The sequence below is a fragment of the Toxotes jaculatrix genome, chromosome 1, assembly GCF_017976425.1.
Source record: "Toxotes jaculatrix isolate fToxJac2 chromosome 1, fToxJac2.pri, whole genome shotgun sequence".
In the NCBI taxonomy this organism is placed as follows: domain Eukaryota; kingdom Metazoa; phylum Chordata; class Actinopteri; family Toxotidae; genus Toxotes; species Toxotes jaculatrix.
The window spans coordinates 4962946-5107124 of NC_054394.1; the positions used below are offsets into that span (position 1 = coordinate 4962946).

Below are 144179 nucleotides of genomic sequence, written 5' to 3' on the forward strand. Positions count from 1 at the left end.
CTGGGTTGAAGTAGGCGCAGTGAGTTTGTTTTTTCTTGGCGTCGGCACATAGGGAGGCCTCCCGGCAGGGGAATCTTTCCCACCCCTGTAAAGCGCTACGTACGGTCAATCGCGGACAAGATTCACTGCAGTATCAAGCGACGTGGGGTTATTTGGGTCAGGTTTAAGTGTAGGTGGGTTCATCCTTTTTTGCGTGGTGGACAGGGTAAGGGAAGAAAGCCTGGCAGAGAGACGACTCAGATAGCTCAGATGACTGTAAAAATGCACCCAGTTTGGGTATATTTGCTTCATTTTCCATCTGGTGGTGATGATGAGCGCAGTGACCACTGTGAAAACCTAATAGATGTGTCAAGTTTACCAGGTTGAACAATAATAATTAATTTGCTCCTACTGAGCTATGTGCCATTGACATACTTGAAATGAAACATTGTCATGGGCTGAATTGAAGAGAAGGTCTTAAGGAAACAGGCTTTGTCTTGAAGTAGAACTGCTAATCTCTATAAACAATGTGAACAGAGTGACAGCCATCTCAGAAGGCAAACCTGAAAAGATGTTTACAGATGGTAAAGAAACCTTTCACTATGTTTTAAAAAACCACGTCAAAGACACTAGAGGGGAAGACACAGTTAAGGCCTCGTTCCAGTGTTTGAAGGAACAGAGTGAGGAAGACATGTTGACGTTTGGACAGACCATAAATTCTGCTTAAATGATTGTGTAGCTGCTGTAGTTCGATTATGTGTGAACTGAGGCCTTACTCTGTGGCTGAACCTCCAGTGATGGTGTTACTCTCTTCATCCATGCTGTTTACTTTTGCATTGTGTGTTGCACACGTTTCTCCCAAATTGTCAGTTCTCTGTCTTTTAGCAGAGAACTAAAATACATAGTTCTGTTTTCATAGTTATCCTTTTTCTTAAATTTTTTTGTTATTGTGAATTTAACTTTGTCACTTGGATGAAGAAAACCTTTTACTCTGTAGTGCTTGATCATTTGTTTTGTCTTTTTTTTTTATTTCTTACTTTCCTTTTGGACTTTTCTGTCTCTGACCCCAAGACATGGAGCTGTCAACTTGTTGATATTAGTCTGCAAAAGGTTTTAAGTGCAGTAGAAGATAATAGCGTCTTCTCAGACTGTCTCCATGCACGTCAGGACATTGGACTTGCTAATTACTGCTGAGCCTCTGTGGAAGGGTTTGCAAAGATCACAAGACCACGGCAGAACGTGCTGAGGAGGAGTTCCACAGGCAATATAGAACTGGAATGTGATGAAGTTTTGAGTTAATGGACTGATGGATAGATGAGTTCAGAGACTCCCAGCAGACTTTCCACCCTGCAGGAATGGATGCACTGGACTGTTCCACCACAGTCTGTGAAACCAGCAGACACCAGAGTCAGAGGAAGTGAGAGAGCGTCAACCAAAGGTGAGATCTGAGGTCATGTTAAAGGTTTGGTTTAGTCTGTTTACTTTTTACTTATTGTTAATATTGTTTTTTTTCTGTTTTAGTCATATGTTCAACCTTAAGGGGGGCTGGAAGGGGAATGTTGTGGCCTGATCTGATCCACCAAGCCCTGGACACCGCCTAGATCTGTGGACCTCATCTCTAACGGACTGTTGTGGACCTCATCTCTAAAGGACTGTTGCAGCCCTCATCGCGCAAGTCTGCAAGCTGCTCTTCAAACTACAGGACACGAGCAGGACGTGAATCTGCTGCATCTAGGAGGTGGATGGACTGATTTTCTGCATAATGAAGCTCAAGTGCTGATTGAAGTTTTACAAACTCTTCATTTCATTTCAACCTTTATTTATCCCCTGGAGGGAAATTCTGTAGTTACAATCAAACTCCCAATGGAAAATTAAGAAAATGCAACTCTTCTGCATAGTATGCAGAAGAGTTGACAGACCGAAGTAAGATAAAAAAAACAACAACTTTTTTTTGATAAATTTAAATTATAAATAATAAATAGAATAAAAAAAACTACAATACCCACCCCTTAGAATATACATACACCTCAATATCAGAAAAAAAATAAACACATTTTCATATTTATATGTATATCATAGGTCTACTAATTTATAGCAGTGATTACTGTTGAGGTAAAAAGGTAGAGTGTGAGCAAGGAGACTGAAGAGTGGTTTAAATGGAATTATTGATAGACTATTGCTGTTCTGAGCTGATGAATTGGTTGTAAATGTATTTCTGATTTTGGCTTTCTCAAGCAGTTATTCAGCCCATGGATGATGTTTTATCACTGCATTTAAACTCTGTATTGGCATCTGAGATACATTTGTGATCACATTTTTTGATATTGACTAAAATCATTGTTAGGTCAGTAAGTTGCTAAGTTTTCCATCAGTAAATGGTGGAGGTACATGGGCAGGTCTGATGTAGATCGATTGGGGATCCTCCAAAGTAAGAGTTGTTTTTTTTAATAGTATTCAGCCTGTGTCCTGTGTATAGTTGCAGTACTGTCCATCATCACCAGCCAAATTTTAATCTAAGCTTTATTGAACAGGGAGGGTGAGTTTGACTTTGAAGTCAAACACTGGCTCGTCTTGCTCTGCCAAGTTTCATTCCAAGGGGAGACTGGAGTAGGAAATTTCTGGGTTGAAGTAGGTGCAGTAAGGAAAAGTTTTGCGATTATTACTTGTTTTTTTTTTTTGTTTTTTTTTTTGGCGTCGGCACATAGGGAGGCCTCCCGGCAGGGGAATCGTTCCCACCCTTGTAAAGCGCTACGTACGGTCAATTGCGGACAAGATTCACTGCAGTATCAAGCGACGTGGGGTTATTTGGGTCAGGTTTAAGTGTTAAGGGTTCGTACCTTTTTTTGTTATTGCATGGTGGACAGGGTAAGTGAAGGAAGCCTGGCAGAGAGATGACTCAGATAGCTCAGACCACTGTAAAGATGCACCCAGTCTGGGTATATTTGCTTCATTTTCCATCTCATGGTGATGATGAGTGCAGTGACCACTGTGAAAACCCAATAGATGTGTCAAGTTTACCAGGTTGAACAATAATGACTAATTTGCTCCTACTGGGCTATGTGCTATTGACATACTTGAAATAATACATTGTCATGGGCTGAATTGAAGAGAAGGTCTTAAGGAAACAGGCTTTGTCTTGAAGTAGAACTGCTAATCTCTATAAACAATGTGAACAGAGTGACAACCATGTCAGAAGGCAAACCTGAAAAGATGTTTACAGATGGTAGAGAAACCTTTCACTATGTTTTAAAAACCATGTCAAAGACACTAGAGGGGAAGACACAGTTAAGGCCTCACTCCAGTGTTTGAAGGAACAGAATGAGGAAGACATGTTGAAGTTTGGACAGACCATAAATTCTGCTTAAACTATTGTGTAGCTGCTGTAGTTCCATTATGAGTGAACTGAGGCCTTATTCTGTGGCTGAACTTCCAGTGATGGTGTTACTCTCTTTATCCATGTCATTTACTTTTTCATTGTGTGTTGCACACATTGCTCCCTTGTTGTCAGCTGATGCTGTCAGTTTTCTGTCCTTTAGCACATTTTTTAATATACTTATCATGTTATTTATTTTAGTTTAACTTTATATATTTATGTGAATTTTTTTTTTTTTTTTTTACACTTTACATTTGGACTTTTCTGTCTCTGAGCCCAAGACATGGAGCTGTCAACCTTTTGATATGATTCGTCTGTAAAAGGTATAAAGTGCAGTAGGAGACAATAGTGTCTTCTCACAGTTCCACAGGCAATACACAACTGGAATGTGATGAAGTTTTTACTTAATGGACTGATGATGAGTTCGGAGACTCCCAGCAGACTTTCCACCCTGCAGGGATGGATGCACTGGACTGTTCCACAACAGTCTGTGAAAGCAGCAGACACCAGAGTCAGGGGAAATTAGTCAGAGGAAGTGAGAGAGCGTCATCCAAAGGTGAGATCTGAGGTCATGTTGAAGGTTTACTCTAGTCCAGGAGTGGGCAAACTTTTTGGCTCAGGGGCCACATTGACTTTTAAAATTTGACAGACGGGCTGGGCCAGCACCAGATGCATTCATATCAAACTTAAACACAGAAGAGGCATTACAGTGTTAATGCTTACATTCACTTTTAGTGGGAACAGTGTTGTTGATCACCCTTTTTTGCCAGTGCATCAAAGTCTGGTGTTAGTTTTGTTGTGGCAATTCTCAGAACAGATCTGAGGTGTTCATCACTCAACTGGGATCTGTGGGGTGCTTTGTTAGTGTTCATCACACTAAAAGTCTGTTCACACATACGTAGAGCCAAACAACACCAGCATCCTCCGTGCCATCTTCTGGATGTTTGGAAATTTGGCTGCGCTTAATGAAGCATAAAACTCATCCAGTTTAAGAAAGCTGAACTTCTCCTTTAAGACGGTGTCACACTGATCAATCAGTTCCAACTGCAACTCCTGTGGCGCCGTTTCAGGGTCTTGTGTGAAGGGACATGATACCAGCTGAAGTGACTTGTCAATTTTTCCAAAATCGGAGAACCGACGGCAGAATTATCCATGCAGGTCGTCCAGTGATTTCCCGTATTTTTTCACACGTCGAGGGGCCTCTTTCAGCTGAGCCAGTGTGGGGAAATGAGCAAATGACTTGTTTGACATTTGCGTTGAGAATAGGGCTAGCTTGGTTTTGAAGGCTCTGACGTTTGTGTACATTTCATGCACAAACTGGTCTTTCCCTTGTAGCTTCACGTTCAGCTCGTTCATGTGTGTCAGTATGTCCACAGCAAAAGCTAAATCACAAAGCCAATCGGTGTCACTCAGCTCAGGAAAATCCTCAGCTTTCTCAAGTAGCTCCAAAAATGAGGTAATCTCCTCTTTGAGCTCCCACACTCGTTGACAAACTTTCCCCAAACTTAACCAGCGGACATTGGAGTGGTAAAGCAAGTCCTGGTGATCAGCGTCAGTTTCTTCAAGAAACTTAATAAACTGACGATGTTGAAGACCCCTCGCTCGAATAAAGTTAACGAGTTTCACAACTGGCTTCACTACGTGGTCAAGCTGCAATACGGATTTACACAGTGCTTCCTGGTGAATTATGCAGTGTAAGAAAATTACCTCTTGCTCGGGGTTGTCCTCTTTCACTCGCTCCTGCATTCTTTTGAGCAACCCGACGTTTTTTCCTGTCAGATTTGGCGATCCATCTGTGGTAATGTTGGCGAGCGTACTCTAAGGTAGCTTGTGCCTCTTGATGACCCCCGACACGCTGTTATACAAGTCCTCTCCCCACGTTTTCCCCTTTAGGGATTCCATGGCCAAAAACTCCTCCGTTATCTCAAAATTGTCATTAATCCCTCTGATGAAAATTAAAAGCTGAGCGGTGTCTTTTATGTCATTACTTTCGTCCAGTGCCAAGGAATATAATGTAAATGACTCCGCTTTTTTGTTTAGCTTGCTAGCTAAGTCTTCATCAATTAGCTCAACACGGCGAGTCACTGTCCTGCGTGATAAGCTAATTTTTTCAAATTTGTTCTTGCTCTCAGGACACAAGATGCCTGCTGTTTCTACCATACACTCTTTGAGAAACTCCCCTTCGGAAAAAGGCTTGCTAGTCTTTGCTAATTTGAATGTCAGCAAATAACTTGCCTTCGTGCTTGATTCTTGGATGGCAGTTTGTCGGATAAAAGTGTTTTGCTGAGCCTGCAAACTAGCTGCCAACCTCTGAGCGTTAGCCGTCCGTCCTTGCGTCGACTGGTTGTTAGCATAATTAGCATGCTTGGTGGAAAAGTGACGGCTGATGTTGTACTCCTTTAAAACTGCAACCGTGTCTTGGCAAATAAGACATACCGCCTTTGACCGGACTTCGGTGAAAAAGTATTTAGTTGTCCATTCCTTTTTAAACACTCGACACTCACTGTCGACTTTTCTTTTCTTTGGCCCACTCATTGTTGCAGATCGCTTCACAGCAGTAGGAGAGAAATAGAGAGTAGCCCGGGCTCCGCAAAATCAAGTCAATGTATCTCTGCGCCTACTGTGCCATCTGGTGGAACACCAGGCATTACAGGACAAGGTCAAATGCATGCAGTCATAATTATGATTTGATTTGGGCAATTCTCTACCAATCTTCGGCGGGCCGGATTAAAAAGACCAACGGGCCGGATGTGGCCCGCGGGCTGTAGTTTGCCCACCTCTGCTCTAGTCTGTTTGCTTTTTACTTATGCACAGACTGTGACTATTTATCTCTGTTGTTGGAACAGATGTTTTACAAACTCTTCATTTCTGATGCCTCAAGAGGAGACAGTCTCAGGTGAAACAGCTGAATCTGTGATTTTGGCTTTCTCAAGCAGTTATTCAGCCCATGGATGATGTTTTATCAATGTATTTAAAATCTGTATTTGCATCTGTGATACATTTGTGATCACATTTTTTGATATTGAGTAAAATAATTGTTAGGTCAGTAAGTTGCTAAGTTTTCCATCATTAAATGGTGGAGGTACACGTTCAGGTCTGATGTAGGTGTTATTGTGCTCTCTCTTGATTGTTAGCTGATGCTCTGTGTCATTTCCAGTCTCTGGTCAGTCTGTGTTGAACTGCGATAATTATGTTCTTGACTATAACTGAATGTGATGTAATTAGAGACCCAAAGTAATTTGTTCATATTTTTTTAGTTTTATTTAATTGACACACACTACTATTGGCATTCTTTCACCCTTTATCCTCCCTAACTCCTCTCAAGATCTCCTACTCATTTTTATCCATCTTTTGCTTCTGCTTTACAGTAATAGTACAGACTGCATCACTCTCGCGGCTTCCCACAGGGGAATTGTCTAGTTATAATTATTGTTGTTGTTATTCCATATATATGCGCTCTTTCCCTTTAATTTAAAAGTAGGCTCCCAGTGTGCTCCACAAAAGTCTGCTTGGTTAGACATCATTATCTATGTTGGCAGCTGGTCTCTGAAATCATAGTGCTCTATTTAAGAGCTTTATCTCCTCTGTGGGCTGGACTTCCTTTAAGGCAGCCTATTAAGACTGAATATGACGAAAAATGTAAAAATCTTTTCTGTCAAATCTATTTCAAATTTCCGTTTATTCTGACTTCATTCAAAGACATAATAATTATTGGATCTCATAAATAGTAATTTGCATGAAAAATTACTTTAGAATTTCAATTGTTCGGCAACAGTTTAATTGAATATGATTAAATATGTTAAAAAAAAAAAAAAACCCACAAAACAAGAACAACAAAACGACAAATAAATTGAGGAACGGAAATACTCGGAAGTTATTCAGGGACACACTTTATCAATCTACTGTATTTGTAAACATTTCCAACCAGTCGGACTGCGCCGTGTTGTGACGTTTATGGTAACCGGAAATAAAAGAGGAGTGAGCGCTTTCGCGATTTCCATCTGTCTATCTGCGAGACAACCCAGACAGAGGAACAACATGGATCCAAACACAACGATTTTGCGAGTCAAGCGAAAAAGGGGGACCGACCCCGCAGATGCTTTGCTGTTGGCGTGCAAACGTATCCGGCCGGAAACGAACCAGAGCTCAGGCGAAACGGTACCTGAGCCCAATGAAGCCGAGGTGGAAAACTCTGTGTTCAAACTCGTGGCGACCGTAGCGACACAGGTGAGAGGCCCTCTGGAGCACGCAGCGGTGTTGGCTTATCAAGCTCTGCTGGCTAACGTCAACGCTGCTGCTTGTGGGAAGATTAGACATAGCTTAGCTTTAGGTTAATAAGCCTTAGCGTGTCGGTATAAACGTACTGTTTTATTAAAATCCACAGGCTCGTAGCAAACTCAATTTGACAAAGTACAGTGATGGTTATCGTTGGAAAACAACGCGCCCGCTATGCTAGTTGTTGTTAGCATAGCATCCAGGCTAGTCAATGCTGTTAGCCAACATTAGCTATATATTAGCTCCAAGGCGTATTAGCCTGTGCTATCGTTAGCTCATTTTGTTGATGTTGAACGTAGTTGTGACAGGTTTTTAGGCCTCGAAAATAATCTGACTTCATCCGGAATCCATTTCGGACTCCATCCGTGGTGCCTCAAAACTTGCATTATATTACTACAAATTACATTATTAAATCCAGTGCCAAACATTTGGAACATTTAGGTGACATCCATCCCGCTAGCTAATTAGCTTAGGTGAGCATGTTCTGGCACATACTTTAATTAAAAAGGTCTCGATCTTTGTTGGTTTAATGTTATTACAAACGACGTTGTGCCTTTATGCATGTAGTAATAAGTTAATCTGTTCATTGTGTGGCTGTTCACTGTGGCATTTTTAGAAACCAAGTATTTTCAGTGATGCAGCGAAAAGAGGGTTTGGAAACAAAGTACGGTAGTGAGATGTTTTGAAGGACTCCCTCGGCGCATACTTGATTTTCTTCCAACTTCTAGGTGTCGGGAATTACAGTTAAATGCCTTCTCGTTTTCACGTGACAGCTCTATAGATTCTCATTGTCATCTCATCCCCAGGATGCTCCCGTTCAGACGCAGGTCCGGCAGGCTTTGGCTCGGCCTCGCATGGCCCACGCACTGCGCCCCTCTGCTGCCAGCTCTCAACGGATAATTGGGGACCTACGGAGCACAAAGTGGAGCACCCGGAGGGAGGAACGCTACAGGATACTTTCCAGCCACCGTACAGGGCTGTCAGATCCAGCTGAGCAGCAAACCCCCCAAATAGATGCTGCTGAGAACGTAGGGGAAAGTGGGAAAGAGCAGGACAAATCCTGGGGCCTTGGTGAAATCCAGGTGGTTGATCTGATACATGAAGATGTGGAGGAGCAGGACAAATTGTCTGGCAAGGTGAGTTGAGTGTTATTGTTGCTGACTAGAGATGGGTGTTATTTGGGTTTTGTTGGAGTATGGTATCAGTTACTCACTCAGGGATTATTTATGAAAATACAGCATTTTTTTTTTTCCAAAAACCATATTAACGTTTAATGAGTAAGAAGGAGGAGCCCAAAGCAGAGGTCCTGGTATCCAACTGCTTAAAATGCACACTATATAATGTAATGTCATTGGTTTGATTTTGGAGAACCTTGGTTGCATGTGATAATCCCTCTCCTCTCTTTCCCTTCATTTTCTGGTTCAGCTTTCAGTTGTTTAATTAAATACAGATGTTTAAAAGAACATTTAATATAATAGAAACTACATACATTAAGTTGTGGCTGAACTGATGCTGCGTTGCTTTCCACATACACCCAGTGTGTAGCAGACCAGGGCCTGTGACAGAGAGAATTTAACAGTCTAAAGTGCTGTTATACAAGTTAACACCTGCTGAGCAAGTTGAACATAAATTTGTAGAAATGTGATTACTACGTAGTTAATGTCCACCGCCAGCTGCTGGTCCTCAAAAAGTATAATAAGGAACAGATATCAGAGTATTGTGTTGGTACTTATATCTAACCATGGGACATAGTCCTGCACAGTCACAGTATCTTTGGCCTCAGAACTGTTTACCAACAGTCCTACCAGGGAAGTGGATGGGCTGTACTGATCACATCACAGATGTAAATGTCATATGAGACATTAAGACATTAGTCAACATTTCTATTATGGATGGCCTCAATAATGATTTAATTTATTCTCTCTCTCTGTTTTTCTAAAGACGTTAACAGACCCAGAAGTGATCCTGTGTAACAACACAAAGATGCTGCGGGAGTCTCTGAGCATATCTGGAGAGAGACTGGGGGAAGAGCACCGGGAGCAGGATTATGACTACGTCTATGATCTTTACTACCAGGAAACGGTCACACCAGGCTGGATCCAGGACATCCTGTCTGTCAGGGCCTACCCCGATGAGGGAGAACTGGTGTGTGTGGATGGATGGACAGACAGATGAATGAGTGCTGAAATCTGAGTGAGTGAATGAAGACATGGGTGAAATAGAGCATAGACATGGGGGAAAAGGAAAGGGATCTGAGTTCACAACCGCTGTGTGCTAACTGCTTGTGAAATTTGTATTGAGATTAATCAGCGGGGGTCAGCTGACATGCAGCCGGACCTGACTTTATTACAGGCTTACCTGCCTACCTCCTGTCTGGCTTCTCTTTGGATTATTGACTTGAAGCAGTGGCCCTGAATCTAACCAATCACTGCCACATAAACGTGTTCCTCCATATGTTGCTGTTCTCACGTGATAGGTGAGGCCTCTATATGGAACAATAAGATTAATGATAGTAACAGGGTACATTTTTATTATATGTACCTCAGCACTGAAAACTGGGGGTTACATTTCTTGTAGTCTTATTATCTCAGCCAGAGAACTTGACAAAACAGTTTATCTTGCATAATCTAAAATTCTTGGCTGGTGACAAAGAAATTTAGACCATGGAATCAAATAATTGTCCGAGTGTTAATTCAGTTTTTTTGTCTTAAATATAAAATAATACTGGCTTATTTTTTCTACCAACAGTTTCTTTCAAGTATAAAACCAATAATGAATCGATGAATCAAGGCTTTCACATAAGGGGGCTGTCATTTTATCCCAGGTGCCGGACCTTGTGGTTCATGAAGAGGAGGTGTATGAAGATGAGGATGATGAAAACGAGGAAGGCAACTGGAGGAACGACTACCCTGATGAGGAAAGTGACGAAGACGGTGACAGAGAGGAGCGCTATGGTGGTATGAAGTATCCCAGCCTCATACGCAACCTGAATTATTAAATGAAGGCACATTACTGATGTGTGCGCCTAGAGAGACAACACTGACTGTTTCTAATGATTAATTTCATACTGACTGCATTTCCAAATGCTAGTCAGTTAACCAAGTCCTCCCCGTCATCCGTTGGCTGATTTCGGCAACATGTCTCATGCAGGTTACTGGGAGGAGGAGCACTCATACAGCCGGAGGAGCTGGGAGCGCTACCGGACGGAAGTGCTGCACGAGCTGGGCTGCCGTGATGAGGAGGATGAGGATGAGGATGGAGACAAATACAGTTCCGATTGATCCACCCCTTAACCCACGCTTGTGCCCTTTCCACGGATGACACCATACTCCATAGACCTCTGTGTAGGTGAGAGTGGAGGAGAACACCTGCTAGAACGGCACATAACATGGATACACACCTGAAAAATGTTTAAGAAATACCATCTTAAAGTGTGGCAATTTCTGTGTAGCACTCATCAGATTTTAGTTTAAAGTTCCTAATTTTAAGTGAAACTGACCAACAAACACCCTGTTACATTAACACCGTTATGAAAGGTTCAATTCCATGTGCCAAAGTATTACAGTGTCACTGAGCCACACAGCTTATAGACAGCTAAAATGCAAATTGCTGACATACCGTATCAGTAGACACCTTTTGTTTTAGAGTGAGAGCATCTTTCTCTTTACTACACAGATCTTTAAGGGGTAGGTGTTATTACAGGAAGGATCCAGTGTCTTTTTTTTTTTTTTTTTTTTTTAAATTGTGGTGGAGTGAATTTGTGTGTGGGTGTTGTTCACAGTGGATGCGTGTTTGAAATATTGCACATTAGTGTGATATGCCTCGTATGCTTTGTGCTGTTAACAGTTCTGTTAGTGAGACGTCTTGGGCCGTGTGTGGTTGCAATTTAGGGTGTTTGCATTTTGTGCATGGTAGTGCGTGTATGTTTGTATGTATAATTGTGTGTGTTTAGATTTTTGCATAATGTGAAAGCGTGGTGCATCACTTTTGTTGTGGGTTTGCGAGTTTGGTTCAGAAATTCCCCCCTTGAAGTTCAGATTGTTTCTCTTGGATGCTTGTTGAGTTAAAACTTTTGTAAATATGTAGATGTGTATAAAAAGAAAGCTTTCAAAATAAACATAAAACATGTCAGTGTCAATTTTTGACATGATAAACACGCAACAAACACACAAACTGGTTTGTGTTAAAAATGTATTTATTGACCATATAATTAGAAAAATCAACTCAAAAGATCACTTTGGAGATTAAACATATAATCTTGTGATTCAAGATCCAAAGACAGTCTGCAGCCCAGTGATCCACACCTGAAGAGGTCTACGTGTTTCATTAAAGATAAATGTTTTCTCATAAGTGGAGAAACGAAAGGTGAAAGAAATGGGAAACTCAGTCTCAGCATTATTGCCAGGGTTGATGATCTGAGGAGCTGGTTTGCTCAGGTACTTTCCTTAGGCAATGCAGTGTTATTTTTATGAGGTAGGCCCGTGACAGCAGATGTAAGAGGTGAATGTAGAAAATAATTCCCACAGGTCTGAAGTGATGCTTAAAGCACGGTTTGTATTTTATTCCTTAGGCTTAGGAACAAAATGCTGCCAAACGTGCAGCACGGACAGGAAGGGTTGAAATCCAGACGTTTGATTGTCTCTCATTTCATGCTGTGTGCTTCAATAATTATTTGAGACATAACAGTTGTGGTTATATTACTGTTTCACTTCCCTTTGCATTCAACAGCTTCCTAAAAAAAAAAAAAAAAAAAGACATGGGACATTGTAGATAAGCATGCACCTTGTGGACATATGGAAGTTGTGTGTACGCCTCATGTATGCAGGTCAGACCATTGGAAAGCATGATCTCATTAATGGCACTCGATTGAAACTTTGAGGCGCCATTTAAGATGAAATGTAGATACTGAGATGCAGTATGTTTGAAGCACTGTTTACATGAGAACATTTAGAACAGAGGATGTGTTAATGTTACACAACAGGACTTAAAGATGAATAACAATATTACTACAATGGATAACTGTGTTGATGTCTTGAATACAGCAGATTGGACACTAAAGTATTAGAGTACATGGATTTGGAGCTAAACAGGAAATACAAAGAACAGGAAGTCTCCAGCTTCCTACAATGCAGACAGAGTGGATTTTGCAGACACTGAACCCACCTCAGCCAAAACACTTTAAACATTCACAAAGGTCATTAAATACGCAAAACGCACAAAAGCCCAGCGTTCTAGTTCTGCATGTGGTGACATGAGTTAAAATGCACAGAACAAACACAAAACCTACCAGACAATGGCACCAAAATGACATAAAGGCAAAGACATTAAAGAGTCAACATCTTCACATAGCAGCAGACAATAAATATTTTCTTCTCTGGTGAGATTAAGCTCACTCACACATACTGCTCATAAGGTCTTTCGGTTACAGTAAATAAAAAGTAATATACTTGCATCATTATCAGGTTTCTGTGGTCGTGTACACAGCACCTGTAAAATCTCACAGGGACATACTATTAAAAGGCATTTATATAGTTACCTGTAAACTAACAAGGCCAAATATTTTAATTGAATAGTGTGATGAAGAAATGAAACTGTAATAATGGGACAATATCCACAATATGCATTATAACAGTACTGTCTCTACTTAGGTTTGAAATACTTGAATGTCCTTAAATTCCAGGATAAAACTGCAAGGGACCTTGTGCATCTGTGGCAGCATTTTCAGTGTTGTAAACAAGTGAGTGAAGTCTGAGAGCTTCACAGTGGTGTACAGTACAAAATCCCTTTTTCACAGCTGAATCCCTTGTCTGGTCCTCTGGTGGCTGTCGGCTCTGAGGCTGCATAGACTGCTGGGTAAACTGTTCTGGATGCTATTCACTTTTGTCCATCTCCGTCAGCACGCAGTAGCAGGTGTACTGGGTGAAGTACGTCAGAGAGCCTGCAGTAAGAGACAACAACATATTAGGCGAGTACACATTGTTGTGAGAGGGTAAGGAACGATAATGAAAAGTGTAGCTGTCCCCCTCGGGCGCTGGGTGTGACGAAAACTCACACAACAGTTTGGTGATGACAGGTGGCCGTTTGGACTCTGGTAAATAGACACCCAGGAAGTAGACAGGAACGCCTGACAGGGCAATGGCAATGCCAATCAGAGAGTTGACTGTGTCGCTGTAGAGAGGCACTGCCACCAGGAAAACAGCACACAGGCAGAACACCACCGGGTACAATAAGGTCAGCTGCAGAGAGAGAAAAATCAAGGAGAGAGTGAGCTAGAAACACAACATAAAACTCTGTATTGTTATAAGTAATTCCAAAATCTTTTTCTTTAATGTGAAGTGAGTTAAACTGGTCTCACCTTGAGAGGTCTGTGTCTGTAAGGCTCCTTCCAGCGGAGGTAGATCTGGCCGGCAATGGACAACCCCATGAAGAACCAGTAGCTAAAGCTGTAGTAGTTAATGAGTTGGAAGACGTCCTTCACTGTCAGGTAGATCAGTGACATGACACACTGGACAGTGGACAGAGGGGGGGTCAAGTTTAGAATAGAATTAACAAAAGTAATAATAGTAGCAGTACTCCCTCCAATATCTACATGTATCTGATCCATATTCATACATTGAAGATGAGAGCAGGGATCGGAGTGAATCTCTGTATGTGGATCATGGACAGAGCATCTGGAAGGTGACCCTCACGGGAACCCACAAAGAACAACCTGGACACAATACACATCAATTAAGACAGACAATGCACCAGGTAAAAGTACTAGTCTGTGATACTGCTCATATAAAATGAAACACAAACATCAAACCATGGTAAATATTTACAAGTAAATATGTAATGATCAAAAAATAACTACAACAGATTTTTTTTGCGTTGCTTCTAATATTGTATAATATATACTGTGTGTGTTTTCTACCTAGATGCGGCGATAATGGAGGCATTGAGGCCTCCATAGCAGGACAGAGCCACAGCAATGGGGATGGTCCAGCTCATCACACCGAGAGTATGATCTGCAAATGTCTGAAGCCAACACATAAACTGGTTTAGCTGCAGTTTCATCTTGCACACACACACACATACGTCTTGTTCTCCATCTCACTAGCTTCTCGTGTCTTCTTGTTTACTCACCACTGCCACTGCATCGCTGGCCAGTATGGCACTAACGTCCAGAACAGCATAGTAGGCCACGTTGGTCAAGATGTAGATGACGGTGACAATGGGCATAGAGATGGCGATGGCCAAGGGCAGGTTTCTGGAACAACAGGACACTGATTAATTTTAAAGATTAATTTTAAAAAGTTTTCTGACTTGCCAAAGGAAAAAAGAGAAGGAAAAATTTACCTTTCAGGGTTTTTGATCTCCTCAGTAACAAAGTTGAGGGTGTCCCAGCCGGAGTAAGAGAAGAGGGCAGAGTAAAGTGCCAGTGCAATGTCACCAGGATCTGTAGACGATCCCTGAAAGGATGATTCAAAGTTGGTTGTGTAACCTAAGACACAGACGCAACAGTTAAAGGACCAGTCAGTGAAATGTTTCAGCATCCATGTAAAAATGATCATAAAACTATTTATCAGATTTCAAACTCTATATAAAACCATTCTGGCATGTATTGTTTCGTCTGGTTTTCAGCTCACCAAGTGTCCACCTGTGACTCTTAGGACTGAATACAGTTCACGTCAGTATATATTTCACTAAAGACTGCTAGTGTCACTCCTTTATGGTTTGAATCGTACTAGAGAGGCTACACTTAGAGGTCGCAATTTAAAAAATTCCTTAAGCCATAATATACACCACAAAGTTGTTGTGCAGGTGTGTGAGACTGCTGATTGTAGTGCTTACAGGACCCTGCACTAGCCAAACAGTAACGTCACAGAGGAGCAGTGTGTAGAGGTGAGCACTGTAGTGACACCACTCACCCTGGCACAGCTTGGCGATGCCAGTAGCGATGATGACGATGAGGGCTGCCACCTTTGCGTAGGTGAAAATGTCCTGCACCCGGGTGCCCCACTTTACGTAGGCAGCGTTGATGAACGTCAGCAAGCCTAGGGAGAGAGGAAGGTTTCACAGACGTTCTCAGTACTGAGTCGACTCCTATAGGAACAGGCAGGCAGAAGTGGATCACATGTACTTACATATACATGCTGCCGCGATGAGCCTCGCTGCCGCATATGGTGGTTCACATGTTGGGAAGAGCGGCTGCACCAGGTAGTTTGCGAAAGTAATGGCTATGACGGCCTGGCTGGTGGGCTCAATAATCAGCAAAGATGTCCACAGACGAATAAATGCAATGAAGCCTCCAAATGACTCCAGGATGTATGCATAAGATGCCCCTGATTTGGTGATGGTGGTGCCCAGCTCAGCGTAGCAGAGGGCCCCAAACACAGAGAACAGGCCCCCAATGACCCAGATGACGAGTGACAGCCCGTAAGAAGCGCTGTAGATTAGCACACCCTTGGGGGAGACGAAGATGCCAGAGCCGATCATGTTTCCTACGATCAGGCTGACTCCGTTGAGCAGCGAGATCTCCTTCTTAAGCTGTATGCTCTCTTTGGGTGGCTCCGAAAGATGGGAAGAGTAGCTAGCACTGCCGTTCATCTTCTTGGATTCTTCCTGGTCAGCCATGGTGCCGTCGTCTCAGGGCTGGACCAGCTATGGACGCTGTAGGCCCTTGTCCCCTATCTGGCAACCTGTCAAACACATTCAGATGTACTGAGTCATTGTTGCTGAAGTAAAGAGGTGACAAAACTAGTAAACCACCCCAAACTGTAATGACACCTTCCAACAGGTTAGTTGCATTTTATGCAGGTTAGCTGCATTTTATGCAACTAACCAGCTGCTTTTTTGTGACATTATTCCACTGTCAGTTTGTGCACACTTGCAGACACACAAAAAAAGGATGTTGTCTGACAAGCTGCAGCATTATATAACATAACTACATCCTTATTTGTCATAAACTAAAAATCCACTTCCTTCCTGATTTCGGCCACAGCTAAACCAAAGCCACCGACCACATCCCTCTTCCCCGGCCCCTCTGAGCCACTGTGGAGTGTTCATTTGAAAAAAAGGCCCCATGTCTTGCAGAGTGGCACGCACAGTACGTTAAAAAGACAAGAGCAAAACGTAATAATAATAATAATAATGATACATCAAATTTGTATCGCGCTTTTACGGACACCCAAAGACACTTAACAGCGGAAACAACAATGATAATAACAATAATAATGATAACAGTAACACAACAACAATATCTATAATAACAATATACAGCAGCAGCAGCGAAGGCTCGGTCCCCCAGGGTTCTGGTGATGGGGGCCAGGATGTTGGAGTCCGTGATGAGGAGGAATTTGTATTGGATGCGGTATTGGACAGGGAGCCAGTCCAGCTGTATGAGGCCAGGGGTGATGTGGTCTTTGGAGTGACTGTGGGTGAGTAGCCAGGCAGCTGAGTTCTGTATGTATTGTAGTTTATGGAGGTCGATAGAGGGAAGTCTGTGGAGGATGCTGTTGCAGGAGTGGAGAGAGCAGCGGGAGGTTGGAGATGGGTCTGAAATTGTCCAGGTTGTCAGGGTTCAGGCCAGGTTTTTTTACCATCTCATGTTTGCTCTTATAACTTAAGATATATAGTGAAACTGGTCTGAATGTGGCATCATTTCAGAGAACGATGTGAACTATGAGTGGGCAGGTTTTGGAAAGAAGAAGTGGCTAATAGATAAGGGAACAGCAGGTCCGAACAACAGGGGCGGTGCGGCATGTAACGTAGGTGTGGAATGTCTAATTTATAAGACAATACCATAATGATAAACCAGACCGAAGGGTCAGTCAGCACGGAGAGCTGGTGCTCGTGTGCCACGTCTGTGTGCGTGTGAGGTGCATGCTTCAGTTCAAACATCAGGCATCTGCTCTTCACGCACAAACTCACCACCACACCACCTGTTTATCTGACGACAGCAAACTAACTTAAAACGCATTACTTTAAAAACAGAAAGAAGTGCCTTCCTGAAGCCTGAGTCAAACCACAAGAGTTTCATACAACCCAGGTGCCAAAAGTGTTTGGTGGTGTGAGTCTTCGTATTTGAACTTGTGCATGTCAACCTGTGAAATGAGTCAAACTTCGTGCATCTTGGGTAACAATTCTGAGGAGACAACAAGAGCATGATGAACAATAAACCCTGTAAGACGTCTAGTGCTGGAACACAAAGTAGGGCATCTGTGAAGGCCTATGATTGTGATGTCCTGGATTTGAATTTGGTCCGGACCTTTGGCACACGTCACCCCCTCCCTCTGTCTGACGTTGTTCTAAAACAGACTTAAAGAGGCCAACATGACTAAGAGACAAAAGGGAAGCTGAGTGTAATGCAGAGTAAATCATTTTCTGATTCTGAGAAAAGCTCAACATGGCGGAGCAGACTGATGTTGACTGTTACATGGCCACTCACAGACAGAGAGAGAGGTACAAAGTCCTCTGCCAGAATCAGCTGTATCATATATTGTCAGCTGCTGTGCAATTTGGCTTATCTCAAATTACTTATCTCACATTTAGAGATTAATTGATGAGTTGATTAATCGATGGACAGAAAGTTAGTCAACAGCTATTTCATCAGGCCAAAACCCCAAACATTCTGTGACTCCAGCTTCTCAAATACAAAGATTTTGCTGCTTTTCTTTGTTTTCTGATCATTGTAAACTGAATATCTTTGGGTGTTGGGCTGTTAGTCAGACAAAGCCACTGGATTTATTTTTTTTCACCCACAGTCTTCACACGGTTTATAGACCAAACAGTTAATTGATTCATGGAGAAAATAATCAGCAGATTAATCAATAATGAAAAATTATTTTCAGTCGTAGTCCTTATGCTGATCATTTTGTAGCTTCAGTATTGTCAGCTAGTGTGTGTGTGTGTGTGTGTGTGAGAGTGCATACTGTACAGTATGTATGTTAGAAACAAGATCATTATCATGTGTGGCTGCCAGCCATTTCAACTCGACTCCCGGTGTAGGAGGAGCTACAGCCAGGTAAACATGACAGAGAGCTGCTGAGAAACTTCAAGCTTCTTCACTTTTTCCAATCTGTGGCTCAGACACAGGCACTGTGTTGTTACATCTGTTACCAAAGCTTATTTCTTACCTATCAAACACAAAATATCACCTCTAAATATTCCAACTGTCAGTGAGGCATGTTTTTTTTTTAAAGCTGGATAAATTGCATCTGAGATACTCTGCAGGCAAGTTTACATTTCAAGACTAATCTTGAAATAAATAAGTGTGTCAACTTCAACAACACAACCAAACCAGTTACAGCAGCACACTGCTGTAATCAGGAGGTGAGCAACAATCAGGTCCAACCTGTATTATATGTGAAGTAAGCAACTGCAAATAGGGTGAAAACAGCCAAAACAAATTAGGCATGTGCCCCCCACCATACTGAGTTATCTCTGTTACCATAGCTCTGATGACCAAAGCCATTTTGGATTAGCTTCCTCTTTTAAGGCTAGAGAAGCATGGATCTGTCTGTCTACTGATGTAATATATCCATGGAGACCCATATCTGCCAAACAATAACAATAACAATAGTAATAATAATAATAATAATAATAATAATAATAATAATAATAAACATGACCCTTTTTTGTAAGAACAAACACAAAAAAAGGAAAGAAAAACATCTTTGCGTTATAATGAATGTCCGACCGGCGTTTTCTGCATAAAATAACCAGTCAATTGACACTAAATTACTACAAATTACTTCGGTGTGTGACTTTCACAATAAAACCCCAATTATTTTTCTTAGTTCTCTCAGTCTTTTACTGAAAGTCAGGTGAAGTTTATTTGTATAACCCAAAACCACGTATGGGTTTTACAGGCTACGCGGCAAATGGAGATGAAACGGGGGCAATTCAAAGGCAGAGCCCCGTTTCACGGATGAAATAACCAGGGATAACAAATCCACATTTGTTATCCCATTTGTTATCTATCATGGATATCAATAATGACAATAATTGCCCTGTTTTTTTCTGCAAAAATGTAAAAAATGTTTGAACATTATTATCTAGCACAGCTTTCTCTGTTTGATCAGGACAGGTTCGCTCACTCTTTGTTTTGATCGGAGGAACATCAGGGCTTTGAATCCCTCCCAAACAAACCCCCCAAAAATGTCTATGATCACTTCGTCTCAATAAAATGACACAGCCGCTGTCACAAAGTCACAGTCAAGTCATACATTGCTAATTCTGGCTCTCATTTCCCAACGTCGGCTTTCGTCTTTCTGCGGTTTGCTTGTCGCTTGTGGAAACAGACGGGACTTCCCTTTTGTCCCGCTGCATCTAAAACTCAGGGTGTCATCTGTCCATCGAAGACGGAGACGATGCCCCGTTTTAAAGGAAAACCATTCCCCCTCAGCCTAACAGTCTCTGGGCATTTTCCAGTTCTTACCAGGGCCGGTTCGCTTCCTTCCTGCCGGGCGGTGTTGACAGCCAGCCAACACGGGGTGCGCTAACAAATGCATCAGCACCCGTAAACAACTGGCTGCTGCTGCAGCTGCTGCTCAGGAGAAGTCATGTGACCACAGCATGGTGCAGACGTGTGTCAGCATTATTTTCCCTACACTGGAGAGCCGTTTGGGTGGTCACTGAATTTTATTATTATTAATTTATTATCTGAGAAATATTATTTGTGTTTGTGTAATAGATTATTAACACGTGTTTCATATGGACCAGTAAATTGTAAAGACAAATTGGCACAAGAATCTTGAAATATTTCGGGATGGTAAATAAAGATGAAACAGGGTGAACCTGCTGAAACTCAAATGATTGATGATTATTTTATTATATATTGTGCCTGGTGGCTGATTTCCCTCATCCCTGTCTCTCTAACATTTCAACTTAAACACTCCCATGAGACATTGCCATTAAACCTGGCTCCTGCTGGTGTGTGAAGAACAGACGAGTAATTAGAGCAGTCCTGCTAGGAGCATGGGGCAGAGAGGACAGTATGTGCCATTGTTATGTCAGTTAAACTGATTTACGTGCACACACAGAAGTAGACACACAGCACAGTGCTGGCATGGCTTCATGAAGTACAGGCCCCATTCATTGTCATAGGTTTCAATGCGTAACAGGTAGCAAATACAAAAAACACCAAAGTACCATGTAATGCTTTCTGTGAATATACAATAACTTTGCTGGTAATGTTGGTGGGATTTCCCTTATGCTAAACAGTACACCTCTGGTTGTGGTCTGAGGCCATCTTTATCTCACTATGACATGGCACGTCTGCACTGGGTGGCACTATAGATAAAGTAGGAGAGTAAAAATAGGCCATTTTTTTCCCCAAGGATCGTTAAGCCAACTACTTCCAAGACGGCACTGTCTATTATGATCATGGGAGGAAAAGCTGTAGGCACAGGTTGCAGAGACACTGAGAATTTCAACGGCAAACAAGCAGCATGTTTGTGAGGAGAAAAACAAATCTAAGGCCTCGAGGGAGGAAACACACAGGAACAGATAAGAAGGAGGGATGACAGAGCAGGAAAACAGCAGCAAGCCTTGAATGTGCTTTCTGTGCACTGCTGCACACATGTAGACATACACACAGCCATAGCTCTTTGTTTTTTATTAAAACTCCAAATACATCCATAAAAACTCAAATATACACAATGACCCAAGTAACATAAAATTACACTTTAGAAAATAAAACAGTGCAAAAATCACATCTAAAAACTCCACTGTGGGCTCTCCTGGAGATGAAAGAAATGTCATATTGACTAAAATTATATAGGCAGGTATTTTACATTTCTACTTTAAAATGAAAAAAAAAAAAACACATTGTACCAGCCAATTATACACCCAACATGATTAACAACATTTAAACCAAAGTTTTAATGTGGTGGCTGAATGGTGTAGCTTGAACTAAGACTGAATTTAAATGTATTTGGTCCATTTTGAAGATGAAGACCTGATAATCATCATAGTTAAAGTAAATTTTAATTGAAGGTAAAAAAAATACAGTACCGAGAAACTATGGAGCCATTCTGATGTCTTCCATCATAAAACATTATTTTATTTATACTGTAAATGAAATATCTAAAAATATCTTCTCTTATGCATATTGGAACAATACAAAAGTCAAAACAAAAGAAATCACTGAGGTTCTATAAGTACATCTTAAAGACAGAAAGTGCTACTGTAAAAGACTTAGCCATAAAATAAAAGCATACTCTACAAAATTTAAAATAAAAAGCTTATCTAAGGTTCAAAGGAGAGCTTCAATAATTATATATAGTTTTTCTTAATAGAAATAATAATGCAAATCACAGTAATATGGACAGCACAGTAATATGGAATCATTCAACTTCCCCAAGTTTCCCTATCTGGAAATGAAGCTTAACTTTAAATTTGTTCCCTTCTATAACTAGAGCCAGTCTAGGTTTTAGTCTACAGATACAGGCTCCAGGCCTGTATCATCAGTTCCTGAGTAATTTTATCAGTTCCTCTCCACTGCCCCAGAGAAGAAGAACCAAGAAATCAAGTAATTTTTTTTAACCTGTTTTGACTGACGTGTGGATGGGGTTAAAATTCTTCCAGCTGTTCTAATTATATTTAACTAATCTCCATCCATTTGTTTTATAACTGTGAGAGCTCATATGTAGCTAAAATTACAGCTTCAGTATGCAACTTTTTTTCCCCCAGTATTTTTAATTGAAATATGCTTCCAAGCTTAATGTGGAGGTGCTGTCACAGCTTTCTGTGACCAGATTATGGGACAGCCTGGCAGCAGTGCAGAGATATTCCCTTACAGAGTGAGACTCCCACTTAAAACCAGTCCGAGAAGCCATTATTAGCTGCTGGGAGACATTGTTGAAGGGGACTCACAGGCCAGAAAGCTCCTGCATTAGCTGAGTCTCGGGCTAGCACTGGCTTGATTTCCAGAACTTGCATACTGTAGCTTTAAATAAAAGTAATTATTTACACAATGCATCTGAACAACTCTTCACTTCATGAGATGATCATCAAACACAATTTGATCCCTCCAGAAAGGCTGATAGAGTATTTTAAGAGCATTTAACTTGATAAACTGCTGCTAATGTCTAGTGATAGAAGTGCTGACCTGACTGTCAGTGCGCTTGTGTTTACCAATTCAGCTGGTCTGTGATGTTTAATACCAAAGGATACCAGAAGAATGATGTGTGCTGAGTTTTTTTCACAGCTTGCTGGGGTCACTTTGAAATTCACTCTTCAGTTACGTTTAATGCACCAGTTTCCAAGCGGTTACTGACAGAATTTCAACTAAAGAAAGAGTGAATCTACAATGTCTCAGGCTGTAGTAAAGAGGTCGTCTGCTGCAGATTTTTCCACTTTTTATGTACCACACCCTTTTCAGTCCATTTAACTCTTCTCCTGGGCCTGTAGCATGTGTTGCCTGGTAGATCCAGTGCTGTTGCTGCCGAAAGGAGAGCCACCAGTTTGTTTCTGCATCCACTTCAGCATGTAGAACCGCAGCATTATGAGGAAGCCTGAGGAGAGAACTTACTGTTAGCATTTAGTCATTGTATGTCAGATGATGAGTTTAAATGTTTGTGTGTCATTAAATGTGCAGCAATCGAATCGAAAACAAGTGTGATGTATGTGAGAGGAAGCAGCTTTTCTTCTGATAGGCACCAGTAACACAAGGCTGTGATTAACCATGGCCATTGTCTCATTCCCACACTGATACAATGGACAGCTGGCTCCAAATACACAGTCACCAATCTCTGAGCCAACACTGGAAATACCTCTGTCCAAGGACTGACTGTATATAGTTGAACCTTCTGTGAAGGTGGTAATAATGCAGAAAGAGTTACACAAACGTGGCTTCTCATCCTTCATTACAAAAATACAAAATAGTCCACACAAGTTGACAGAAGCTGACAGCAAAGCTCTGGGTGCTCACAAAGCTGAGTGTAACAACAAAAAATAAACCCCAAATGCAAACTGGACTGACTGAGGTCTATCTGTACTGGAATAGTGTGTCATAAGCACAGACCTTGAAAAGAGTTGAGGATGCAGGAGAGGAAAAGAATGAAGTCAGAGAAGGGTCCAAAGTCCAGGAAGGTCAGACCCCAAGTTGTTCCAAAGAGGCAGCTGAGTCCCCAGATGCTGAGAAAAGCCACACGATTCTGCTTCCATGCGTCCCTGGTGCGGATCTGCCAGTAGACCAGGAGGAGCATCACGATGCCCGAGAACACCAGGATGACCAGAAACGTCATGGTGGTGAAATAGTGCCCCAGCCAGGCCTTTTCTGTGTTTTTCATCCAGCACCTGGAAACACCAAATACACTTAGAGGAGAAAAAGCGAATAATCCCAGAAAGGACAAATAAAATACCAGAATAATCTTCAAATTACTGAAGGGCTGTGTACGCTGTTCAAACACGGGGCGTGCAACTTTGTAATCTACTTGCTTTTGCTTATTTACTATCTTGGCTTTACTGCATATGCCTCACCACAGGAAGTATCTTTAGCCAAACAATCATGCTTACATCAGATAAGGGTTGGACGCATCGTCACTTGGCACGACCTCTCTCAGTCCATAAATATCACCTATTGCAGCCAGGATGATCACAGGAAGAGCAGGGAGAACTGGAAACAAATTTTGAAAGGTCATAAGGTGATTGTCACGTTCACCTTAATGTGCCATAAAGGACATTTATTACAAACGTATCATCCACACACTCACCGAAGCCGGCCAGGTTCCACACATAGGGCTTTGGTGAGGGGCTGAAAATAATGTACACCAACCAGAAGGTGTGGAAAACTTCTATGCCCATCCAAGCAAAGGAGCTGAGCAGGGTGTAGTGGAGGAGTGCCCCCACCCAGGTGCACAAATGTTCTCCTCCGACGTTGGCCAGGACCGCAGTGAAGAAGAAGAGCAGATTGAGAAGGGCGAGAGACACAGCTAAGCCCAGGTGGATGGGTTTGGACTGCTCCTTAGATCTGCCAGAGGGAGAATGCAATGGAAATGAGCTGTAACCTAACTGTTAAAAATAACCTGTATTTTTTTTGATACTTTGGACTAAATCAGCCTGTAAAAAGGAGCATTGCCTCTTCCTGCAGAGGAAGATGATGAGAGCGACACAGCTGATCACAGACACAAGGCAGCCCATAGATGTAATGGTGGTCAGAGCCAGGAGGTGGCGCACTGGTCGAGGCTCCAGTTGCTGTCATGGGACACAGAGCAGCGAGAAGAGCAACATGGTCTTCATAAACCAAAATATGAGCGTATATATTTCTATCTGTATGTATATTGTGTGTTTCTTAACAATTAATTGAAAGATGTAGTAGTGTCTATATGTGTGTAAAACGATAGATGTATCAAGATGAATAATCAGTGTTGGCTCTTGTAATATTGTTGGATAATTTCGTACTCTACATTTCTCTGCATCATATTTCTTTCTTTCTGTTTCATTGCTTTGTTTCCTGCATTGCAGAATTACTCACCACCAGCACAGAGAAGTAAGTCAGATGGTTACAGAGGCACTCTGTGTGCTCCTCTCCTATCTGTTGTGTTTCACATCCATCTGCCAACCAACTGACCTGCAATGGATCTGCACACAGACATTGCTGATTTAAACATATTTAATTATCATCTGTGGGAGCTACAGTAGAGAAACAGGGAAACACATATTAATGTTGACATAATGCTGTTTATAATGTTGGTGCTAAAGGGTTCCAACCTGTCCTTGTGTCCCATGAAACACATTTCCTCGAATACATTTTCTGAAATAAAGAGGAGAGAAGGACAAGAGCTGTAATCATACCCCCTTTAGGTGCTGCAGTTTTTTTATTCATATGACCAAAGTTACCTCTGCGTTCTTTGATTTAACAGTGACTGAAACAGCTGGCACTATACATAGTTCCAGTCATTACTTTTGTCCTGCATGTAAAAACTAGCTCTCTGCATGTCACCACATCACTGCAGGTGGTCCAAATCCCAAACGGATTCAAAAATACAGATCAGGTGTGACACTAAACTGTGAGTTCACGTGACTGCACTGCAGAGAAAATGCACATATAAGAACCATCTGTTATTGCAAAATGTGAGGTAAGAAAAGAAACCAAGTGGTTTCTGCTGTTCTCTGTATTGACGTGACAGACAGCTTGAAGCACACGTCATGGAACTGAAAAGAAGCATATTGGTTTTTTAGCAGCATCTGCAGCTAACCGACATTTCACAAGTTTTTGTGGTCAGTGACATGTACATGTACTGTCTGGGCTCTGCGACATTTAAGGAAAGAACGCTTTCAACAGTAAGTGAGAGAGACAGGGACAAACAATTATTTTCCCTTGATTAGTTAACCAAAAGCATTCCATTCATTGTGTGTAGCGTCAAATACTTGTCAAATACTAATTTTGAATTCAGAAGAAAAATATTTCACAGTAGAATTTGAAAGAATAGATTTAGGCAATACAAATTGCACACACATCATCCCGATACGGACAAACGTGCACAAACTTACAGGTATGGCATCATGGTGAAAGCCAATCTTGATCGGCTCAGACAGATCAGTGATGATCTCGTTCTCCACAGTGATTCCCACCACATCACTGAGAATCCTGTTCTTCTTCTGACCCCCCTGGAAAACGCACCCACATCGTTACCTTTCCCTCATATAATACAGCATATATAAAACATATTTACACACAGAAGGGCAAGAGTATTAGGCTTTTAGCATTACTGTGAGTAGGAACAAAGCTTTGATTCACAGTCTAAGCTTGGATCAAGAAAAATGGCGGACAGGCAGGTGTGTGAGGTCATGCTGACTTCTTTTCTCAGCCGCCGGTGTTGACTGAGAGCAAACAGAGCCTTACCTGGAACAGGGAGTTGCTTTTGAAGAATGTGCAGACTACTTTGCTTGTGTTTTTTGCAGCTTGTTCTAGAGCAGGAGGGAGATAGACAGTGGTGGTGGACTTTTCAGATACACCTTTAGTAGCCTGAAGAAAAAAAACATACAGACAATTAGAGACAGCCCACTGGGGTTTGGGTAATTTTTTTTTTCCAGGATAATCCATGAGAGTAAGTGTCTATTCCCAATTATTCAGTTAATTACAGGATGTAGGAACAATGTCATTTTCACATTTACAAATTCTGAGTTAAGTCGTTGACAGGACTTGTACCACCCTGCTACTCCCTGCTTGTGAGTGTGCATCGCAACCCCAGGTTGTGCACAGCTGTAATGAGTAGACTGCATGTAGATTGCTGGGTGCTCACAAAAATGGCCCTATTTTAAGGTAGTTTGGAGGAAAAATGTCAGCTTTCAACATCTATCCTCTCTACTTGTCAGTAAAATGCTGCTATCAAGTACTTTCATGTGGCTAAACTCTCACCTACTTTTTTTCTGAACTAAAGCACCACCACATTCAACTTGAATAGATATTCACTGGCTTGTTTGAAAACGTGCTATAAAGTAAACCCCTGATTCAAAATTGAGTAAAGTCTCAGAAGAGAAGAAGTCCACTCACTAAAGTCACTACTAAGACATAATCAGATTTATGAATCACTGCCTGTGAAATGCTTTGTGTGAGCACTGCTGTATTAGATGAATTCTTGAATATGCAGCTAAAATACGGAGACAAGACAAAACCATTGTGGTCATAATATTTCCGATGTGTGCTGTGTAGACTATGCTGTCAACAATAGAAGGAAGGGTAAGACCAGTGTTATTCTAAATTTCTCTTGTTGTCATCAAATCTCAAAGAGCAGAACCAGCCATCAACTGATCCTACTAACGACTATTGTCTGTGTATCCAAAGCCTGATCCATCTAATTCCTCGGTGCCATAAGGCTTAACTGTTGTTCAACAACTAAAGATGCCAGTGAGCCACACTGTGGCACTGAGTGGCATGATAATTCTTAATAATGAGCACAGACACTGGTTTATTTTGAACTGATCCACAATTCTGTTGTTGTAAATACTCACTAGACAGACTAACACACTGCTGGATTTGGTCTTTTCATGGAATTCATTGAGAATTTCATTTAACTTTCATCTTACATGTTTCTTTAAGTTCTAGTTCCCGTTTTAACTCTCTTTTGTGTGTTTTTCTTACAGGTGATGTGACGTTGTAGCCTCTGGAATCCTCCTTCATATCCACCTCAAACATGGGGGCGCAGGCATATTGAGCACTCCCTGTGGTGTCTTCAGACCTGGACACAGACATTAACACACACCATCAGGATAATCAGTTAAAACTGTGGGTTCAAGGGATCATTTAAAGAAAGCATCTTTGTAACTCCTTCGCTAAACATGATATAGGGTATAGCTTCCCGCCTACGGCCAAAGTTCATGTGCAAGTGAGACAAAGTCATTCAGACTAAAACGCCCTGCCATGCTACTTCAGCACGACTGTTGATAAAAAACTGAAAGGAAATTACATGATGACTTGGGTGGATCCACGGCTCGCTTGCTTACATAACTCCTCTGCAAAAAACAAACACAAAATAAGAGTAAGTACATAAAGCTGTTTTGAATTTAACAAGCTTAACTCTAAACTGTGACACTTAAACAGGTATCAGATTCTACAGTCCTTTAGTATCGTCCTTGGATTTTGAGACGTTTTATTTTAAAGGTAATTTGTTGTTGCCAGTTATATAGTAGATAACATCCATTCCTCCTTACTGCACTCGATGGACGTTCCATTGAACTTGAAGCCTGTGTGTGTTTTATGGGTGATGACATCTGTACTGATTGAGCCACCGGTGATGCCATAGAGTGCTTCGGGTTCGTTGGGGCCAAGAGACAGATCAGTACAGCAGGAGCCCTGTAGGCCGGCAGGCCAGCACAGAGTAAGGTTCTTTCCTCCAACCTGTGCAACATGAGACAAAACAAAAATCAGCAACCCTTATTAAGCTCTTCAAGAAAGAATTCAAATAAGCTACTGTAGCATACACAGTACATACTGTACACGTTTTCACTTGGTAGCATTATGAATCATACACATTTCACATACATGCGTTTTAGTATAACACATCTGTGTTTCACTTTCAGAGGTGATACTGAAGCTGCCAAGAGAAAATTAAGATGCAAATTTAAATAAATTTCAATAAAACAGAACAATGAACTTCTCCATTGCAAAAACAATCCTCCTTTTACTGATTTACCTGCAGCTTCAACTGGTCCAGCAATGGTTCCCAGTGCAGACAGAATTTACTTTGCCCCTCTGAATCAAGTCCATAGAGGCGAATCACCTCAGACCGCGCGCACTGAGCTGTGATCTGCCCTTCGATGGACAGAAAGCTCTTATTGGCTGAGACTGAGAGTCCATTACAGCCTGGGGAGAGTTTGACGTTCAGGGACAGGGAGCCCTTAACGTGGCTCCAGGTGCCACAAAATTTCAATTCCTGATCATTTTCACTTGAACCTGAAAGAAACCAAAGAGGCACACACTGACAAAAGGTGGCTTGAACTTTGCTTTTTTCCATACTGCCCAGCCCATACTGCCTTGCTTCAGGATATTGACCCTCAGACATCTCTTTGTACAAGTGAAACTGCATTGGTGGCAATTTGGATTTTCCTCATGTGTCTGTAAAATATTTCCCTCCCTTCCTTTCCTTAGTTGCCTAATGCCCATGAAGAGAAGTAAACGCAGTTTGAAGTCACTTCCCAAACATGCCAATGTACACAACAAATGCTGCCTGCTGTGTTTGTTTAAACTTTCTATCATATGTTTTTTTTTTTTTTTGAATCCTTGAATATCTCTACACATAACAAAATATACCACATATAGAGGCAGAACAGTGTATAGGAACACGGTTGTAAGAATAAACATGAGGATAAAAGAGGTATTTAAGTTAGGATAAGATGTTTCTAATTTAGTTATTTTACCTTTGGAGATGAGGATGATCAAGATGAACACAGCCTTCAGACTCTCTGTCAGTCGGGGCTCCATTGGTAAGAACTGCTACAGGTAAACACAAACAGTCAAATGCAGTTGCACAAGCGCAATAAATCTAAAATTTATTTCTGGAAATTAGAAACTCCAATACGGAAACTAGATGCTGGTTAAGTGCAGGATTAAATGAAAAAGCACAGAGTGCATTCGTGGCCAGTTTATGACTGTAAAAAGCAGATTTCAGTGAAACACAATAATAGCTCTTACATTCTGTCTATGTGTAGAAACAGATCCAATATAAAACAAAAATATCTAGAAATACCTAGAAACAGCATTAAAAAAGAAGTTGTTTTAATGATAGTATTCTAATCCAGACCCCCGCTTTGTTATCTATGCTCGCTTATCAGTGAATACAAATGAGTTCAGGCTCAAAATACACACAGGGACTTTTCTACGCTGTTATCAGTGGAAACAGTCTTCCCTTTTAACTGGCACACGCACACGTAGAAAGCAGATATTTCTTGTTCCAAAGAAAAGAGTAAAAAATGTTTTCAATTTTGGTACACAGGAGACATTAATGTCATCAGAGCAGAATAGATTTCAATCTAAGGGTCCCTGAAAAACACCAACAGCATCATACTAGACTGAGTGGGAATCGTGTTACCACACAGATGTGTCAGTAAGCCACAAATACGCACACACACATTACAGTTATTTTCAATTTCTACCGAATATGCAAACTCATTGCAGACAGTTTTCAACACACAGACTTTCAAATGTTACATGTTGCCCAAAACAGCATGCGATACAGTGTGGAAAGAGATGAAGATGCTGTTTCTCTTAGGGGAAACGAAGCAGTTGAGGTTGTCCTCAACATCACAAGACAGACAGGAACTAGTTGAACCACAGACAAAGCAAAAACGACAGCAAGAGCAAGAAAAAGAGACTCAAAGAGACAGAGAGACTGCACAGTCCAGGGGGTCAGCTGGCTATTTATAACTGTGTATGCTGAAGCACGCACCTGATACTCGAGATGGACCTAAGACTTGGACAACCACACAGCAACGCACAAACTGGTAAACACACACACCCACACAAACAAACAAACAAACAAACAGGGATGGATGCTTAAGCAATACCAAACAACAAGTTATAATTTTGCTTGAGTTTGCTTTCAGGATCTGATTAATCTTGGTTTAGAATTCATTCATTCAGGTTCAGCATTAATCTCAGCTTTGACAATAGCCTCCTGTGAAGCTGCATTAAAGAAGGACAAACTCAGCTCAGAAATACGACTGTATGTATTCTGTGGAAGGTGAGTCTTAAATGATTAATTCACAAACTTACAGATGTCTACACCACAAATATGTCTGATTTTGTTTTTTTTTAATATCAAGATACCAAACATTATTTCCTGAGAAACTGACGAAAATTTCACAATGTTAAGGAAAGTGATAAAAACATTCCCGGATCTGCCATTTTGACTGGATCCTCACCATCCTTCAACCAAGTTTGGTGCAAAGCGGTTTGGAGGCTTTTGCGTAATCGTGCTCACAAATAAACCAACAAACTAACTAACTGACAAACAAACAGGCAGTGATAATATAACGTCCCTGGTGCAGGCAATAAAAAATGCAGTCAATTTACTATAATAAATATGATATACTTTCACTTCAATTAAAGTGTGCAAAGTGAAACTGGAACCTATTTCACACACTATGACTTTGTGGTTTGAGCACTTCCCTTTTTAATAATTCTAGATTGACACTGAAGGCATGAGGAGGAATGGTGTGAAGTGTTTGTAGTGTACGATGAAAAGTCAAATTATATATGTGTTATATATGCCCACTCAGTGAAGCGCCAACTTGAGAGTGCGAGTGAGAGTTCAGTCTTGGACTTGGTGAGAGTAAAGCTGGCTCACAACCACACCCACCCACAACTGAAAGATTCTTTTTTAGGAATATGACACAAAAGTCACGTTAGAATCAATTCAATCAACTGGTCAAAGCTGATCTTTCCAAAGTCTTTTCTGCACTTAATTTAGCTTTGACTAAATTTGTGATCATTTTAAAACCTCTCCAGGCCAATGAGTTAAAAAGTAAAATGAAATTTCCCAGACTCTGTCAATCTACACTGTAGTTAAAACCACCAGTAATAAAACATTATTTTGCTACAATTTTTGTATGGGTCTCAAAATTGAATGTTGCATGATTTAAGCTATTTCAGCAGAGCAGTTTCATTTAGTTTCAAATGTCTTAATGTCTCAAATTCCAAAAAGACAAGATAACCCACTAAATTCAGCCCAAAGCAGGAGTACACTGTCGTGCTTTGGGTGTACTGGTCACACATACCTCAACAATGAGACTCTTCGCATTTGTTTTTGAGAAGACTTCCACCTTCATAGAGGGGAACAGTAAACCAGTGTCAACCCAACCCAACCCACATACAACTACCTAGTGTGAACACACAGTGGAAGGCTCAGTTCTCTAGACATGTTTGAGAGGAGGCAAAAACAGCTCCCACTGTCAACACAAGACTCTTCTGTGCGTGTGGATGAGAGCAAATGTGTGGCCTGTATGAATACTTCCCAAGACTTAACACAGACTGTGGGGCGTGTATTAGTCCATAATGCAATAAAGTGGTAGGGGACTTGATAACAGAACAGTTAGTTCCATCTATACTCTCCTGCTTGTACACAGTGTTTCAACTGGGTGAATTGGCATGACATGTAAACTAACGCTCTCTCTACCCCCACACCCTCTCTATTGTCCCTGCACAGGAATCAATTCAGCACAAGAATTTCCCCTTTTCTTTCACTTCCCAGCTCTCATGTGTATGCTTGTGAGATAGAGGCACACACACAGACTGGAATAAAAAGGTGTGTGTGTGTGTGTGTGTGTGTGTGTGTGTGTGTGTGTGTGTGTGTGTGTGTGTGAGAGGCACAGACTGGAACACTGTTCACACACTAACACTCAGCATTTCTCATTTTTCAGAACCAAGCCCACACTCATCTTGAAACTTGTTGCTCTACTGCACACGTCCCTCCTACACACATACAGAATGACATAGCCCTGATACTGTGTGTGTTTATGTGTGAATGCATGCATATCCTCAAGCAACCCATGCATGTGGAATGTGTGAACGAGATAGGCCCCGCAACCGCCCCTGCCTGTCGCTTTGTGTTTTCCAGTAAAATTTCTTGTGTCTTCCCATTTCTGCATCATATATGGGTCTGACTCACTCAGCTATATTAATCATCATTACAAGTCTTGTTCGACCCCCCACACGCTGACGTGGCAGCCAAAAATGTGTGTAGCACAGACAGTAGATAAAAGTGACAGACAGAGTGGGAAATGAATCGACCCCCCTTAGAAATGAGCCGTTTAAAGATTTATGTAGGTGCTGTGTTTTGCTCTTCACCTTTAGCCACACTGGTGGCAGTATTAGGCGGTCAGTCCAGGCTTAAATTTATTAACAGCTATGGCTGTATTGCTGGTAAATTTTGAAGGTTCATGGTCTTCAGAGGATGATGCCTAGGGACTTTGGTGATCCCCTGACTTTTCCTTCAGTGTTGCCACAAGGTTAATATTTGGGGTTTTTTTGGGGGGGAAATGTCACAAAAACTACTGGACCGACTGCCATGACATTTGGTTTCCATGGTGCCCAGATGATAAATGCTAATGACTCATTGGTCAAAATTTGTCCAGTGGTTTGTTTGGTTTATAACCTGCAAAACTATACTTTATTTTTGGTGGCAAAACACACTATCATGCTAACATGCAACAATAAAATGGTGAACATGATAGATATAATACCTGCTAAAGATCAGCATATTTGTATTGTCACTCTGAGCACGTTAGCATGCTGATATTAGCTTTTAGCTCAAAACACTGCTGTGCATAAGTACAGCTTCAGAGCAGCATGGCACATGCCCTCTAATATCATGCCACAGGGTTCAGTTGGCCAAACTGGGTTGGATTTTACTACAAACGTAACTGTCAGGTTTGACTTTGATTTGGCTTTTAAGCGGCAGCTGTACCTCAGGTCTTACTTTCAAACCCTGTGATATACAATATCAGTTTTCAGTACAATAAAGTACCTTTAAAATACAGCTTCCTGTGCTTCTAAAAAATTTTAAAACACCTGAATGTCATATTTCCCGTGACTCTCTGTCCTGAAAATATTGTCATTTCATCATCAGTTCTATCTATATGTATGTTTTATTATATGTATATTTCATTAACTTTATTTTCTGTGTCTCTGCACAGAGCTGCACATTTTAGGTACAGCTACAAAACCTGACAAGGAAAGTTCACATCATGCATCCACATTTACAGTAAGCTGAATTTGAAGTTTTAATTTTGTCCTGCAAGAATTTCAGTCTGCATTTTACTGCCCTCCTCTACGAGCAGCAGAGAGAAGGAGCAAAGAATGTGCACAGAAGAGTAATTCAGGGAACAAAAGCTGCTCTTTGTTGTCAGGCCTCAGAGCTGAAGTGACACTGAGCGTGAATAAGGGTCAAAGATCACTGGCTGGTTCGGAGGCTGTTTAAGCCAATGGTTAAAAGACATACACACACAAACAGCTCTAACTCCCACTCACCTAAAATGAAAGGCAAGAAACGGAGGCTGAAGACCACATTGAAGAACTATGTTTTCAAATTGTAGCATGAGTAAATTTAGCTTGATGATGTCCATATTTTCATTTACTGGGTTTATTTTCCAGCTCCTTTGAGTTTTCCTTCAAGAGTAAGGACAGGAACTAATTCAGTTGTTAGGTAAAGTAAAACACAACACAGCCACAATGAGGAAACTGTTCAGGAAACAGACCCTTCTCACTTATTCGTCTGAAGAAAGACACTGACCTCAATTGTCTTTCTCATTTGTCTTTTTGCAAAATGTGCTGCTCTGGGTAGACTGCACTGTGCTACAATGTTGCGCAGTGTGTACTAGCATGGCCACAGATAAGACTTTACAATACAAGTTACAATACAAGAAGCAACTGACACTCTGCTCTTTGATTTACAGCACGTCACAGAAGCATATCAGGACTTGTGTGTGAAAATGGCAGGTTACAGTCATATACTGAGCAGCTGAAAAGGAAACTTCTGAAAGTGAGACTGGTGACATCTAATTGAAAGTATTCATAATAGCTGGACTTTTTTTTTTTATCTTAGCAGACACTACAAACACTAAAATAACAACTGTGAGAGCCACATCCTTTGTGCAGAAACATTTCAAGTTGAAGTGGAAGATAGAAGTAATATGGCTGATGTGGAATGCTCCCTAGGCTATATTTCTATTAGGACCTTGCATTCTTTGTGATAGCACCATAGTGATGCAGTGTGCATGTCTGCGTGTGCGTGTCTACGGGCTCCTTTATCTGTATCTTGATGTCCTCAGTGAGGAAATTGGAGGAGCAGGTGGAAAGCTGCAGATATTTCCTTCAGGGCTATGAATAAATCAATAAAACAACACGCACACAGACATCCACAGCCACAAGCTAAAACATTATTAGGCCTGATCCCACCGCCCCACCACCCCAACCACCACCACTACCACCACTACCACCACTGTAGCCTTAAGTGTTGGTTACCAGGTTCAGTTTGGCATCAGGTGCTTTCTTTTCCTCATTATGAAAAATTAAGTCAGCATAATGGGGTTTCTGTAACAGAAGAGGATTAGGGCCACGTGTAGAAAAGAAAATTAAAACTGAGAAAAAATCAGTTTTAATTTTCTTATCTTTTCGTTTCTGTTTTTTTCTACCCTAATCATCTTCCGTACTGTAATGAGTCACACATCCAGTGCAATATTTGCATTTCAAGGGATGAAGCATACAGAAAAAAATCATTGTCATTTGCCCACTTTCAGTATCAAACATCATATGTTTCTCTGATCTGTATAGGCTGACTTACAAATGCTACCGGGGCATTGTGCATTTTAAATGTTTTTTACACCGTTTTTTTTTTTAACTGAGTGAAGTCTTTTGATTGCGCACCTATTGGCACAGTCAGGAAACCGCATACTAACGCTGTACAGAGAGCAAGGCTGAGCAATGAAAGTCCTGCCACCTGCTTTCATGCCTGCGTTTAAATATCAGTATGAACCCAAACGCTGTAACACGAACAATTGAGAGGGTAAAAAATTCATACCTGGAAAATAGTGTGTACAGTATGTAACATGTAATTTGTGTAATTTATTATTACCCCTCTATTCTTCGGTATACTGACATCAAATCTTTTTTTTTCCAAAAAGAAACAATTATTTAATCCTGATACCATAATAATAATAATAATAATAATAATAATAATAATAATAATAATAATAATATAATAATATAATAATAATAATACTTCTTCTTCTCCTTCTTCTTCTTCTTATTATTATTGTAAGTGTAAAGAGTTTCCATAGCAATATAACGTTATTAACGCTATTTTTGACTAAGGGTGTGGAAGTCACGCAGTCTTACCTTGAGTAGTTTTCCTGTCTGTAGACTTTCTGATGCTCAAGCCTGAGATGGACTTCCAAATTCAGTCAGCCACATAAAGCGACTTAGGTTAACCAGAAGGAGAAATAAACTTCACACGTGTTCGCTTGCTGTTTTTCAGGTCATTTCTGACGTCTGAAACACACTCCGGACGTCTGAGGATATTTTTTTCTATTTAAAAAAAAAAGTAAAGTCTGAAGAAAGAAAGGCGCCGGGCTGATGCGTTGATCACAGCCGCCACACAGACTCTCCGCGAGTGGTGCGACCGTCCGCGCGACAGAGGAGTGAGTCAGAGCAGAGCTGCTCAGGAAAGCTACAATGAAGGGAGAGCAACTTCCGCTCAAGACTTTCACAATACATCACTCAACTACAGTGAGAAGATTGAAATTTTATTTTGAAATTGTGAACAGTGTGTGAAGCGTTTATCATCTGGCTAAGTAGCTAAATTTTGCTTCACATCCTGTGTATTCATGAATAGGAGCTTCCAAACAATGAAATCTGTGTTTTAACGTTGCTGACTACCAACATTAAAGTAATATTAACTATAAAAATATTTCTAAAAACCATTTCAAAATAACCTTTACTTATGTCAGTTACATTGCTACACTGACTGAACAGAGCCGAGTATTTACAAAATGCAGAGACCATTCAGCTGTTCCTCAGGGATGAGATCCTCATTTCTGACATTCTGAAGACAACAGTTGGTCCCGCCCAGGGTGTGTCTTTAAATGTTTTTTTGAACATTTGCTGAAGGATTGTTAAAATTTTCATTTTATTTTTTTTTCATACAAAGATGTGCTTTAATGCAGTGTTTGTGATTTCTAGTCTTTAAGAAGATAAGATAAATATTTATTGTCATTGCACAATCATACTTTGTACAAAAGTACAACAAAATTGAGGTACTGTCCCACATCAGTGCAAAAGAAGACATACAATCACAGTGCAGAATAAAAAAAGTAAAATAGAAAAAGTAGAATAAAATAATAAAATAAAATAAAATAAAATAAATATATCCAGGATAGAAATATACAGTATGTAAAATATATACAAAGACAAAGATATTGTTTATTGCACATGACCTGCTGTCGGAAAGGTGGCTAACCAGATTAAGTGAGGCTATTTGTTAGCATTGATCAGGGCTATTGCCCTGTTGTAAAAGCTGTCCCTGAGTCTGTTATGAAGTGGTGTTTTTATCTGCAGAGGGGTGGGATGTCAGGCATGTGTGTGGAGTGGTACATTTTCAATTATTATTATTATTATTATTATTATTAATTATAACAATAATAACTATAGATAATTATAAATATAATAATAATAACATTATATAAGAATAATAATAGTAAATATAAAAGTAGCTAAGCATTGAGACAGGAAATAACCCAGTGTATGGGTAATATTAAACCCAACACCTGAGTCAAACACATCAGATGTTAATTTGCTTTATATATGCACCTAACGACTTGCTCCTTGGTTCAATTCTTTATTTAGTTCTTTATTTAACCAAACTGTGACTTCACTTCATGAAAAATGTAGTGCATGTGTTTGTTTTTTTGTTTTTTTTCTCTCTCTCTCTAGTTAAACAGGAAGCCAGTATCTGATGACTGTATCTGGATCTGGGAGCACACAGGAGGGGCTGCGTGGGTTAAATGAAAGTACAGTCAGTTGCGGCACTTTCCAAAGGCAGTCCTCATTCCAAGAAGCTGACAAACCTCTGCATTACATAATTTATTCATTTAACGTTACTGTTACTGACCAATGACTCCTCATCATGCTAGGCCTTTCTATTACATCTTACAAAACCCATATCATTTATTGGATGAATATTATTCATTGTGGTCAGGTGTGTTAGGTGTTCAGGCCTTGGATTAAGTTACACTTCAAGTCAGGAAATTGCATAAGTTCTCAAATAAGTTCTCCTTAAGTGCCTGGACACTTTGGGAGCCTTGTCAACTCTGGCCCTATCTCTGGGTCTATCCACAGAGGAACATGTTATCTTGGTTATCTCAAAAGGACTTAACAGTGACCCAGTGCATGATGTATTTTGTTTTCATTTTAATCTTTCTGTGACATTGATATTAGCAATCTAGAGAGTGTTAGGACTGTACTACTTCAGTGCCACAGGCAGCTGGTACGCATAAAGGTTTCAGCTGTTACCACAGAAAGCAGTTTCACTGTAAGAAAAAGGACGGATCGTGTCGAAAAACCATTGTCTGGGAGACATAAAGCCCTTAGGTGAAGTTTGAGATCCATAACAGGGTTTGTAATTAGGCATCTGTAAAGCTGAGCATAAATGATACAAGATTAGAATCAAGCCTCTAACATCACTCTAACAACTAAAATGCTTCTAACACCTGGCACACCATTTCCTGTAACTATCGACTGAGAGATTATGAGTTCAGCTTTTACAAAGATCAACTCTACAGCTTTTGTATGTATGTACGTTGGTTCATGTGCAAAAGCTTACTGTCCACTGCATTGTGTTTGTATTTTATCCAAATAAGTATCCTTCTTTTAGTTTTGCTCAGTAAATATAGTTTGAATAATCTGTACAGACATTTGTATTCTACTGTACACAAAAAATATCCTGCAGCTGCAGGTGATAAAGTTAATGTTTAAACCACAGCATTATCTGGCAGCTCTCCTCTGTTCAACTTTCTGCACGAGTGGTTGAATGTGTGTGTGTGTATGCGCGTGCGTATATGCGTTTATGTTTGTGTGCATGTCTGGGGCAAGATTTGACAGTTGGACTGCGTGGGTTTGAGTAATAAAGATCCCAGTGTGTTGACAGGTGTGCTTTGGATCCACCCCCCCCCCCCCACCCCCCCCCCCAGTTCACACAATGAATACGGGCACAGACAAAAGTGACAGTAAATTTGTGACCCAAAATATCTGCTGTGAAGGTGAGGAGGGACAGAGACAGTGAGAGCAGAGAAAAACGGAGTTGATGAAAAGGTGAGGCGGAATCGAGAGAACGAAAAAACACATGAAAAGCAGCAGCAAGAGTCAGAGTGGGAGTCAGCAGACAAGCTCAAGCCTACACAAGTTACTTATCTATCATCAATCTTCATGTATATAACCACAGCAGACTGTGTTGGTGTCTGGGTCCTTCCTCAATAGGTAAACTGTTGGACTTGGTGCCAACAAGGCAAAGTGCAGTAGAGCAGAAAATGTATGTGCGTGCTTGCCAGCAGCGAACAGTGTCTGCATACTTGTGTGCTGGCCCCTGAGTGTGTAACGCTATCTCCTGTCAAAGGCTCCAAATATGGTCAAAAGAATCTGTGACAGTTTGAACTTGAAGAAAATTATTTTCTGGTCTATCATGTGACATAGTGGTCAAAATGCACGAATGTCAGCCTGACAGGAAATAAAACTCAGCACTTGTGATTCAGTTACTTAATAACATCCTGTTATTATGGTTTCCCACTAGTTACCTCTAAAGGATAATATCCAAAAGCAAATGCTCTTCAATCCCTCAAGCCCACATGTGTTGTTCAGGACAAATAGTAACTGTGTATATAAGGTGCACAGTGAGGGAAAACACACCTCAGGATAAGACACTACTCAATACCCAAGGTATTAACAATAAACACACTGTATTCTGAAAAAAGTGTTGGCATTATTGCACTTACAAGGGCTTACAATGAAAAACCACAATGCATTTCACAAAATGCAACACCTTGATGTCAACTCCTACCCCATTTCTGTATCTGAACTTTGGCTTTAACCCTAACTGTCACCTTAACCTAATGTAATGTTCTTAAATTCTCAAGCCCAATCTCAAAATCCTTCAAACATCAGTCTTACTGAGGACGTACTCAAACACATACCATACTGCATGCCTGTGAGAATGGAGCCCCTTTCTCATTAAATTCAGCAACAATGGTCTCAGAGCCTTTTGAGTCTCAGGACTACATCCACTACGGTTTCAGTGACTTTACAGGACTGTCATGAACACAAAAGGCCAACATTCCCCATGAAAAAGCAGTTTTACAGGGGTTTAGATCAGCTCTACACTTTTAGTCCTTTCAATTCATGCATCTGGTTCCAGAGGTATGCGTGTGAGCACTGGCTTCATCGTAGGTAGGAAGTCTCAAAGTCTCTCACATCTGAAACCACAGAGGACCTATTTCATGCTTACTGGCTTAAAACTAAATGTGACACCAGTAGGTTTGGTGCTCCTAATCATCTATACAAATAATATAATATAATATAATAAGCAACTAATTGTGAAATTTAACTACAAATACTTGATGTTGAACTTTAAATACAGGTAAATGTGAATTTTTGTTCTTTGAATTCTCCTCAGTGAAATTTCTAGTACTTTCAAGTTGTTTCAAAAACCTTGACTATTGACTGTTACATGACCACTTGTTAGTGAAAGAGGTCACTAGTTGAGAATAATCACAGGTAAGTATCATCAGACTCTGCAGTTACCCTCGACTTTATGGAGCTTTGTAATGTCAGTAACTGTTTTGGTTCACTCTCACTGTTCTAATGGAGCAGCTGCAGCTGACTGTACGCTACCCACTCAGCACCACAAGGCTAAGTCAGCTACACTGGAGCACCTACAGAGCCAGACGTATCACTCAGGATCTGGTTTCTTAAAAGGAACTAGTAAAATTCACACAAAAAAAAATTCAAAACAAGTTGATATGCAGTCAGCCTTGAATGAAATCAGTCACGTCAGTCACATGATCCAAGAACAAGAAGTAGAGATGAGTAACAGGAAATCCTCAACACTTGGATTTTCGGTTTGAGTTTTTGAACTCGGAAAAAAAAAAAAAAGTTTTTGAAATGACAAAACTTGAAATCAACTTGTGTAACAAGGTAATTCAAATTAAATGTTTTCAGAGTAAAATATGTCACTGTTAGACATTTAAATGTCATCACTATATATTCAGTAGAGGTTAAATTGTACAAGCAGGCATTCAGAAGCTTATAAAATTCAAATTACCATGCCCCTCCTTGGTATCTGTAGGTATAATGTTTCCAGTGTCTTTTCTTCGCCTTGTGGCTTCTGACATCTCTTATTACACTGTGTTCTGTATTTACGCTCCAGTATTCAACCTGCTGTGGAGAAAGATGCCAAAATTCCTCTCTACACAGTTTTCGGAGCTACTGGTAACAAAGGATTTTAAATGAGTGGCAGGTAGTCTGAGCAAACATGCAGCTCCTTTTCAGCCCCTTCAAAGTCTCCCTTGTTCACGCTTCTCACACCCTCTCGTCCCTATATTTTCCCTTTGCTTAACTTCCCTGTGTGTAGGCAGCCTACAGACAGCAGGCAGGGTATGCTGTAAGATAAAATGCTCAAATTTAGAAAAACAAAAACGCTGATTGGGTGGTTAATTGGGTGGAGGATTTGTCCTAACAGCATAATTACATACTTCATATGAAACACAGGATCTGTGATGTGTTTCATTGTTTGAGACAGTCTTTCAACATGACTATCTCTCATCTCTCTAAATACTGCCTCTTTGTCTGGAATAGAGACAAGGAAATCTGCAGGCTATGCGGGTTAGACACACACACACACACACACACGCACACCCACACACACACAGACACACACTGAAGCACACACACAAAGGCCTGCCTTTATGCATTATTAAAAGATTGTTAAACCAACATCACACACAAGCAATAAACCACACACATGGGTCCTCATCTGCAGGGCTTTGTCACCATGGTGACAACTGTGTGTCCAGCCAGAGACCAGCTGGTGGACCCTGGCTGTGATGTCATGATGGGAGTGACGTGTGTGTGTGTGTGTGTGTGTGTGTGTGTGTGTGTGTGTGTGTGTGTGTGTGTGTGTGTGTGTGTGTGTGTGTGTGTGTGTGTGTGTGTGTGTGAAAAAGAGAGACAAAACAAAGAGAGAACGCACTGTGCAGCACTGAGAATTAGTCTGTGCCTTAAGCTGACTGTTGTTCACATTATGTGCGGGCGCACACACACCTGAAACCCAGGACAAAGAAAGAAAGCACACAAAGGTGTATTGATCCTTGTATTGATTGCCACTTGCAAATGACTATTTATTCTCCAATTCATTTTAGAATCCTCATTGAGGTGGGAGTAGTGTCGACGCTTCAGACAGCGTACCATCTGTTTCCACCACTCTCCTACAAAAATGTAAGGAACATGCAGAGACAAGTCTGGCTGTCTGGTTGGAACAAGCAGAGCTACGTGTCTATGTGTATTTCCCATGATTATAGACTTTCTACTACCAAAACATCCAGGGCTCCTTTCCATCATTCCTCACGTACTTACTCACTCTCTCGGATGACTTTCTTCTCGTCCACCTCTGCAATCAGCCTTCCATCCACCTCACATTCAGAGTACATTCATTCAAATTTGAGGTTGTATGGGCGTGGACTGTACCTGAAACGAAGGGGTGAACATAGTGCTACTTCTCAGTAGCAATAGCTGGAACCATGGGATACTGCAATTACACAACTGATGTCTTGGACCTCTAAAACATCAGTGTGTTCCAGAAATGAAATTCAAATGACTAAAGAGAGGCATGGATCTGAATTAGACCATTGGGCAAAGTCAGACAAGCAGGTTTCCAGTCTTTATGCTGAGTTTAGCTGACCAGCTGCTGCGGACTGTAACCTTGTATCTCAGACAGATATAACTATTCCTTTATATTAACATTACTGTACTTAAAAACAGCATCTCATGATCAAATGTGATGTAAACTACAAGGAAAATATTCAGAACTTTTGTCTGGATCGGGTACTGTATGTAAAAAGGTTCCCCTTGCCACACACACGCTTTGTTGAACTGCTCATTTATTTGTGTTATTTGTCTTATCTGGTGTTTATATACATACCATAAGCAAAATAACTACACATGTAGCAAAAAGTGCACATGAAGGATCTCTACAAATCTGTACTTATTTCTGCAATGCTAGCCTTTAAAAGGTTGTATAAATTCTATATAAATTATGAAAGAATATACTTTCAATATATACACTCAGTTTTCAGTTTATTAGGTACTAGCTAAAACTAATGCAATCGAATACAACAGTCCTAGAATAAATCCAATGCTCATGACAAGTTCAGTGTTTTGTTGAAACTTTGTTGAAGAGCTGTTTATTAAACTGTGAGATCACGTTGGAGGATGTACACTGTGGTATCTGTGGTCTGTCAAAGTGCACCTCACTTTATGTCTTTCAACATAATGCAACATTATTTTGTTCTAATTACGTAGCTGCTTGATTACACACACATACCAGCAGGCGAACACTGGCTGCCAGTTCAGTTAGCTGAACGAGCCTCTGATGAGCAGATTAAATCCACCTGAGTGCCATCTGAACACACGCTTCAGTGGAAGGGACGCAACTCAAGGAAATCTGACCTTTACTACAAAGAAGTTAAGTTGGTCAGGACCCCATTTGCTCACTGATGTCAAAATATTTGAAGCCTCAAACTCTTTGATTATTTCCATTTTCACATGAAAATATTAGAGATTTTTGATGTGGTCTCTACTGTATATGTATCCTATCACATGACATGTTTAAATACTTATTTTCTATCAGTTTCACAGCTAGTTTCCCTGGCCTTTACGCCCACCACGATGTCCAAACATGATGTATGTTGTTCATAATAACATATAAATATTTATTACAGGGTGACTGATAAAACAGAAAATATACAGTATTTCAGTTACAGTGAAAACAAAGTAAAGGAGATGTGAACAGAAATTTGTCAAAATGTGTTACAAAGTGTAAATTGATGAGCGGGTGTAATAAGCGGGGAATGCAACTTGAAGTTAAGTATAGTGTTAGAATCCTTTTTATTTACATAACTGGAACTTTACATTTGACTTTACTGTACTATAACTACACTAAGACTTTACAGCCCATCACAAAGCAGCAGTGGAAACAAAGATAATTTGATACAGATCTGTGATTTCCAACGAACCCTCTCCGTTATAAAACTCATGGTTGGAGCGCCCTCTAGCAGAGAAAAGAAGGGAAACCAAGTCGATAAAACTAATTTAGGAAGGAGCAATGAAGTAGTACTTCACTAACACGCCTGAACATAACCACCGCCTCCAGCAGAGGTGACACACTCTCTCCATAACCGGATCTATGCCTTCATTAGGAACAGGAGAATGTTTACAATGTAGTAATCACAGTAGGGTGGGGCAGAGGATGTGAGAGTTCATCCCCTTGTGCATCACTGGTCACTTTTCATCACTGTTCATCCATCCTGGGATCCAGATCACTGCCTGTACGGGAGACAGACACTCAGCAGGCGTCTAGCTGTCATCAGCCTGAAGCATCTTCTCGATCTCTTGATCCCACTGGTCGTCTTTATTGTCTGACTCAGTCACCACCTCGTACTCCTGAAGCTCCTGCTGCAGCTCCTTCTCCCAGTCAGCTGACTCATCTGGATGTAAAGAAAAAGAATTAATAAGATATAAGATTTTGGAAGAATGGTGTCTTCCAACATCCAAACTGGCTGAATAAGTTCAGTAAGCAATAAGTTCAGCTGTGTGATGTGAGCTGAAGAGTCTATGGAATCTCTTGTAAAACCAACCATCAGGAGAGGGGATGCTCTCCTTTTTATCCAGCACCAGCTGCTCCATCTCTTTCCTCAGGTCCTCCTGGTTAATGGCCGTCGAGTCGAAAGCGTCGCTCACAAACTCTGACACTCCAGGACTCGTTGACATCTCCTCCTCTTCTTCTTGAGGTGGCTGGCAACGACACAAACAGGACTGAAAGAGCATTTCACTGTACGACTCTCGCTTAAAGTGTAGAATGACGTCGGAAAATACCAAGACGTGCGTAGACACCCACACAGTCTTACCTTCTGTATGTCGCTGATGGAAACTGGTGGAGTTTTTGGTCTGACATTGTCTACAAAGAAATAATACGGTGCCTTTAGTTTTACATATGCAAATCACAATGTGCTGCTATCTTAACACGTGGACCGTGGCCTTCCCCTAAAATGAACAGCCGTGTCTGTGGTTTGTACCAGAGGTTATGAGCTGTAGCAGTTTCATTAACTGCACTGACAAGCTGAATAATAATGAGGTGGACGGGTTTGAGTTAGGGAATCTCCACAGAGTTTCATGCATCTGGTTACTGAAGTACACTGTTGGAGTAACACCGATCCAAAGCAGACACTCAGGTGGGTGAAGCACATTTGACATCCTCCACCCTTGAGAGGTATACGTACAGATACACAAAACTATGCAGAAACAAATGCAGCAGTTGATGTAACAGGTGAAATGACCCTGCAGAGTGTCTCTGATGTTGTCAAAGCACAGGTGGGAGTGTGACCTGTTAAGACGACGTCCTCAGGTGAAACACCGGCCCCTCTGTCTTCGCTGTCCTGCTGCTGCTGCTGCTGGGCTGCCAGTGCTGTGAGCTGAGCCGACTGCTTGATCAGAGACACCCGGTAGAAATAATTCCTCCAGAACACCTCCTCCTTCACGCTGTCAAACCAAACACAAACACGTCACCATCCTTTCTGTGATATCATCTTAATGATGGTTTCACGGGTTAGAGCAACTGTCCTGTTGACACACTTGTAGAAACAGGCACATAATAGTGAAAAGTATACTGTGTACACACACATGCATACAGCCACACACACACACACACAATGCTGGAAGACTACTGACTGTTTGGGAACCAGGTCGAAGCGCATGCGGTTGAGGAGTTGGTCTTCCTCCAGCATCACAGCAGCCAGAGGATACATGTGCTCCATGTCGAAGTGGAACTGAACACCAGCGGGAGGGTCCCGTAAAAAGTTCCTCTTGTCCTAGAATCAGCAGCCGGAGAGCTCAGTTTCTACTAAAAGGGCTAATTATTCCAGTGATAATCAGAAGTGTGTATTAAACACAGACAGCCACAGAAATATTAGCACGTTCATATAGTTATGTCTTTGCTTACAGCTGACAGAGCAAGGATCTGTTGCTGGATCGTCTCCTCCTCGTTGTAGCCAACCCAGGGAGGCACCGCTGCTTCTAGACACAAACAACATTCCAGGATAAAGACACACACAGACACACACCTTCAGTCATGTGCTGTAAAAATTCACATTGACACAAAGTACACAAGACCATCAAACAGAGGTGGGCTTCAGAGATTTTTTTTGCAAACACACATACACACCTAGATCTGTGGTAAAAGAAGCTGCTTGGCCAACAAGTAATATGAGCTGATAATATCATGATCATCATTATTATTTTAATTTGATATCCTGCAATGGTGTGACCAACTTTTTATATACAGCAAGAACAGAGTCACTAATGATGTGCCTCACATTTTTACTTTCAGTTCTTTCTAGTTTGCTGGTTTTATCGTTTCTATTTTTCACATGTATTGACCTCCAAATGTTTTACTATTTATACGTGTTCTGTCCTGAGCTTTAGCAGTTTGTCAGTCCCCTGTAAAGCACTTTGAGTTGCACTAGCCTGTATTTAAGGTGCTACAAAGTTTGGTTGACTGATTTAAGTGTATTTAAAAAGATCATATTATGCTCGCAGGAAGTTCTTCTTCTGGCAAATGCGGCAGCAAAAAGTTTGCACTTTTGCAGACACGTTTTAGAAGGAGTATCACATTAAGTAGCTATGAAAACTATAAATCCTCATCAGTCCAATAAAGCTGTGCTGATACTCTGCATAGATCACTGTGTGTTCCTGCTGGATTTAGCTTTAACTTCTGCCTACTGTGGAAAAGTGGCATGGTTTCACTTTTCACGGTTACTTTACTGACACTTTACTTTTCCACATTTTCTCAGTGTAGTGTAGTGTTTCCTGTAATAGCTCATGACATGCAAAGTATTTAACTTGACTGGGAGGTAGTTTGTCTTGTAAAACAAGCTTCTTAAACGGAAAAAAAAATCATTTCAGAGAGATGACCCTAATTGACTGTTTATTGTAAACCAGTTTCTTTCCCTTCAGGTTTTACCAGATTTTTTTGCTTTCTTCTCTTGGACAAACTTCTCTTGCTCCTTTTGGAAGTCTCCTAGGAAAGTCTGAAAATACACAAGTGTAGCACACACACATTAACACCCAGGAGTATACTTTAAATGGAGCAAATGACTTATCATTTGGTGTAAAAGTCTAGGGGGCAACATTTCTAATGGAATACTGTCATGTTGTGTCGCGTTGTCAACATATGAACCCAGAAATGGCTTCAAAATGCTGCTGAACTTGTCAAACAAATGACAGGAGCAACATGCCTTGTCTATGATGCCATCAATCTTTCCTTCTTCCACAGTCTTCTTGATGGTCTGAGCTGTCTCTACAACTGAGTCAGAAATCTTCTTGGTGGCACTGGAGGCAAAACTGAAGATGTAATCTTCAGATGGAGGAAGAAGAAGAGGGGATAGCATGGTTAACAATCAGCATCTGTTCTTAAAAACATCGCTATATCACAAATAAATATAGCAGAAGACAGCTAAGTCACCCCTATATGCCTTCTTTACATACATTCTTGAGGAGTTAACCCAGCCAGGGGGTGATGCTGAATAAGGAAACCAAATTCTGGAGGTTAAATAAAACCACTTCACAAAAAAAAGAGCCAGGATAAATATAGGGAAAATAGCTCTCTCTCACCTCCCAGTCCTTTGCTGTGCTCCAGGTTTTCCAGGTTCGCCTCTGGTTCTCCATCCTGGTCAGCTGGCTGCTGTTTGTTTACCTCGTTCTGTGCTTCCACCACCTTTTCTTCCTGTTGCACGCTTAGGTTTTCTTTGTCATCTGAGGTCTTCGTGTACGTCGGGTTCTCCAAACCCAACCACGTCCCTAAACCTTTGAACATGTTGGTCGAAATAAAAAGAAACAACAGCTAGCTCAAAGATAAGAAAAACAACAACCCGGACAGTGTATTCTCTTGACTTTATGCAAGCAGGAACTAAACCGTCAGGTTCTTCTTCTTCTCTGGTTGCTTTTCAAGCAAGGCTCTAGTTGAAGGTGTGTGGTACTGCCACCCAGTGGTTTAAAGCTATGTCGTAGTTTTTCAGCATTCAATTTGGTAACATTATTACAAAATCATTCATTATAACAAACCCTACACACTCTTTGAAAATAAAAAAAATGTTTAAGTTAGTATAATGTCTCAAGTTACATGTTTATACGGGACATTATAGAAAGCACTGCTGCTATATTAATAATCATTAGTATTATAATAGTTGTTATAAAGGCATCACCCCAGCTTTGACACTTGACCAGCAGGTGGCGGTAATGAGTCCAGAATTGTTGCTCTTCTTGTAACACAAGACGACGAAGAGGAAGCGTGCAGGTCTGTGGGCTGATGTGAGGCAGACTCAGGTAAATTTGCGGCTGATTACCGGCACCCATTGTGTATTTAATGTGTTTTAATCTGGGTTTAGTCTAAAGCAGAAATCACTGTAATACGTGTTACTACTCTTGAGCTTGATATGACGCGTTAGAGCAGAAATTTAATGGAAAGATTAGCCGGTGTGCTAGGCCGTTTACTCGTAAGGAGACGCGGATACACCAGACTCCTTATAAATAATCTGTTATTTAAAGCGTAGTGTAAACTGTATAGTGATTAGAAAATAACTCAAAACATGTCAGCTTTAAATGGGTTCTTGTGATACAATCGGCATATAAAGAAAAGTGGTATATTGACATAAAAGAGATGGTTGTTCAAGTTATTGGAGTCAGTCACGGTTTGTGAGATAACGCTAAACTGACCCCTACAGTCACTACCGGACTTGGCATGTGTAAAATAACTTTATTATCTAAAAATAACAGCAAGAAAACGTAACGAGTTTTTTTTTTCGGGGGTGGGGGTCTTGCTATTTTTCTTCATTTGAAACTGTTATGTGTTTTTCCAGGTGAAGAATGAAGACTCTGATGGTGTTTGATTTTGACCACACTGTGGTTGATGACAACAGTGATACCTGGGTGGTCAGGTAAATCATATATAGACTGAATCAATTAATTGATCACTTGAAAATCAATTACAAACCATAAGTAAGGTGTAGGTTTTGATGTGTCCCCAGATCAATACCACACTGACAGTATAGAACCACAGATGCCACGTGTTTTTCTGTGTTTTAATCATAAATAGCAGTCCCATTTTCTCCACACTGGATCTTTTGATGTCTGTTTTCAGGTGCCTTCCAGGTCAGACTCTTCCTGACTCTGTGAAGAAGTCCTACAGAAAAGGCCACTGGACTGAGTTCATGGGCAGAGTGATGAACTACATAGGTGACTACATGCATAGAGATACCCAAAATATTTGGACGTTCACATTTTGTTTCTTACTTTAACCTGCTCATTCCTCAGTTCTCTGACTTTCTTTTTTTAATTTTTTTTGTCCATTCAGGAGACCAGGAGGTCAGCCCCGACAGGATCCAAACTGTGATGGAGACCATACCCTTCACAGCTGGAATGACAGACTTGCTGACCTTTATATCACAGAATAAAAGCGCCATCGACTGCATAGTCATCTCTGATTCCAACTCCATGTTTATAGACTGGATCCTCCATGCTGCTGGGCTCCAGGCGGCCGTCGACCAGGTTTTCACCAACCCGGCTAAGTTCAATGAACTCGGGTACTTGGAGGTACATTGTTACCACTCTCATGAGTGCAATAGTTGCCCCATCAACCTCTGTAAGAAAAAAGTCTTGGAGCATTACCTGTCAGAGCAGTCTGATGGAGGTGTGGAGTACGAGCGGATATTTTACGTGGGAGACGGTGGGAATGATCTCTGTCCTACTTCCTGTCTGAGAGGTAATGATGTTGTGATGCCCAGGAAGGGGTACACCCTGGAGAAACTGCTGGCCAAAATGGAAGGTCAGGAAGATAACTCTTCTTTGAGAGCTAGAGTCTTTGCCTGGAGCAGCGGCGCTGACATCCTCCAGGAAGTGAAAGCAAGTATGCAGTCGTAGGCAGGGCCCATGGAGGACAATGCCTGACTGACCTCTGAGTTCTAACTGAAATATTGCATTTGTAGCAAATATTAAGTCTGCACTGTACAGTGCACTTGCTGCTGCCTGTAATTGTTAATACTTTTGTCACATTAACAAAACAGTATTTGTAATTTCAAATGTACTGTTATAGCCAAGGATTTGTCTTTTATTCAGAGGAGAACGCACAAATCTGAGCACAATTACAAATACATGTACATGTAATACATGTAAGTTGGACACTGGATCTTAATTCAGTCATTAGTATTAGTATTGTAAAAATCATAAATGTTATCCGGAGAAGCAGGACTAGCAAGCTAACTGGATCTGTTGAAGTGAAGTTCAGGGAAATCTTAGACTTTACACTTCAAGAGCAGGGTTTACAGAAAAAAAGAGCAGTAACCTGATATTTAGCAGGCTTGTTTTAGTGCATCAAAAGAAGTTTCACATTTTCTGAAAAATACTTATTTGCTATCTTGCTAAGAATTGGATGAGAAGACTGTCCCTGCTCTCATGTCTGTACACTAAATATAAAGCCACAGGCAGCAACCAGTTAGCTTGGTTTAAAATTAAAGACTGGAAACAGGAGAAAACAGCAAGCCTTGCTCTGTTCAAAGGTAAAAAGAAAAAAAAAAAATAGTATACCAGTTCTTGTACAGCTAAATGACATATATTTCCCCTTTCTCGTTTGTTGAATCCAGGCAAATGAAAAAGAAAACATCCTATGTTTCTTATTCAGCTTCACAGGTGCTGGTAGGCAGATTTTGTTTTCTTTGGACGGAGCCAGGCTTAGTGTTTCACCCTGTGTCCAGTGTTTTTGCCAAGCTGAGCTAACTCCCGCCCGACTCTGTCTCTATACTTAACACGCTGACATGAGAGTGGTATCAAGTTTTAAATTCAGCTACTGGCAAGAAAGCAAATAAGTGGGTTTCCCAAAAACTGTTCCTTTAACCTAACCAACCCTTGGTTAATTTTCAGGTTTCATCGCTCAGCTGGGGTTACCATGTTCCAACCACTGTGAAACACACCATTTTATCCACCCCTTCACTGCTTAATATGCACACGTAAGACTTTATAAATATCAGTAATCAAATCAATTACGAGCCGTGACTGATACGTTTTGTGGCCTAAGGTAGAAGGTGATGAGTTATTCAGCTCATCTTACATGGTCTGGCCTGACTTGGCCTGATTTGGCCCCTCAGACTACAACCTCTCCACCAAGATGAGGAAGGAGCTCACTGGTCGCCATTTTGACAGTGATGACGATGATGGTCCAAGACACCGTGTGTGAATGTAGGAGGGAACTATGTCAATGTGCTAGGTTTTCTAAAACGGACTCCTCCTACCTTAGACCATAAACTTATCCGTCACTCTTCATATGTGTGAAGCCTTCGCAGAACATTTTAGTTAAGTAATATGCTTTTAAAACACGATAAAACCTACAAATACACTTTATGACTATAAATATTTATTACTAGTATAGATTTATTACTAGTATAGTGTATATTCAGGTGGAACAGAGCTTTTTTTTATAGTAGACATTTTGTTGCAGTAAGGGAAGTACAGGTGCATTAGCCCACTAATTCCCGTGACAGTGAGCCAGCGTGAACAATACAAGGACCCTGAACTTTAAGCAGAGAAATTAATTCAGGCATCATTCATTTTTTTGTACCTGAGCTTGTCCTGCTGTGACACAACAAAAAGGCTTCAGTGAAAAAGGCATGTTGTAATTAAAGTCCATAAATATCATTTTAGCTCAGGGCTGTAGTCACTATTTTAATGTAACACCTCCAAATTAACTTACCTCAGATTCCTTAGAGGCTAAATAAGACTAAAGAAATTAAACAGTGTTTACACCAGTGAAACACTTTTCTAGTCTCTAGGAAATTCCAAGCTATTGTGGCACACTCTCTTACACCTCAAGCTATCTTGATGTTAACTGTGTATTTGCTGTATTGGATGGTATATGCCAGGGGTGTCCAAACTGTTCCACAAAGGGCCGGTGTGGCTGCAGGTTTTTGTTCCAACCAATGAAGAGCACACAGTGTGACCAATCAACTGTCTGAAGACTGAGATCAGTTGATTAAATGAATCAGGTCTGGTGTGCTGCTGCTTGGTTGGAACAAAAACCTGCAGCCACACAGTGGAACAGTTTGGACACCCCTGGTATATGCAGTACCTGAACTAACAGTTTAGGTTAAATGAAGTAAAACTCAATTCCAGTGATACAGTACCCCAGTGGTTTACTAAATCCAGAGCCTCTGTTGCAGATTTGTTGACACTGGCATGAGGCAACATGCTAAGAAATATATATATATTTTTTTATTCTTAATCTTGTAACTCTAAGGATGCAGTTTAAACCGTAAACCTCTTGGATCCATTTATTATTATAATTTTTTATTATGTACTCTTCACTGAATAATCACAATAAAGCAGTACACAGTAATGCAATCAAACATCAGTCTAAAAGCCAAGTATTTAGTAATAATAATAATAATAATAATAGTTATTATTATTATTATTATTATTATTATTATTATTATTTTTTTGTGTTACATTTTGGGGTCTTTTTCTTCATATATTTAAATGGAGTGGACAAAATATTAGAAACACATAAGACAGCACACAGTATACAGTTGCAAGAATACAGTTGCCAGAAAAAGCATGTGAACTCTTTGGAATTACCAGGATTTTTGCATAAATTTGTCATAAAATGTGATGTGATCTCCATCTAAGTCAAGAGTGTTGACAAATATAATGTGGTTAAAATAATAACACAAAAAATCCTGATCTTTCATGTCTTTGTTGAACACACTCATCCAACATTCAAAATGGTAGTGGAAAAAGTATGGGAACCCTTTGAATTAATAATCGGTTGGCCCCCCCTTGGCAGCAATAACCTCAACCAGGCGCTTCCTGTAGGTGTGAATGAGATCTGAACATTGCTCAGGAGGCATTTTAGCCCATTCTTCCTGGCAGAACTGCTTTAGCTCTGTTATGTTATTTGGACGTCTCATGTGTATGGCTCTCTTCAAGTCATTCCATAGCATCTCTATTGGTTGAGGTCTGGGCTCTGACTTGGCCACTCCAAAAGGTGGATTTTGTTTTTCTGAAGTCATTTTGTTGTGGACTTGCTCCGGTGTTTTGGGTCATTGTGCTGTTTCAGCTGATGTACAGACATTCTCACATTATCCTGAAGAATTATTTGATACACTTGGGAATTCATCCTCCCCTCAATTATTGCAAGCTGGCCAGGCCCTGATGCAGCAAAGCAGGCCCAAATCATGATGCTTCCTCCACCATACTTTATGGTTGGGATGATGCTTTCATGATGATATGCAGTGGTCTTTGTACACCAGATGTAGCACTGCGTGTTCTTTCCAAATAGTTCTCTTTTAGTCTCATCAGTCCACAAAACATTTTGCCAATACCGCTGTGGAGTGTTGGTGTTCTCTTTCGCAAACTTCAGGTGTGCAGCAATGTTCTTTTTAGTAAGCAGTGGCTTCCTTTGCGGTGTCCTGCCATAGACACCCTGCTTGTTCAATGTTGTGCGTATTGTAGACTCATGAACACAGATGTTAGCCAGTTCCAGTGACATCTTCAAATCTTTGGCTGTCACTCAGGGTTGTTTCTTTACCTCACTGATGAGTCTTGGTTGTCCTCTAGGGGTCATTTTGACTGGGGTCCCGCTTCTTGGTAGAGTAGCCACAGTCCCAAAGTGTCTCCATTTGTAGATCGTTTGCCTAACTGTAGACTGGTGAATTTCTAAAATCACTTTGTAACCCTTTCCAGCTTTATGTAAATCAGCAATTCTTGATCACAGATCCTCTTAAAGCTCTTTTTTGGCGAGGCATGGCTCACATAAGCATATTCTTCTTATGCAGAGCAAACTCAAAAAATTTGAGTGGTTTTTATCAGTCAAAGTAGCTCTAGTCCAAACTCATTTTCTTATCAAGACTCCAGGTATGCTGACACCTGACTACAATTAGCTTTTTTGAGGTCACTAACTCAAGGGTTCACATACTTTTTCCAATAGCACTATGAGGTTTTTATGGTTGTCCTCAATAAAGACATGAAGGATCAGGATCAATTTTTTAAATGTTATTATTTAAGGCACATTATATTTGTCAGTACTCTTGACTTAGATGAAGATCAGATCACATTTTATGACAAATTTACGCAGAAAACTATGAAATTCCAAAGTGTTCACATACTTTTTCTTGCAACTGTATATATCAGCCTTTATTAATAATGGAGAATAGGGGAGATTTAACCAGCTGAGAAAACCTGAGTTTCTTGTCAGTGTGTGCCGTACCAGATGATGTCTGCAATGGACAAAGCCGAGCTGAAAGATGAAAAGTGAGAAATATGAGAAACAACAGAATTGCTAGAGAAAAAAGTGATCGTGTATTAAGTGGAAAACAAAGAATATCACAAATGTTAGAGGAAAATGGGACAGATGAAAAATATGTTCTGGGAAGAAAAAGAGGAAGAGTGAGGTGGTAAATCAAATCAAAGGATAATCCAAAAAAAAAAAATCTATTTCTATTTTTAAAATTCTAAAGACAGAGGGATACACTCTCACAGTCCATGAACAAGATCAAGTAGTCTACAGCCATTCTTGTGGTTCTGTGGGTGCTGATGTCTGTCAGGTATACTGTTAACCATGTTTTCCATCTTATTTTACCATGTTCGCAACTTTCACCTGCTGGTGGCGCTAAAGGAAAGTTCAAGGGTATCGCTTACTGGCCACCTACTGGCTTACTGAGGAAGTTATTTATCCTTTCTGCTTAAATAAACATCCTGTGAAAATACAGAGATGTTCCTTCCCAAGACTGTCAGAAAAACAACAAACCCAAAAAAACAATAGACTGGCACAAATGGATGGGGATTTTGAAGAGGAATTTCTTCCAGCAACTCACAGAAACAGCCCTTGCCTAAGATCTAACCCAGTATTTTGGTCCAAAACTCAGCAGGCTTTGTTTACTCTCTGAATTCACTCTTCAGAGGGAAGGGGCTTTAGATGAGGCTTGTTGTATTAAGGAAGATGCTTAGTTGCATAAGTAAGGCGCAGCAGGGAGGCTGTCAATTTGGGATACGCGTCTTGGAAGTTTGGACTAGTTTTCTCAGAAAGTTTGGTCTTCAGGCCAGAAAGATGGTTCACAAACAGCTGGTGTCTGTGAATGTCATTTACGTCATCATGACCTGATGATTTGTGTGTGAAATCATCACAGTTGTTGGGGGTGTCACGTTCAGTGTTGTCCATGAATAAACCTGCTGTTTGTTTCTACAGCAAATTCATTATGTAAATGGTCAATCGCCCAGCATGCATTGCAACCACAAGCCATGTTAAGTTTTAATTAAGGAACTGGGAGCATTTTTCCACATATGTGTAAAAAGTACACACTGAGTGCAAAAAAATCTCACCCCTCTTCACACTGAACAGTGGGTGTTACAAGGCAGACAACACAGAGTATCTAACAGCGTAAGTGGACCCTGGGGTGGAATTTCCTTTTTATAGAACATTTACAGCCATTAACATTCTTTCATTACATTTTAAAGGACCAGTGTGTGGGATTTAGTGGCATCTAGAGGTGAGGCTGCAGACTGCAACTTCAACCCTCCCTTTCCAAGTCCTGCATTTAAAGTTTTACTCCAGTGAAAGTACATAAACATTAGCAACAAAATGAACTTTTTAAAAACTCAATGTGCCCTGTCTTAGTTATTATATTAGTTGATTTATTAGTGATGCCTTACTATATAAGGTGTTCTGTATATGTGCTGACATCAAAGCCTATGGACCATGTGAACTGTCCACATGGTCTAGAGGTCATTGTCCATTCACATCGATGTTTCATGCTTAAAATTTTTGATGATTTTGTTTAGGAAATTTTAACACTTGCTTATTTTACTACAGAATTAATTTTACCTCATATTTAAAAGTTCAGTAAAAAAAGGGAATATCTAAAGTCCATGTGTTAGAAAATATAACACAAAAAGCTGTTTTTTATTGAACTGTGTGGTGAGGATGTGTAGAGCATGCCTGTCTCTGATCTTATCTGTTGTTGTATTGATAATTTTCTAATGTGTTTGCCATTTGTATTACAGCAGGAGCTATTTGAGGAAAACCAGATCTAAAGGAGAAACTCGACTCCATAATTTAACACCAGGAGTGATGCATGTATGTACATTATATTACCATAATACCATATATTATGCATGAGGTGTTAAATATTTAAAGGGTAAATCCTTGATAAATCCCCATGAGCGACTTACATCCCTCTTTTCTGATACATTTCTCATTTTCCAAAATACAGCATTGCAGCACAGATGCAATGACCAAATATGTGCTCATTATAGAAGGCTAACACTGAAGAGGCAACAAAAAAAGGGGCAGAATCACAATCAGCTTCAGCCATTTCAGACATTCTACTGAATGCAACCAAGTGATGCATTTGACTTAAAGGAAGAATTCTCTCAGTTCAATCTGCCTGTTATATCCATAGAGCAGCAATCTGATTTTAGCACCCCCATTTCCAGAGAGGAGGTATTGAATGCTACCAGGACCTTTCAGGACAGAAATGCCCCAGGACCTAAAGGCTTTGGTGGTGAATTCTATAAAGAATCTTGTGAGTTATTAGAAAACCCACTACATGACATGTTTAAATGTTCATTTTTACATAATGGACTACCTTAAGGGACTGTAAGGGAAGCAAATATTTAGCTTATTCTGAGAAAAGGGAAATGTCCTGTTTGTTGTACAGACCATAGCGCTCCTTAATGTGGACTGAAAGATGCTTTATGATACAAAAGTTCAAGTCACTCGACTTGAAGACCTTTTGCCTAAAATTTTAAAAGAAGATCAAATAGGTTCAATAAAAGGGTGAAATTCCTGTAACAATATCAGGCACCTTCTCAGTGCCATCCAGGATTTCCAGCAAAGAGATGTTTAACTGCTTTCTGTAGATCCTGAGGAAACCTCTGACAGCGGAAAATGCACCTATTAATTTTATACTTTAAACAAAATTGGTCTTGGTGTCAATTTCATTAGATGGATCAAGGTCCTGTGCAACAATCCTCAGGCAGCTGTTTTGACTAATGGGCTTAGATCAGACAGTTCCTCACTATAAAGTGGAACAAGGCAAGGCTGCCCCTTGTTGTCCTTCTTGTTTGTCATTGCCATTAAACTGTTGGCAGAGGCCACAAGGGTTACGCCCTGTATGCAGGGTTTGCAACTCGATAGTGTACATCATAAGATAGGCTTAAATGCAGATGTCTATGTTTTGCCATCCATCCATCCATCTTCTATACTGCTTGATCCCTCAGGGTTGCAGGGGAGTTGGAGCCTATCCCAGCTGACTACGGGCGAGAGGCAGGGTACACCCTGGAGTGGTCGCTAGTCAATTGCAGTCTATGTTTTTCCATAGCTGTCAATACCTTTACTTGATGTAGGTGATTTATTAATACGTTTTCTGGGTACAAAGTTAATTTGACCAAGTATGAAGCCATGCCACATGGGAGCCTTATGCAATTTCCCCACTGCGGGACTAATAAAGGTGTATCTTATCTTGTCTTAAATTGATGCTTTGCCTGATGAGAGGTCTAAATGGCTGGCTCAGTTCCTTTTTATGGAATAAACGCAGACCAAAGTTTAAGATGGCTGCACTGTAGCTACCAGGTTCTGTGGGAGGTCTAGATTTGCCAAATACCATATCAGCTGTGTACTGATCTGTTTTCACCCCTGCTGTGAACTATCCTGCTTTCCTGCCTGGGTTGTCTGATGTGTGGTAACAGCGGCATTAGCAGAGCATGACTGAAAACGTATTATCTGATAGTACGCTAATGATATTTGAACGATTGATTGAGAAATATAGTATAAACAGGCAGGATGTCTTTATTTGCAGATAAGGAATAATATATTGCACAGCACAGCATAAATTGACAACCCTGGGGGCTTGTGGGCACATGGGCGAGGGAGCCATCTGTTACAATTGATGATGAGGAGTGGGAAGATACCCAGAGACATGCTAAATCAGTTTCAGTTTGCATTCGTGCCAAAGCAATACAGTGCAGGATTATACACAGAATGCACATATTCCCCCAACTGTAGACATCATTTAAACCCTGCTCTTTCCCCTGTGTGCCTCACATACAAGACAGAAATTGGTGCTCTAACTCAGATACGGGTTCAGTGAGCTGTCTGAAATCAGAAAAATATTGGGCCTCCCAAGCAGATATGTTACATCAGAAAGAGATTGTACTAAAATCTCATTTTATTTTCTCTGTTTTATTGCAGTGGATCAATGAAAAGTCCCAAGTATTAAGGGCTGGCAGAGAGCGCTGTTTAATTTAGTACCTTACATGTATGTTACATTCAAAACCAGACCAGTTCTATGAAATTAGGGAACCCGAGCTGAACTATGTAGAGCCTGTTGTTTTTGCCATTAATGCTGCAGGGATTTTCTTGAATGTTATTATTGCATATTATTACTGTAACTTCTGGTGCTTTGTGCTTTTAGTGTTTAGTCTTCTGTAGCTTTTTTTCTTTCCTGTGGATTTAATAACATCTACCTGTTGTTAAAGGTGAAAGCTCATTAATATAATCACAGAACATACATAAAAATCCAAAGCTATAATGACTATCATGACTTGCCACACACAGATTACAGCTGAGTCACCTAGAAGACCACCATTAGGAGCTGCTGGATGTCCTGAGAGGCTTCTTCTCTGACGGCCTGTTCACAGACATCACCCTGCAGTGCTCCTCTGGCCAGTTCCTGCACTGCCACAAGGTGACGCTTTGTCCACACTGCTCATACTTCTTACTTTCATACTTGTTCACGACCAATAGCCTTGTTAGGTATTCATGAGTATGTAAGAGAAAGGGAGAGGAAGGGGTCATCGTGGATGGATTATGTCAATTAAAGAAACTAGAGCGATGCCCCTCTGCCATCTGCAGGCAATCAGCCTTGACCCATCTTGTACATCTGCATCCGCCTAATCAAGGACCAGTCAAGTATGTGCCTCATCTCATGGTGTAAGTGATACACCATGATTCAGATATTGAAGGAAAACATTCTTGAATGCAGATTTGTGTGGACGGCTGTTTAAAAAGAATGTAAATGTATGAAAAAGAAACATGAAATCATGAGAAAATAATAGCACAGACAGGATTATACATGTTCATATTGTGGCTTACAGCATTGTATACACCTTGCTGGCAATTGTTATCCACTGGAGGACATGTTACAAATTTAATGGCAGTTATTAAGGTGGACAGCCTTGGTTCATGTCCCATGTTGCCCTTATTAGCAAACATCTGCTGAGTTGTACAAGCCTTTAGGAAGACGGTGAAATCCCGCTAGCTCCAGGGGCGCTGTTCTCCCTGACCTCTGACCTCCCAGTAAGAGGGGGGGGGGGGGGGGGGGCCTTCAAGTGATCAATAAATTAAAACCAAAACCAACATGGTGTATCCAGGGTCTTGTGTTCTCTGTGACTAGTCGCTACACTATTGTAAACATTTCTTCTGTATTGTCCCCAATGATGAAATTACAGGAGAGGATGTGGATGACCCAAGTACACCTTTATGGATTTCCACAGCACTGAGGGGAATAATAATAGTTCTTACAACTTGCAGTGGTTTCAAAAGCCAAAATGGGGGTGCTAAACATTTTTCATGTGGCAATATCTTAATTTGTACAAAGTGCCCACTGTTTTCCAATAGTTACTGCATATATTTGAACACATTCACACACATGCAGGCTTGTACTTCTATTTTTGTTGGAACACTTGTTGACATAATGCCTTCCCTAGCCCCTAAGCCTAATCTTAACCATTACAACTAAATGCCTAACTCCATTCTCCTCTCCTCCCCTCCCCTCCCCTCTCCTCCCCTCTCTTCCCCTCCCCTCCCCTCCCCTCTCCTCTCCTCCCCTCTCCTCTCCTCTCCTCTCCTCCCCTCCCCTCCCCTCCCCTCCCCTCCCCTCCCCTCCCCTCTCCTCCCCTCCCCTCCCCTCTCCTCTCCTCTCCTCTCCTCTCCTCTCCTCTCCTCTCCCCTGGCTGCTGGTGGTGAATGTGGAGGTCTTGTCAGCCTTGGCACTACATCTCCTCCGACTCACCATAACCCAGCTGAATGTGGAGAGCTTGCTGAAGGCTGCTGACCTGCGGCAGATGGGAGTGGTGAAGGTGGCCTGTGAAGCCTTCCTGGTGCGTCTGCTGGATGTAGACAGCTGCCCCGGTATGCTGGCATTCTCCCAGCTCCACACATGCCTTACCTTGCACAAAGCAGCCTGCGGGCTGCTACCAGGCAGGTCAGAGATCAGCTCTCTCTATTCCCCAGGCAAAAAATTTTTGCTGTGTCAAAATTTTAAGTTTTAGAACTAAGACAAAGTGAAAGCAGAACAACCTTTTTGAATTATAGATTTCGCTTTTCATGTCATACAATATTTTTTCACAGTTTTTTTTCTCTGATCTTCAAAAAAGAAAAGTTCAGTCATTCAAGGTGAGGCTCTTCAAAGAAATTTTACACATGAACAAATGAGTGCAGTCTAAAACCTTGACTCTTAATTAAATGCTTTTTCCTAGGATATAATGAATCACACTCATTTATTATAGTCGCTATGTGCATATATAGTTTTGCTGTGAGCCATGGTTACCAAAGTCATTCTATTCTCTGTAGCAGATTCCTGAGTAATTTTATTTCAGGAAGGCTGACTCTGCACAATCTGATGCAGGTTTGAGGAGCTGATCAAAGAAAAGTAATTTCTAGAGCTGGACCCTGACAGCCTGAAGACTGTCCTAGCAGAGGAAAACCAGGAAGTAGAGTCAGAGGCAGTGGTCAGGTGGCTGGATCATAACACTCACATCTGAACAAAGCATTTCTCTTCCCTGGCATTGGACATTAACCCTTTGCGATGCCTCGCTGAAAAACAAACCAAACAGCAAACAGGACAAAGTTAACAACTAGCTGGTGAATATAGTGGACCACATCAGATCTAAAAGTAGAGTGAATGTTAGACTGACATTCATCAGGTGCTCAGAAGGACTCCAGATGAATACTAATGTTCCTCCATGTCTGCCTGATCTGTAAGTACCCCACTGTTTGCTAATATGCCATGTGAACTTTATAAGGTGATTAAGTGCCAATCACTGTGTTTATGTGCAATTAACAGTTGGAACTTTGTGCAGTAAGCTGGGTTCTTAAACATCATGTAAACAACGAACCTGGTTTCTGTAATTGGGGCAGGGGATTAGGGATACCTGATTACCCAAGGTAGATTTGTCCTGGAGAAAGACTTCTCCACCATGTAAACAGGTAACTGGGTTTCTAATCGGCTTTTTACAAATACATGACAAGGGACTGCAGACAGTTAAAGTAGCAGCTGAATGAGAAGCCAAAGGAGAGATCATTACTCAAACAGTTGCATCCTTGTATTTACAGTCTGAATGAAACTATAACGCAAAGGAGGGAAGTCTAAATAAGTCTGTTTCCACTGCTGGATATTTGACTATTTGTAAAATATGGATGGAATATTTGTACTGTGATAATAGGAAGGAAGCAAAGAAGCAGCACAGCAGCATCTTCTCTCACTAATAGATTTAAAATAAGAAAGCTATGCTTCCAAAAAACAGTTGGGTGTAGGACAGAAGTCGAATTGCTGACCTGCTGTGTGTATTCGCAGATTTACAGTAACCAGGTTAATACAGTGCATGTAAACGTGTTCTCCAATTACACGTAACCTGGTTTTTCATGTGCATGTAAACTCTGTGCTTGTTGTATTTACAGCTTATTGTCCTACCTTCAGGTTAAAATAGCAATATATACTCCTTCAATACTCCATGTTCAGACTCACATTAGCCCTGTGTGAAAAAATAAACCCTGCCAAGGCCACTCTGTTCACACAGCAGAGGTGCATCAATGCAGAAGCCTCTTGGCAAAAAACAAAACAAAACAAAACAAAACAAAACAAAACATAAGCACCCAGGGTGATATGGCAAAAAAGTTTAACCTGACTCAACAATTCACCTGCAATGTGAGTGAATTTTTACCGTTTACCTGGAAGTGATAAAATAGATAAAATTGGATGAAATCATTGCCAATGTGGATGGTCACTTACAAGTAAAAGCATTCAGTACAACACATAATAGCTGTCGGATAAATGTAATGAAGCTAAAAAAAATAAAATTAAAAAAAAGGTTCACAATTCTACAGACTGAACAGAAGAGGAGGCATTTTCCAAAATGTCAAATTATTCCTACAAACTGATGTGAATCTGTGTTATGAAACCACGTCTGTGTAGAAGGTGGTAATTATGGTGGTAATTATTAAGTGAGGCTGGAGCTACAACAAGATCCAGAGTTACAAGGTGCATGTCGACAAGTATCCAGGAGTATCTAAACCACTTTCTCACATCCAGGTAGTCCTGATATCAGATCCAATAATAAAAATAAACTTCTCTGAGATAAAAAATATACTGCTTCATGAGCACTAAATCTGCCTTTGATTGTACGTGCAGAAAGACAAAATTAGCTGTTTCAAATGTAGCCTTTCTAATTCAATAAATGTATTTACATAAAAATGCTTGGATCTAAACCCAGTCATTGTCATGTCATTGCTCCCTGCAGTGTACGGGATGTGCCTGGCGTCTTTGAACAGAAGCCTGTACCTGGTAGGAGGCCAGACCACCCTCCCTGAATGCTTTGACCTGCTCACAGAGGAATGGGTCTCAGGTGCCAGCACGATGGAGAGGGGTATGGGGGGCGGGGGGCTGTGTGTGTACGTCACTGGGGGCTATGACTGCTCCAAAGGGATGTATCTGCACAGCATGGAGAAATACAATCCTCATGCAGATACATGGGAGATTGTTGGAGATCTGCCTGATGCAGTGCGCTTGCATGGCTGTATCTGTGTTTATAACTTTGTGTAGTGTGGAAAGATAGAGGTAAGCCAGAGATGTTGCATCAACTCCTCCTTGGAATTATTGTAGTGCCAGATGGGTGACCTGGTTTAACAGCTCCCAGTCTGGCATCTCTGGTTTGAGTTTTACTGTAATATACATGGTTCTCCCAGGGTCTGTCTCCTGAACTGCCTGTAGGAAAGATGGAAAAGGACTGTTTATTGCCCATGTACATTCTATTATCTCTAATATGCCTTTTTTTCTTCTTTTTTGAGAGAATCCAAATGTGAGAAAATCTTCCATCCAGCACAGCTAAAGCTCGCTAATTAACACAGGAAGTCACTGCTCCGCTAATCCGGCCATCTCCTGGCTGTGCCTTCATATTTAATGAACAGTTATGGGAATAGCATTGATCTCATCTAACTCTTGGCAAGAAAGTGAATTGCATTTCCCAAAATGTTGACTGTTCCTTTAAGTCTTGTCATAGCAGGAAATTTGCAAGTGTAAGTAATAACATTAATGAAGGCTCTGTTCCAGTAAGTGTTCCGGTGAGCCAGCATGCCCAGTACGGGAGACTGGAACTGGCTTATCTGGATGGGATATAGTTGTCACTGATGTCTTTCCTGCTACAGATTGACATGACAAAATTTCATAGAAGACATTTTGACCTATAATAACGGGAAAATAACAGGTGGAACTGTGATTAACACTAACAATTGCTCTGTTCTATTCAAGTGTCCAACATGGCAGTGTCAAAATGTCTAACCATTAAAGCGAGGTTATCTGGCTTTTGGCTGAACAGCAGCCACTTTGACCACAAATGCTAATAATATAGAATAATGGTAACAATAAAATGTAAACATTGTGACTGAGTCAGTTACACAACAATATCTATCTAAATTTTGCTAACATTAGCTAATGCTACCCACCATAGGCCTCTGGTTTTACCAGGCGAAGTAACAGTACCAGTAACACCAAAATCCCTGAGGCCACTGAATTAAGCAAGAGTACATTTTGTCAGTTTATTAATTGAACCTTTCATTTATGAGACAACATTGTGATATTTCTTCTTCAGAAGTTACAAAGTGTTGCTTTAATGGGTGAAAGACAAATAACTTGCAACTGTCAAATGAGAAGGATAAAGACTGAACTCGCAGCAGAATTAAGAAACCTAAATACTGCTGCTGATTTTTTTTTAAAGGTCAGATAAATAGGTTAACAGGTAAACCTGCAAAATCTGGCAGACTATGCTTTTTCAGTTAATAGCAAGAGACTGCATAATGTACTGTAGCTGGAACAGCACAGGTGTAATTATTACCATTAACAGTGTCTTGGCTGTATTCAAGCCACGTCAGCGAGGCAGTGTGCTCATTGGCAGTACCCTGAAACTGGTAAAGCTACTGTACATGAAAGTGGAGTGCAGCCTTATTTAATTCTAAATTATACAGCAGCAGTTTCCTGCTATAACATGTCAAAATGTCTGTGATGAAAAAGATCTACTCTGCGTTCATGTGTTCATCATCATTACTGTTTGTTTCCTTTTGTTGCCACTGTTTTGTTTTAAACATGGGTGACACAATGTAGGTAGAAATGAGCATGTTTAGTGTTGACGGATGTTTGTTCACTCCACCTCAACAAAGAAGTAAATAATAGAAGAGGCCCTGAAAGCAAAATAAAAGTTGTAGTGTTAGGAATTTTAAGAGCCCTTTTTATTTTGATTCATTCATTCATTCATGAGATGGCATGAATTCATGAATGAAGCCCTCATTTGGCTTATTTTTTTACTTCCTCTCTCAGCTCTTACCTTTTCCTTTGAGCTTCAGTCTGTTTGCTCTGTCAGCTATGTAGACAGACACACAGACAAAACTTTGAGGCTCTTGGGCTTTGCTCTGAGAGGTTTAACCCAAACATGAGGTCGTTTCTGCCTCTAGAAAAGCTCCTCCAATAAGTTCAAACTACAGCAGTCTGGTTACCTGGTATCCTTAAGCAAGTTTGCCCAATGTCTCCCAATCAATTTAGAGTTTTATCTATTCTGAAAACAAGGCTCTGTGAGTGTGTTTGGCTGTTTGAGAGTCAACAAAGTAAAAGAAAGAGACAGGTGAAGACAGACTGACAGACATAGAGAGGCAGACAGATCTCCGATCATCTGTGTCTGTGTCTATGCCTCATCCTAATGTTTGTCTCTGTACCGTCCTGCACTAATCACCACAGAGAAGTGATACCACCCAAAGGAGAGTTACACCACTTAAATACAGTACATCTGAAACCATTCATATGAACAGAGCTGCATTTTATGTGAGTTTTGGTTTCATTTTTATTACTGTATACGAGAACAACAATGCTACTGTTTTTTATTTATTTATTTTCATTATTATTTTTAGCCATGCTATTAACAGCTCTAGGGGTGGTGGTGTCAGTCTGTTGGTATAGTGATATTCTTTTGGTCCAGACTTAAATATCTCACCAGCCACTGAATAGATTTTCATACTCATTCATTGTATTTTTTTTTTTTTACAGTCACTCATAGTTCCCAAAGAATAAAGCCAAATTGTTTTGGTGATCACTGAGTTTACCTCTAGTGCCTCAAGGAGGTTGATATTTTTGATTTTTAGTGAAATATATGCTTTGACATCAATGTCTCCCTCAGTTTTTACATTTGTTGTAATTCATTGTTACATATGAAATCACCACTGTTATTGTGTAATATAATTTAGGGCTTCACTGTTTAAGTTTGTGATATTTTAAAGTGGAGAAAGAGGGTCTTTAGCAAGCAACTGAAGGGTGACACATATTAATTATACTTAATAAATAATAAATATGGCATCAGGTGCATTAAAGCAAACGTGCCTTTGCAAATTGTGTGAAACCATTTTAGGTATGCACAGAACCCAGTCTGAACTAACATGACAAATGCTTACCCTTTTCTACCAATTACTCCCAAGTCTATGCTCATTGTTCTCTTTGACAATAATGGCCCAGATCTAAATCTCCTTGACCCATTTCATTTCGAGTTCCAGTGCTGTGATCTGAGGGTCTTTATAACTGTTCTTCTTTCTTTAAAGTTTGGTGCCCTCTGCTGCACAGTCTTTATAGGTAAAAGTCAGAGTAATGAACAGAGGCTGCCAGGGGATGGCAGTGTTGCTCTATGTTGAACCTGTGAAGTGGTTTGGCATGAAACACAAAGTCTGTGTGAGTGAAGATGGTTTGTATCATGCTCCTTTGAGTTTTTCTTACATTTTAAAACCAAACTCAGAGGAGCTTTGCTCTTGACAAGCAAGGACATGAACAATCATAAAATCAATGAAAGAGCTGATGGACAAGAGAATCTTTGTGAATTACCTTTGGCTGTAGCCTGAGTTAGTGTTCATCCTTCATCAGGCGTGTGGTGGAGGGTAAAGCCCCCTCATTGAAACTGATTTCAGAATGCAGGTTTTTTTTTCTCCCCTCACCTTTTGAAGGTTGGGAAGTGTGTAGCATTCAACATGCTTCTCAAAACCTTTTGTCGAGCTGCCCTTGAGCAAGGCTCTTAACCCTGAGCTGCTGTAGTGACTACATCTGTGGGGGCTTTACAGGGGTTTTGATCATAGTGGTAACACTACCTTTACTTAGCCAGGTGCTAAGCAACCCCCCATCCTACTACAGCACACTGAAACAAGGGAGCAGTCTATGTCATGAAAGACATATGTTAAAAAGCTCATGTGACTAAGCAGCATTTCATATTTTGATGTATTACCTCTTTACTAGATATTTTTGTTGTATCTATTGATTGTTTCAATAATAGCAAGCCACTGTAGTTCAAGAAGATAAAAGGGTTGAAGGACTTGTGTATGAGCAGATGGGATCTGTGGTATTGCACTTGCAACTGGTTGTCAATAGAGGTTGATAAAGGTCAAAAATTATTTAATATAGCTAAGGGAAAAATGAGGAGGACCTCTGGAAAACTACTTCTACTACACACCCAGTATATTCCCTTCCTGTTTCCCTTTTTCATCTTTTCTTGTCACAGCTCTGCTCGAAGCCCTGATCCTTGTTGTTTTCGCCCACTTAAAGCTGATAATGAAATGTATGCACTGGGCGAAGCAGGCGATTAATCAGAGCAGATGTGTATCTAGGTGAGTGCCAGAGCGAGTCTCTGGAGCGCAGCGGCCTGACGGCTCAAACTCCACACTGGCTTTAGTAGAAAAACCGAGCCCTCGCCTCTCACCCCATGGCTGTCATTGCCAACGTATGTGCCAGCCAGCCTTATTACAATTAATTAGCCGGTGCCAAAATGTCCTCACACTTCAGAAGCGATCATGTCTCATCTCAGCCAACGAAAAGGCTGCTGGTGGGCTGTTGTCATGTTTGCTGGCCTGATAAATCTGGGATGGCAATTTACTAGCACAACATAGTGCTTCTATTCTTAAAGAAACATCACAGTCGTCTTCTTCCGATATTTGATGTAAGTTGGTACAGTTTTTCCGTGGTCCTATTACAAATTTTAGTGGCCTTTTTTTATATCTAGCATATACAGTAAATAGTAGAACTATACTTAATTTATAAGGCATATTTCAAAACTGAATTAGAAAGTGCAGAAGTACAGAAAAGTGAAACTAAGTACAGGGGATAAAATACATTAAAATACCCAAGAGAAAATAAGATATAAAAGCCAAAATAAACAAATGTAACTGATAAAACATGGTAGAGCAACAAAAAAAGCATATCACATTAATAAAGGATTTTTCCTGAAAAGACAAGTTTTTAAGTTTCTAAATATAAGTGATGTGAATATGTTACTGGTTCTGTATTGTACTCAATTGTTAGTTCATTTTGTCCTTATTATACTTAAAGCATGTCCCAGTGATATTCCTGAAGACTTTATTAGATGTTACATATAATTTACTGTATGAGTGCAGTCTTCTAAAATGTGTTTGTTTACAACAGTTCATTTTCCCGAGGGCTACACCATTAAAGCAGTTAGTCTGTTAGTGTTAGATTAAATATTCTCATAATGCTTCTTGCTTTATGCTTTAAGATTAATTGCAGCTTTGATGCTGGATGTCATTCAGCCCACTCTGCTCATCACATCCTGACCATCACACAGCTCTTGCCAAACTGGCAAGAACTGAGGCCATTGCTTGGCTGATTAGTTAAAACGTAAATGATGCTATACCAGTGTTTGGTCCATTGCGTGAGACCACACGTACATTCTTGAGGCTGAATTCTCACGCACCGGTTGCTTTGTGAGATGTCCAGTGTTCACAGATATAAGCTTGACTTGTAAGTGTTAGATTAAGAATTTCCTCCAAATCTTATTTCATAAGATTTTTTGGCTACTGTCTGGAAAGGGCAAAATTACCCATTTTAAAGTATGCACAAAGAGAGAGAGAGAGAGAGAGAGAGAGAGAGAGAGAGAGAGAGAGAGAGAGAGAGAGAGAGAGAGAGAGAGAGAGAGATTTTGCTGAAAGGTGTGTCAAACAATAGAAGATTGTAAAATGAGATTTTTTTAAGTTGGGAGCAAATTAGGTATTACAGATACCTGCAGCAGCTAATATCAGTGGTTGAGGCGTGTGTGCAAAAAAAGTACAAATGTCCTACAAAAGTGACATATTGCTATTAAAGTACAGTATCTGATATTGCACATGAAGGCTGTCCATGCTCATGAACATTTGGCAACTGTTCATGAGCTTCTCCAAATGTCTATATCAGACCATTAAAATATTGCAAGACTTTCAGTATGATGTTAAGAAAAAAATTTATAAAAATAGAGATAAGACAAAGAAATTTTGTGTTGTACAGACACAACACAAGTTATGATCTGTCCCCTTTTACTTCAAATAAATTCTTTCATGAAGCAAGTCTCAGGTGATTTTTATATGCTGTGACTGAAAGATCACAAATCATCAATGGACCACACAGTGTCATCTGTGTAACCAGAGAGAGGTGGTGTGGTAAGAGCCTGGTGGGGAGAGTAACAACTTTATCTACCCAACATTGTCATTAGTATCACACATCTTCACAACACCTGGACCATATGATCAGAGAAATGCAGAGTGTTTTTTTTTTTTCTTGTCCATCCTGACCACCATCGCTTAACTGCTCACATGTTATGTAGAAATCAGTGTGATGAACTACTCGTCAGTGTGAAAAATAATTTGTATCCACAGGATATTTGCAAATGTGTGTCAGCTGAAAATACCACTATGGTTCAGATGCAAAGCAGGTATTTGCCTGTAGTTTTGTTTAGCTAAGCAGCGATTACAGAGATAAAGCCTAGTTCTAACACATCTCCTCGTGACTGTGATCACATGGTTTTAAGTAAATTAAGGTACCAGCGTTTCCTTCATTTCCCTCTCTGCAGGCTGCCATTTACTCTCTGCTCATCTTTACCTCTGTGAACTCAGAATCCCTGTCAGTCAAAACAGCCTCATCCTCACACACATTATCACATTTGAATCTTATGGTTCACTTATTATTTGCAATGCAAAAGCCACAATGTTTGCTTAAAGGTACAGCCCAAACAAAACTACTGTCAACATCTCCACAGACTGGGTTTTGGCAACTCTGAGGCAGTGGAGACAAACTGTGAACTCAACGCTGACATATCATTAAAGTAAAATGAAGATTGTGATAGTAAACATTTGCACTTACACAGCACCTCTGTGCTGTGTAAGTTTACTATCACATGTCATGCCTTTTCTTGGACAGGGTTGAGTAATTTACACAATGTGTAACATGAGGTACACTAATAATTTTGCAATTTAGTTGCAAATGGCTAATGTATGATTAGCCATCAGATACAATCACACTTTTTAAACTGAGAAAAATAGGATATATTCTATAAATTGTGCAGCCCTATTAAGAAAGTGTGAAATCACCGTCAAGTTGGTCTTCAGACTGAAGACCAACTTGAATGACAACAGACTGATAAGATTGTCATGTTGCTTGGCATCAGAGGTTAGAGAATGAGTCAAGGAATATGATTAGGAAATGGCTCACAGAACACAAACTCGTGGAGACTCGCCTTGAAGCAGGACTAGAAATCAAGACCCTTCTGTTTTAGGCACAGCTGAGCCACACTGGGGCTGTAGGAGAGCCTTGTGTATCTGTGGGGTTGTATTTCACATCCAGGTTAGGCTTGTATCAAGGCAAAGCCAAGGAAATGTAAAAGATGAAGATAATTGAAATGAGACTGATTATCCAGCTCCTTAGGCTTGTGTGATGACCTTTGCTAAATCTGCACCATTAAAAAGCAGCTTAAACATTTGTGGCAGCAATGTGGCAAATGTCAGTGTGATGTGACATGAGTTTATGTTGTCTTCCAGCTCAGCGTTTAGGTGTGTCAGGTCACAAAATTTGCTGTTGTGGTTCACTCATGCAGTTCTGATAGTGCTTTCTTTCTTTTTTTTTTTTTTACAGCAACAGGCAACTGTATTCAGTGAAAACACTAAGAAAACCCCCTGTAAGTTGCCTGCTCTGCACCAAGTAATATACAGACACTCTCAGTGAGGGGTGAACACAGTGAAGCATTTAGCAGCTGAGAATCCAGGTATTTCCCCCAGGAGTTTGGTGGAGACCAAAAACTGAGCTCAGAGCACAGCACAGAGTGACTATCGAACTTACATTCACCAGGTGACACCAAATGAATGATTGTGTTACCAACCTTACCCTTAATCTAACCAGTAATACATGCCTACTCCTGAGCCTTGGAATCTAATGTTTATCAGAATCCTTTTTGTCCAGGCTTTGGGTGAGAAAGACACCTCTGTAACATCTCTGTAGACCTTTCCTCTGCCACCCCACAGTTACAGGCCACCATACCAACACACCTGCCTCAGGAGACACCAGGTTTCTCCAACCTTGAGTCACAAAGTTCTCTCTGACACAGAATCAGTTTGAGCAGCTTACCTGGATGACGCTGTCGTCTTCAGAAACTTATGGCAAGAGCCTCCATTCACATGGAGGATGTTTTGCAAAACATCAAACTGTCACTTCTCACCATAAACCCTGGAAAGTTCAGTCTGGGAGTTGAGAGTTGCATTTGGATCCTGGGATCCACAGGATGGGACATGGTGGGCTGGTACTGCCTTTTAAAAAATGTTTTTGGTGAAAAAAAATTCTCTGCTTGTTTGTCTCACCCCTATTAATAAAACCAAGCTGACCTGGGGTGAAAAGCAGGAGAGGACATTCATGGATCTCAGAGGCCCCCTGCAGTGACTGTGCTTCTGAGTCTCAACCTTGATCTTACCCTCTCCTTCCAAACAGATGCCCCTGGTAAAAGCAGTTTCCTTCTGCAGGGGGGACACCATCATTTTTGATTCATTATTTTGTTCTTAATTAGTGTTTTCTGATAGATTTTTTTATGCTTTTATGCATAGCTTTTATTCTGAAAACAAGTGTATAATGTTATCAGGCTGTCAATTAAAATTGACCTTCTAGGGGAATGTAGATTTGTTTGTTCTTACTCTTTGATGACTGTCAGATTTGTGTTAAAAGTTGAGGATAAATCTCTCTCACCACATATTGAGTATATTTTTGAGTGCTGAATTTTTAGTTTGTGAAACTCAGCCTAGAATAAACTGTAAAGTTTGTGAGATTAGAGGGATATAATTAGACTTGCTGTTGTATGTTGTCTTTGATTTGTCAAAAGATTTTAGAATGGACCTCGATCTGAAATAATTTCGCTTTTTCTCCCACCGTTTATCTGTCTGTCTCTGTCATGTCAGTGTTTAAATCACATATTTGATATTTTTTAATGTGAACATAAACTTCTAGATCTGTGAATGTTTCAGGGTGCAATATTTTAGTCTTCACCAGTGATCTGTATCAAATTATAAGATTGTTAGAACTGTATATTTTTATATGCTTACGCACTAGAAGCAGTTTTTGTTTAGCTTACCTAAGCTAAGTCATATGTCTATGATATGTGCATTATGTCTTCTTGATGTGAACTAATTTCAGTGTTTCTCACCCCTCTGTTAAAATGAGTGCTTAGTTTCAGAGTTAATTTTACTGCTCCCCACCCAAAAAGAAAGTAAGTTCCTTTTCACTGCTCCATTTGACCATGACCATCACAATGGGCTCACATTTACATAGCACAACACACATTTGAATACTAGGAAGACATGATTTGCCTGGTGTCCTGAGCACTGTGGAAAATGTGTTGCTATGTGATTAAGATTGTGGTTGGTAATCTGCCACATTATTATCTAACTGCATTTCTGTGTTATGAAAATGATCTGATCTTCCACAGGAGGCTGTGGAACACTGCAGGACTCTTGCCACAGACCCCAGTTCAAGTAACACCTACTTCAGCCATCTCTATAACCTTCCCTATATGCAGTATGGAGGAAGCTGCTCGATTGCCAGAGGAATGATCCTAGATGCTCAGACGGAAGCGGTGTGGATAGGTATGCGTTTCCTTGCAGGACACTGGGTGTGGGTGAATGGGGTCCCTCTGCAGGAACAACTGCCTGTCCGCCCTGCACCTGGGATGTATTGTGGGACAATGTCAAAGACAGGGGAGCTTTTGCAACTCTGTAACTGTTTGGAGAGAAGCATCTGTATTTACAGTTTTGAGAAATGTCTAGAAACTAAACAAACAGCTATAACAATGAGAATGTAAATTTGTCATAATTGAAAAAAAAATCTGCTCCAACCACAGAAATTTTTGTTTCATAATATCTGTTTTTCTGACTTCAACAAACTTTTGTTGTTGAAGGTGAGCAGGCGGTAGTGTCCTTTGAGATACATAGCTGGTTCTTTTATTTACCACATTGGCAAATTTTGGCTTCAGTCACAAATATGACCAAAGCGTGTATCATATCACTTTTAACTGAAAATAACTTTGAATATACTTTCATGGAAGATAAAAATGTTATGTAATTTGGATTACAATTTCAAGCTGCTAATAAAAACAATAAATAATGATCATGATAATAAAGCAGCTGTGCAGCCTGACACAAATGCTGGTGATAGATAATTGCAGTAGTTTATGGACGTCCATGCTCCTCCCTTCTCTTTGTTGCACCGCTATGCTCTTCCTCCTGATTAACCTTGTGATGTTTGAAGTAAATTCTGTTTTTAGCCTTTCCACAAATATCCCAGTTGATGATATTTTTATCAACAGGTGAGAAAAATGTCCAGAATATGCTTGACAAACTGTCAAACCCACTCAGCTCAACATCCACTTATCTTTTTTTCTGAGCTTTTAATTGTGTCTCTTGGTTATCATTAGCTGATGGATATTTCTCAGTTGTCATGGAGAATAAGAATTAAGATTTTTTTTTTAATCTTTTTGTCCAAGGTGAAGAATCAGCTTTAATCCTCAAATTATGTAGTTTTCATGTCCAAGTTATTGCCACACACTAACACTGGTGTTGGACTAGTTTGCAAATCTCCAGAACATTCAATAACAACATTTTAAGTCTTGTTTTCCATGATTCCTGCTAAAGGCATCTATGGTATGATTAAGTTTAGTCAACGACCCGGTTAAAGTTAATCAAAATGCAAACCTTAACTGCAGATCTGTGACAGGCGGGAAACCCTTATCTGCATTAAAGTCAGAATCACTACACACCCATCCACCATCCTGACCCCCACACTTTTCCACCATGTTACATTTAGGGAACACTGATTTCTGCATTAGCACTAAATGTAAATCGTGAGGCATAGAATCACCTTGATGGACATCAAGGATAGTGGGCTGTTTCACCAAAACATGGAGGACCCATTGTGGCTGAGTGGCAGCTAACTGATTCTTCGAGAATAATTTTGTGATATTGTCACAATTTGTCTGTAGCTCTGTGCAACAAACGAAAAGTGGCACTAATATGTTTATAATTAGCTGTTGTCAATGCACCAGCTAATGACAAGATGTAATTAGTCATTAAACATATTAATACTTTCAGTACAGTTTCATCTGCTTGTCACCACATTTCATCTCACCACCAACAAAAATCCTACAACAACTGAACAGAGGGGAGAATAGGAGTCTCCCACTCACAGATGTGTATGCCAACATTATATTTACAGTATCATAGTACAGCTCTGAATACTGAGCCAGAAGCTCAGAAATAAGTGGCGTTTCCTTGGAAAATTGGAGAGCATTCTCGTCTGAAGGCATGGCTTCGTTCATGCTCTCAGACCACAGACCACAAATGTCCCAACTAGTTATGGAAGAAATGAGTCCAGGGCTGTTGAGTCAGTTTCCCATGGACCAATGTATTATTTCTTTGATTAGCTGTGACACTGAACATGTCAGCCAGATTAAGATTGAATGCATGACAAAAACCACACATTGACAGATCTGTACCAGTAAATTAGGGACATACCTTTTATCTTGGACAGATTCAGTGTCATATTATTATTGGTAATTAGTTAATTAATTACTGAATAAATAAATTCTACCACCACTTTGGTAGAAACCAGAATATCTCAACAGCAACAGCATGGTCTACCGTAACATTTTGTGCAGACATCCATGGTCCCCAGTGGATGAAACATACTGACTTTGGTGAAACCCTGACTTTTCCTTTAGTGCCACCACAAAAGTTGACATTTGGGCTTTTAATTTAAGTATTTTGGCAGCTAATGGATGGATTGTCACGGGATCTGGCATAGATATTCATTGTCCCCAGAGGGTGAAACATACTGACTTTTGTTTTAGTGCCACCATGAGATTGACAGTTCTGTCTTTTTTAGTGAAATGTCTTGACAATCATAGGATGGATTGCCATGAAATTGTGTATGAACATCCATGCCTCATTTAGGATGAACCGTAACGACTAGAGAAGAAAATACTAATAACTAAATAAATCAGTTCTTAGTAGACATCTGTACCATCACCAATCTGAAGCAGGTAGATATGTAAAAAGAAGTCCCAGTAGTATAACCTCCCATGGCATGCAAACAATATATTAAATTTAACTGCTTACCTCTTAGTAAATGCAGTTATTTCTTCAATCACTTTACGTTTGTCTGTGTACATGAAGAAATATGTATTTCATTTGATCTGATTATTCTTAGGTAGCAAATGTTATTAGTTCTCATACTTATACATAACATTATTTGGGATTAGGGGCTCTTGTGTTATTTTTGCAAATTGTTTAAAATATTTCATTTTAAAATCTTCCCAGTGTCCCATCAGAAGTGTCCCATCATATGTAATGAGCACATTTCACATTACTTTGAATACTCTTAACTCTACACAGGTCATAGCAGCAACCTAGCATAAGTTTTGTTAGATAACTCTATCACACTTAATAGTGACATCTGGCTGTTAATGTGGGTAAATAGCTAATAAATAAATAGCTAATAAAGAGAAACTAGTTTGTGCAACCATTTAAATTCAGTTATGTGCAATCAATACTTAAATACATACTTTATATCTGGACAGAGTTTGAACTTACAAAGAGATGGTGTAACCAGAGCTTCCCAGTTTTGCTCTGATGGCAAGCTGCTGGCAAACAAATTATTCAGATGTATCTATCTCAGAGAATTGGTCACGTTGATGCTACGATTTGACAGTTGTTCTGTCCAGGCTTTGGGTGAGAAAGACACCTCTGTAACATCTCTGCAGAGCTTTCCTCTGACACCCCACAGTTACAGGCCATCATACCAACACATTTGTCTCAGGAGATGCCAGGTTTCTCCAACCTTGAGCCACAAAGTTCTCTCTGGCACAGTTTCAGCAGCTTACCTGGACAATGCTGTCATCTTCAGAAACTCATGGCAAGAGCCCCCATTCACATGGAGGATGTCTCTCAAAACATCAAGCCGTCATATCTCACCATAAACCCAGGAAAATTCTATCTGGGTGTTGTGAGAGGTTTTTTGTTTTTTTTTTGGTGAAAAAAATTCTCTGCTCCTTTGTTTCACCCCTACCACAAGCTGACCTGGGGTGAAAAGCAGGAGAGGGCATTCATGGATCTCAGAGGCCCCCTGCAGAGACTCTGTGCTTCTGAGTCTCAACCTTGATCTTACCCTCTCCATCCAAACAGATGCCCCTGGTAAAAGCAGTTTCCTTCTGCAGGGGGGACACCATCATTTTTGATTCATTATTTTGCCCTTAATTAATGCTTTTACACTTAGCCTTTATTCTGAAAACAAGTGTATAATGTTATCAGGCTGTCAATTAAAATTGACCTTCTAGGGGAATGTAGATTTGTTTGTTCTTACTCTTTGATGACTGTCAGATTTGTGTTAAAAGTTGAGGATAAATCTCTCTCACCACATACTGAGTATATTTTGATTGCTGAATTTTTAGTTTGTGAAACTCAGCCTAGAATAAACTGTAAAGTTTGTGAGGTTAGAGGGATATAATTAGACTTGCTGTTATATGTTGTCTTTGATTTGTCCAAAGATTTTAGAATGGATGTAGATCTTTCTCTCCCACTGTTTATCTGTCTACCTCTTTTCTCCTAGCATCTTTCCCAGTGGATAATGTGCATCTGTGACTGTCTGTGTTTAACTCCTTAAGAAGAAAGCAGTGAGCAAATCTTATAATGCACTGCAGGGTATTTGACTGGACACTGAAGCTGTTGCATGTTGTGCTGTCTACATGGACACAGTCACTGGGACTGAGCCTGCAGGGCTTTGAGTTATTTGAAATTTCTCTAGTTTTGCATTTACTTGTGGTTGAGTCACTTGTTGACTCTGTGCTTTGCAAATGAGCCTGTGCCGGAGGCCTGCTGCTAGTTGCTTGTGAGAATTTCTTCATTCGGGTTTAAATGGACCAGATCTGCCACTGTTCAGGACTTTGGCTTTAAACGCCTTATGCAGGTATTTAAGCAAAAATAAGTTCTTTTCACTGCTCTTCTTGACAATGTTTTGGGCATTCAACTCCAAGTGTGACTTTATTACATCTGTCTATGGATGATGAAACAACACTTTGGCTAACTCTAGTACCTTACTTTGTTAATGAGCACTGTACCTGTTAAATAAACCAATAAAAGTATATAAATGATGTCCGTCTTCACTTAGCTATAACATTAAGTTATAGCTAAGTGAGCTGCTTACATGTTAATGCATCAATAATAATAAACTCATATCATAACACAAAACAGTATGGCAGTACTTTTAGGTTTAATACTTTAAATATTGAGTTAAGTAACCCTAACCTTAAATTTAACTGAATATTTCCTTTGGTGCATGAGTCTATGTGTTGTGTGTGTTCTGATGCCATCCTACATTAATCGGTCAGTTTGATGTTGGGGCAGTTAATGGAGTGATGTTAGGTTTCAAGTGAATTTTAGGCTCCTTTCACTGGTAAACTATTGGGAGTGATTCCTTCCCTGCATTGGCCTATACTGAGTTGGCACAACCCACACGGTACTTAACCAGGGACACAGAATACAGCAGAGGTCTTGAAGCTGCAAGTCAAAGTCAAAGCCAAATAGCAAAATTTGAGTCAGCTCTAGGGAGTCATGATGATGAAGAGCGGCTCCATCAGTCTCTTCGTTGTCACTCTCAGCTTTGTTTTCAACCTCTTTTTGTTCGAAGAGCCCTTTTGCCAACAAAGAAGGTACATTTATGTGCCGCGCTACCTGACCTGGTCTGATGCACAAACCTATTGCAGAGAGCACCATGTCGACCTGGCCGCTTTTCGCAATGAAAAGGAAATAGTTGCTGGTCAGCGTTTGTGCAGTTTCAACTCTAAATGCTGGATTGGTCTCCATAGAAAAAATGATGTCTGGTATTGGTCCAATGGAGAGGCAGTCGACTTGACACAAATAATGTGGAATTATGGTGAGCCTGGCAATCCAGGAAGGGAGACTTGTGCTGCTTTGGCATCTATATATTGGTATGATTCTCCATGTGATTATTATCGTCATTTTCTGTGTTATGAAGATGATCTGATCTTAGTGAAAGAGAACAAGACATGGGAGGAAGCTGTGGAACACTGCAGGACTCTTGCCACAGACCCCAGTTCAAGTAACACCTACTTCAACCATTTTGATCTTTCCGATATGCAGTATGGAGGAGGCTGCTCGACTGCCAGAGGAATGATCCTAGATGCTCAAACGGAAGCGGTGTGGATAGGTCTACGTTTCCTTGCAGGACACTGGGTGTGGGTGAATGGGGTCCCTCTGCAGGAACAACTGCCTGTCTGCCCTGCACCTGGGATGTACTGTGGGACAATGTCAAAGACAGGGGGACTTTTGCAACCCAGTAACTGTTTGGAGAGAAGGAATTTTTTTTGCTCAGTAAGGAACTAGAGTTCTTGTAGTTCAGAGCTCGTATATGTAGATGCATGCTTTATTAGTTAATATTTTAGACAAATTATCTGTTTATGATGAGGAGTAGATCTGACATCTGTATTTACAGTTTTGAGAAATGTAACTTACAGTAGTTGTCGTTGTTATATACAAGTGACTATACTTCCAGTTGCAGAATTATGCCACTTAGGCTGTGAGTAAGTCAACCAGTTGTGTGCGGTGACTTTTACAAACAGGCAAGCAGAGTCGAAGCACCACCGACTACCAAATCAGACTTCTCCAACTTACTGCAGATCTTGTACAGAGAACCCTACACCTTGATCAACAGAAAGAAGAAGATAATTCTGTTCTGATTTTTAGTTATCATACTATGATAACTAAAAAGCAGAACAGAATTAAAAGGCTTGGGTATTATGGTTAACTGTAAATGTGTAAGTTGAATAAATGTGTCTGTGAAAGCTTTTCGTGCAAAAGGAGTTATTAAAAACTGCTCTACCATACACCCTAGCTCCTCGTTCTCACACGATGACTAAGACAGTTGGTAAGACAACTTATCCTGATACAAGATGATAAATCTCAGTGTAATATGCTCACTGACTTGCTATTGCTACCTCTTAACTCTTAGGAAGAAAAGACTATCAACGTAATTTTCTAATGTGAAAGTACAGTTTCCACATGCACCTGAGCATGTGTATAATAATGCCTGCGATATCAAATCTGATCTCAGAACAGCTGAGTCAAGTACAGCTTGACAAGCACGTGTCTGTTGCTAGCTACAGCTCGTCACCTGTCAAAGACCCCAGGGTTATCCACAATGCGCATGTGCAAACAAAAAAATGCTGCTCCCCCCTCTACTTGACAAATCCCAGCCTCTGTCAACAGGACACATGGGACACCTGTGAAAATGTCACAAATGATAGATGCAATGGCTGATAGTCCACATAGTTTCTATAGACAATAGCTTGCTGTGGCTACAGGAAGGCAGTAAAGTACAAGATGAATGCAAACACGTAATATCAGAACCTTTATGGGACAGTACGCTGTTCTGAGATGCAAGGAGAGATTTCACTTTTACGTTGTCAGTACATTTGTGTTGTTGATGTTGAGCAAGCAGTAGAGTCAAAACATGGCGAACATCACCTGCTAAACATCAGCATGTTTTTATTGCCATTGTTGTTGTGCTTAGGCGCAGCCACACAGAACTCCTAGTGTCTCCTAGACTTTTGGTTCCTGTTGTATGGAGTATTTCCAAAAACTTTAAAGATTCATGTGCTTAATACAATTATCGTTAACATGTCTTTAACAACATTCAACATGCCTTTATAACATAGCTGCAGCGGATCATGTAATAACGACTGTAAAGCTAAAAGCAGCTTAACACTTCATGTGACTGATGTTACTTTGTACTTGACCTTGAATCATTTATTTAACAGAGTCTCACCCACCTTCATTATTGCAGATAATGAGAGCAGTGTGCAAAAACACACTGCATTGACTGTTCATGTTCACAAATTACCCCCAGTGACATTCTGCTGGGGGTAATTTGTGAACAATATTTCGGAGGCAAAAAATCTGCTTTACTGAATTGTACAGGACAATGTAAGGGAGCTTTGTCTTGTGAACGAGCATGTGATGTAAGTGATGCCCTACATAACCGCACCCCTCACCTTTTCTGTCATTTTACAGGACAGGCTTACCTGGAAGGCCCTGTTCAACAGTGAATGGCACACACAATCCTATTTGAAGTCTGCTCTGTGGATTTAGCCACTTTTTAAATTCAAATCACTCACACCGCAGTGTCAGGACAAGGGGAGGGTGGGAGGGAATGGTGGACTTAATATAAAACCCAAATCCCATTAGAGATGGACCGTTGGAAAATGAGGGGTTGGCACTTTGTCGCCTTACCACACGATGTGAAGAGGGAACTCTTTGATGGGGGTCAGAGATGATGTCCCATATTGCACACTTTTTCCTTTTTTTGTTTTCACATTTCTACCCATCAAACTGGAATCGCCAGAAGTGAAATGTATCATTACAGGATCTGTGTCCACAGAGGAGCAAGGCTAGAAGGAGTAGGTGACTTATCTGCCACAGACGTAGGTCTTTGGGGTAATAAGGTATGCATGAGAAGCTGTTTCCCTCCTCTGAATGGGGTATCCATGTCGCTTGGTCCCTGTGTAGCCTGCAGACTCTCTGAAGTGGTCGACTTAGCTTGGCCTTCTTGTATAATTAGTCTCCTGAACCATGTAGGATGTGTTTCTCGATGGCTCACCTCCTCTATTTTCATTTATACCCGTTCCTCTCTCTTTCTCTTTTTTCTCTCACTGACTCTTCCTATCTCTTACTATGACCACACACACACACACACACACATACATACAGACAGACAGACACACACAGACACACACACACACACACACACAAGAAGTAGTCATTGTCAAAATCTAAACACAACCTCCTAGATGCTCATTGCTTATATTAATCCCTTTGTTGTTTTTCACCTTCATGTGATAATGAAATTGTAATGGAGTTGTAAAGTAGGAGGAACTATTTTGGGTGCCCCCTGTTCCCAGAGGTAGATTTTTTTTCCACAGATAATCTTACATAAAATTTACAGTAACAGTTGGATTACTTCTATGGCTTGGATGAGCAGGAAAGTCTCAAGGTTCAATCATCAGTCCAAATGATTAACATCTGTGTCAGATAACATCTGGTTAATATAAAAAATCTGACAAAAAGTCAAAGTTACAGGCTTGTGTACATATATGTTTTGAGGAAAAAGTGAATCATTACTCTTAAGGTACATTTTGGCAAGATTTGTCCAATTACCAGTCTTAGAATTCTCTCATGTAAGTTGTGAATGGCAGCTGAAGATTACGCTGTTAAGAAAATTGTAAAAGATCTGCTGCTTAAATTAATTCACTTTTACATTCTGCATCAGTTTTGATAGAACTCAGCAGCTATGTCACTGTGGTTTGTTAAAAACTGCAAAGACTAAGTGCTTTGAATTCATCACTGTTCCGATTCATGACTCTGCCTGGCCTCTTCTCCGGGGCAATGGCACATGGTTATTATGGTGTTTAAACAGGTCTGCCATGACAAAATGAAAAGAAAGGCTTGGAATTTCAGCTGTTATCTAGTTTGATTATTACGAACCAAAACTGAAGGGACATATCATGGACATTTTCCAGGTCCAGGACAATGGCAACAAAGCAATGTACAACTTTAGCAACAACCTTAGCAACTAAGGCTATGGATAGGATGGGTATTTGTTGTGGGCATGCACGAATGATCTGAAATCACTTTGTAAAACTGCAAACAAGGCGTTCAAAGCATTGGGCTTTTGACTGGCAGGACTGTGTTCACCTGAAGTTTTGGAACTTGGAAATGTCCATGCATAACATACAATTCTGATATCCTCACTGAATATAAATGACAGAAAATCATATGTTATTACAGTTAATTTGTAGGATATTATGAATACCTGTACCAAACTGCCAAATTGATGCTACCAGAGGAAAGATAGAGGGATCACTGAGGGGCTTGGATTAAATACGGCTATGGCCCTGATTTTAGTGCACTTTGGGAGACTTTTACTTGTTAAGTTTTTTTATATACATAAGCTTGTAGTTTTGACTTTTTATCTTGCAGCCAGGAGGTTTGTAGGCCTGTTGCTCATGTTTTGTACTAATGATTCAGCCCAGAGAGGTTCATGTTCACCCAAGCCTTGGAAGTACATCACCTCAACCTAAATCCTCCCATTCTGCAGCTCTACAGATGTTAATGTAATGTAGGTTTAGAAGGTTTAGATGGTTAAAGCAGTATGAACTAACTGAAATCTGGCAATCAAATGTTACACACACATTGCATTTATTGGTTGCCTGTAGATTTTATGCTTTGACCAGAAATTACACCTTTGACAATCACCCAAGTGCTGCAACAAGAAGCACAATTTACTGTCGGTAAAAGGTAAAAGCAAGCAGGAAACATTGAGGTCATTTAGTTCAAATCCCTTGACTTGTAGGGAAAAACCTTTGCGTAGGAAGTGAATGAGTCACTCTCTGACCTTCATCAAACACTACCAACAAGGTGCCTTTGAGCAAAGCCCTTTAACCCCCAACTTTGCCAGTGGAAAAACAATTGGAGACATTTTTTGACTTTGCAGCTCACATGTGGGTGTTTGAATATAAAAGAGTATATAGAGAAAAAAATAATTTTTGTCAATCTTCCATGAATACATAAATGTCAAAAACAATCACATGTATTAGAAAAGTGTAGCTCAATGTGCCTTCACACAGATTAGCCATCCTAGATTAGTTAAAGAGCACCACTCCCTTGGTCACATTTCCTCCATGCTCTAGTACGACTGAGATTGTTCCTAAGTTGAGAGAAAATGAAGAAATAAATGACTGAGACATGGGAGGGAAGGAGGGTAGGCTGGCTTCACTTGCCTGCCTTGTTAAAGGAAAGAATAATTACTGGAGCATTACCCAGTAATGCATCAAATGATCAGGTCAGTTTTGACTGTGCATGGGGAATGATTAACAATCCGTGGAGCTGTCTCGCAGTCTGAAATGGCCACTGGGCAAAAAGGACTTCACTTTTCAAGGTTGCGCTTTCCTTTAAGGTAATAACATACAACATCTTCAAATAAATAAATGTCCGTGTTGCTACGCTCATTGATGTGAGATTTACTGCGTTACCAGGAGAGAAAGGTGCAACTATTTGTTAATAGACCAAAAGTATATCTTTCTTCATTAACTGAAAAATAATACAATTTGTTATAGATGTAGTTTGTTGTTGGGGTAAAATATATCCAACCTGCATTTCGAAAATCTTTCTTTTTTGCAATATTTATATATTTACTACACCTTTGGTAAAATAAAAACACTGCTGACAGATTATGTCCACTGTGGAGCAAATGACCATCCACAGGGTTAGAGGGTTACTGTTGGTTATAATGTTTAGACATGCACACAGATACAGTCCCTGCAATTCCCAGACAGCTATCTGTGTGACACAAAAGGTCACAGGAATGGCCTATAGCATTGAAATAGCCAGCATAGATCATACCTAATTTTCTTAGATAATATACTAAGAAGTATCTGTGGGTTATAAAGCTTTTCCCAGTGATGCAATGGACACTGACAGGGTGAGATTGAGAATGTTGTGTTTGCTTTATCCCCAGTGTTCTTTATCTCAGTGGTTATCCAAACATTTTTAAACCATGCCATTCCCCTTTTGGCCAGCTCAGGTTTGATCATCTCAGACTATGCTGAGTGCTGAAGTGTATTAGCATATCTTTGGAGCTATATTTACAGTGACAAGTCTTTCCATCACTGTTCTGATTGTCACTATGACTCAGTGCTGTGTACATGGAAACCTCAGGAGTCAGAAACTGTGAGCTGTCATGTCATTAGGTGCCCCTGAGGTGCATACTTAACATTTTTAATATTGTGATTCTGATGTTTATTGCTTATTTCTTCTGTTTTGATAAGTTTGGAAATCTAATATATGTAATTTGAAACTGATATAATCAATATTTATATATGAACAATGGATCTCAACTATCACCCGACTCTGCAGTTTTCCTCAGTGCTATGAAATGTTTTAGCATTGGTCTCACCGCTCTCACTTGAGTCATTTCCAGCCACAGAAGACAGTAGACGTGAGAAAAAAAGCTTGGAAAAACCCATTGTACACTGCCTGGCCAGTGCCAAACAGCAGGCGGTAAAAGTTAACAATTTGCTGGTGAACATAGCGGAACATTTAGCAGTTAAGTAGCCAGATATTTCCCTCAATAGTTGGTGGAGACCAAAAACAGAGCTGAAAGAGAGTGGTGGCCATAAACACGACTACAGAATAAAGGTAAAATCTTGTGGTGCCCTTAGCCCATTCTTCATGTATCCCAGGGTACAATGCCACCCATTTTGGGAACTACTGCTTGTGGGCCATTCATTTTATATTTTGTTTGAAAAAAATAGCAGAAGATCTGAGTTCATCATCATAAAACAATCACGACACTGAAAAGATAGTTGGTCTGACAAACAATCACCATGAGGTGAAATGTGGAAATACTTTAATAAAGACAGAGAAAATATACATATTGATGTCTAATTTAAACCAATAATGAACTATGTCTTTATTAACAGGCAATGCATGTGTCATATATAATGTATTCACATTGCTGGGATGAATACATGTGTCCAGAATCAATCCATGGAATCTCATATGTGATATTTATGTTGTGTCTTTTCAGTTAATCCATCTTCACTCTCCGTAATCACAATCATAACTCCACCACAGCCCAAATGACAAAGCGTCCAGTCATGGAACATATTGCATTTATAACTGGAGTTCCCACAAGTGGTAAATGTCCCCTCAGCTGGACTTATATAATGTATTTAAAGCACGGAATCCTATCTTACTTCTTTAATTAATTCCATAAATCATTATTAATAACCTTTAAAGCCCCCCATCTGCATGGTTATAATCACCATAGTCAATCTTTGGTGTCAGGTTTGATTGCCAATCCATGTCCTTCTCTAATTGACCTTGTCCAGTGAGGGAAGAGCAGACAATATTGCTTTTTCCCACTGGTGCCCCACTCATTTCTACTTCAAATGAAGACTGCTCCCAGTTTGTTCAGCAGATTGAATTCCATCACTTTATCCTTTAAACAGCTGACACTTGGGCTACTTCAATTCAAAGTTATTGAATGTGAAAAAAACACTTACATCAGAAAATGTGTTTGTATTCCTGTGAACGATATCTTTAATATAGCTGTATGTGTTAGACAGAAGATGAAGTACTATATACCAGCTTATAGCAATCAGCCACATCATTAAAACCAGTTACCAGTTTTAATACATGTATATGTACACAACATTCAGCTACAACATTATAACTGGTAACTGTTTTAATGCTGTGACTGATCAGTGTATGCTCAGGGATGTGTCGCAGCTGCACCGCTGACTTAGCCTCCATTTTGAATAGAGGGACTGGATTCAATCATCACTGAAGGGTATATCATACAAATCAGCAAACAGCAAACAGACAGCAAACAGAAAAAATGGACTTAAAAGTGGAAATGTTTTAGGAGACAAGGTTTAGCTGAGAACATACATTATGGATGGCTATAGAAATAAAACCTCCTCCTTATTTATTATAAATGTGTATCGTGTTTTAAAAGCCTGTTTGTCAAATTCCTCATTAAAACATTTCCAATCTCCAGTGAGTAAATTTTGACTTTGGCTTAGGATGCAAGCTAAAAATTGTCACTCACAAATACTGAACTGAATAAGTTCTGAGTAAAACAATCCGGCAGGAATGAGCAGTGAATGCTGGTGTGTTGACCACACAGATTGTGCAGCTGGACAGATGAGGTGGTGACACACTTGACTAGGAACCACGGGTATGCTGGGTTTTTGCCTTAGGTTACTTGTGTTCTGAAACATAACTGTGAATAAAAAGGAAGGGTTAGAGAAGGGATGTAGTATAGAAGCTGTGGTCCTGATGTAACATGGTTTTGTAAAATGTACAAAGCTTTGTCACACTACTACCTTTTCTGGTAGTGTAATCATTCAGTCTCTTCATGGTGCGAGATATGGTGAGACTTCACCTTTTTTCTAACGGAGATGCTATTCACATTTTGAGACAGGCTTATTTTATGAACTGTGACAAGACCGAAACCTGTGTGTGTCAAAGAAAGGGTTTGCTTTTATTTGCCTGCAGGGTGCTTTATATCTGGGACCCCTGACCACAACTCAAGAGCTTTTATACAATAACCATCTAAACCACAGGGTCGCTGTTCAGCTATGGGCCCCCTAAATTATTCAGGGTAGCCCCACTCCTGTGGCGTCCCTGATTGCTGGAAATGACTGTGCCAACTGTGTATTTATGTGGCAACAATATACTCTTTGATTCATACTGACAACTATCAAACGGAGCCAAAGTTTTGGTGAAGGATAACCTGCAGGGTCCATGTTTACTCTTGATTATTTGATTTAACAATGACAGAAATTAAAACTGAGGCTACCCTTTGTGCCCTTTGTAATTCCTTACCTTGTCAAGAACTATACCAAACATAACAACTTTTCAAAAGTGACCCAATAACACACACACACACACACACACACACACACACACACACACACACACACACACACACACACACACACACACACACACACACAGGCAGGGTGATTTATTTTAAGACTTAGAGAGTCTGAGAATGCCATTTAGTAAAGATGGCAGTGGGTAATAAATCCTCATCAAGTCTGGTACATCCTGTTAGCTTCTCTCCTAGTGACAGCTTTTTAATAAGCTGTGTGTGGTCCTGTATGTGTACTTGACATTTACTAGCTGACACTACCCCTCCCTGTCTGTTAGTGCACATTATGCATATTCTACTAGAACCTCAGCAAAGCATTAGAATGTACTATAACCACGTCATTCGTACTTTTCAAGGTCTAGGGGAATGCAGCTAGTCTTTTTGTTGTCGTAATTGATTTCTTTTCAGCTGGGCAAATGAGTTTCTTATTTCTTTGGAAGTTATTTATATGGAAATGGTGCAATGTTGTGACTACATTAGTCGAGTTATTCTCACCTCCCTCCAAAGTCACTACCTCCTGGGGAAACTCCCTTTGTTGCCATTTGCTGTTTTGCTGATTCTGTCAGCAAAAATTAATTGGTGTCCATTTTAACTCCCCTCGAGCCTTAATTTCTATGAGCAGAGAGATACCCAGGCCCAATTAGGTGGTGTAAATAACATTTGCTCTATAATTGCTTCAATAAAGATTTATCGCCTTCTCTTTATTGTCCTTATGTTAAGGCACTGCTAGCCAGAGGAGACTGAGGCATGGCATCAGGCTGAGCGGTGAAGATGTTGTATGTTGCTGAATATAGCATATACTGTTTTGTTTGTGTCTGTGAGTATTATCCATGCCTATCTGGGGTTGGTTGGGAAAAAAAAAAAAGCACAATCACATAAATGGTGGGCCAATGTCTATGTCTACGTGTCCACGTCAGAGCCCACCAAGTGTGGACTGCCCTTGCCTTCAGTATGATCTTAGTTTCTGTTGCTATGACCGTAGTCTTACACTCTAGAGTGACACAGTTCACAATGGTAACATCTATCCATTATGTTCATAGCAAACTAGCTCACCAGGTATCCTAACCATAGCATACTACTTTAGAGCAGCGGTTTTGCTCTTGTATATCTGGTTTTGACTTGAAGTTTGACGGAGCATGTGTCCTTACAATTACTTACCATTTCTCTCCAGCTGATTTAGTGAAAGGTCATTTAAGACCATGAAATTTTCTATTTTTGCTAAAATTAATTTTGAGACATTATTATGCTCACTGGCATTAGCACTATGTAATGTGTAAAGTGCACTGTGCAGTGAACAGCCCTCTTGCACCAACACACACAGTACATTGTTTATGAATGATAAAGTACTTCAGACTTTAATCATAATTGTTTAAATGCATGTAGTATACTGCTTGTTCATGGTATTTAAATTTTATGTGAAGAATGAGGTCGCCACCTTCCCTACAAAATAAATGTAAATGTATGCCTAAATATGTGTATGCAGAGACAACATAATTTTTGTGTGTTCCTTGTTTTTAAGCTAAGAATGCTGAAAATATTTCATGCACTGGCAGAAAGCCAACCTATTGTTACTGCGCTGTACCGTCTCTTAAATACTTGAAACCGTACATCACAGATGGTCAACAATTTAAGAAAGTAAAGGTGATATACTATTTGAACAGTTCACAGTTATATGAATGGTGTTTAGAGGTATGATGATTAGTGTGGGAGAACTGTGGCTGGCTTAAAGATCCACTGCTCATCAGGGACCTTGGAAGCATCAGTTTGCCACCATTACTAAGCTATTGCTTGCCTATTCATCCATTTCCCATGTACGATCCAAATAAACATGGCAGTGCTTGGTCTGCCAGGTGGATCTGGGGCTCGCCACCTCCTCTCCTCTGTTCCTTTTCCCGTATTAATAGCTCCTCAGGAGAGCCAGAGAGGTCTGTATGTCAGGTTTCATCTCCAGAGAAGAACAGTGGAAAACTAAATGAAGCCTGAACTTGAGAACAGCCCCATCTAAACTTCTCAAGGGGATGCTCGGAGCACATTAAGGGAAACATCAGTAATGTGCAAAACAAATGGAGGGATGTGAAAACCCCCAAAGACTTTCCCCCACCAGCTATGTTGAGCTGCTGCCATAAATCTCAGGACCCCTGTGCACACTGTTGTATCCAGACCGGGGGAGAGAAATGGGGACTAAGCAGAGCCAGGTTTCTTCCGCATGGAAACAGTGTAACTGTCAGAAGGAGGCTTTTCATTTCAGTGCTTAGCTCCGAATGTGGGCTGCTTGTTGTCTCTTTGCCAAAGGCTTTTCAGACTTGATGCACTAAACAGTTAGTCGAAAAGTTAAAGCAATTATCCATTGTTGCTGTCCGGAGAGTATTTCTCCTGCCTTCAATGACAGTCTGTTTGTAACTACATGATTTGGATAAAGACTAATTGAGTGTGAGAAAAGCACAAGAGCAACGGGATTATACTAATAAAGATGTATTATAGCTGAGAACAAAAGGCCTTGGCAAGGTATCCGACCACTGGGGCTTGTGGGTTAGTTGTGGATAGGGAAGGTGGGCGGTACGTACTGAGCTGTATATTTTCCCCGATGAAATGTAGGCATACTTTGCAGTGACACTGCTGATTATTTTCTCAACATACTTAATGATGGAAAAGTAACCATGATTAAGTTTTATGGTCAGATCCTCTGGATTTCTCAAATTCAGCAGTGATCTTTTTAGTCATGGTAGCCTTACAGATGGCAATATGGCTCTAGATGTAGCCCACCACTTTGGTGAAATACTTCAATAACCACAGAATGAATTTCCATGAAATTTTATACAAACATTTATTGTCACGGGAAGATGAAGTCTGCCGACCCTGATTCTGACTTTGGTCTAGCACCACAATGATTGTGGTGTTCCCCATTCTTTTTATCTAGCACCATCAGTACGTCAAAACTTGAGACTCTGGTTTATAACCATTCATTCTGGAAAAAAAAAATTAGAAAATGTTAGCATGCTGACTTTCCAACATGCAAACATCAGCATATCAGAATTGCCATTCTGAGTTAGCGTGCTGACATTAGTGTTTAGCTTTTAACTCAGCACTATAGGTAAACTGGGGGATTTCAGAGCAATGTCACAAAATTCTATTTTAACAAACAGGCAGACAGACCTCAAAAAGAGAGACCACCTCTGATCATTCCTGCTAGAAAGCAATGACAAAATGATTTGAAATCTCAATTAAATACCTCTGAATACCCAAATCAGCAGCAGTTAAAATACCAAATGCCATTTATCAACCCAGTAAAGGTAGCAGAGCAGTTTGCAGATTGAGTATGAATTACCATTCTCCTCCTTCCCCTCTAGCTGTTGCTCATGCCGAATGGTCAGAGTGGCTTGCCTGGCCTCATTTGCTGGTTAATTGCATTTTATAGTTGAGCTAAAGACCTGTCATCTGTTTCTGTGGTTTCATTTATCTTCCAAATAACTTAGAGAGGGTGGGTTAAAGTACCTGTGCAGGCCAAATAAGCGCTTTCGCTGAATTTTTCAGCTTTTTTTTTTTTTTGCAGATATTGCTTTTTCACACCCTATTTCATGCCCATGATGAGACAGAATTTAATTCTGAGAATTAATGCCGCTGAGCATTTGAAGGAAAATAAAATATGAACAAAGGTATCTTCAGGTTTGTGAATTCCAGCTGTCAATTAAGCATTGCTGGAGCTAAAAGCCTTACAGTACACAAAAGTGAATTTTGTCCCAGTTTTTAAGTTGTAAATTCATTAATAATCAACCCACCTAAAAAAAACATGAACACTATCAAAATATCTCTGCTGTTACAGCTCATAACACTGTGTTGCATCTTTTTTTTTTTTCCTTCAAGGTAGTGTGTATTCCCACTGTGAATGGTGTCCCCATTCCTTGTAATTATGCAAATGACACATTAATGAGGTGTAATTGTGAATTCATAAAACAGTGGGGATAAACTGTATAAAGATGCCATGTCTTAATAGGGGTAGTGGGAAGCTTCATCATTGAGGGGCTGAATATGCTAATTGTTTACCCACCACTGCTACTTTAAGTAGCACATATCCATTTTAGGGGCATGAAGTCTAGTTATGAGTGTTTATACTACTTAATGAATGGTGTTGAGTGTTTATCATGACAAGGAACATTTACTACACAAACTATACATTTCAAAAGACACAAAGCCACTGTAAAACAGCTGGGAGCAAAGGTTCAACCATTTAACTGAATTTTTTTCTGTACTGCGCCTGAGATAATGAGTGCATTGCGTTACTACTTATAGCTGTCTGTGGCCTTTCACAGTTGAGGTGACTCAGCAGTTTAACACCAAGCACAATATTTAAATGTATCTGTGGTAACAATTTATTGTAAGGGTATAAATCAGGTACTTAAGTATCACTTAACTAATGTACAGTATGACTCATGATGATTTAATGCATGAATTAAGGTATGATTTGTCATGAATTCCTTTTGCTCACCATGAACGAATGATTGAGTCGCTGTGGCTTTATGTGATTACTACACACTTATTTAACCATCAATTAAACAATGTTAATTCACAGTTACTTCATACTCTAATTGATATGCCACCAAATTATCTGGACTCCACAAAACATTTGATTTTCAACGGACATGAGGCCCATTTTTGTAGCAAGCAGAACAGAACAAACACATTTTCACAGTATATTACAACTCACGAAGGGATTCCTGACACAGTATTAATACCCAGTTTTGCTTTTTCACTTCACAACAGTGTAAACTGTTGACGCACTGTATGTCCTTCGGGGAAATGTCCTAGTGGACCATTCTCATGCCTGCTTCCCAGCCACTATGTCCATTCACTTAATGCCAAATGCTCTTTCAAAAGAGAGTCATTCCTGTTTCCTCTTGGTCACCATGTTTAATTTTTGTAAATCCCCCCGAGCCCTCTCAGTGTTCTATGTACGTCCTCCACTGTTAGGATCAATAAAGCTCCTGCTGTGGTTCACAGTTAAATGGGTGTACTCAGCAGTGGCAAGCGCACCCATGTATGCACGCCACTGGTCACTTATAATTGCAGATCCTCGACAAATGTCCTCTGACGACAGGGAGCAGATGGTGGCGAGAGCGTTTCTTCACAAGTCTGAGAACTGGCCGTTATCTTTCTGCTTTTGATGCTTTGCATTCCACAAACCCACTTTCGTCTTCTCCGTAACTTGCCATACTGCACTCGAACATACTGTCATAAGATCATCTACAAACATCAGAATGTATCAGAATCAAAAGTGGGATCAAATACACATTCACCATAGACACCATTCCCTCACCGCTCATAACTGAAAATGAACAGTTTCTAGGTCTTGGCATCCACACTGGGGATTATCCCCTCAGCAGTAGTTAAATGAGAAATTGGCCCAATTAAAAACTACTAATGGCAATTTCATGAAAATATATAATTTCAAAAGTATGACAATTGCGCATCACACTTTCAATGTCATAAGAATATAAAAGTAGAAGCAGTAAATCAGCCTACATCATAAGAGAACAAAAAGCTTTATTCGGCTGTGACATAGAGTCAAGTTAACAGGTTTTGATGACATATAAAATGCACTCTGTGATCTAACATACTGCATAGATTTTAAAATCTTGTTAATCACACCAGCATATCATCATTGAGCAATCACACACTGGATACAATCTGATGTTAATGGTGATGGGGCAGTTTCTTGGGAGATGCTGCCGATTGTGCATTTCTCAAAAGTCTCTTTTTTAACGTGCTATGCAAAACATACTCAGACACCATTAGTGATTGTGTCAAGTTAAAACAAACAAAAAAGCCAGCACAAGTTCTGAGGAAAAGTTTGGTCTCGAGTAAATCTCAACTTATTACATTACCACACGCATCTGTCTGAGAATACCAGTATTCAGAATCAGAATCAGAAAAACTTTATTAATCCCCGTAGGGAAATTCTTTAAACATTTAATTAGCATTCATTTATCTCAAATCTTGGGTACCTGTATATATAAATTATCCAGGTGCTCAGACTTATTCAGCTCCTCTGAAAAAACAAAGACCTTGATCTAACAGACTACTTTACAACTCTGCCCTGATGGTTGATGGTCATGTAACCCCAAACAATAGCTCCTAATACCACTGACTTGACCATAAGTTCATGACGAGCAACAGGAATGCATGATTAATCTTGTGTTGATGCATTAAATCATCATGAATCATGCATTAGGTAAGCATTACTTAAATATGATTTGTACCTTTCTTATAGTTAGTTACCGCAGTTGCTGTAGCTGAAAGCCAGATAAACTTTCTTTAGTTTCAGTTAGAACAATAAGATTTTAGACTCTATATTCTGTTAGGGCAAACATAGTTTTAAGCAATTTTCCTCTGGAAAAAGTCTTTTTTTTTCAGTTTTTGCGTCTGTTTGGTAGTTTCCTGGCACCAAACAAACCTGTTTGCGCTGATGTGGGAGGAGAGTCACTGCTGAGTCTGTGTTTATGCTGATTAGACAGCGCAGTTCAATTTTGGTGCTTATTTTGCCATGAAATTGCATTTCCATTAAAACCTGGTCAGACCACCTGTCATTGCAAAGGAGAGGGCAATTTTTGTGGCTTTAACTGGCCGAGGAACATGCACACAGACCCCAACAAAATCAAAAAACATCTTTCATTGGTGTCAAATGTGTTGTTTTTGTTTTCAGATTGATATGTGCATCAAAATACACTTTTAATGAAACAGAGAAAGATTACTAATATCATCCACATGAGTGTAGTCCGGTGACCTGGAGCTCTGAAGAAACAATACTGTTGTTCCATTTCATGACTTAGCTGCGCACAACAACTTGTAGAAAGTCAGGTCTTTCCTGCATTATAGATTAAACACCTGTATTCATCACAAAACATCAGAAATGATACATGTGTTCCTTGTACAGTCTCTGATTTGAGAAAGGGCTGTGCGCAATTTTACACATGGATGGCACAGCTGTGTGACTTCATTAAATATTTAACTCTTTGGACGTCCAGTTTGCAAACCTGTCCCCATGCCGGACCGGCAAAGCTCAACATGAACCCATCTGTTACCTGCAATTAGCTCTAAATCAATCCCAGACCTGACTCAACCTGTTAATATAAGATCTGACCCATAATTAAATATAGGCTCAGAGCTACTGCTGCACAGTGAAGGCAAAGGATGCTGTCGGCGCATACAACTGCAAGGGGTAATGAATGATAAAAATAAACAAAATGCACTGATGGCATGTGCAGAGGCAGAAACACTGCATGATTTTAGTGATGTTCACTTGCTTTTCCTTCTACTCAGAACCAGCTCCATGGAATAGGTGCAATATCCCGCATACTTTATACACTGCTGTCTAAGTGTGGATACTTTCATTAATTATTTAAATATTTTGATGTGCCTGTTAATTCTACCACTGACAGCACATTTGGGTTGATGTATATTAATAATTGGAGTGTTGTATGTTTTTTTGTTTATTTTGGAACTGGTAATTCATGAGAATTTTTAATCACTTAGAGACCCAAACATCTCTCCCTAGGTTGCTGCGCTTCAAAGATATAAGAGGAGCTCATGTGATTACTTCATTCATGTGAGTCATTACTGAAACACGCCCAGACTCCACCTGTATTCTGCCTCTCCTCCACATTGCACCCAGCTGCACCTGGTTGTGTCTGATTTGCACACCTGAGATCACCAAATGGAAATGGAAGCTATTAACACACAGATAATTTTAAATGATAATTAAACATAATATACATGTAAGAATTCTTTTCTGTCCCCAGAGTTTAACATTTATCAGAGGGCAATACTCTTATTCAGGACCTGCAACTTTAAAGTTCTTGAATCGCTCGCTCACCTGCTCTTATCGCCGATATTCAGTGAAGACAGTTTTAAAATTTCAAGAATTTTAAACAGAGTTTGGCATGTTTGTCAAAGCGACAGCACTTCGGGCTTCAGAAGGCGCAGATCCTGAGGAATATCCAGCGTTGGGCCGTGTTTCTGTTCAGTGAGTGAGACTATGCAGTCTGAGCTCCCACCAACCTTTTTAATGAACTGATTCTAGTGTTTCAGGACACTGTAAAGAGCTGCTTTGCACATCACTATTGGAAACTGGGTGGGAGAGGTTGTGACACTCATGACCAATCACATTCACTGCCTTCACCTCCTTTAAACACATGGCTCTTTTGTCATGATGCACTGACAGTTTGGGGAATCTTGTAGAGAAACTTATTAATGTTGGGGACATCACAATGTGAATACAGCAGCTCTGATATACTGCCAGGAGGAGATGATGTCTCTTTTAAGTTAAATTCACATTTGAGCTCACTTTAAAAATCTTAAATTATAATCATCCTGTTTTCTGTGCATAGTAGTGCACTGCTTTATTTACAGTGATCCATAACCATCTGCTGTAAAAAAAAAAATTGTAATGCCATATGCACACTGAAAGTAGAATTAAAAATGTTTTATGTTTATGTTTTTTATATTTTGTTTTTTATACAGTATTGATTTCTGAAATTATTTTTAATGTTTACTGCAGTTTTGATTTGATTGTTTTACATGGAAACATTATTGCACCAGAGTTTGGTGAAGAGATAGTTGCCTGATTCATTTTCACATTGTGACATAAAAGTGATCCTGATATGAGCCACAGAAAAAGAATTAGTGTTTATAAAGTGATAGTGTTTAGTTTTTTGGAACACTGCTGTAAAATCCATACTGTTTCCATCACATCATGTTGGTGATGACAGTGACAGCTACCTGTACTGTAATAAAATGTGTTATAACTGTTCGGTTTGGGGCCTGGATGCAAACACAGACTGTAGGCAGTTAAAAGGCAGTTTATTGTAGATTTGAGTGATGAATAGATGATATGTCTATGCTGGAGCTGTTCTGAAGTGTGACTGGCAGAGGGATGTGGTATGGCCAAGTGGAGCAGGTGGTGAACAGGTAGATGAAGCGAGGCAGGCTGAGATGGCTGATGGCAGAGCACGGCAGGCAAAGCTTCTCAGTCTGAGCAGGGAAGAGCAGATGAAGACGAAGCTGGAAGTGGCTGAGATTATGAACCTGAGGCACAGGTGAGGGCAAGACAAAACGCTGGCAAAACAAGGAAATAGGCGGTAGCTTCTGTCCTAACAAAGGTCACTGAACAATCTGGAAGACTGAGCCGGGGTTTTCTGATGAGCTGCAGGTGCGTAAGTGGAACAGTGGGAAGGGACCAGGAGGAGGCCACGCCCAGCACACACATGCACTGATAGAGACAGACTGGGGGACAAACATGAAACATTTGGAAATGGAATCAAAGGGAAAACATAAGGAAAAGGGAGGGGCAAAGCTGATGCCCTAACAAAATGCAGAGCTCCAGGTGTTACTTTGGCAAGACTTGTTAAAAAGATAGATTGCCTTTGATTAACCGTTGCCCCGGTTACCTGGTGTTTTGGTTGGAGACACTGGGGGAGGTGGAGGGAACAGACAATCCTGAGGGATTTATTAGCAGAGAAGTTTGAAGTGATGTACGATATGACTGTCTGAACGGGTTTCAGTGTGCCAGTGTCCAACACGTCTGTGGATCTGCAGTAGAAACTGTAGAATAATTAAACATAATGACAAGTTTAATGTTCACATAAGCTCTGAGGTTTCTTTGGTTATTTTGCAACAGTCTGGTGCTGGCTGTCCTGTGGCTTGACAGTAACAACATCACTATGTTTTCCCGCCTTTATGGGTTTCACCTGTGTTTAATTGTTCTTCCCGCCCCCCTAGTGTGTTTAAGTCTTGTCTGCCCTTTCGTCTGTGCCAGATTGTCTTTGTCTGTCGAGTCAAACGTTCCAGCCTTTGTTCCTTGTGTGTTTTGAACTGTTTGTCCTCCTGGTGGTTTTTGCCTCACATTTTTGATGTGGCCACGTCCCATGATAGGAATTACTTTGGTCAGTTCAGTGTGATTATATGTGATTGACTGAGATATGAAAAGAAAACCTATGTTGTATTGATGCATAGATTTTATTTTCTTAAGTATCAACACAAGAGAAACTAAAGTTTTAGAGATGCTTGTTAGTATTAGTATTCAAAGACAGTCTAAAGGTGGCAATGAATCTGCTGAAAAACACTAAACCCGTCGCTTCTTTTTGGCATTGGTGGAACAAGTTGCTCTGCGGGTGTCAATGGCAGTGAGTTAGAGAGTGGCAGAGAGGCTGTGCTTTTGCATTCATGACACATACAGATGTCTGGAATCAACTGCACATGTCAGGGCTTTAATTAGTTTCAACACTAAATCAATGGCGGCTGATTAATAAGACAGGGGCCAGTGCGAAGGTTGAGGCAGGTTACTGAAACAAGAGAGCTTGCTTAGGGAGAAAAACTAATTGTATGAATTATTGAGCAAGCTGTCCATTCTGAGCAATGATGCAATTGGGTTTTTGGAGGGAATAAATAAATAAATAATAAAATGAAATGTACCCACTGGACCTAAAATTTTCTTTAACTTGATTTACGTTATGAGAGCTGTTGTGGGTGAATGAATATTTCTTTTTGACTGCAGACACTGCTTAATGTCATAATGAGAGGCCATGAAAGGACTGACTCATAGTAAGATCTCACTTGGATCGCTCTATGAAATCATTATGTTTATTTATTTACTTAATTTTGGTCCCTGAACTGTACCTTGAACACTGTAGTGTGGGCAGTCCTAATTTAGTCGAATTTAGGGGAGTAACTACCATCTCGGTTGTCAGCTCATCAAATTCTTCCACACAGTAAACATAAATCAACCTTTGTTCAACAAAGTTTTAGAAAAACATTTCAGATCAAAGAAGCTTGTAGGAAGAGGCTGTACATACCAAGAATAAACACACATGAAAATAAAGCAGATGTTTCAGGGTGATACAGGGACAACAAAATGAAAACATCAGAGGCGCAGTCCTCTGCACAGAGAAAGAAAAATAAGTGGTTCTTAATGCTGTTTCAGTTTAACATAGATTATTTGTCATGCATTTACCAATCTAATTAATTGTTTCAGATTTATAATCCAAAATACATGTAATTAAGGTTGATTACTCATCAAATCTATGAAAATTAATCCCTCATTCAAAACAGGTGATTGTAAATCTACAGAAAGAAGAAATCAGAAATCAATAAAGAAATCAGTTACGAAGAGGTTCTGATTTCTTCCCCTCACAATCTCACAATGTTTTTTTTTTTTTTTTCTTTTTTAATCCAACTCATGTACAGCACTCTGTCTTCTGTTTACTGTCGTGGCTGACCGTGAAAACCAATCTTCAGAAAATGTGCTTAACACAAAACTTGGGTGTCAGTAATGTGCCACTGCTGTTATTCGGATGGAAAACCTCAGCATGCATGGTGAAAAATAATAAGTGCACAGCTCTCTTTATACTTCAGAAGAATTCTGAATACAGCAAATTTAAGAAGGGGCAGCAGGGCCACAGAAACAATTTCTTGTTCCTCCTCTAACATACGGGCAGTTAACCACATTTACACTTACTTGAATCGCTCACGGCTGCACGTCGTTATGCAGCAGACATTTGTTTATTAGAATTTCAGAAGACAGAAGTGTAATACTTAAAACAAAATTGATCCAGTTCTATACTAGAACAATAGTATATATTATGATTTTGATGGAGTTTTAAATGAGTAATTCAGAGATCAGACATCAGAAAAACTCACACAACACAAACAAATCACAGAGGCAGGCATGGTCCTACATGAAAATCACATGCCTTCCATCTTTGCAAGAAGGTGCAGGGGCTCATTGATGGACCGACTTACTCATAATGGTCTCACTGTCTCCTTATGAATGCAGAGTTAGCTCTTCTGCGTGAACCTGAATATGAATGGAATTTGGATTTATAGAAACCGTCTATGTAAAAGCTGTTTACATTCAGACTAAAGTTAGAAATGTTTACTGCAGAAATAATAATTATCTGAGCATGGCAACTGGAGTATTATTAAAGTAAGGTAGCAACGAGTACTTAGTTATGGTTAAAGAAAGACAGATGTTCTGTGTGGGAAACCTAGAGACCGCAGCCCCTCTTCAGCGGCTCATAAACATTGATACTTTACAACCTTCAGACTTCATACCTTTTCCTAACTTGATGACTAGAAATGCCCATAATCCTGATTTTGAACTGATGATATGTTTCAGAAGCCCACTGCAGAAAATGATGCATCTCTTCTGTTTGGGGTCTCAGAGACTCCAGCTGTAAAACATGGATAGAACAATGGATTTTCATTCACTCTACATCTGTCATTGGTGTCGACGATGCTTTTTGTGCAGCACTAACCCTCCCACATCCCACATAAGTCTGTTTGGATTTATGTCTCTAGAGTTTTACAACAATTAGTTCAGTGTATTTCGTTATTTTAATTACTGTACGAGCCCAATTTGTTTCAAATGTTTCATCACTCCAATACTTTCTGACATATAAATAATAAATAATAGTTTATTTTGCAGTATTGGGATCACCCAAAGCCTGACTTTTCATCCTGTTATGTAAAGAATACACTACCTCCTGCACTGGCACTGAATACTATCACTGGACATACTGTAGCTAGTGACCTGCAAAATCAGCCAAAGTGAATGTAGTTTGGATACTGGGTTGGCCAGAGACATATAGAATCAGTTGACAATGTAGTTTTTGAAGTGGTTGGCTTACTACCTCGTAGGGTTTCACAGACATCACGATTCATATGTGCATCTGTATTTGTATTTCATCCATCTTTTCTTTAGTGATTTGTTCATTTACCTTTTTTTTATTTGGTCACTGAGTCATTTTTGTCATATTGATGCATTAAAGTCATTACTCTACAAGCACCTATTATAATAATGAACAAACAATGAACAGCAAACTGCACCGTTTTTAATACAGAGAGCTGTCAACTTCACATTATTCATTCTTTTAAAAAAAGAAAGAAAATATTAATGCTTTTTTATTGTTTCTGGCTTTGAGTTTCTGACAGTACAGTGTTTAGATTTAGCACTTCAAGTTGGAACCAAATTCTCATGTGATAATTCTTTACTTTGTTTAATTATGAATCCCGTGACTTGTGTTTCTCTACAGCAGCAGGTCCAACAATGACTGCTTGTCCATCAGGCATGTGAGTAAAGCTGCTGAATGAATGAATGACTGAAAATATAAACTGGGTTATAAGATGAGCTGCAAACTCATCTATCCGCACAGATGGCCTGTAACATATTTTAAATCAATTACAGCTATACATATACAGTCAATAATTTGTTAGAGTAATGCATCCATGTCTGCCTTCAAGTTGTCTCCCCACACTGACTTTCGACTCTTAATTAGACAGGGTTAACAAAAGGAGAGTGAACCCCAGGCTTCACCCCTCTCTGGCATGTGCCGCCACTGGAGGGATGCTTTTGCTCGCCAGCCCAGTGGCTACCTCCTGTGATTAATGTGTATGTGTCAGGGACTTTTTTTTTTTTTGGTAAGGTCTTGTCTGACATGTCTTGAAAGTTCAATTGTATTCATGGTAAGCAGTGTTTCATTCAAATGAGTGCATTAGAATTGCAAATGCTACTAGATGGTTTAGAAGTTCAAGTACAATGTCTTATTAGGTAGAGTTAAAAAAATATATATCTAAGTAGGTTTGCATGTGTGTGAATGCAAAGGGAGAAAGCATGTCAGAAATGGCCTTAATTTGAAACAGAATAAACTGGAGGATTAAAGGCTAAACTTGATCTACCCAGAACATCAGGTTGAATTTTCTGAGATTAAGGCCCAAGACCCTTTGGTCAAAATGAACTCTCAGTCACCAGTCATATCATCAAAATTCATTTCAACAACTGCTTGTTCAGATCAACCTGTTAGGACTCAACCACTTTGCAATGTCTCATTTCAAGTGCTCTAAACTGTGATAGATAGAAATAGACAATTCCACTACGGATTGCCTGTTAATCACTTTGGCATTTTTCTCCCAATGTGCCAAATATTTCTTGGTGTTCAGAATTTTCATTTGCATGCTAATGAAGGTGAAGGGCAGAAGCCACTAATTACAATCCAGTAAAGGCCTGCCTAATGGTCCACTAAAGACATAGCATGGCTGAGCCCATAATTCCATTATGCAAATGCATAGTCAGGAGTGGAAAACCCACAGTCATTGCAAACTAGATCGACTGTTGCTGGACTTCTTTGCACATAGTAAGGACGTAAAACAATATACTTGTCTTTGTAGCTTCTGTGAATAATGGCTAAGGACATACTGCAAAAACACTTTCCTTATCTCTACATCCTGACTCTGTAAGCTGAGAAACTGCGCTCTGATCAATGACCAGGTGCATAATTGTGGTAGAACTGGTGTCATATTGTCCTGTGAGTGTTTCTCACAGGACAAACCGTTTCTAGGCCCTGAGCAGTGAAGGAATATAACTAGCTACACTGAAATACTGTACCTATGTACAAATTTAAGGTACTTGTACAAACTTCATATACATGAATGTATATGAGCAATGTATGTAACAATAATTCAGTTAACAGTTCTTACACTTTTCAATATTTAAAAGACATTCTGTTACATTTTCAATCCAGGACTTTTACTAACCATTAGTAAAGTAAAATTAGAAATACTGCAATATAAAAATATGCAGCTTAGTAGTTTTGAAATGGCTTTGGGGAGACCGAACAGTGACCAGCGATGCTGACAACAACCAGATACAGTTACAAACAGTAATGCTGGATCACATGCAGGCATCATTTCCTCTTGGGTATGTGAAGGCAATTAGAATCCATCATGGAATCCATCATGGGAATGGTACGGCATAATGAAAACTACTACACAGAGAGGTAAATATGGAATGTAAATACATTAAATGGCTATTGGTGAATAAAAGCTCTGACCATAAACAGTATCACAAAGGGGTTTTGCTTTTATGAAAAGGGAGGATTGTAATACTTCTTCCCCCCTGACTGACCAAGAGGTGATGCAGGAGGAGGATGCATCATCTCACTTAAGTTGTCTAATATTACTGAAAAAAACAGCAACTCTCTGTCGCAACTGTCTGTCACAATCATAAAATTACATGTAAATCTCCCATGTAAAATTTGCCTGCTTAGTAGTGATTTGTAGTTGAGGTTGAGGTTAGGCAAATCGAGACTGTGTCTAATCCACTAACACTCATCCCCCAACTCCCAAAAAGATCCTTATAAAAGGTAGTGTAATGACTTCCAACAATGATTTCCCCATTCTCAGTGACTCCCCCCATCGCTCCGAAGACACAGTATTGTCACCAGCAAGTCAGGTAAGCAAGAGAGAGTTTTTTTTTCACTCCTAGAAACTCAGATAAGATCACAGAATGCTTCATTTATAAAGAGGCTTAAGGGTGCAAAGGTGCCAGCCTTGGTAGATTAATTTTAAAGCTGAGGCAATTTGCACTTGTAATTGGTAAAGACGGAGCTATTTGCTTGCACTTTTCAGGGGCTTGTTTGCACCACAACTTGATTTACATAATTTCATTAGAGAAATAGGCCAAAACACTGCAACTGAGGTGCCAACACATGCAAAATGATCCTTGTGAATATCTGCTTAAAGCACTGAAAGATTTGTGGATACTCTGTAGGCTTGACATTCAGGACTTCAACTACCTTTATGTATTCATGTATTCATGTTTGGACACTTAGTAGTCTCACTCAGATCCATGCAGAAAGACAGATAAATAAAAAGACCAACTTCCCCCTGGCTGATATGGTTCTGTCATTGAGAGTTAGTCAAGTGCTGGTCTGATTTGCCGAAACGTGCCAATGATCACAGCTACCCTGGGGGATATACTGCAGCACAGCAGGTGACAGTCATTTAAAAATGTTCACTTGGCTCTGGATCCCTACATCAAAGACGAAGAAACAGGACTAATCTCTATTCAGGTCTTGCTTGTGGCATTCTGTGTGCAGTTATGGAGGGATCACGTGGGCCCTGGAACACTTCCTCATTCTATATTACAAGCTGAAATTACTGTTGAACACACTGAAAAAATGTGATTATGTGATTTGTTTTACTTTTTTTGCCCAAAAGATAAAAATATATGACAGCGATGGAGTGTCTTGCTATGTAAAGCACATATGCCTTGAAGGTAGCTGTTCTATAAGGGAGAGCTTATGTTCTTCTTACAGTGGGATCCAGGGAGCCCAAGCAGTTTGTGAAAGGTCCTATGGTAAGCTGCAGAAGACAAAAGGGAATAGTTAAATTTCAGATGGCAGATGTCAGTGACAGTCAATTTGTAAAAGTGACTAAAAAATTATAGGCAGAATACGAGTGAAACTACACAGCTCACATCTTGACAAACAAGCTACAAAGACAGTTGAATCTTTATTGACAGAATATTCAAGGCAGTCCTGCTCATAGCAGCTTTGTAAGAGGCTCTGCTGGATCTCGAAGTTTTGCAGGAGATACTTTTTCATTGCTGAGTGCCAACGAGGCCGCATTCAGACAGACGTTTGCACAGACATCTAAGACAATGCAACGGGCTGCCTCGGTGGGGGTGTGTTGTTTCATGTACCAGTGAGACAGTGAAATACAAAGTACAGCTTGCATATATGCTTGCATGTCTATGATTGGGCAACTCAGTGCCTTGCTGAATGATGTCACATCGTGTTACAGCAAAAGCTGAGCCAGGTTCAACTTTTTTTGCCACACAACACTGTCATTCTGGGTGACCCTCATCACAGTGCCCCGCTAACTGTCATGAGTGAGGGCATCAGGGATGTTAGAGTGTAAATATCTGACATGATGCCTCTTCAGAGCAGCCTGTTAACAGCGGTTAAGTTTATATAGGGAAAATAAACACACAAGAGTTAACTGATGCTCTGTGCTGAACATTTTCTTTCACTAAAATTCAACTTTGATCCTTTGTTTTTTATTGGATGCTCCTCCTATCACTCTTTATGAAAAAATTGTGGGGTGGGGGTGTGTCAACTTTTTCATGCAAGAAAAACTCTGAGAACCACCTCTGACCTAGAGGAAGCCATGGAAGGGAAGCTGTGACTGTACTTAACTTTCTAACCTTACCATGGACTAAAATAGCATAAGACATGGTATAGTAATTATGTTTGGAATCACCAAGGGAGAGATGACAGTGTCTCTAAAGCCAAAAGTCTAAGACCCTGCACATCTGCTTTGAAAGACAAAAGAAAACAATAAAACTTTTCTTTCCAGTCCATATGGCCAATTAGAAGAGAAATCCTTAGTGAGTTTGCCCTTAATTATTTCTCTGCCTCTCGCAATGAATGGAATCATTTTACCGTAAAGGACTTCTAATCAGGAAAAAAAAAGTCACATTATAGCTTTTCATGGCTGGAGATGTGGCGCTTCTCGGTGCAGAAAGTTTCCCAGAGCAGATGTGCTTAAGTGCATCTTCCTATAGGCAGCTGAAAAACACACCAATCCACTTGTTGTGCAAAAATCTGTGGGAATGTATGACTAAATAAAGTCACTCTCAAATACAGTCCCCTTGGGTGGTTTACAAAGCAGCTTCAAGATGTGAATAAATGATTTTGATTCCTAGGATTGAATTTTGGAGAAGAGAAAGGCCTGCAGAGAGCATTCATTGAGTCAGCCCTCGCCAAAACAAGCCAGTGACTTACCGTAGCTCCTCAGGGGCAGTACCATATCAAAATAAACAAATAAATAAAATAAAATACACTCAGGTAGAGTCATCACACAGGTTTATGAAGCCATAAGACTGATTTCCATAGATTATGGGCCTTATTTCTCATCCACACCAGCTCTTCTTATGTATTCCATTTTGCTATGGTCTTGTTTAACTTATCAGCACTTATCTAGTGTGAAAAGCAGAAGAGCCCAGACAGAACAGTTTTATGTTACCAACTGTGTAAACTAAATGTCTAATGCTTTTGCCAACTATTTTGAAGAATTACAGAGTGAGAACTAAAAAGACTTTTATATTTATTGCTTTCCAAATCCCTCCTGCTCTATACATGAGGGAGTTCTAAGCAAGAACTGTCTTCCTTTAACCCCTGTCATTTAATAGATAAAGAAAAAAAGTGCGGTTTCCTACAGATGCCGCCTTGTCTTTTTTTTTTTTTTTTTTTTTTTTTGGACAGTGATGAAGATTTAGTCTTTAATTAAATGTCATTTTTCCACTGCCAGCTTTTTTTTTTGTTTATTCTTTCCAGAGTCTCCATAAGACTGCCATCCAAGTCTGCTTTTATTCTTTCACTAGCCCTGCTAGTGTCCTTGAATGCAAGCTGCTTGTATGACTGAGCTATGTCATTTAGGGGATAAAGAGTGAGGGGAGAGACGTTTAACCTCGCACTCCTTTTGTCTTTTTGCAATCTAACCTCACGCGCTGTAGGTGTCAGCTTGCTCAGTCTGAAATGTAACGCTCCGTGCATAGCAATGGCCCCGTCTTCAGATGCTGTTGGCCCATGCAATCCCTCTCAGTCATTCTTCATTACACAAGAGATGGAGAGGCTCATCCTATCCCATATTGCTCTGACTCCTTTACCAGCACCGGTATTTAGATGGTCTGATCTCCCTCTCTTTTTCTCTGGCTTTCATCATGAAAACGTCTTTGAGTTTGGAACACACATCTGAGCTGTTTTTCTTTTTCTGTAGTAATCAGCTATTGTAAAAGAAGAGATGAGTAGAATGTTGTTTTGCAGAGATGTGCGTTTGCATGGGGTAAACCATGTCGGCATGTTTATTTAAAGGATATGGCCAGTGTTATTCAATGTTTCTCCTTGTTGTCAGTAAATCCCAGGAAAAGGACAATACCACAATCTATTAGTTCATTACTCAGTATTTTATGACTTCTCTAGCTTGTCTGAACCTCTCGGACTGAAACCCATTTGTTCCTACAGAAGAAAGAAAGAAAGAAAGAGGTCACAAATGTATAATGTTATATCTAAATAAAAGGCTTAGTAATTTCCCCAAATAGCTGAGCACTGTACTTTTGACCAAACATTGCTCAAACAGGAATAAATAATCCATTATTGGAGACTATTATCAACCACAGATGAATACACATTTGGTGCTTTAGTGAATATTTACAGCAGCATGACTGTGTATGTGAGACTGACTCAAAATAAAATACAGTGGCCATGTTCATGGTAATGAAGGACCATGTCACCCAGTGCAGTGGTGTGGTTCAGTGAATACAATAATAAAGGGCTGTGTCACAGACAAATAGTAGATAGTTCAGGCTTTGGCTACACAGACAATCCTTTTCACTTTTTTTCCAGGTGTTTGGTCGTAAACCAAAAACTTTTGGCAGGAGATTTGGATTTGATGGTGACAGTGGATGGAAAGTTAAGGGATCACCAAAGTTACAGTTTACGGTTCATCCTGAGGGGAACAGGAATGACTACCAAATTTCCTGGGCATTTCTGTCAAAACCATGACATCAGCATCATGTCAGGTCGTCACCAAAGTCATTAGGTTTCATCTTCTAGGGAACATGAATGTTTGTACTAAATTTCATAGCAATCTATCCCGTAGTGGTTGAAGTGATTCGATCTGGACCAGAGTGGTGGACGGACCAACTGACCTCCACTGCTGTTCATACAGACATGAAAACCTCACTGATATTAACAACAAGAAAAATATAGATGATTACCAGCCTTATCGTCTAAGCCTTTAAATAGGCCACGCATGGTATATCTAAATCTAAAACATTCAAATTAATTTAACTGAGCAGATGGTGTTTTTCTTACAAAAACAGTCTCTCTTTGTCCAAACATTTAAAATACACCAACACTTTGATACTTTTGTTGAGCAGAGGAGTCGAAATTATGATGGACAGTTCATGACCATCCATGCTGATATGAAAAACAGACTTATTTTAATACAGTTTCAAACACCAGAGTGTTCTGTTTCACTTCCATTTCTATGAATCTGACAACGCTCTATACAGAACATAGTTTTTATACAACTTCAAATAGAAAAGCACTATTCTGTGAGCTGATTCCAAGTGAAAAGCAGAGGTGGGCGTTTTGCTTTGATTTGAGACAGCTGTCCTAGCACGTTGTGTGAGATTGTTTTAGTTCTGTTTTTCAGACCTAAATTGTCACCTGAGGTGGAATTAGATGAATTCAAGCGTAATCGGTGATTCAATTCCCGACATAATCTTCTCACAAGTGTTTGAACAAAATGTGAAAATAAAGTGCTAGTGACAACTCCTCATACATTTATGCAATAGATCAAATATTAGGGTATTACAACAAGTTGACACATGTGCCGCAACCTCCCTGAAGTCACAACACAATATTCATCTCTTAGGGCTATAAATGGATCTGTAAAGCATCTGTTATTGTTTGATAAGTCCCACCATGAAGAGATTTAGGTGTGTTGTCTGACACTGACGTTGGATTAGAGTTGAACTGACTCTGGAGTGACTAAATTGCACAACATTTTCTAGCCTGGTAGTGGTAGTGAGAAAAAATAAAGAAAAGAAAACTCCTTCATGCTCCTGAGCTGTACCCTTAAAATTAACCGCACCCTTTTACAAGACGAGCCTCCATCTGTATGTATTTTCAAAGCGTGACAGCTGTATTGCTGTTGTTTCAGCTCTCTCAGTCAGACGATCTCTATTTGGAGCAGCTTTTTAAACTGGTGCTGGCAGTCAGTGCCGTCTGGCTTGACAAATAACCCTTAAGCGCTTTCCACCTCCTACCCCGATCCAAGAATATGTGTACTTCTGCAGTCCCTTGCTTGCTTTTGATAAGACAGTAAGTGGTGCATATGCCTCCCAACGTCTAAGTCCATCGACCCTCTGCTGCTGGTTTTGGGATCAGATACAAAGAGGCCAGTGGGAGTTCAGTGGCAGATGGTTTTAAACAAGAACTGGGTGGTGAGCTTTGACTGACAGTTTCTCAATGCCCCCCCCCTTCCGCACTGCCACCCCTCCTCCACCTTCTCAGTCTCAGTGATGGCTTAATGGTGTCAACAGGAGAGATAGGGTCCTGACTCCTTTATCTGGACAAAATCTTAGACCCATCACCTTCTCTGTTTGCAGTAATTGCAGGAGCAGTGTGGACTCTGTGGGGGGAAAAAGGCAAAGTAAAAGCCAAATCAAAAGGCTCAGCTTCAATCCACTTGACCGAGTGGGTCAAAGGAAATAAATGACTTTCCTTTGACCAGCTGTACATCCATCTCTTCAGTGTCACCACTGTCAAGGACACTGGGGCCTATCTCTGCTGCACTCCTGCTCTGATAAAATGAAAACAGACCAGTGTTTAAAAAAAAAAAAAAACGTTGTTTTTTTTTGTCTGTGGATTCTCTTGTCAATGAGAAGCTATCCATCTCACCACAGATCCACAGCACCTCCAGTTGTCGATTATTAGAGCTGGGAATAATGCATGAGAGAATGTGCCAGATGTGTGAACCATAAGGGCAGTTTAAAATGTGAGATTCCTCTACACTTACATTCTGTGCCTACACATCAGGCAATTTCAAGTCGGAGGATCTTTTAGTGTGTACAGACAGTGTGGATCCACTCCACTCCCCACCTGAGAAATAGGGGGAAGGAGGTGGTATTGGCACAGGCAGACGTGGCAAGTGGCAAAGCAGATGGCTCTCTGCTTACCATCATTTCCTCTCCCACAATGCTTCAGGAGCGTAGCGCACGGAGCACATACGACACTCTGTCTCCCCATGGGAAGAAGTAGCTACAGGGTACTCGTTTTTAAGAAGTGAACAAGCCCAGATACCCAGATCCAGTTCCGTCACATTTTTTTTTTCTCCTTTTGGTTGGAGCATCAAAGAACACCAGCAATAAAAAAAAAGCAACATTTGAGCGAAGAGTTGATGCTGCTGATGATACCTTTCCTTCCTGTTTAGCCACCTGCCTCGTTAGCCACCTTGTAGCCGGTGCCAATGAACTGGACGACAAATCCAATTGGATCTTTTCATGATGTTCCCCTTCTTCCTGGCTCCCACAGTTCTCTATTCTTTTCATTGGTTGCCCAGGCACCAGATGGAGCCCGTCGTCTCTGCTCCACCCTAGGGCTCTTTCTCTCCTTTTGAGTAGGCAGAGCAAGACCTGTTTACACTGCTGCCACCAACACACACACACACACACACACACACATACACATACACAGTGACTCTCTACATCTTGTTTTTCATTTCATCACTGTCACACGTTCATTTTGTCATGTAGTGAATTCTTATAATTGTCCTGAAATCATGGTTTATTTACTATAGTTACTTTGATATTTTGATTTTTGCCTCAGTGATGTTATCATCCTCTGTCTGCATGCAAAATAATTTCCTCCTTGTTTGTGCTCATCATTCTGCATCAGAAACTTCTATCCAAGGTTACCTGAGGCTTGATGACAGAAAAGCTGAAAAACAAAACAATGCATTTTGTTCATTTACTTTGACAGAAACCTGTGCAGTTGCTTTATGCTCCAGCAACATTTCCGGTCTTCACAGCAACAGCAGCACCACAAATAGCAGATGGCGGTCATCTGGTTTAGATACTTATACTCATCTGCTGCCCTACTTCTGCTGGATCCACCGATGCTAGTACAGGATGTCTCAAGTCATACATGCACACAAACTTGAATTAAATATTAAGAAGTCCAAAAGATTTTACAAAAATTGAATTTAGAGTCAGAGGCGGGTACACTGCTGAGGCTGATGTAGAAAAAGAGACTTGCACAGTGAAATCTGAGTTTGCAGGTGTTCCCATAGCAGGCTGGCACTCCCTTATATTGTCTGTAGGTGGCAGAGAAGAACATGTACAGTACAGGAAGAGTGTGCACATTTTCTTTTTGTGTGTGTGTGTGTGTGTGTGTGTGTGTGTGTGTGTATGTGTGTGTGTGTGTATGAGACCAAATCATATTTCCACATCATCAAAACACGAGTGACAGAAAACAGAACATAAATCCCAAACATAAACATACATATATGTTTATACACACACACACACACACACACACACACACATACATATACATAGATAGGAGCTGCATTGAAGTATTTGTTTTCTGTTTACAGACTTAAATGACAGGGGTTGAAGGCCTACATGTATCCGATTTTTGGTCCTTTCCACATAGGTCATTACCAAAGAGGCTGATTCAGTTGCATCTAAAATGCTGGGAATTATAATAACATGATATGATATTTCACTTTAAACAGGTGATACCTGAGACTGATAGAGCCCATGAAAATTTTCCACCCTTACGTGATCATACTTACGGCCACCATCATTCAGCATAATAGGTAAAAGCCAGACGACTGCCGAGGACAACAACCTGCCATCCGTCACTATTTTACGAACACTTGTATGATTACACAAGCTGTCATTGAGTAGCATAAATCAAGAACTAAACCCTTGAGGTTATAGAATAAATCAACAAACATTAGCAAGGCCTCTCCATTTTTCAGATAATGAAGACAGGTTTATAATCATCTCACATTCAACCCAATATAAAACCCCATGGTAAATAAACCGTCGTTTTTCATGCACTCACTAACTTGCTTCATGATGCGCCTGAGCTGTAAATAATTGTTCCATGTGCGCACGTCGATATATTTCACCGCAGACAGGTCAAAAGGCATTATCCATGCCTTCTACCACAGCCAAGAAGAGCTGCTGCTGCAGGTGTTTGTCTGTGTGTGTGTGGGTGTGCATGGCGCATCTGTGTAAGCGCATGCCTGCATGTGTCTGTGTGTGAAATATAACAGCTTTGACTGGCACAGCACCGCGGCGATGTAATTGGCTTTCGGAGAGAGGTAAACAGGACTGCAGCCACGTGGAGGGCAGCTGAAGATTGACCTTCAGAAAAGTGAACGAAAGGAACGGACGGGTGGCTGCCTTGGGCACCTTGCTGCGTGAGCTGTCATGTGACTGCAGCTTTGACACCAGAGCTGTTATTTTAACATTTTTTTTCCTGCTGGAGGGGGGGGAGGGGGGGGCATGGAGGACTAGCATAATCAGATCCAGCCTCCAATATCCCCATTACTCATACGGAGCACTTTGTAGGGAGGACACCTTCCTCGAGGATCACTGGGTTCTTCATGTGATCGAGGTCATCCATGTTTCTCTCTCTGATAAGGCTGGGCAGTGTCTCCTGTCTGCAGCGGTGCACTCTGTGGCACTGGAAGTGTGATTACTACACATCTACAGAGGTGAAAGCAAGACACCCGCTGAGAGCTTCTAAAAGGTGTCAGAAGCAGGGTGAGGGTGTTGTATGAGGTTTCGGCTGATTTTTACCTCTCTAAGCGAGGGGAGAGACCTCGCTCTCAGTGGCTGCTGGAACACAGATGATGACAGACTATTTGCTGAACTAATTGCTCAGTGGTTATTATAATGGGGATGCTTGTGTCTGTGTACATTTGTTTGCATGTACTTTATGTGCATCTGTGTCATATATCAAAATTCTTGGCTTTGCAAACTCTGAAATATTTAAACAGACATGGAGCTGGATTATGCTGTTTTACCCCCACCCACTCTCACACACACACACACACATGCTTGTAGTTGCCACTCCATCGCCATCTGCTTGTATATACAGTATTAATGGGAGCCAATAATGGCCCTATGCTTGGTTTACAGTGGCAGTTTATGATGGATGTTGGAGAGTTTAATTGGGAATAACGTGCATGTTATTGGGACATCATTACCTTACCATGTGGATGAACGGAGCACACGCTACAAGCGCGCCAACCAATAAAATGGGTCTCATACTGAAAACTAAAGGGTAGGATGTACTGTACTGTTACTGAGAAAATGCTGTTATCGTGATTATAAAAAGCTGCCAACTGCATCAGCCTTTTCCTCTCCTGTCCTCTTTTGATAAATACAAAGAGCAGTGAAATGAAGTGTGCTTGATTAGCTTCAGCTAAGATGGCCAGCCCGGTACACTGATAACTTTCTTCCACTCAATCTTAATTAGCAAGTGGAGATGCTTCTGCAGGTTTGATGAGGCCAAAGCCATTCATTTTCCAGCTCAGCGGGGACCTTTCTCGCGTCTCCCTTTTGTATTGGCACTCGGGGATAATCATATCGGTGACCTCTCCCTCGCTCGACTACGTCTCTGCCTCTTGCCGAGCAACACAGCAGCTGGTCTCGCCTGAACTGCGAGGGAATCAACGCCCTCTAATACCTCCACTGAAACAGAAAGAAAGAGAGGGAGAGAATCAATCCAGTCCAAGGCCTCTCCTGAAAGAAACGGGAGAGTGAGAGTGATTGTGTGTTGGCTAATACCTCTGCTGACAGATAAAGGTGTTGGGTACAACAACACCTACCCTACATCTGCTTTTGTTGCCTGTAAATCAGCAGTGACACACTGATTTCCAGGATGATAAATGTCAGCCAGGGCTCACAAAGCACTGGCAGAGTTTTCAAGAGTAATAATGTTACAGTACAAAACACCAAGCAATTTGCTGCAGAAAATGTTTGATGTCACACAAATTGCAGCTGATGTTTTTGAAATTGTCTGACTTTCATTCAAAAAGACAGCTCAGAAAAGAAAAATGGGTAAATTGTTTAAGAAGAGGACGCAGCATAGGCCTTGGGCTTTTGTTTATTATAATTATTATTATATTTTTTTCTTTAGATCGCAATAGTGGAGAGATGATAGGAAATGATGGAGTCATGTGGGGTCAGTGCCCTGATCCGTAAAGTAGGGAGGAACCTTCTCACACATTTTTAGAAAGACAAAACACATACATTGAGTGGACAAGGACAAGGAAAACCAAAAAAAAAAAAAAAAAACATTACAAAAGACATTTACAAAAGTTTGGTCAAAGTGCAAAGGGATGTAGGTTGTCTGGAGCTGTGTGTGTTGATTTTGTGTTGGGGTGTGTTAGTGTGTAAGTACATGTGATTTCACACGTTTTGAAGGGAAATTACAGTAATTTTCCACCCGAGTCTCATTCTCATGTTTTGGTCCATTAATGTTTTACTCACCAACTCAGACTCTGGCAAGGACAATGTTGTTTGGAGCAAGAAGCACAAGGCCAACTTCAATTAACTGGAAATGATTTCTAACACTTGTTTTGGGGTCTGATAATAAACAGACAGTCTCCTTGAAAAGCATCTACCTATCACAGCAAACTGTACAGCAATGGAAACACACTTGTGGTTAACTTGCCAGTTGAATTATTTACTGTTCATGGGCGCACACTGGTTTGTTAGCCTGAGGTTGTTGCATGAGTAGCACTTAACAATACAGCAAATTTGTTGTATGGATAAAGTGCAGATAAAACTGTTGCTGGTTGTCACTGGTGTAGGGACAGTGTAAGAAAATAAGACAATGGGGAACAAAGAAGTAACAAGTGGTAATCTAAGAGGGGAGGTGCATTTCGCCAGAATTATGAAGTCTTTTTGTAAATACTGAATACCTATGGGATACAGGGCTGGGAAAAAGAAGTGAAGTTTGGGAAATAAGGTGTTCACAACTTTGCTCTTACTGTGTAAAAGTAAAAAGGGGAGAAATAACATTACATTACTTTATTACAGCTTTTCTTCCTCGGATGACAGGAGACATGTTTTGTAGCTGTGCTAGCCGTACAGGTGCTTTCTTCAAATTTAACTTGTGTGCACTCTGGAGAAAAAGTAGCTAACATGAGAGGGTAGTTTGTCTCTGCGAGTTCCTGAATTGCTAAATAAAGTAAGTGTCAAAGTACACACCATGCAGTTTTCATAGCCTGCCACTGTATGATAAAGGAAGACTTAATTTATGGCTAATTGCAATACTTGGCAGTTTGCTTCAACAGCTACAGCTGGATTGCACCATTTTCTGTTCCCATAAAGATAAGTGGTAAATGGTTTATTACAATTTGGGTTTTATTTTCATAGTTCCAGCCATTGTTCATATCTGTCTATTATTTACTACCATTTCTATTTGTTGCTGTGATCTTGGAACATGGCTGTATTGCTAAAAATAGGTCCAGTGGAACAGTAACCATGAGCACCCCCACGATCAGACAAAATGGCAGCTTTGCCAGACTAGCCACCACTTTAGAGATTAAAAACAAAATGAGCAGCTAATTATCCCTCATTTCAAAGGAAAACTGTGTGTACATAGTACAGAGGGTCAAAGTTAAACCAGTTCATGCCTGATAATTATTTCTTAAACACGCCTTGTTCCAGTTTGTCAAAATTCACAGATGAATAACAGATTTACAGTAGCAACAGCTATACCTTCACTTTACAGCTCACATTATGATAGTATGTCGTCAAGATATATTATTCGCTATTTAGGCACCAGAAATGGACACTGAATCAATGTCAGAACATATGAGCTTGGTGATGAACTTCTAAATGTCAGTGATCTCGAATCAGAGTGATTAATTATGACATTCAGATACAGAAGCCTCCGGCTACTGAAAAAGAAAAGGAAAGAAGAAAAAAAAAAAAAACAGAAGCAGCATATGGTCTTGAAGGCTAGACTTTACAATAATTACCCATTTGATTTGTCTTTTTGTGTCTTTCTTTTACTTGATAGTGAAGGCAATATGCTTTTCTTCAAGAGGGAGCATTTTGCAGGAAGTGGTTTCTTTAACTACAAATGTTTGCTATACACATACTGTCAATACCTCACAGCCTCACTCTCTTTCTCTCTCTCTTTTTCTGTCACTCTCACACACACTCCACTGCAGTCTTATATCTCTATCTAGCATTACCTAAAGACTTCTAGACACTCCGGGGCGTCTCCTCCCGAGGCTAGTCTGTGCAGAGGGACAACTTGATGGAGTGGGGCAGGACGGTGGTGAGACAGACTGCATGGCCAGGGGGACTTGGACTGTGACATATTACCTTTTCAGAGCAGCAGCAGGGCCATTCACATGAAACCTATTAGCAGAGGCGTCTGCAGCCAAACTGCACACAACTTAGCTGTATATGAAAGCTACTACTGGTAGTGTGCACTTAAAAATGCATGTGCATGCACACACATTAACTTTGTTGTGGTCACACATGATGATGAGCAAAAATGCACAGTGAAATTCAATGGTGGACTCTCTTAAAGGAATGGTTTAATATGATGGGAAATATGCTAATTGGTTTTATTATTTACTAATGTATTTTCCAGAACTATTCCTTTAAGTAAAGAATCATTAATGCAGACTCACTGATCAGTACACCTTCACATACAGTAAACACACTGTGTAGAACGTGTGCTCAAAAACAGTTATCATTCCTGCAGACTTTCTTTCAACCATAAATACACAGTCATTTAGGAACAGTCATCACACTTGTGCACATTCACTGCTGTAGGCACACTCACAAACACGCACACAAACAGATCGACAGTATGCATGTGCATGCAACTATTTGGCTGCCAGTGGTTAGCTGAGAGGAACACATTGAGCTTGTATTCATAATCTGCTGACAGCAGTCTCGCTGCATTAATAACATACAACCCTCCTCACATGTGTTGATTTTCCCAGTCTGCTAGCTTCTGACTGTGACTAAGACCATAGTCCACTGTGTGAGCTATAGGTACATACATCCCTAGAACATCAAAGCAGATTAGCATGTGTTCATCTTGGATTATAATGAATTCAGGCATTAGATCCGGGGAGTTTTGAATTATGTGGACTTCAAAATCACCGTAGTGATATGGTAATCCAATATCTAAATAGGGCTGCTAAAGTATGTGAATGAAAGTAGTGTGCTTCAAGTAATTATTACAGAGCACAGTTCTCTTGTGCTTCCGCACTTACGAATACAGAACGGCGAGAAAAAGCATGTTTGGCTGCCCTCATGTGGATTTGACAACAGCAATGGATATGCGATGGGAAGGATTACCATAAATTTGTTTTTGCAGGAACGTATTAGGAATTGAAGAATGTAAAGAAGAGAAGAGATTATTACAATCTCTGGGTGTCAGGGGATTTCTTGCATCACTGTGTGTTTCTATTTTTCTTCTAGAGAGATGTGAAGAAGGAATGGAAGTGTTAGGAAGGGCAGAGGAAGGGTTCTCTGCTGAAGAAGGCTCTCTCATCTGAGCAGAGGATAATGTGAGATCGGTCAAAGATGTGCCAAATGGAGCCCAGGCTATTGTCATGATCAGGTGTTGGTGTTGATTCAGTCAGTACTATCTTAACAATATCCGGTTCAGTAAATACTATTTTAAGGCAAATTCTACTTTAACACTTTAATGTGTTTTGGGGAAATACAATAATTTTGGATTCATCTATTTTTTTTGGTTGCAAATATTCCATTTCACACCAAAACAAAAATATCAACCTCATAGTGGTGCTAGAGGAAAAGACAACTGATCACCTCCACCAAGTCAGTATAGGCTTTATACCCTGTGAGGACCACGGATCTTTTCACATATCATGACCATCCATCCCATAACTATAAAGGAATTATGGACCAAAGTGGTGGACTGACTGACTGACTGACCGATTGACTGCTATCTCTTGAGCCATGCCTCTCGCATGGCTAAAAAGTACTGGAAATGAAGCTGCAGTATCTACTCCAGCATGTTTTCAGTAGTGTTGAATGCAGTGTACTGTAACAACACTTTTCACTCAATCTGGTACATTTGTTTTTGCCACATATACCACAACCTTGGCTTCATGTTATCCCTTTTATACTGAGAAGAGAGCAAGTTATTCACAGCAATCTCTTGGTTTTTGTCAAAAGGCATTTTGATCAGTGAAGCACATTAGAGATGTTGAGTTTTTCACAGCAGCAGGGCATTGTAATCTGAATGCTGAGCCATGAGAGTGTCCTAAAATCAGGAACAACTCATGCTACCTTGGCCCTGTCTCAGATAAGTAAGGTTAGAAACCTAACCTGGATTTGGTTTTATTCTCTCCCAGTGATTGCTCAGTCCTAAAATTGGTACAGTGCAATTCTAACTAAGGCTTTAGAAAGGGTTATATTCAGGCACTGGGATCCAGATATATAAAAATCCTCTTTGATATGAACAAACACTTTGCCTGCAAATTAATGTCCAATTAAAAGGACTGTACAGAAGCATGGTACTAAATTACTATCAGATAGCACAAAGGACTCAGCAGGGCACTGGTGTCATGACACTCAGCTCTCTCTGATGATCAGAGGTGAAATAAATTTTTGTTACATTTATAGGCCACTCGCCCAGTCGGCCTGTAACTGCAGACCTCTATTACATTGCAGGTAGCTTAAATGAGTTGACTGTAATTATCAATAATGAATGCAATGTGTTGCGAATGTAGTGTGCTGGAACTGATTCACAGGATTCCCAAGAGTGATTGATGCAATATATTGCACTCTGATCAGTGCAGCCCTCCCGGCAGATGAGGTGGACTTTGTGAATAAAACATGTTTCCATCTCAATGAGATGGCACATTATTGTGTCAATGAAAAATGTCTCGAGTGTGCTTTAATTCTTGGAAATTAAGATGCCTGTATACGTACAGCTTTACAGATAGATAGATTTGGCCTCCTACAGTTACTCTTGCCTACCTTTAAATTTTCATTCCCCATCCCTACACAGTGGCATTTAAAGCGCTCAGTCAAATTACGTAATGTGACAGGGGTTGCTCATCATGATGGACCCATAGAGAATTATTGCCCCACTCTGCAGCTCCCCTCAGCTCTATGGAGCTATCCGTCATCTTTCAGCTAAATGTTTTGGTTGTCTGACCCACAACATTACTTTGGTTCACTCTTACCACACTCACTCTACTTTCTGGCTGCAGCAGGAAGCTGTTCTCAGAGAAGAAGGTCAAAAAACAGACTGTATGCTACTTGCTCTACACCAAATATCAGAAAAACAAAGGTAGAAAGCAGCTGATGAACACAGTAAAGCATTAAGAAGCTAAAGAGTGGTTAGGAGTTGGTGAAGACCAAGCTAAAAGGAGAGTACATACTGGACTTACATTTACCACTTGGTCAGAAACAAGAGTCCAAACGAATACTAACATTTCTCTGTGTCTCCTGGATGTCAGCTCAGTTTGGTTCTGCCATACTGCTGCTGTTCCTGTACATATGACAACGAAATGCTGTATCTTGCCACAGCATACTGGAAAATACCGTGCATGGCTTTGTTTACACTGGTTTTCTAATGCATAACAAAATGCTATTATAGGCATTACAAAGGGTATTAACAAAACCTTACAAACTAATCCAAGAATTACCCTTGAATAACACAAAATGAACATTGTGCCTTGGTTCTCTCTGTTTATTAGAACAGTGTGTAATGCAGCATCAATCCATGTCTGTGCACAAACGATATGTCATTTTTGTCTCCTTCCAAATGCATTCATCGTAAAGCTCTGCAACGTTTTTTCTTTTTCCTTTTTTTTCTTGAGGAAGCGGCTTGAAGCTGTCAGGGCCTGCGTGGCGATAACAACCTGGGGTGGAGAATGACACCTTGAGAGTGACAGATGAAAAGGAATCAAATTCTCCCCGGAGCCAACTGTATGGAACTGATACAGGCTTCCCCCTATTTCTCTCCCCACAAACAGGCCTCTGCATTAACTTATTCAAATAGGGGGTCAAGCCTTAGTTTAGACACAAGACCCAAAGAGTCCCAAAGAGCAGAGCAAGAGGAGGAAATAGAGTGAGAAGGAGTTTGGAGAAAGAAAATTGAGTAATTGTACTTCTGAATTAATGCCTTTTAATCTCTCCCTCAGCCATTGAGTGATAATGAAAAAGTAAGAATGTAAGAAAATAAGAATGAAGAATGAAAGTAAGAATGAGTGTGCCTTTGCAAAAAGACTGACTTATTGAACTAATCTGAGGGCAACCAAACTGAGGCGTCTTCTGAAGAGGGCCCTTGAGAAACCCCTTTCAAGAGTGCCTTCCCACTTTAGCCGTGTTGTCAGGAATCAGACTCATAATCAGAGAGGCGACTGGAATCCATGCGGCATATGCCCAGCATCATTCTGATATTTACCCCAAGCTGTGAAGGACACTCAGAATGAACTCTTACCTCATTTCTGATCCTTCAATTAAGTGCGAGTAGGACACGGTGTCAGGCTAGAGTTGGTCTGGCTTTTATGAAGGAAGCTGACATTATAAGCAAAGCGTGTTTTACTCCTTAAAGTTGAAGCCAGGGAAAAGGTAAAGGTTGGGTGACTCATGCACCGCTGCGGATGTCAGAGAATGCCCCCTCCCCACCCCACCCAGCCCGAGTGCTTCCTCCGTCTCTCACTCTCTGTCTTATTTCTTCTGAGAGCAAGGTCCCATGCTGTGCTGCAGATTGAAGACACTGCGTTTGGAAATCAACTGCTTGGCTAGGTAATTTGGCTAATGGACTAATCTCAGCTAAACTTTTGTAAATGAGGGTTTTATGAGGTGACTCTGAGAAAGAAACATTTCGCCAATGTCATGGATGATAAACATGCAATTGAGCAATCACATCGAGATGAAAGCTGTACTGCAGCTGTAGGGGAATGGAACTCTGCGTCCTTATGTCTCTCAATGGTAATAATGACTAGAACTATTATATGGATATGCAATCTCAATTTGATTTTTAGACCCAGAAATGAATGCATGTTGTTTTAGTTCTTATGAAGAAGGGCACTCACAACTTCCAAACTTTGTTGCAATATCTTCATTGTTGGGAACATTTTATTTCTGGTTATAATAAATTCCATTACAGTTTTCCAACTAATCCCCCAGTGGAAATTGACAGAGAATGTGTCTACATTAATGAATTTATTTAAAAGTTTCCTTTGGGTAGCTGGCAGTGAACTAACAGCATTTGTCATCTACCTGTGTAGATCTTTGTGGATGTCCTTCTTTGTGTGTCTGTTTATTCTTGCTACTCTAGTGCACATCTAGATTTTGCCACTCTCTGCACTGCAGCAAGCATCTGCATAAAGAAAAAAAGGTAGGCACTAAAATACCACGTGGAGTACCTTGTTTCTTGGGTGACTGGAAAGCTTCATCATGTAGGAGTCTTACAAATGGCCCACATTTGTAGAAATGAAATGATTAGGTTTGTGAGAATTTAAATCAAAAATAAAAATGCAAATATCATCGAGCACTGTGCCCAGCGTTCACCTAATAATTTCAAAGCCCCTGCTTAGCTCAAGGCTTTATTGTACCTACAGCTAGGTCTCTTTTCTATTTATTGTATTCTTAGCCATTTTCACTTGTCACTCTGAGAAGTAATGCAAGACAAATCTCATTTGGACATTTTAATGGATCCCATCAACCAATCAAGGCCAGAAAAGAGAAATGGGTAGCGAGGTGAGGGAGAGGAAGAGAGTTCCATCTGATTTTAATTTAACATGGGAGCACTGCTGAATTTAATGGCACTGCCTTTGTGTGAGCTGTATTCTTTGGATCTGTATTTTTAGTATTATGACTATTATGACTCTACACAAAGCCTTCACACACTGGAAGGCAATTTATAGCTACACTTCCACATTATGTAACTGTTATTTTGTCCTTCATCCCATAGCTTATAAAGCAATTTCTGGCAATAGCACAAACTTTGAAGCCAACATGGCCACTGAATGAACTGACAGACAGACAATATGTCGGTTCTGATTAGGACTAACCAGCGGTGTGATAGAGGAGGACGGGGCCAGCGAGGTCTGCCACGCCATCTCCACTCATACTGCTTGAAGGAACTCCAAATTGTCTCACCCTGGAGGTCAAAAGCACTCTGGATGCAAAGCTCTCTCTGCGCGCACGCACACATGCACGCACGCACGCACACACGCACGCACGCACGCACGCACACACACACTTTCCCACACACACACACATCTTGTTTGCCTGCTGACTGTGGATATTGCAGATCCGTGTCCGGTCCTCCAGCGATGGGCTGGTGATTGGCAGGTAAGTGGCTGGTCTGTTTACAGCATGGCCGTCGGATCCAAGCCCACACTGTCCTTGACCTGAAGCTCTACCTGAGCTGCATAAATTTGGATTAAACGTCCTCCCCATCAAATGTACCCAAAGGACTTAACTCTTTTGTTTTCCATTGCAACAACAACAACCCTGCATATACATGCCGACACAAACCGCTCAGTGCTAATAGAGAGGTAACGCATACCATGGTTGCTCTCGCCTAAATGTATGCTCTTTGACAAAATATGAAATTTTTGTTCCCTTCCATAATTAACTTGATGATTTCCTGTTCAACATCAAACATGTGATGGAGTTATAGTTGTTTAAAAGCTTAGTGATAATTAAGTCTGCGCAGAGTCTAACATAAGTTTGATTCAGCCTCAGTTTCCCCTATCCCTTGCGTTTTTTTTTTTGTCTGTGAGCACTACCTTAATACAGATTATTCATTTGACAGCATGGCACAACAAGCTTGTGTTTGAATTGGAAACTCAAAGGAGTTGGATACGAGCCTTGAAAGATTAGCCACAGGCTGTTTATGTTGGGAAATTTGCTTTCTTCGTACTTAGTGCTATGCATGTCCTCTCTTGGTGCCTCTTAAGTTAAAACTCTTGTGCAGTCCAACGGGCTGAAGAAGGGAGGGGGCCCGCAGATTGACAGTCTGACAAAGATGCCCGGAGGAGGCCTCAGCATGTGTGCGCACGGACACTTTGTGTATGTGTGAGTTCCGAAAGTCTTTCTCCTGCAGGTGGTGCTCTGATGGCAACTGGAAGGCGGTTTACTGCCACTCAACCCCCCACTATCTGGTTACCTCCAGGGAGGGTCTATGTGTGTGTGTTCTGGTGCCCATTCTTTCTTCATGAACACACATACACACACAATACAAGCATGTCCCTCCACTGGCAAATGCCTGCCTCCTACCTGGCTCAGCCCCTCCATTACCCCCAACCCCACGCCCCGCCCTCCCCACAGCAGGAAAACACCTGCAGTTAAGGTTGTGGCCCTGCGTGCCAGCCCCCTCCTCTGCATTAAAGCTTCACTCTGTTCTTTGGATACCAGCCCTGTACTGTTTTCTGATGGTTTGTTTGCATCACAGAACATTTTTTTTTCAGAACACAAAGATTCTCTGGCTTTGAATCTATCGTCCGTCCTTCCCTTAGGGAAATTAACAGTGCTGTAATCCACCAACACTGGAACTGTCTGGTGCATATGTTCTTCACCTGCAATCACAATCACTATGTTCCCCACAGTGAATATAAGTGTTAGAGACTATGATTTCATATCACACTGAAGTCTTCCAAGAGTACATTAAATCAATGTTACCATTTTATTTATGGACATTCACAATTGCTATCAATGCTTATCACCTACAAGTAGATACATAGAAACAGAAACATAGCTAGTCAAGAGACTCTTGAGGGACTGCTGCACTCTTCAAAAGACCTTTTTCTCATGACATGTAGTAGAAAAATCACAGGTGTGAATAATAAAAGGAACAACGGCTCAGTTCCATTTAGCTGCTTCAGTTTCAGTGTTCTCAGGTTGTTCACATAGGCTCATGATCACACTGTCATTACTGGAACATTTGAATGGAATGGAGCCATAAACGTTATTAGTAACACTTGTGCTTTGTTTAGTATGACAAGTCAAAATGTCTGCTGTGAAAGTGATGTGACGGATGGAAACAGCAATGCCGTCAGTAGGCTATTCTTTGAACAGCCTTGTTAGCATGTTACCTACATGTATGTGCTTATGTATATTTTGCATTATTATTTTTATATTCCATCAGTGATGGAATATAAACTTGTGACTGCAGATGACAATTAAGCCTGTATGGCTAAATCTGGTATATTTACACGATGGACTCAAGAGCTCATGTGAACTAATGCGCGTTGTCACTTCTTTAATAAAATAAACATGAAATACTGATAGCATGTCAGCTTAAATTGAGCCATCATACAAAAGTAATGAGTTAACAGGTGAAAAACAGAGATAAAGACTAAGGGCTTTCTTTTAAAATTTTGATTTTGATGCTCTCACAACATTTCTGGACTCTGATACAGACTCACTGGTAGCACTTATGCCTCAACAGCCGGTTACATTCTTTCTGTGGAGTCTGTATGTTCTCCCTGTGCCCTTTTTCTGGGCTCTCTTGTTTCTTCCTTCCTGGTCTAAAAAGTCAGACATCAAAACTCTGCACTAGCCTGTACTGTAGAGTGTGAGGGTGTTTGTTAATATTTGTAATATTTTAACCATGTGATAGACCGGTGATCTGCCCCTATGGGTATTTCTTTTTGTAAAATCAGGACTGTGTGAGACTTGCAGCCTCCTCTGAACAGAAATAAGCAGGTATAGAAACTGGATAAATAGATGAATGGAGTGGGTGATAAGAGAATGTAGCATTTTTGCCACCGAATGTCAGATTATTGGAGGTAAATTCTCAAATACTCAGTGAGAACAGTGAAGAAAGGATCCCTTATAATAATTTAAACTGTATTTCACTTCTGTGATTCCCTTGCACTGCTCTCTTTTACCTTACTTCTTTCATTCATCATTCATTTGAGTCCACTGTTTTTGCCTGATTTATGTTCTTGGAAGAATGTTTGCCATGTACAGTATATGTATTATACTATGTATTTGTCATATGCAGTGGAGACTGAAATGCAATGAATTTCATCATTTGAATTTTTACCTGATCCAGAGATTCACCATCATCACCCGTGTGAAGTACAAACACATATTTCAACTTTATAGATGTTATTTTTCTTCATTCTACCAGGAGTTGCACTGCAATATCATGTAAGCTTGACAAACCACAACTCAGTAGTAAATCTGTTCCTTGATGAACAGATTTACTTTACAGATTCACAGAAAACTTCTTTATGTTCTGGGAAATAGACAGAGCAGATAGTTGAATTCCTTGTAGCTTTAAACATGATCTTCAGAAAATGTTTCTTCACAGAGATTTGTAGAAACGCAGCATAGTGAAATGTAAGATTCCTTTAATTTCCGCCAGTATAATGCAAGGTTTCTAAGAGTGTTTTGATAACACATGAATGCCACAGGAGTGCCAGATAGGCTCAGCTGTCACTCTTCTGCTGTGAATATGTCCAGTGATTTCAAGATGTAGCAGTTTTGTTCACCTTGGTCCTTGTTAACCTATCGCCACAAGAGGGCACTCCATAAAAGGGTGCTGTGGCCATCTTAAACCCTCTCTTGTTCCTGGCTCCGAGGCCCTCCACTTCCTGGTCGCCCGCTTCCTCCCTCCCTGTCGTCGCTGGTGCAGACGCCACACTGCAGGCCCTCCACCGACGTGCACGGCTCGTGGCCCACGAGTTCATTCCCAGTGCCGTAAATTAGCCGCGGGTTGCTGCTAGCCTCCACTGCTGCCGAGTGGATACGTGCTCGCTTCTTCTCTTCCTCCATGTATGTATAGTTTGGTTAATTTAGTTTCCTTTTGTTAAATACAGAGGGTTATTTGCGGTCTGGTTTGTCCAGCACGGAGCAAGAAATCCTGCTGCTTTGCCTTACTGGAGTGTTTCCGCCCGCGCTTTCGCCGCCGTGGTTCCGCTGGCCGCTTGGGCGCCCTGGCGTTGCTGCCGTCGGGCTGCGCAGGTGTACAAACGCAATCACCCCTACCTGCGAGAGTATTAAATGGACAGGTTCGCTTAGCTTGGGCCTGGATTTTTAAAACTGTATGAATGTATTGTGGCGTTGCCCTTTATTTAATGCCCCTTCCCCTTGCTGAATTAATTTAGCAACTGATACAGATTTATATTGGGTTTTGATTTTGTTTCCTTTATAGTTTTTGTTTCTATTAAGTTTAAGTTTATACTTTATTAATCCCTCAAGCTGGGGAAATGACTCTGCATTTTACCCACACCAAGTGAACGAAACACACACACAAGCATGCACATGCCCTAAAGACGCTGTGGCAGGGTGCTTCCCTAGGAGGAGCCCAGGGAGCTGGGGTAGATTGGTGCTTTGCTCAGGGGCAACACGGCCATGGTCGCATAGGCGGGGAGGCACATCTCTTTCACCACCACCCACATCCATTGTGGAATCGAACCAGCGACCCTCTGATCTCCGGGCGGTCCAAAGTCTTAGATTAGGTTATTTGTTTGATTAAATATTCTGTTTAGCCAGGTTCTGTGCTGGTTTATTTATTTATGCTGCCGATGCTATAAGCACTGGTTTATTCTTTTTTTTTTTTTTTTTTTTTTGTTATAAATAATTTGTATATTGGTTATTTTTCTTGTGTTTAATTTTATCTTGTGTTTAATTTTATCTCCTGGTTCCTTTTCAGTTGCTGAGAGCGGGTGGTGGATTCCCCCTCCTTCCTGTGTCCTGTGCCTCCCCTGGTCCTGGTTTCTCTTCACTACATGTGCGTAGGCGTGTGTCGCTGTCACATGTGACTGGGGCGATTTTGTATATTATTTGGGATCCCTCACTCCTTCTCCTCGAGCCGGCACCCCGGTAAGCCTCAGCCCTGATAAGGCCCCCCTTTTCTCTCACGTCTGTATGAATGGTGTTTTATAGTGTTTTAACACCATTGTATAGTAAAGCATATTTTGATTATTGTCTTGGAACCAAGTCTCTATTCCATTGTATAATGAACCCGAGTGCCTTGCAGCTGGTACGGTTGCTCGTCACTATTTCTTTGGGTGAAATTCCCAAGGTGGTGTTGCCTGGCTTCTTACTGTTGCTCTTTGTTGGGTGTTGTAGTGACACACGCCATCCGCTATCTGATACCCCCCCCCATTTTGCCACAAAGAGAAATGTACAGTTTAGTAAGTCGCTCACTGTAAACCTTCTTCATAGAGTGCTATTTAAATATGTTTGTTAATGGTGTTGTGTGTTTTCAGACCACACTGTGTTTGTTAGTGAATTGTAGGGTGTTTCTAAAACATATTTTGTTAGTTCATTAAGTTTTGGAAGGAAATTAGCTTCATACCTGTGTTCTCATCTGATGGCACTTAGAGTGTGCGATTATGATTGTGTATGTGTGATGTGTATTTGCAAGTATATGCTTGTGTAAGTAGAGTACTTTGTGTGTCTTTACATGCTGATGAATACCTTATTGTTTTCCTCTGTACTCCACTGTCCCTGCACCTGCGTGTTTGTGCATCGTTGCCTTAGTGTCTCCACTCACTCGCAGTCTGCTCCCCTTCTTACTACATCTGTTTTATGTATGACATCAGAGTGTGATGGCAATTGGCAGGCCTCCAGCTTGGCTACAGTATTTGTCATCTTTGAGACTAAAGGAGCACGTTCTACTGTAAGCATATGTTACCTGACCAGCACACTCTTAAAACTCTCTCATTTACATTTAGAGTGAATGCCATACTGTCAGTGAAGCTCCATTCCACTTGGACAAAGCTCCTCACAGCCTCTCTGCCTCCTCCTTTGCCGAGCGCAGAGAGTAAACAATAGTTATCGTGATGGGGAGGCATCAGACACACTAATTTGGCGTTATGGCAGAGTCCTTACCAGAATGATAAGTATTACTTTGCAAGGTGGATCGAAAGGACTAAATCTCAGCGTGTCGAAACTGGCAAAATGGAACTTTTTTTCCCCAATGAATTTTAAAAAGGCGCTAGAGGGGTCCATACACTTTACTCCAGTGGTTCTCAAACCTTTTCATATCAAGAATGGAACCACATTAGACCACGGAGACTTATTTGAAGACATTTTGCTGCACAGAGTCTGATCATTTAGTTGAAACCTGGTTACTGTTTCGACATCCTGTGCACAGAAAACACTGAGGGGAGATAATGATCAGAAAACAAGACAATGCTATGAGGGGGCCAGTGTACTCCAACAGAACCTGGTGAAGAGGCTTTAGAACCCCAGCCCCCATCGCCACCCACCTACACACCTCTCAGAAGCTGAAACTTGGCGGGCTGCATTTGACAGTTTTTGTACCTGACAATCCAACATTCACACCAACTTCATGCAGTGATTGGCCAGGTGTGCAGAGGTGAGAAAGTTGGCAAGTTTTTGAACTTCTTTGTAAAGCTCTCTATTATTCACTCTGTACATAAAGTAGGGTACAGTTTTCTGAAAATGTGTGCCATTTTTTTTTAAATACTTAATCTTGTCGTTCTATATGATGGCAGGCTTTTCACCTTGCTTTTGAGTGTGGCTGTTTGGAACAGGTATAAACACTTTTTCCTTCCGATGTGGTCGCTCAACACATCATATGAACTTCTTATCTAGCATAACCCAGGTCTAAGATGAGACTGTCCTCCTGTGGGGGCGAAAAAAAAGGGCCCCATAAGTCGTCTGCACAAGCAGATTCTTATGACTCACATTTACGTTTTATTGTTAGGCGACCTCTAGCAGACATAGTAATTATGGCGGGAACAGAGGAGGAAGTCAGATGACGTAGTATATTCTGTAGAATCATAAATTCTGCATTAGGTGGAAGATGGGGTGAATGGATGGGTCGGCAGTATACAAGACTTTCACACGTGAAAGTTCACCATGTGAAACAGAGTGTCGTTTCTTTTACCCATGAGCCATAATCACATGTTTATTATTATAACTACAATGACTAAATTTAACCAAGTAGTTTTGTGCCTAAACCCAATCAGACCATGACCGTACCGTAAACCTTAGTACGTTTTTAATTGTTACGCTTGTCTGGGTTGTATTGAAGGGTCAGGACAAGCAACCTATATGTTGGAGTTGGATACTGGACACACACCATGTTTGTGCCCAGCATCCAATTCTTATAATACAGCCATGATTTTAGTTAAACGGCTTCAGTCTTGTACTTGATATGAGTCAAATCAAAATGTGATTCTATATTTCTAAGACCCTTTGGTGGTCCCTAAACCCTACTTTGGGACTTCACAAAAGTAGGAAAGTTAATGGAACTATTGAAGATTATATTACTTCTCACCTTGAGTGCCAACAAATAAACAATGTCTCAATTAAAACTGGGGGGATATGCCATCATAAATAAGTTGGTTAATGAGAGTGCAGAGGCTGGTGCAGAAAACTGCTCTAACAACAGCATCCAAAACTTATTTAATTGTCAGTACGTACCCTCAGGTAAGTTTAATAACTTCACTTAAAACCACACTTCATAATTGGCTAAATATTACTGCTGATACTTGACTACCTTGTGGGAAAGATGCTTCTGTTTATACGTCTGTCTCTTGTACCACCTGTGTCCAGGCGCTCGGCTTCACCTGAAGTCAAATGGTATAATGTTCCTTTTGTTTGTGGATCATTGAATAATGTAATTTTTATTAGTTGTTTTACTTCTGGGGTTGCAGGGACTCAGCAGAGGACCAAGGGTGCTCCGTCTTTGCAGGAAGCACTAATTATCCCTCTAAGAGATAATAACTGTATTTATCGTCTGAGGTGTTCGTTTTCTGAAGGGTTATTTATCAAATACCATGCGGGATTAGAAAATCAATTCCGAGTGTCACAAATTAATTTGCAGCCATCATCTCACTCGTTCCCATGAGACAGCAGGCAGCAGAAGCACCTTACTAATGTGGAGAATGCTGCTGAATTGATTTATTTTTCCATATCTACCATATCTAATGAAGACTGCTAATGTGACCCGTGACAGAAGAATAAGCATGTGCACCTATGTGAAATCTGTGCTGCTGTAATAGCTTTTCACTTACTTGGCTTTAGGGGGGGGGCACATAATTATCAACATGTTGACTCCTATCGAGTCACATTATAAAGTTGAAGAAGGTTGAGCGATGAATTATAGCCAGAATGTTTATATGTTTGCAGCCAAGTACAGTGTGAATGTTTTCCCTCATAATGTTCCTCATTAGATTAATCTGATTCGATATTCTGGCATTTCCCACTGAATCACAGCCAAATGGATTCTGACTCACACTGCAGCATCTCGGTCATATGACCGAATCAGTAAATGTCTTACAGTCACAGAACATGTCAAACTAGATGCTGGAGTCGAGTTTCTAAAAGCAAAATCAGGTTTTTTTTTTTGGCATCTGATTCTGTAATGGGAGTAAAGAATAGTGTAATGATGATACATGGACTAAATCAAAACTGTGTACATTAAATGAAATATGAGTATGATACAGATAGTTATGTTGTACATAACTGTCTGTATTATGTACTTATGTAAGTACATAATTATTTTGATATAGAAGTGATTTGTTTTATGGAAATAAACTTAATTTCTGCTGGGATTGTGCCAGTTACATGAGCAGCGTCTATCCCAAACCTTGATCAAGTGCTGTGAGTGGCTAAACTTAAAAAATCCAATAATGTTATAGATGCTACAAGAGTGGGTATTGCATTGCAAGAATGGATACTGTAGGAAAAAAAAAATAAGGAAGTCAATAGAGGACATTTTACTGATCCATATAATAGGCTGCCAACAAGTAACATTTCATTTTAATAAATAATAATTAAAAAAATATGATTTGATTGATAGATCAACCGTATAGAGATCAGGGTGATTCCATGACATATAAATAGTTATTTTTCTTTCAAGTCGAACCTCTGCACAGTTTTTCTGTACAATGACATTCTTTGTCTACTCTGAATGTCGTTTGTGTTAGACAGTTCTCTCCACCACCATCATCAAAGCATCAAATGAGGGAATATCTTTTGGAAGAATGGTGTTCATCCCTCAGTGGAGTCCAGAGACTTGCAGAATCAATGCCAACGTGTGCTGATGCTGTTCTGGCAGCACATGGTGGCTCAGCACCTTACTAACACTTATGTTGGTGTTCCCTTTAATTTGTCACCTGCCTCTGTGTGTGTGCATGGGTGTGGGTTGGGCAGAGTGAATCTTCCTATATGGTGAGGTGTGTTAGGGAGGGAGCAGGGGAAGTGGATCAGATCTATTGATCAGTCTTACGGCCTGAGGATAAAAGCTGTTAGTCTGATAGTCCCTCAGCCTAGTGGTCCTGTATTTCATAGCTCTGCATGAAAAAATGTGTTGGGTGTGGGTGGAGCAGAGACAGTAGGGGTGACCTGTTGATCTTCTCAGCAGTCTTTACCACTCTCTGCAGGTATTTGTGGTCCATGGTGGAGCTGTTCCCATGTGATGCAGCTGGTCACGATGCTCCCTATGATGCAGCTGCTGAGAATCAGGGACATGTCCGATTTCCTCAGCCTCCTTAAGAAGTACATCCGCTGTTGTGCTTTCTTGACCAGCTGGATGCGGAGTATTTTAAAGCTGCTGGCTGTCTCTACCTCAAACTCACTGTCTCCTCTCCTTCTTCAAGTCCATTATCATCTCCTCCGTCTTGTCTGTGTTGAGAGAGAGAGGTTGTTCTTGTCACACCATGTCACCAGACTTGCCACCTCTCTCCTCTGTGCCATTTTGTCACCTCCAGTGATCAAACCAGTGACTGTGGTGTTGTCAGCAAATTTCAGGACAGTGTTGTCCTTGTGTGAGGCCACTCAGTCGTAGGTGAACAGTGAGTAGAGCATGGAGCTGAGGATACTTCCTTGTGGGGGTCCCAACATATGATAATGAGATTAAAAACTGTGTGACTGTAGGCTTGACTAGTTTTTCTTTCTTCTACTGATTGGTGTACAATTTAGTTGAACAGTTGTACATTACTATGGTTTACTCTGTTTTCCTGTGTTACTCTTCTGTTTGATCATAACCCCGTATCTACGTATTCTCTCCTGGTTTTATTACGACCATGTAAAACTACCTGAATGGGTGGACGCTGCATGATTTTAACTGTGCGTATTGAGCTCCCTTTATAAAAATGTATTTCCTGTCTGTCACCACTTTAACAAAGTTAAGCATGGCTCCATTTGCTGCAAATTGATATTATCTAGCCTTCAAACATTATTGAATTTGTTTGTGTTTGCATCTGCTTGTTGCCTGCCGAGCAAACATCAGAATGTGTACTGCGTGTTTGTCGATTCTGATTCATAGACAAAAGAGACCCCCAGTCCTGAGTTGAATGGATGATCTGTTTATATTACTGCTTGAGGCAGTTTCTTTGAATTAGAGCTTTACTCAATAAACACTGCCAAGTGGGAAAAAAGTGCTACTTTCTTCTTGACTGTGTTAGTGGGTTGAAAAGACAACATCTGTCAAATGATCCCTTAAAAAAAAAAAACTCTCTTGGGGAACAAAAACCCTTCAAATCAAAAGAAAGAAACTCTGCATCTAGATGAGAAAATACATTGGAAAAGTAATGACATGCACAATACAATTCATGGTGGACAAGTAAGTAACAAACAACAAGCATTGCTCTTACACTGATGAGCCAAAACATAAGAACCATCGTGGGCACTTTGGCTGGTCTGAGGCTCTGCAGCATCATGCACAGCAGGGTGCCGGGCACTGTTGTTGTGACACATTTCCTTCCATAAGCATCATTAACATTTTCTGCGGCTTGTGCCACAGTGGTCCTCCTATCGTTTCACACCAGACAGGATAGCCTTCATTGCTCTTGCGTGTTGATGATGCGCTGGTTCCTGGTTTGTCCCTCCTTGGATCACTGTCCCTTCTTGGGCCACAGTCGGTGGGTATTCGCCGACTGCTGACCGGGAGCACACAGCAAGTCTTGCTGTTTTGGAGATGCTCTGACCCAGTCATCTGCCAATAACAACAATGGCTCTTGTTAAAGTGGCTCAGGTCTTTACACCTGATTGACCAACACACTGACAATGAGAACCAACTGTCAGCACCGGATGTTTCCCAGACCTTGACATGTGCCGCTATTACAAGATAATCATAGTTAATCACCTCATTTGTCAGTGGTCAAAATGTTTTGGCTCATCACGTAAAACCAGTAGTATTTCAACAGTTTTCCACAAAGAATGGGCCCTTTGAGTGAGTGTCTGACAGATGTCCTCTTTTCTTCACCACTGGCATAGCTTCAGCCAAGCAGGCTTCATCTATTCGATACCACAGCCCTGCCAAGACTCTGGCATATAGTCTCACGCTGCATCTGAGATAGCCTTTGTTATTCCTGCAGTTTATGTGACATGAATAAAAAATATCATGTACACCCTACAGAGGACAGCTGAATAGGATGTAAGGTTGTCTTGCTTGGACAGGGGTAACAACAGACCAGAGGGATACACGACGTATTTTTAAAATCGAAGTCCTGCCGCTGGCTTTTCCTGTCAAAGCCAGAGGAGGAAAGTACTATCCAACAACCACCCCCACCCCCCTTCTCTCCAAACACACATACACACACTCCGTCTGTGTGTCTCGGAAAGAGCTGTGCAGCTTTCAGAGCTCAGCATGAGAGCATTTGATATTCATAGAAGGGAAGAGGAGGAGAAAGTGAAACAACAGCAGGGGCACTGCCTTACGCGTGATATTACATTGTAATTATGATTTGGATGCAGGCACTGAGAAAGCACTGAGGGCACACAACAAATTTACAAAATTGCACATACACACATGCGCGTGCACACACACAAAGGTGCACACACTCCTTTGGTGGAGGCACTTGAAACTTCAAACTGCCCGTGCCCGCGTCATCACAGAAGTAATGTGGGATCAGGCGCAGCGCAGTGCATCCTGCGCTTGTTTTGAAAGCAGGGATATGAGGTCTGCGAGCAGGCTCCATATAGCTATCGACAGAGCGAGAGAGAGAGAGAGAGAGAGATGTGGTTCACATATGCACCTGAAAATATCACTGGTATCTCAAACCAGACAGAGAGACAGAGATTATGGACTGCCCAATGATATTCTCAAAGAGTTGGTTCTCCCAAAAATGACACAATCTGAGTGCTTTGTGTTGCACATTGGAAACATGCCAGCAGAATTTCAAATTTGATTTGTAAAGCCTTTTTTTGTTAATGAGAAATGAAAACCGAGACTCTCATGCAGCAGAAGACAGAAATGAAAAGAGCGATCTGGACACACTAATATATGACAAAGAAACGGACACATACATATGTAAAAGTCTCAAAAGCAATATAATGCATTTTGAAAACATTCCTATGGGATTTTTCAATTCGATTAGTAAAGGTTTTGAGGAGGGAGAAAGAGAGAAAGAAAGAGCTGTCAGACTGCTATGCTGGCACATCTACTCTGCCTCTTTTATCAAAGATAAGTAGTATTGATTTACTTTGAGGCTGTAAAAAGTATTCGTCTTAAGAGCTGACATTTAATAATCTCCACCTAATCCATGTTTTGCTGGGAGCCTCTTGAGATGCTGGCGAGTCCTCTATTGTTCTCCTGTTCTCTTCTGCACCTACTGTATATCTAATGAGGGAGACTGACGTTATTAACCCCCACTGGCTCATAGCTATGCGCACAAAAAAAAAAAAAAAAATAGAGGGGTGCAGTGTTTATCTGATGAAGGCTGAGAGAACGCACCAACTTTTGGGCAAATAAACTTTGAAGGACTCACTGCAGTTTGATAATAAGATTTCCTGTGGTTGTCTTCATTTTTACTGTGTTGTCTGAATGTGTGTGTGTGTGTGTGTGTGTGTGTAAACCTAATTTTGCAGCGTCTCTAAAACACTGTAGTAACCCATGCACATATATAAGATGACAACTGAAATGAGGACCAACTGGTACAAAACAATACCTTCTGTATGTAAATGGCTAAACCACAGACAAAACTATACTTTCAGAGATTAGTTTTTTCATGTATTATAATAAGGCAATATAGACAATGTTTTGTTGAATATCCATTACATGTTTTTTTTTTCAGATAAACTTATTCTTGTTAGTGCACAAACCCTCTTTTCAGCACTCTTTTTAGTGTGATACAGACAGTTCAAAGCTTTCATCTACACTGTATATTGTTATTATATCTGTCTGTATGAGGAAATGAGGTGAAGCACCAGAAACATCACATTTTCTGTGGTTGCAAATGTTCTCAATACTTTGAGAAATCACATTTTGAACACATTTGGTGGGTGGAACCTGTCCAGATGACACTGCCACTGTTGTCTGAATTCATCATTTCAGTAAATGAGACATTTGTGTTCAAGCTTCCTTGTTGAATGATAACGTTTCCACCGCATACAAACGATGAAGAAGTTCCAGAGCTGTGCTAATGTGACAACAAATGCTTTTTCATTTTTGTTGTAGTTTGTTTATGTGAAAAGATACAGCCTTCAGCATACTTTTAAAGCTGCCATAATCACTATATTCTGTATTGACACTGGATTAAATGACTCTGTGTATATGAAAAGTATCATAGTGACCAACCCACTGAGAATTATCACTAGACTCAGCAGTTTCACTCAGCTCATTGATGTGATTTGCAACTTTTAGCTCATTGTTTTGGTTTTATGGCCACAACTTCTTCTTCAAGTTCTGCTTCACTGTCATCGGTGTCATCATCATTGTTTCCAGCACACGAGGCCGCTCTAAAAAAGCTCTGATAAACCTACTGTGCACTGCCCTCCCTGAGAGGCGGGGTACACCCTGGACTGGTCGCAAGTCAATCGCAGGGCTGACACACAAAGACAGACAACCGCTTACGCACACACTCACACCTAGGGGCAATGTAGAGTAGCCAATCTACCTAATTTGCATGTTTTTGGGATTCTGGGAGGAAGAGGAGGAGACCGGGATACGACCCTCTTGCTGTGAGGCGACACTGCTCAGCACTGCACCACTGTGCCGCCCCGTGTTAAAGTTAATAACAGTAAAATGGAATGATCCAAGGTCATAATGTCCAGTTGGGGTCAAATATAAGAAATGAAAAATAGTATTCAGTAGGTACCAGTCACTTAATTTAAAAAAAACAAATTTATTACAAATATTTCGTTAATGAAAATCACATTGGCAGAGGTGATTTTTTTTTTTTTTACAGAATGACCCCAAAAATCATCTATATATTTGTGGCCAACGTGTTAGGAGCCGACAGTCCTTCCCTCTTTTCCTTTGTGTTTTTATTTAATCAACTGATCTCAGTCTTCAGACAGTTGATTGGTCAAACTGTGTCCTCTTGATTGGTTGAAACAAAAACCTGCAGCCACACGGCCCTTTGTGGAACAGTTTGGACACCAAAGTGGCTCTAGTGGTAACGTTTGGCCAATTCTTAGGAGTTATTTTGCCAGTGATATTTCTCCCTTGTGCTCATAGTTATTTCTTCTTTGCTCCAGGTTCACCGGTTCACCAGTACCTGGAGACACTCAGTGCCGTCTCTGTCCTCGTCAGTCTCCATTGGATTCCTGCTCTACTGGCTCTCCAGCTCCAACCGTCTGCCTTACCCAGATGCACACCTGAACCTTTTTGAATCCGTCAGCAGTCTCACCCAGCCTGACTCCAGCACAAAGAACATTATTCATTTGGCTATAAACTGCAATTGACTTTATTCCACCTGTCTCTGAGTTTGAGTTCTGCGTTTGGATCTTTAACAACATGAGGATCAGCTGAGAAGGATGGAAGGATAAAGACAAATCTATACTCCTGCTGTCAGATCTGACCCAGGCTGATCAAGCAAGAACGAGGTATGTTTCCTTTAAGACTTTGTAGAGGTGCCTCCAAAAACCAGAACACATACTGATACTCAGACACGTGAGAGATGGAACATTAAAAATCAAAACCAGTTCAGAGTGCTGGCACACTGGCTGTTAGATTTGCCCCCCACATTGTGTGTATTAATGAGAGAGCATTACATTTCAATCACATTTCATTTCATCTCATGATTAAGATTCGTATGGGCTCAAACATTGTTGATTTCTTGTTAACAAATACACCACGGAGGCCAATCTAACAGTATGAAGTTACCGACTGAAAACCCTGCAGTAGTTGAGTCAAACCATATGACAGTGTCTGATTTTTTCTGATATTTTTTTTTTTTAATAAAAACTGTTTTTTTATATCAAACTTAGACTGAGTTTATCTCAGCAAGGAGACGAAGAAAAAAAAAATGATGGTTGAGATGGTGCCTACACACCAGGCTCTGCTTTCTCCCAGCTCCGACACACAACATACCAAATGAGATGTGACTTATGCCGCCATACTGTTCTATTTATGCTGGATAGGACGACATTGAGGGAGAGATGCAAAGAGGCACTCACCTGCTGCTTGATGAGGTCTGGTGGCTCTCCAAGTCCATGGAGGAGCCTATGTAATTTTCACTCTCACATCTAAGGGTGTAAGGGACACCTCGTCCCCCCTTCGCCACCCTCAGCTGGCCTCACCCACCTTCCCCCCAAAGGCAAAGAAAAACAGCAGATAATTACCTAGTGTGAAATTTCCTCGCAGTCAGTGTCTTTGCTACACTTTGTGTGGGTGTCCCAGAACTCATATTTGACTGCGGTTTTGAGGACATGCAACAAGGGTGCTGTTTTGATGCTTGTGTCTAAGGTTCTCTCCCAGGGGTAAAGAAGCAATTCTAAAAATAATGGTTTTCCTTTTTGATTTTCTTATTTTACAAAGACAACAGGTAAGAGCACAGAACAGGTTTTGACTTTGAATAGATGTTGAAACAATAGCCTGGGCTTTTGAAAATCTGTAGCACCTAAATGAGTGTGTTGATGTCTGAGGCTATATTTATAAAACTGCCAAAGAGAAATTTTGGACTGAAAGATAAAAGCAAAAATCCTACACTCCTACTCACAAACTTAAGAATAAAATCAATTTATCAATTTTATTTATTTATTTATTTTTTAATTTAAAATTTTCCAGAGCGCTCTTATGATAGTTAAGAGTAGAGTCTTGTTGACAGCATAACATAAAAGAGGTGAGAAGACACGTTTTGAGGTACAAAATATTATTGGTCATAATGATTATGTTAGTTGAAGCAATATGTGTATTTCAGAATAGGGCACTTTTAGTCTACGATTTGCCTTTCATTTGAACATTTGGTAGGATGTTACACAACCCCTTTTTTCCCTAAAGAAAAAGAGGTTGTGTAACATCCTACCAAATGGTGTCATCAGTGCTGCAAACAATAAGAGTAATGCTGGCATTGATTTTCTTTGCAGTCACATTCTGTGCAGCTTCATTGTCTGCACTCATCAGTGTGGGACTAAATTCTGCTTATTATATATTTCCTCTGATTTACAGCAGCAGCAGAATGTCTTTCCTGCTTAGGTTTGTTTGCATTTCAGCCAATTTTTATCTCTATTATTATTATTATTATTATTATTATCCCTTATTATTATTCTCATTACAAATACAGAATATCATTAATATAAGTATAAATGATCATATATTATTAATTTCACATTCCAATTAAATTTTTTTTGCAGAAAAAACAAACATCAGTTAATAAAATTAATTAATTAATTAATTTACTCATTGTTTAAGAATTAATGATGCAGACAGGCAGAGAGACATAGGTAAATCCTTGTCTCTGATTGGGTATTTCTGCTCAGAGAATGTGAAAGTTGCTCTCAAAGGTTACTCTTACACTTTGTTTTAAGTAGGAGTAAATAGCTTGGTAGATGTTTGTTATTGCACAGACTCACAATGAAGAACTTTTCTTTGTACTCCTAGGTTGGCTATTGAGAGTATTCTCGAGTTTAATTCTTAGGATTTTGAAAAACACAGGCCCTGGTCTTTTCTGCTTTCTTATCTCCATCATTTTATGGCGATCTTAACAGCCCCCCCCCCCCCCCCCCCCCCCCCCCCCCCACATGTGAAAAATCCTGCTCGGCAAAGCCTCCATCACTCAGGCCTCATTTAGCCCATGCCCTCGTGACTTCAATAAATGCCAGTTATGGGGAAGAAGGGGAAAGAAGTGAGGGTGGGGTGGTGTTGTTTAAGAGCGAAGCTGCGGCAGGATTAATGATCAGAGCGGCAAACTTGGCTTTTGCTTGCATCAGGTAATCAATGGCGTTGAGCGAGGCAGACGTGCCGGCCGACGGAGGGGCTCAACGAGAGCTGCAAGAGCCGAGACTAACCTCCTCTCATTTCTCAACAAGACAGAGGGCCCCTCGCTGCCAAGCTGACAAGGTGAAACACTGTGGGGACCCAAGCTGAATGGCAAGGGCTTTTATACAGTTTAATGATTTTATTAATCCGATGAGTCAAATGCTTATGTCGTGAGTCTCAGTGTTATATTATTTGTCTTATATGGCTGTTATCACCAAGGCGCTTGGCCCTTGACAAGGATCAGGTAGATATTAGAAATAGTGACCAAAGAGGAAAATAATAAATGAAGCTTCAGTCTGTGAGCTGAAATAACAAGGAGCTCTGTTACAAAGAAAACACATCACTGAAATGAAAACACTTTTGCTAAAAAAAAAAAAAAAAAGGACAGGGGTTATCCAGTAAAACCAAAGTACGTTTATAAATATGCTGGTTCTGTTCTCTCTTCAGTGAGTTATTACAAAGCACATTTTCACCACAGCAAGGATTCTTTTTTTCCCCTAGATTTCAAAGACACGCAGCTTTGATTGACATGTTGGTTTGTTCCTGGTGTTTAATTGTATTTTCAAAGATCTCTGTAAGATCATAAGGTTGACTAGTTGTTGTGTTTATCATGTTGTGCTGCTTTCTTACTTGCCTTTGATCTGACTTTTTACGCTCTTGAATAAATGCCTGCTTTCATTTTGCAAATGCACTCTGATTTCTAATTGAGGGTGAAAATGGTCCTCTGCAACTGCAAGACTTTCTCCTTCATCATTAGTGGCCACCACCATTATGAGACACCACAAATCAGAAGTAAAGGGTCAGCATGCTGACATTTTTATGCTGCATGTTGATGCTTCTAGGAAGAATGTTACAGAGCATACTGTGTGATTATATGATTCCTTTTTCATGTTGTATTATTATAACATAAATCATATCATAATTATGCTATGTAAAGAAAGTATTGTTTGCAGGAAGCAATGTTTCCTGTTGTAATATAAAACAAAGAATATGTACAGGACCTCCAGTGTTCATGCACATACACAAGTGAACATTACCTGTTGTGTATACCACCCTTTAATTTACGCTGAGCCGCTAGACATACAATTCACCCTGAAACCATAGATAGTAGGTTACAAGAGTCTTGAGAGTTTTAGAACACACTGTGATTTAATGGTCCTTGCAAAGAGAGGTTGCTTTGCAATTCCTGAAGTCTGGTGGGTTTTGCAATCTACAAACATGATCTTAAGACTTGCCACTTCAGGTGAGCAGTCTTAAAATTCACACAATCATTGCATTGGATGCAATATGTTGATGGATGGTAAAGGGGTGCGCGCACAGTGATTCCATACTACTGCAAGTCAGTGGAAAGTTGAAAGTAAACACAAATTCGCTCAAGGTGTTATGAATGAAGTCAAAGTTCCATCTGTGCAAGTTGAACTCAGCTTTTAATCTGAACAATAAATATGTGCGTGTAGCCTTTGTGGAATCTTTGTGTATACCTGTTCTGAGATCAGTCAAAATCTGAAGTGAATACAAATACATTCAGTGCTCACAAGGTTTGGTGCTAGCTTATAGCTAACGTCTGCTCTTTTGGTTCATTGGCCATTTGGGTCAAATAACCACAGACTGAACAAAAAGCAGCTAAATCAGCATAAATAATGCCTTTACCCATCTTAAATCTAACAGACTTTTTGGCCACTTGGTGGAAGCATAACAAACTGTGAACACAACACTGACAGCGCCTTTCTAAGTTCATATAGCAAAGTTGTAAGGAAACATCTCAGCAGACACATAGCAACATTAGTATTCAGCTGAAAGCTCACTCTACCTTTTAGCTCTGTTTTGCTTGTTTCTCTGCTTTTTGTGGTGGACAGGTAGTTTAGCAGAGGTTTATGCAGCAGCTGCCGGCTGCTTTTAGAAACAACACTGACGAGACTGGTGAGAGTCAAACATGACAGGATAGTTGAGTGCAGGAAAACCACAGCAATGAATGAAAAGATACTAAACTGATCAGTGTTGGGAAGGGAAACTGAAAAATGCAGTGATAATTATGTAATAGTTTTTTACGTACGGCTGACCCCTTTCCCATATACACAGTTGATCCATTGTTAACATGAAAATATTTGTCATAGCACGTCATAAATGATAATATTAAGGCTGAATTAAGTAAAATATACATTTTGACTGAAATCATTGTGAAATTTAAAGTCAGTTATCTCATAAATTCAGTTTAGTAAGCTGATGGTTTGATTTACCATCTGATAATTTGTTATTTACATTTTTTAAATTCTAACAAACTTTTCGTCTTGTTTTTTTTCCCCTGGCAGAGACAGGCTTCCGTAGACACGGATCTCTTACAGATTGTTTAAACTTCTTTGATTTTTTTTAAGCGCCTTTGTTGCACAAAAGGTGCTTCATCGCTAAGGCCTGACTGATGGATCGATAAAGAGTTGTCAAACAAGAATGATTCACTACAGCCATCTTGCTTACTATAATCTTTGGAATTGTTCAGTTCACTTTCATCATTGCTTTAGAAGCTGTAATATTTCACGCTGGAAGGCTCCAGTCTTCAAGTTGTCATTTCACTAAATCTATAACTGTCTAGAACTGGCAGATGTATGCAACGGCAGGACAGAAGGTCAATCTAACAAAATCCTTTTAACCTTAACTTGTTCTTATCATACAGCCAGCTGCCTTCAAGGTGGGTCACAGTCATGATGAAGCGGCCATTAGCTCAAGCAGCCTGACCTTAGAAAGGAAAACTGTCACAAACTAAGTTCTCTCAAGTATCCAGCCTCCAAAAACGCATGATCAATCGAGCTGACTCAAGTGTTTTTACGAGTGCGATTCTCAGTCAAGAGTGTCAGCGTGTGATTATACCTCCATCTATCATTGTGATGGGACTAAGTATTGGCTCCTTGTGACAGACTCTGAGGAATAGGACTCGACTTCAAGACAGACTTCACAGAGTCACTAGATCAGCAGTCTGGAGCATTCACGAGAGACGACAGGCGCTCAGCTTTTTCCTTATCCCTCTCAACAACCTCTTAATTTATAGTCCAGGGCTTCCTTTCCTGAGAGTTTTGTGCTGCTGTTTCTGTCCATTCATGCCATGAACTCCCAGTGCCCTCTCTGGCTGATAGTGGTGATACAATGAGGAAGTGGTTAGGGATTACTGGAAACTGTACAGATCTACACAGCAGCATCAGTCTCTAGCAGAGTTATGTTATATACAATATACACATCAAAACTAACGGAAAGAGACTTTTTCTCCGTCGTCAGCATGAGTGTTTAAACTGTATATAGTACATAATTGTAAACTCTTTTTTAAAATATCTTATGCAGCTACCACATAGTTTTTTGTCTTCAGAGGAGTAAGAGACAGCTTTCTGGAGAGGCAGACAGGATGTAAATTCCCCCACAGAATTGACGCTCATCAAATTAACTGTCTTCAGTAGTCTATTGTTACAATTAGAAGTTAGTGAAGCTATTCCTTACATATGGGCAGCTGTTGTCTATTTTCCTTTAATTTGTTGTAATTTGGAAGGAATCGACTTAATGCCTCGTCCGACAAGAACACGTTTTACTGATATGGATTGTTGTAAGGCAAGCTTAATTGATGCTGAGCGTTGCTGCAGAATTCTCAATGAAAAAGCGATGAAACAAGTGAATGCTTGACAACCTGCCTCGGCAGAGCTGCTCCTCTTCTTCGCGATCATGTTATTGGAGACACCCTGACTTCGGAGGCATGACTTGAGCTTGGCCTTGGTTATTTTCTTGTCTTCTCAATGAGTCGCTACTGTCTGTCACTCTAGACAGGTGTGTGCTTGTCAAAACCACCATTTGCATGGTGACTTCATTTGAATAATAGGCAGGGAAAAAAGGGCTGAACACTCCACTCTTAACCTTAATATATTTCATTTTTTGTCTGATTAAATTACATGTCTCACTGAATCTTAATTGCTTTTTTGTGAACCTGCTTATGTGATCTGATTTGCAATTTTCAGTGGGAATGGTATTGTATTACTTTGAATATCAAGGAAAGTCAGAGGGGGCAACAAGCTTTGCTTTGCTCTTAGACTTTTAGTGGCATAAAACATAGTTCAAAAAATTCAAGGATTATAATTGTCAAATAACACAAGTTAAATTGTTCTTTTCAAAAAAGGGCATTAATGTGTTACCTCTCTTCCAAACTCAATTTACTGGAATGAGTAAAAAAAAAAAAAAAGAAAAAGAAAAAAGTTTTTCCCCTGTGTATGCAAAGCCTTTGCTATATGACCCACACTGCTTTTTTTTTTTTTTTTTCTTCATATACAGGATGGTCAATCCCAGATGAAGGTCTAATGAATATATGGGCACCTCTCCAGCGATCATCTGCTGTGAGATTGGCGCTTAAAATTCATAATCAGCTGTAATTAATCGAACAAAGTGATTAATCACATTTAGCTCCCTCTCTGTTTGCATGCAACCTGTCACAATCAATTATTTGTGGGATAAATCGTGACTCTGGAGATTGGGGTGGCAGGAGTGGAGCGGGGTGCCTGATGAAGACTGATGACAGCCCTAAACATGGGACATGACAGTGGGAACATGGTGGAGATTGAATCCGTAACCCTCCGAGCACATCATAAATTATCTCTCTCAGAATAAAATGATTGATTTGCATCGCTCCTCGCTGCACCTGGAATTGCTGCCCTTCATAGAAGCAAACCACGTGGCTGAGCACTGTATGATGCCTGGTATTATAAGCTGACACAGGGAAAGAAAACAATATAAGACGTTATTTAAGGGTGGTCTAAAGAAGTCTCTTTTTTGATCTTGAACAATCAGGAGGATAGGTCTGGACACAAATAGCAGTGTGACTGAAATATACACCAATCTGATGTTTTGATGTTTGTAAATGTGTGTCTCTGTGTGTGTACAGGACAGTTCCAAGTACCTGAGTATCTCACAGGAGAATGGGAGCCATGACGGGGATGCCACAGTCAAATACCTCCAGAGGGTAAGACAGGGTCTGAGAAGCCAACTCAATGGAAGGAATATGTCACAAGCCATCAACATGGACGCCCCCTGACACTGAGACTCCACAGGCCACGAATAGAGAGAGGGTGAGCATTAGTGAGTGTCAGAGCCACGATCCAGGATGAAACATACATCAGGAAGATGGCCTTCTCCAGGATGAACTGCTAAGAGAGTGCCAGCAGAAGACGGAGGGTGATGGCGAGTAAGAACGGACCAGTCCCCTCCATGGGATGTATCATCAGCAGATAGAGGAAGCAGCTGACATCAACCTGAAGGACAGCACAGAGGCTCTAAACATGGCAGCACAAGAACAGGCCCTAAGCACCAGATCTATGGAGGCAGGGGTCTAAAACAGCAGATGGGACCCAGTGTGCAGATTGTGTAAAGATACCCCAGACACAGTCCAGTACATGGTAGCAGAGAGTAAGATGCATGCTGGGACAGGATACACTGAGAGGCATAACCAAGTGGCTGGGATAGTGAACAGACACATCTGTGCTGAGTATGGATTAGCAGTCCCCAAGTCCCTGAAGGGATACACCACCACAAGTGCCTGAGAACAACAGAACTATGATCCTCTGGGACTTCAAGTTCCAGACTCGCAAAAAGCTGCTGGTGAATCAACCAGACACAGTGGTTGTTTTATAAGGAGAGGAGGAGGGCAGCTGTGATAGATGTGGCAATACCAGCTGACCGAAAGGAAGAAGGAGCAGATGTGGAAAGTGAAATCCAAAGTGGTTCTAGGAGTAACAGGATCATGTGATCCCCAAACTGGGAGAGGGGCTCCCGCAGATTCCAGGTACAACGTCTGAGGTTTCTGTCCTCTCTGAGCAGTCCTGAACAGGTAAGATAATGCACAGACAACACACCAACCCCATCTGTATGTCTTTATATCGAAATATTTGTGTTCACCTATCTATCTGTCTGTCTATCTATCTACACACACACACACATATGAATATAACATTTCGCCACAACATAATAATATAATAATATGTAAAATTCATAACTAGTTTTAATGACACTCATTTCACAAAATCATGGATTGTGACACCGTGCTGGATATTTAAACACTGACTTTATTTTATTTTTCTGTGGTGCACAGTCGTTCATTTAATACCTTGATCTTCACAGGAGGGAAATGCAAACATTCCCTGTCTTCGAGCAAGACGAAGTGAAGGTCTAGATAAGCTCAGACAGAAGCCTTGCGTTGGCGCAGCCATCTTAGCAGGTCAACACTCAAGGCGCTACACCACAGTCAAGACTGTCATCTGGTATCAGTACCTGCGTCTCTCTCATACACTTAAAAAAAGCCCTCGCACCAGTCTGGACCATGTGACATGCACACACGCGTGCACACACACACAACGCACACAACACACATTCATGTATTGATACACAAACATATCGTATATGCACATACACACAAAACCCACACCACAACTATACAGAGGATTGTTGGGGCTGAAAAATTCAGGCGGTTGATGGGTAGTTATGGCAGGTGACAGAGTGTGCTGCACGCCCAGACAAATGGAGTCTGGCAGCTTCCCCTCAGAAAGACTTGCGGCTGTTTTTTTTTTTTCCCCCTCTTTTTTATTTATTTATTTATTTTATTACTGCCTGACTGACTGCTTCTGCCTTTTACCAAACATCCATTGTTTACCTCTGTTCTGTTCAGTCTCACCTCAGATGACAAGCCATCCGTGGAGAGCCACTTCCCTTTCATTCTCTCCTCCTTTTCTTCCTCTCTTTCATCCTCTCTGTTTCCATCCTTCCTTTTGCTCCATTCGTTTCCAAGCCTTTTTTACTGTCACAATAAATGAGTTTTAAACTGAGGACATGTTGGGCGTTCTCCCATGGAAGTTCACAGTTTTATAATTAAGCCTGGCAAAGCTCACTGTGAACTCAGGGACCAATCGTGTGACTGGGAATAATATCTGTCCATGACACAGCTGATCCTAGAACATGTTTAGATCAAGATTTAAAAAAAAAAACTGCCTGCAATATTTAAAAGGGATGAGATGCGGTAGGATAGTGGCTGATGGCATTTGGTTACATATTAAATAGAGCTTGTAAATATATCGTGACCCGCTGTATATTGTTATGAAATCAAAATCAGACATCAGACATTTACATGAACCAGTCTGTGTAGGGGTGATTTAGTCTGATTCCATTCACACCTGACATTAAAATGCATCTCTGCTGTCCACGCTGAAATTGCATTGATTTTTCTCTTGCTGGAATGAGATTGCCAGTCACATAACTTCCTCTTGCAATATTTACATCATCTTAAACTAGTCAAGTGTCTGGGAAACTACATCATATGCAGTTTTTCTCACATTTCAAAACATAGGAAGATGTTGTCTTACACATCGGGTATAGTGGGAGGGCAGTGTTATTAATGGTAATGTCATAATAAATTGACAGCACAACACATGCAGAACTTGTTTGCTTACTTCGTGTCCAGTAAGTGATCAGCTATTCCTCAGTGTTTTTACAGCATTACCAGTGTCTGTGGTGTTCACGGTGTGACCATCACTTCCTTAGCTCGCTGGATGAACCAGCCTCCAATTTTTTAATCT

The 144179-nt window shown here is 40.5% G+C and overlaps 5 protein-coding genes and 1 long non-coding RNA gene across 17 annotated transcripts; 3 read left to right on the forward strand and 3 right to left on the reverse strand.

Moving 5' to 3' along the window:
• The first annotated feature begins 7338 nt into the window (after positions 1–7338).
• On the forward strand, positions 7339–11756 carry slc7a6os (solute carrier family 7 member 6 opposite strand). Its single transcript, XM_041036413.1, has 5 exons — positions 7339–7579; positions 8434–8763; positions 9569–9772; positions 10452–10584; positions 10778–11756. The coding sequence occupies exons 1-5, from the start codon at positions 7391–7393 to the stop codon at positions 10906–10908; spliced, it is 987 nt and encodes a 328-aa protein (XP_040892347.1). The 5' UTR covers positions 7339–7390; the 3' UTR covers positions 10909–11756.
• Positions 11757–11810: 54 nt separating this feature from the next.
• slc7a6 (solute carrier family 7 member 6) lies at positions 11811–20162 on the reverse strand. Of its 2 annotated transcripts, none has more exons than XM_041036382.1 (10): positions 20049–20162; positions 15754–16308; positions 15538–15663; positions 14966–15110; positions 14753–14876; positions 14541–14644; positions 14240–14336; positions 13983–14132; positions 13680–13863; positions 11811–13565 (listed from the first exon to the last, which is right to left on the reverse strand). In XM_041036382.1, exons 2-10 carry the CDS (start codon positions 16241–16243, stop codon positions 13498–13500), a joined length of 1488 nt encoding a protein of 495 aa, XP_040892316.1. In that variant the 5' UTR covers positions 16244–16308; positions 20049–20162; the 3' UTR covers positions 11811–13497. The 2 variants fall into 2 exon arrangements, with proteins under 2 accessions (XP_040892316.1, XP_040892307.1); XM_041036373.1 differs by having other exon boundaries at positions 13680–13896.
• Positions 20163–21210: 1048 nt separating this feature from the next.
• Positions 21211–36143, reverse strand: LOC121180734 (adhesion G protein-coupled receptor G3-like). Its single transcript, XM_041036362.1, has 15 exons — positions 35949–36143; positions 29474–29549; positions 28750–29009; positions 28268–28454; positions 28024–28069; positions 27699–27795; positions 26460–26582; positions 26108–26224; positions 25325–25367; positions 25089–25195; positions 24693–24808; positions 24328–24584; positions 24131–24230; positions 23637–23911; positions 21211–23127 (listed from the first exon to the last, which is right to left on the reverse strand). Exons 2-15 carry the CDS (start codon positions 29535–29537, stop codon positions 23000–23002), a joined length of 1920 nt encoding a protein of 639 aa, XP_040892296.1. The 5' UTR covers positions 29538–29549; positions 35949–36143; the 3' UTR covers positions 21211–22999.
• On the forward strand, positions 30580–36193 carry LOC121180778. The gene is made up of 3 exons (XR_005893963.1): positions 30580–30795; positions 33749–33816; positions 36088–36193. It is a non-coding gene; the product is annotated as an uncharacterized LOC121180778 (long non-coding RNA).
• Positions 36194–43311: 7118 nt separating this feature from the next.
• LOC121180754 (synapse-associated protein 1-like) lies at positions 43312–47845 on the reverse strand. Of its 2 annotated transcripts, none has more exons than XM_041036403.1 (9): positions 47541–47845; positions 47165–47283; positions 46891–46957; positions 45871–45941; positions 45600–45739; positions 45256–45410; positions 44780–44829; positions 44510–44666; positions 43312–44359 (listed from the first exon to the last, which is right to left on the reverse strand). In XM_041036403.1, the coding sequence occupies exons 1-9, from the start codon at positions 47740–47742 to the stop codon at positions 44229–44231; spliced, it is 1092 nt and encodes a 363-aa protein (XP_040892337.1). In that variant the 5' UTR covers positions 47743–47845; the 3' UTR covers positions 43312–44228. The 2 variants fall into 2 exon arrangements, with proteins under 2 accessions (XP_040892337.1, XP_040892329.1); XM_041036395.1 differs by having other exon boundaries at positions 43313–44359; positions 45871–45944.
• A 321-nt stretch (positions 47846–48166) lies between these two features.
• On the forward strand, positions 48167–65555 carry phospho2 (phosphatase, orphan 2). 10 transcript variants are annotated; one of them, XR_005893901.1, is made up of 9 exons: positions 48167–48251; positions 48785–48862; positions 49066–49160; positions 49279–49826; positions 50841–50926; positions 55971–56043; positions 58525–58654; positions 59943–60099; positions 62487–65555. XR_005893901.1 is itself a non-coding variant. In XM_041035125.1 (7 exons), exons 2-7 carry the CDS (start codon positions 48792–48794, stop codon positions 58591–58593), a joined length of 942 nt encoding a protein of 313 aa, XP_040891059.1. In that variant the 5' UTR covers positions 48167–48251; positions 48785–48791; the 3' UTR covers positions 58594–59702. The 10 variants fall into 10 exon arrangements, 3 of the variants coding, with proteins under 3 accessions (XP_040891059.1, XP_040891060.1, XP_040891061.1); XR_005893904.1 differs by having other exon boundaries at positions 59953–60099; XR_005893916.1 differs by having other exon boundaries at positions 55974–56043.
• Positions 65556–144179: the final 78624 nt, after the last annotated feature.

What these genes read in the sequence shown, in the direction of transcription:
- LOC121180734 (XM_041036362.1), bottom strand. Translation starts at nt 29,537, where the DNA reads ATGGAGCCCCGACTGACAGAGAGTCTGAAGGCTGTGTTCATCTTGATC. An exon ending in GGATCCACCCAAGTCATCAT is followed by an intron (nt 27,796 to 28,023) that starts GTAATTTCCTTT and finishes GTCTGTGTCCAG; the next exon opens with GTCTGAAGACACCACAGGGA. An exon ending in GCGTCCAACCCTTATCTGAT is followed by an intron (nt 23,912 to 24,130) that starts GTAAGCATGATT and finishes TGGTGTTTCCAG; the next exon opens with GTGCTGGATGAAAAACACAG.
- LOC121180754 (XM_041036395.1), bottom strand. Translation starts at nt 47,742, where the DNA reads ATGTTCAAAGGTTTAGGGACGTGGTTGGGTTTGGAGAACCCGACGTAC. An exon ending in GCACAGCAAAGGACTGGGAG is followed by an intron (nt 47,284 to 47,540) that starts GTGAGAGAGAGC and finishes CTCCATCTGAAG; the next exon opens with ATTACATCTTCAGTTTTGCC. An exon ending in AGATCCTTGCTCTGTCAGCT is followed by an intron (nt 45,740 to 45,870) that starts GTAAGCAAAGAC and finishes TGCTGATTCTAG; the next exon opens with GACAAGAGGAACTTTTTACG.
- slc7a6 (XM_041036373.1), bottom strand. Translation starts at nt 16,243, where the DNA reads ATGGCTGACCAGGAAGAATCCAAGAAGATGAACGGCAGTGCTAGCTAC. An exon ending in GAGATCAAAAACCCTGAAAG is followed by an intron (nt 14,877 to 14,965) that starts GTAAATTTTTCC and finishes CTGTTGTTCCAG; the next exon opens with AAACCTGCCCTTGGCCATCG. An exon ending in CCAGCGATGCAGTGGCAGTG is followed by an intron (nt 14,645 to 14,752) that starts GTGAGTAAACAA and finishes TGTTGGCTTCAG; the next exon opens with ACATTTGCAGATCATACTCT.
- slc7a6os (XM_041036413.1), top strand. Translation starts at nt 7,391, where the DNA reads ATGGATCCAAACACAACGATTTTGCGAGTCAAGCGAAAAAGGGGGACC. An exon ending in ACCCCGATGAGGGAGAACTG is followed by an intron (nt 9,773 to 10,451) that starts GTGTGTGTGGAT and finishes ATTTTATCCCAG; the next exon opens with GTGCCGGACCTTGTGGTTCA. An exon ending in CAGAGAGGAGCGCTATGGTG is followed by an intron (nt 10,585 to 10,777) that starts GTATGAAGTATC and finishes TGTCTCATGCAG; the next exon opens with GTTACTGGGAGGAGGAGCAC.
- phospho2 (XM_041035125.1), top strand. Translation starts at nt 48,792, where the DNA reads ATGAAGACTCTGATGGTGTTTGATTTTGACCACACTGTGGTTGATGAC. An exon ending in ACATCCTCCAGGAAGTGAAA is followed by an intron (nt 49,827 to 50,840) that starts GCAAGTATGCAG and finishes GTTAATTTTCAG; the next exon opens with GTTTCATCGCTCAGCTGGGG. An exon ending in TCACTGCTTAATATGCACAC is followed by an intron (nt 50,927 to 55,970) that starts GTAAGACTTTAT and finishes TTTGTATTACAG; the next exon opens with CAGGAGCTATTTGAGGAAAA.